General features: G+C 39.7%; 3 protein-coding genes across 3 annotated transcripts; 2 read left to right on the top strand and 1 right to left on the bottom strand.

The window, feature by feature from the left end:
* Nucleotides 1-64,257: 64,257 nt before the first annotated feature.
* LOC132158000 (trophoblast glycoprotein-like) lies at nucleotides 64,258-66,519 on the bottom strand. Its single transcript, XM_059567239.1, has 2 exons — nucleotides 66,345-66,519; nucleotides 64,258-66,276 (listed from the first exon to the last, which is right to left on the bottom strand). The coding sequence occupies exon 2, from the start codon at nucleotides 65,981-65,983 to the stop codon at nucleotides 64,832-64,834; it is 1,152 nt and encodes a 383-aa protein (XP_059423222.1). The 5' UTR covers nucleotides 65,984-66,276; nucleotides 66,345-66,519; the 3' UTR covers nucleotides 64,258-64,831.
* Nucleotides 66,520-67,209: 690 nt separating this feature from the next.
* On the top strand, nucleotides 67,210-97,825 carry ibtk (inhibitor of Bruton agammaglobulinemia tyrosine kinase). The gene is made up of 28 exons (XM_059567236.1): nucleotides 67,210-67,363; nucleotides 68,320-69,149; nucleotides 70,403-70,499; nucleotides 70,936-71,060; nucleotides 76,711-76,821; nucleotides 76,905-77,075; nucleotides 77,418-77,535; nucleotides 77,714-77,894; nucleotides 78,386-78,509; nucleotides 82,434-82,611; nucleotides 82,699-82,849; nucleotides 84,101-84,721; nucleotides 86,785-86,871; nucleotides 86,959-87,041; nucleotides 87,599-87,636; nucleotides 87,712-87,808; nucleotides 87,895-87,996; nucleotides 88,677-88,794; nucleotides 89,428-89,488; nucleotides 89,564-89,688; nucleotides 89,775-89,887; nucleotides 90,774-90,898; nucleotides 91,776-91,867; nucleotides 91,944-92,030; nucleotides 92,118-92,258; nucleotides 94,149-94,325; nucleotides 97,238-97,364; nucleotides 97,689-97,825. Exons 2-28 carry the CDS (start codon nucleotides 68,826-68,828, stop codon nucleotides 97,812-97,814), a joined length of 3,900 nt encoding a protein of 1,299 aa, XP_059423219.1. The 5' UTR covers nucleotides 67,210-67,363; nucleotides 68,320-68,825; the 3' UTR covers nucleotides 97,815-97,825.
* An 8,841-nt stretch (nucleotides 97,826-106,666) lies between these two features.
* LOC132157998 (terminal nucleotidyltransferase 5A-like) lies at nucleotides 106,667-110,663 on the top strand. Its single transcript, XM_059567238.1, has 2 exons — nucleotides 106,667-107,276; nucleotides 108,099-110,663. Exons 1-2 carry the CDS (start codon nucleotides 106,887-106,889, stop codon nucleotides 108,876-108,878), a joined length of 1,170 nt encoding a protein of 389 aa, XP_059423221.1. The 5' UTR covers nucleotides 106,667-106,886; the 3' UTR covers nucleotides 108,879-110,663.
* The last annotated feature ends 33,516 nt before the right edge of the window (nucleotides 110,664-144,179 follow it).

Here is a 144,179-nt window from a genome sequence, read left to right as displayed (position 1 = left end):
GATAATGTAGAGCGAGGCCCGATTTTGGGTTAGATTTTTTTCCCCGTTTTCAGTGGTTATAACAAAGCAACATGAAAGAGAAATTTGGTAATCATTGTTTAGGTACATTAAACCACGTCATGGCCATGTCATATTGTCAACATGGTACTTATATGATGATATGAAGCAGATTAGTGGGTCATATATCATATGTCTAATGCTTTGTACGGCTTTCTTCTTCATAAAACGAGTCGGACATCATCACATTTTTGTATACATTTTTATTTATTTACATTAATAAGATACAGGACGTCTTTCAAAACATGACCTGCGCGAAAGAGAAAAAAAAAATGCATCATTGTACCCACCACTTCTGAAAATGCACTTCTGAATGCGTCTCTGTCCCCACCACATTTTAAACCAAACTGACGCCCATGCAGATGAACTCAGAAAAGGTCAGACTAACATAATTTCAGAGTTAGCTTTGAAATGTGAACATCTCTGAGAGATTCACACACCGATCTGTAATTCATCAAATGAGGTAAACAGTTAAGGGCCTGAATGCTTTCTGCGATCGGCTGTGTGTGATTTAATATCTTCAGAAAAATGAGTTTGTCCCCACAGTTCAGCACTGAATTATTAGTTGTTTTGTTTGTTGAACACAGAGCCTGAGGACTCAGCAGCAATATCTCACTCATTTGATTATTTCATGAGAGCTCTGCATCAAATCAAATAAGATTCAGCTGTGGCTGTGGGCTAGTTTTCTCCCTCTCTTTCTGTATTTCTGCTTGTACGTGGGTTTCATCGACAACAAATATGAAGTTATTAATGAAACAGGAGACTAGAGACTGAAAGTGTTGTTATTGCTTCTCTTGAGCTTCGTTGTGATGGTCATGATTTTCCAAGCCTTCACTGAGAGATTCTGCTCTTCTTAACTCTGGTTTTAATTTTAAAGTTGCCAAAAAGGTGTTTTTTAAAAAAAAAAAATTATTTTTGAGTGTTACTCCCACGAGTCCCCGTCTCTCTCGTTCTCCGCCGGCTTAAATGCCGGTTCCCCGGCATTTAAGTTAAAGTTAACAAGACAATTGCATTGAGTTACTATATATATATATATATATATATATATATTATATATTATATCCCATGGCAGAAACAATACAGATGAAAAACATGAAATATTTCAATTCAATTCAATTCAATTCAAGTTTATTTGTATAGCGCTTTTTACAATACAAATCGTTACAAAGCAACTTTACAGAAAATTATGTTTCTACAATATTTAGTAGTAGCTAGTAGTTTGTGCACGTTTGACAGGATTTTAGAAAAATAAAAATAATAATAATACAAGACGTAGTCAGCTAGATGATGAACTATCAATATTATTAATTAATAGTAATTATATGATGCAGTCACACATGTAGCAATAATTGTTAGTTCTGTTTGTTGATTCAAGGTTAGCATCATCTGGGGTCCTCTGAGGGTCACCATCATCTCTTCTCAGGTGTTCTGGATCCAGACTGGAGCTTGTGTAAATCCTAATTACCACGGGATGTAAATCCCGTGGCAAAACATAGAAACAAAATAGAGACATCATGAGCATAGCTGCTGATCCAACAAAGTAAAATTAGTTTAACCCAAGCTAAAGAATAAAAATGCAGATGCAACTACACTCACAATTTAAGAGATACATTATTCGTATGCTTGGCGAAAGAGATGCGTTTTTAATCTAGATTTAAACAGAGAGAGTGTGTCTGAACCCCGAACATTATCAGGAAGGCTATTCCAGAGTTTGGGAGCCAAATGTGAAAAAGCTCTACCTCCTTTAGTGGACTTTGCTATCCTAGGAACTACCAAAAGTCCAGCGTTTTGTGACCTTAGGGTGCGTGATGGGTTGTAGCGTGGTAGAAGGCTAGTTAGGTACGCAGGAGCTAAACCATTTAGGGCCTTATAGGTAAGTAATGATAATTTGTAACAGATACGGAACTTAATAGGTAGCCAGTGCAGAGACTGTAAAATTGGGGTAATATGATCATATTTTCTTGACCTGGTAAGGACTCTAGCTGCTGCATTTTGGACGACCTGTAGCTTGTTTATTGAAGAAGCAGGACAACCACCTAGAAGTGCATTACAATAGTCCAGTCTAGAGGTCATGAATGCATGAACTAGCTTTTCTGCATCAGAAACAGACAACATGTTTCGTAGCTTGGCAATGTTTCTAAGATGGAAGAATGCAGTTTTTGTAACATTGGAAATATGATTTTCAAAAGACAAATTGCTGTCTAATATAACACCCAGATTTCTGACTGTAGAGGAAGTAACAGTACATCCGTCTAGTTGCAGATTGTAATCTACAAGATTCTGTGTGGTGTTTTTTGGTCCAATAATTAATATCTCCAATAATTAATATCTCTAATTAATATTTCTTCATAAATTATTATTAAGAATTATTAGTGTTATTAATTATTAGTGTTACATCACTGCATTAATATTCATTCAGATGGGTTTTAAACACATTTTAATTTAGATGCAGTTTTCACAGTTTTATATACAGTGAGATAGTTTTCAGTTTCTATTAATATTTTGAATTCGTTTTCATTTTTTACATTTTTCTGTTTTCAGTATAAATATTGTTAAAGTTTTAGTAATTTCGTTTTTGTCAGTTTGTTTTAAATTTAATTTATTTTAGTATGTGAGAAATTAGAAATTTTGCCTTGGCATTTAATTGAAATAAAATCTGTTCATTTTTATTTATTTTTATATTTGTTCATATTTTTTATTTCCATTAACGTTTATAGTATAGAGATAATAAAATTTTTTTTTTTTTTAGTTTAGTTTCTAGGTTTTGGTTTATTTAACTATACTATACTATACTATACTATACTATCCTATAATCTCCTGACATCACGGTTTTATTTCTATCCACACTGGAGCATTTAACACACACATCAGATGTGTCTCCCTCTGCTCTCCATTCTTCTGTAGCTCTCTTTACTTTCTCTCCCTTACTGCTGAATTCACTAATTAGACCGTTCACCTGTCACATTTGCCAAAGAAAGGTTTTCTTTCCTCTTTGTGTGTAAAATGGTCCATATCCACTCGTCACAGTGAATGCTGAAGGTGAGGAGGGGGAAAAACAGCACAATGGAGAATAATGGAAATAAGAGAAAACGGCCCTATTAACACCATCACAGCTTTCCCTTTCTATCTGGAGATACTTGAATCTTAATGATTCTAGTTCCTTAACTGTTCCATGATTCTTTTAGTGCTTTAAAGGAATACATATTGGAAATAAATTAATACAATTAAATTTTCAAATGATGTTATTGTTTAAAAAAATTAACACATTTCAGATATGTAAAAGTGTAAAAGGTGATTTTTAGTGGTGGCAAAAATGTTATTCGGTAATTGGCCTTATCAATTAAACAGCAGTACGAAACAAAAACAAACAAAGAACCGGATCATAAGACTCATTTGTCACTGAATCAGACTATAAGCTTGTATGTTTAACACTGTAGATTCAGTGCTTCGTTCACATGCATGTGTGAGAAGGAACCAAATTATTAATTCTTAAATCATATAGATTAAATCAGTAATCTGGGTGTAAAGCAATTATTTTTTGAAAATTAAAATTCTTTGCTGAATTTTATTTTCTCTTCACTGCAGCTCTCAATTTCATTCTCCATTCATATGCATCATGTTTTTCACAGTTTAGATGTCCGTGAAGTCAAACCTGGTGTCTACATACCATTTTTAATCCAAATGCGATTGCAAAATTTATTTCAGACCTTTCAAAGCAGAGGGAGACTCTCAGTGAATAATGAATTAAAAGTGGGTCTGTTTCACACTCAAAGTCATCATATGACTACAGATATGGTGCAAGCGTCATATTGACAACTTTTATGGCGCTTCTTGCTTTCTTGGCCTTTTGGTACCATGAATTTGTCAGGTCACTCATTACATTTATCAGTAAGCTCTTATCAAAATCACCCCTCCACTCAGAAAGGCAGTGTAACCAGAGAAGTAGTAATTGTCTCCATCAGCGGCGTGATGAAGGGAAGTGTCCCGGTTGACCGCCACACATCTGCTATCTATACTACACACTTCAGCAGTATTCCATTGTGTGTTACAGGACAGCATGTACTGTTTAATTAGAGCAAGCTTCAGATGGGCCGCTCTCTGTAAGCACACATTACACTGCTGCATGTTCATTAATGGAGTCATATCTGATGATTTCCCCCCTGAGGACAACATGAAAAGTTAATAAAGTGTTGTATGCTAGTCCATAATTTAGATTTTTTAAATTTTACACACTTTCTCAAGAGTTAAACAGGTTGTTTTGCATTGAGTGGTTCTTTGTGCATTAACATCATAAAATGCACAACAAATTGTATAAAGATGCGCCCCCTTTTTCAGCCAAATGTATTTTGAATGAAAAAAAAAAAAAAACATTTGATAAGTTCCATAATTATAAAATAACAGGACCCAAAAGTCATTGCCTTTTGGAGCAATTTTGCCATTTTGAAATCAAAATGTAGCTTATGTGGTTCATGCAACAAGGGAGTTTTCGTGTGTGGGTGGCTGTTCAAACTTGACAAAATATTAATTTGTCAGCATGACACAAATAAGGTGGTTTACCATTTAATGAGATATTTATTATATAGGGATTTAAATGTCAGCATGTTTTTGAAAATGGCACATCGGCGCGTTAAGAATTTACTGTTTAGTCCAGCTCCTTCTTTCTTTTTTTTTTAAAGTCTTCCCTTTTTAGTTTGTTTTTATTTTTCTCCTATTGTCCAGGATATTTTTCTCTATTCTTTTGATAGGTTCAATCCTTCAGTCAAGTTTAGTCTTGTAAGTTTTAAAGTAATGTAATATTTTACTACTTGCTATAAAAAGTAATCTGATTGTGTAACTCGCATTGCTTGTAATGTTACCCCCAACACTGTCAATAGCTGGGTTTCCATCCAAAGTTGCGCATTTAACTTCTGATTATCTCTTTTTATGGGGGAAGTTGTTGTGCTCTGTGTGAGCAAAGTCTATATAACTGACATTTTCAGAAGAAAATAATTTCTTCTGGGTCAAAAGAACTGAAACACAACATGGATGTTAATAAGGAATGTTCTCACTTGAATTTACTCACGTGATTTAATTATTACACAGAAAATTTAGGTAATGTTTTATAAGTAACTTTAGTTGAGTTTGTTTTTTTGTGTGTTTTTTCCCCCCATGAAACAGAAATGGTGTACAAGTCGATTCTGTCATTCTCAACACATGAAAACAAGGCTTTTTAATTCAGTTTTGCTTGCTTCATTATATTTGAAGGTGTTCCCTTTACTGCTAAAGCATTTTAATGGACTCATTCGTTCAACTAAAATGACCATCCTGTCATCATTTTCTCAAATTTGGACATTTTTTGGGAAACTTAAAGGGGACCCATTATGCCCCTTTTTACAAGATGTAAAATAAGTCACTGATGTCCCCAGAGTGTGTATTTAAAGCGTTAGCTCAAAATACCCCACAGGTAATTTTCTATAGCTTAAGTTGCCACTTTTTGGGTATGAGCCAAAAGTGGAAAATTTAAGTAATGTTTTATAAGTAATTTTAGTTGAGTTTGTTTTTTTGTGTTTTTTCCCCCCATGAAACAGAAATGGTGTACAAGTCGATTCTGTCATTCTCAACACATAAAAACAAGGCTTTTTAATTCAGTTTTGCTTGCTTCATTATATTTGAAGGTGTTCCCTTTTGCATACTAAACAAAAATTACTCCACCTATCATAGTTCAGTCTTCAGATGAAGTACTAGCACTGTCCTGTAACATGACGCCCTGTAGCTGTGGATTATCACTTATATGTCCAATAAAAGATCATCTATGATCAGGTTACATTTATCATGTAGGCTCAATACCCTTCCAAAATGTACTAATTTGTACTATTTTGGTACTAATATGTACACTTGAGGTACTAAAATATACTTTTAAAGTACTGATATGCATTGTTTAAAGGTAAATAAGGTACAAAGGTGTAAAGTTAGCGATCCAGTGACTGCTTTCGTTTTTTTTTCTCTGAGATATTGATATTTTTGGCCCTTTTAGGGCTTAATAAAGAAAAGTCTGCTGATTTTTCAACCAGCTTTGTACTGTTACAGCATCGGTGGTACAAGCAAATGAACAAAGTGTATGTCTGCTTTCTCTCTGAGTTACCTGCACACAGTTCTACTCACTTATTTGTAAGCTAAAGTCCACCAGATAATACAAAACATCCATTTTGTGTCATCCAGTTGGATGTTTGACAGTCCCAGTGGTTTGAAAAACTACAGATCAAACTGGTTTTGTTTTCCCACATTGGGAAAATTGACAGGGGGCAGTATCAACATCATAAATGCATGATGGGTATTGAAGTTTTTGCCAAAAGTCCTTTTTCTCTGTTTTCTCTACTCATGTTCACCAATTATTCCTGTTTTATTAAAAGTCAATCTTGCCAGCATTGAGTCACCCCTTTAATAAAAGTATCTAGTTTCAGCACAAAGATTAGCTGTTGTTGACATGTAGAAGTCATGTTAACGAATATGGGTTTCTAACATCAGCGTACAGAATGAACCACTTCAGTAAAGACTATTTTGTGCCACACAGGATGTGTTGAACAAGACGTGTTGAAAAGAAGCAATTTACAGTGTGATTGTAACAGATGATGGCTGTTAATATATCAAAACACACTTTAAATGCATTCAGCTGCAGTCTGGGGATTGGCTCACCTGATCAAACACATGCCTGTCAGATGATTGTGAGATTTATAGACCCAGAACGCTTTAAAACATCAATATGTCATGCTGTGCAAACAGGACGGGGAATTAGGTTTTATTATCTAAAGAAAAATGTTTTTATGTTTAAGTTAACTGTTTTTCAAACCCTAGTGAGCAGCTTTGCTGTCTTCATAGAAAACATTCACTGATTTAAAATCGAGTTTTGCTCACAATTTATTTCAATAATTTAACCTTTTTTTTGAATGTCATATTTTTTAACATATTTGCTTTTATGGCTCATATAATATAGTGAGAATATGGAGGAAAACACTACAATTTTATTTTAATATACAATTTGCTACAGATGCTAATACTGTATTTACATAAATAAATTCTGAGGCTTGTAATATAAATCAATGAGATCTTTATAAACCATATAGATGCGGTATAGAGCAGATGCTTACACGAAATTATATATCAGTCGACACTCTATATCTATTTTTGTCTTGATACATTCGAACATGATTTTTCTAAAAACTGATGTCTGGAGAATCAATTAAAGCCAAGCTGCTTCAGTAGCCCATTAAGTGTCCATCTGGAAATATGTCTAACTATATCAAAGTTATACATTTAATTTATAAAAATCTGTAAGTATTTGACAGCAAACAGGCACGGGAAGCACAAGCTGAAGGTGAATGTTTGTACAATAATACTAAAAAAAGTTTTACTTGATAAAAGTGTTCCTGTAGCTCAATTTGTAGAGCATTGTGCTATCGAGCGCAAGGTTGTGGGTTTGATTCCCCGGGAACACATGATAGGTAAAAATTGATAGCCTGAATGCACTGTAAGTCGCTTTGGATAAAAGTGTCAGCTAAATGCATAAATTAAATTAAAAGTCTAAACTATCAATCAGACGACACAAGGCATGCATTAGACACAGTTTTGATCATGTCAATCATTTTGTGGCCTATGCGTAACAAATATGACACAGTTGGCTTTATATGGTTAAAAGCAAAGAGCTTGAATGAAGAGATGCTGATTGCATGGAGTCTCCCCATCAAATCCAATGACAAATAAATGAGGTTTTTAGAGAGTGGTATCCATTTACTCAATACAGCATCTTGAACAAGTGCAAAGTAATGAATGAGTCTAGCTCATGATTTATTTAGACAGAAGTCATTAATCGTAATACCACAGCTCAGGCGTGCACTACACACTCCATTACATTTAGCACAAGTCCAGCTTAAAAGCATCCTAACAAGATTATATTGCAAACCATTTTGGAGCCCCTCGTTTTATCAATCCCTATATCAGCGTGACATGAGAATTTACTGCTAAAGCATTTTAATGGCCTCGTTCAACTAAAATGACCATCCTGTCATCATTTTCTCAAATTTGAACATTTTCTGGGAAACTTAAAGGGGACCCATTATGCCCCTTTTTACAAGATGTAAAATAAGTCACTGATGTCCCCAGAGTGTGTATGTAAAGCGTTAGCTCAAAATACCCCACAGGTAATTTTCTATAGCTTTTCAGAAGAGGGCGGAGACTCCCGCATTCACACTGGCAACCCAAAACAATCGCATGTACTGAAATTGTCATACAGAAACTCTTAATGCTATAAGCTCACATTTCGATTTCGATCATTCTGGTAGCATATAAAGGCAGCATCAGTGAAAACAGGCAGAGACGATGGTAGCTTTATCATCTTTAGCCTTTCAGAGTGCCAAGAAACTCTTTCAGAAAGGCATTTTGAAAACAAAATATGAAGCGCTTACTTTGTCTGGAGCTGACATTCGCACACAAAGCCTCGGTATTGATCCCTCTTTTGAATAAAAAAAAACAGCGTTAAAATGTCCCTTTGTAAGGCAGTCCGGTGTAAAATGATTGCAAAACTTTATAAAAAATTTCCGCTACATTTTCTTCGAAAATGAAACTTAACCACAGTGTCCCCAGTGCCTCAGAAGGAGGGAGACAATGGAGCTCCTACGTTCATTGATGCATTTCTACCATTACAGGCTTTTTTTTTCTTTTACAAACTGCAGCCAACAATTGTGTTCAAACACCTTATAAAAGTGATTTTTCAATTCAATTCAAGTCGATTTGTATAGCACTTTTTATGATATAAATTGTTGCAAAGCAACTTTACAGATCAATTAGCGTCGCACACCTGTAGGTCATAGATAGGTGCATAGGAAAAAAGACTAAAATAGCAACGTTTCGATCATATGATCTTCATCAAGCAATCATCAAAGGATGCCTGATGAAGATCATACGATCGAAACGTTGCTATTAAAGTATTTTTTATTGTTTTGCAAGTTTATAGTTTGCGGGATTTTCTTGTTTTCTCAAAGCAACTTTACAGAAAATTTAATTTCTACAATATTTAGTAATAGCTTATCAGTATGGAAAAATCTATTCAAGACGTAAACAAACAGACGATGAACAGTATTAACAGAAATTATTATATGACGCAATCAAACTTATAGCAAAGTTTGATAGTTCTGTATGTTGTTTCAGAGTTGGCATCATCTGAGGTCCTCTGAAGGGTTGACATCATCTCTTATGAGGTGTTCTGGATCCAGACTGAAGCTTGTGTAAATCCTAGTTGTAAAAACAAAGAAACAAATAGAGACATAATTAGCGTAGCTGCTGTTCCAACAAAGTAAAATTAATTAGTTTAACCCAAGCTAAAGAATAATAATGCGTATTTGATCAGATACAACTTCAGTTTAAGATTATGAGATGCATTATTTGAATGCTTGGCCGAAGATATGTATCTTTAATCTAGATAGACAGAGAGACAGTCTCTGCACCCGGTATGTTATCAGGAAGGCTATTCCAGAGTTTGGGAGCCAAATGCGAAAAACCTCTACCTCCTTTAGTGGACTTTGCTATCCTAGGTACCACCAAAAGTCCAGAGTTCTGTGACCTTAGGGAGCATGCTGGATTGTAGTGTGGTAGAAGACTAGTTAGGTACGCAGGAGCTAAACCATTAAAGGCCTTATAGGTAAGTAATAATGTTTCGTAACTTCTAAATAGGTTAAAATTGGGGTTATATGATCATATTTTCTTGACCTGGTAAAGACTATAGCTGCTGCATTTTGGACGACCTGTAGCTTGTTTATTGAAGATGTTGGACAACTCCCAAGAAGTGCATTACAATAGTCCAGTCTAGAGGTCATGAATGCATGAACTAGCTTTTCTGCATCAGAAACAGGTAACATATTTCGTTGCTTGGCAATGTTCTAAGCTGGAAGATTTCTGTTTTTGTAACACGGGAAACATGATTTTCTTGCTGTCTAAGTTGCTATAACTATAAGTTGCTGTTTAATATAACACCCAGATTTTTGACTGAAGAGGAAGAAACAGTACCCCCTGGGCATGGATGCACTAGCACACAGCAGGCCTTGGGCTCTACACAAGTATGCATTTCCTCCAGTGAGTTTGCTCACACAATCACTGTGCAAGGCCAGGGAGGATGAGGAAAAGGTCTTGCTGGCTGCTCCATATTGGCCCACCCGGACTTAGTTTTTGGAACTCATGCTCCTTGCGACAGCCCCTCGCTGGTGCATCCCCCTGAGGAAGGACCTTCTTTCCCTGGGGATGGGCACCACATGGCACCCTCGTCCAGATCTTTGGAACCTCCATGTGTGACTATTGGATGGGACGTGGCAGACCTAAGTGATCGGTGGTGGTAGACACGATCACTCAGGATAGAGTCTCCTCTAGGAGGCGAGCTTATGCTTTGAAGTGAAGTATGTTCGCAAACTGGTGTTCTTTTCGCAGAGAAGACCCCTAAAACTGTCCACTTAGATTCATGCTTTCTGTCTTGCAAAAAACATTGAAGCATAGGCTGTCACCCTCCACTTTTATAATGTTTGTTGCTGCTATCGCAGCACATCACATTTCAGTGGACTGCTGAAAACATGACCTGATAATTAGGTTCCAAAGGGGTGCCAGAAGGTTAAATCCTCCTAGGCCCTCCTGGGATCTCTCTGTCATCCTGGCTGGACTTCAGAGGGGTCCCTTTGAGCTGATGGAATTGGTTGAGGTGAAATACAGTATCTGTCTATTAAGACCGCCATCCTGATTGTGCTCACCTACATCAAGAGAAGAGTGCCTTGTGTTCAGGCTAGCCTACTCTCACGTTGTTCTGGGCAACACCTAATACCTTTGCAAGGTTTTACAACATTTGTGTATAACGAGTCTCTTCCAGTGTGTTAGGTAACAGGTAAGTGGCAGGAAGAACTGGCTCAGTGTCATGCTTGTGGCACCGTTTCCCCTCACACGGGGATGCAAGTGCCTTTCTTCTCTCAGTGGAGTTACTGGGATGTTGAACCCTGGGGTCAAGTATCCTCCAGCACCCTTGGCAGTCAGACTCGGTGGAGCTGTCTGACACAAGGCCAAGTAAATAGTGTTAACCTGCCAGGAGTCCTGGTCAGCCCCTGTTCAGGTCTAGGTGTCCATATGTTTGATTCCCTGTGGACAATCACATATGTGTATTCTTCCATGGTAAGATTTCCCATTCATGAACCCATGTCTTCCCTCAGCAGACCTGCTCTGTCAGTCTCTGCTGGCAGTAGTTCCTTCCTTACTCCCAGGTAGGACCTGCCTTAGAGACTTGTTTTTGTATGTAGTTAGGTCAGTCCATATCAGAGTCTCCAAATGTCACCTCCCTGCAGGTAGGATATGGCATCCATAGCGACCTTGCCCTTGGAAGGCTCACTTCCCCTTTGCTACCGCCAAACTATATAAAGATGTAGAGAACAATCTTTCACTGAAGGTTGAAATCCCTTCTGTTAAAAATTTTGTTTGTGGATCGAACAGCAGAATGGCTATTTCCAGCAGCGATGTACTCACCTGTGGTCCCCTTGGGACCAAGGTCAGTGAATTTGTGCAACCCTGAACCAGTCGCTGATACCGGGACATGTTCTCGACTCCTCAGCCTAAAACCTGAATGAGTAGATGCACATTGTCACCTTATATACTATGTAACGGTGGCGCGCCCTAGTGACCTTTTGGAAACAGTATCTAATTCATAGTTTGGGCACCAGACAGGATCTTGGCCTGTCACCGAATTAATTTCAAAAGAACGTGATAACCCAGGGAGAATTTTAAATCCACAGTTACACAAAAACTATATGGATTGCTTGTACGTTAGATGATAGAAGTCAAACAACAACTTGCAGTTTGAAATAATTCATTTTTTTCCCCCCTCTTTATACACAATTCTGGAAACAAATCAAAACCCCATATAAACACAGGGGGAAAGAAAAAACAAACGAACAATAATAATAATAATAATAATAAATAAATAGAAAAACAACAATTGTAAACAAGGTTTTCATACAAGCATAACTAAATGAACTGAGTAGACGTCAAAGAAAACAAGATCAGCAGATCCGAGGCATTCTCTTCTAAATAAAACACTCATCAGCAGTCCAGACAGAAAAAAAAGCAGGATTAGTATATTTTTCCCTCTGTACCAACCAAAGTCATAGTTATACTGAAAGGGAAATTAAATGAAGATCGGTAATATAAATCCGTCACTTAGAGTGACTCGCAAATTAGTAATGGGAAGTTTGGTTCTTTTCAGCGAACTGGTTCTTTCAGACGGTTTGATTCAATAAACCGGTTGAAAAAACCGGTTCACTGGTTCTTTTTAATGCTCGACTTAATGACGTCATTGGCGATGACGTAATGGCGTCAAGTCTATCAAACATTCAAATATATAAAGTCAGTAATCACAACTTTAGTCAGTTAAAAACCTCATAATCATGAAAGGTTTACAATCAAGCTTTGCAACAACACACCCAAATACAGTAACAGCAATAATGTGCATAAGAGGATTTAAGTCTTGTGCGCTGTGTGTGTGTCTGCTTCACGCTGAATCACGCATGCACAGTATCATCAGCTCATCGGTTCTCAAATCAGACACGTCCGACAGAAACGGTTCTCGGTTCAGTGTACTGATAATCCGAAAACCGATGCTTGACTCGAGAACGAGAATCGATCTAACCGGCACGCTGCAGTTCAGTATCATCATCTGCTCTACTGGTGTTCATGTTCTGTTTACTAAAAACTTAATTTGTGAATGTGTCATCGTTAACTATAAATACAGTACAGATATTTCATAAATCATCCCTTACTCCTATTAAACAGAGTCTGAAAGAAACTGTTTTCGGTTCAGTGTACTGGTGATCCGAAACCCGATGCAACCGGTTCTTGACTCGAGAACGAGAATCAGCTAATCGGTTCTCAAATCGGGCGCGGCCGACAGAAACTGTTCTCGGTTCAGTGAACTGGTGATCCGAAAACCGATGCAACCGGTTCTTTACACGTGAATGAGAACCGCTCCAGCAGTGGGCGTGTTCGTTCGTCATCTGGCTCGGTGTTCATCTTCAGTTGTCTCGTTACAGCAGTTCAGACAGTGTACTGTTTGAGTAAATTAATTACTCCGGGATATTGGTTTATTCTGACTCAGAGGGAGTGTCAGTTACATTAAAAAAGTTAACAGCTTAAGTCATTTGTGGATTAATGGTTATTGGAGAATCGTTTCAAAAGATTCAGTTCGATTTGGTGAACTGGTTCAACCGGTTCACTAGGAAGAACCGGTTAAATCGAACGATTTGTTCGCGAATCGGACATCACTATCGCGAATGTGTGGTTGAAGTGCGTGTGATTAGGTGCGTTAGTGTGTAAGTGCGTGTAAAATTTTGCTGACCATGTCTGGCAGGGAAAAGTTCCCTGGGAGGCAGTGTTTTCTCCAGATTAGCAAAACCCAATGGAATGACGATCTTATTAGTTCCTTCAGCAGTTCGTAACACTTTCTGCAGCCTGGTGAATCTATATTTCCGCACTCACCCTGGCCAAATACAGCATGCGTCTCACTCCCGCCGATCAACTCCTCAGGTAAGAATCGCATCCACTGTGTGGTTTGCTCACCTGCCACTTGGAGTTCGAGTTTACCATTTCCCCCTTTTTTTCCAGTCATTCTTCCTTTTTATAATTTCCACTTAATTGTTTCACATCCCGATATGGTCACGGAAGGGGCGGATTTTCTTTACACTGCCACACTACCTGTATGTATTTGGAGTGGATCAGCATGTAAAGTCCATGGTGTTTTCTCTTAAACTCAGAGATAATTGGGGCTCCCAAGTAGACTCCTATTGTGGCCACGACCTAACATCTCTAATTCCTCCATCAGGGCAAAAAAATGGGTTAAGTACCGTCTCAGTTACGTACGTAACCCTTGTTCCCTGATGGAGGGAATGGAGATGTTATGTCGAACGACATATGGGGTCTCACTTGGGAGGCCAATCATCTCTGAGTTTAAGAGAAAACACCAATGAAAATTGGTTAGTGGATTTAACATACCTGAGCCACTCCCCGTGCCTACGGGTATAAATAGGCGACAGGTGCATCCACTCATTAGGTTTTAGGAGGAGCTGAGAACGTGTCCCGGCAACAGCGAATGGTTCAAGGTTGTGCCATGGGGACATAACGTCTCCGTTCCCTCCATCAGGGAATGAGGGTTACGTATGCAACCAAGACGTTCCCTATTTACATTTACATTTAATCATTTAGCAGACGCTTTTATTCAAAGCGACTTACAAATGAGAACAATAGAAGCAGTCAGGTCAACAAGAGAACAACAACAGTATACAAGTGCCATGACAAGTCATGACAAAGGGTGAGTACATCGCTGCTGGGGAAGGCCACGCTGCTGTTCCGTCCACACAAAGTTAGTGGAAGGGATTTCATCCTTCGAAGAAAGATTGCTTCAAATTTTCCCTATTTGTTCTTTCAGCTTGGCAAGATGATGGGAAAGCAAGCCTTAGGAAAAGGTCGCTACAGAGACCACATCCTACCCGTAGGGAGGTGACATGTGGAGATACTGATATGGACTGACCCAGGGGGCAGTAACACTAACACCCAGTAACACCCCTCAGGAGCCTAACAATCAGGTCATGCCTCCCCAGGGACCGGCCGTCCACTGCATTGTGATGGGCTGCAATGGCAGCCACATATACTTTCAAGGTGGAGGGTGACAGCCTACGCTCCAACCTTTCTTGCAGGAAAGAAAGTACGACTCTGAGCATCTCCGGGGGTCTTCTCGGTGAGGAGAACACCAATTCATGAACAGACTCCACTTCAGAGCATTGGCCTGCCTCGTAGAGGGGGCTCTAGCCTGAGTCACAGTGTCTGCCACCATCACTTAGGTCCACAAAGATCTGGAGGCGTGTGCCAAATGGTGCCCAGCCCCTGAGAGACGAGGTCCCTCTTCAGGGGTACGCGCCAGGGAGGGGCTGTCACGAGGAGCATGAGTTCCAAAAACCAGGTCAGGGGGGGGCAAGTATGGCACAACCAACAGGACCTGTTCCTCGTCCTCTCTGATCTTGCAAAGTGTCTGTGCGAGCAGGCTCATTGGGGGAAATGCATACTTGCGTAGAGTCTGAGGCCAGCTGTGTGCCAGTGCATCCTTGCCCAGGGGGGCCTGGGACAGGGAATAGTATAGCTGGTAGTGGGAGGACTCATGGGAAGCAAACAGGTCTACTTGGGCTTCCCCGAATCGACTCCAGATCAGCTGGACCATCTGGGGATGGAGTTGCCATTCCCTGGGGAAAGTGAGCTGTCGTGAGAGCGCGTCGGCTGCACGATTGAGCTCCTCCAGGATGTGAATAGCGCGCAGCGACTTGAGCTGTGTCTGACTCCAGAGGAGGAGATGGTGGGCGAGTTGAGACATGCGACATGATCGTAGACTGCCCTGGTGGTTGATGTACGAAACAGCCGCAGTGTTGTCCATGCGGACCAACACGTGCTTTTCTAGCAACAGTGGCCGAAACAGTGGTAGAAAGGAAGGTCCGACCAGCGGTTGAATAGGTGGCGACACATCGTTGTGATGGTGACACGATGTTTACTGCGGCGCCATGCCCATCTCGGAACTTGGGAGTGCAACCAGTTCTGAAGTGGCCTCATATGAAGCAACCCGAGTGGCGTGACTGTGGCTGTGGGTGCCATATGCCCCAGGAGCCTCTGAAAGTGTTTCAGTGTTACCACTGTCCTGTCTCTGAAGGAACTCAGGCAGTTCAGCACTGACTGGGCATGCTCGTTGGTGAGACGTGCCATCCTACTCCCCGAGTCTAACTCCATACCAAGATAAGAGATTCTCTGCGCAGGGGAGAGCTTGCTCATCTCTCGGTTGACCTGAAGCCCTAACTGACTGAGGTGCCTGAGCACCAAGTTCCTGTGACTGCACAACTCCTCTTGGGACCGGGCCATAATGAGCCAGTCGTCGAGATAGATGAGGATCCTGATGCCCACTTCCCAGAGTGGGGCAAGGGTGCCCCCCACGACCTTCGTGAATAAACGGGGGGACAGGGAGAGCCCGAAGGGGAGGACCTTGTACAGCACTGCCTGACCCTCAAATGCAAACTGCAGAAACAGTCTGTGGCAAGGAAAGATCGAGACATGAAAGTACGCGTCTTTCAGGTCGATCGCTGCAAACCAATCCTGGGGCTGAACGCATTTGATAATGCGTTGCTGCGTCAACATCTTGAACGGGAGCTTGTGCAGGGCCCAATTCAAGACTCACAGAACCAGGATAGGTCGAAGGCTACCACTTTTCTTGGGTACAATGAAGTAAGGGCTGTAAAACCCTGTCCTCATCTCGGCTGGAGGGACTGGCTCGATTGACCGCCAGCAGGACAGCAATCTCCTCGCACAAGACAGAGGCGTCCCAGACTGCCACCAAAGTCTCGAGCACGCCATTGAACTTGGGAGGTCGCCGGGCGAACTAAATCGCATAACTGAGTCGGACTGCCCGAATGAGCCAGCGTGACAGGTTGGGCAGCACAAGCCACGCTCCCAAACCCAAACAGGCTGAACCAGAGACGGCACTACTGGACCACCATATTGGACATCGCCTTCCCGAGGGACTGCGTCATGACTTCTGTCACCCGGAAGGGTGAGGTCAGTCACCGTGCGCAGCTCCTCCATCAACCTCAGGTTGTTTCTACCCTTGTGCATTTGTTAAAGCCTTGGCAGCGAGAGTGGCCAACAGCTTACAGGCCTTGGACGGGAGACGCGGACTATTCCTCCCAGTGTAGGCATTTTGCGGACACAAGTGCACTGCAATCGCACTCTCCCGCTGGGGAATGTCTACGCACCCCCTAGCTGCCCCGCCATCGAGGGTAGTGAGGATGAAGGAAGGAAACGAGCGGCTTCTGGCCGTAAAAAGGGGCCATCTACAACTACGTCACTTCCCCATGCACATCCGGGAAGAAAGGAACCAGAGCAAAACGCGGTTGTGAGCCGCACTCTACACCGAGAACCAATCGAACGACCATGAGCACTCAGGGCTGGGTGGTGTATTCACCTCCATCCTGATGCTCACAGCTGCCCGGGCAAGCACGGCTGTCAACTCTGGGTCCAATTTGGTAGTGGCGACAACACCCGAGGGGGGCAGCCCTGCCGAATCTTCACAGAGGTCATTCAACATCTGATCCCCAGCGGCAAACCGAATGACCCGTTGGGACTGCTGTAAGACAGCCCAGCAGAATCACCCAGCAGCCGCACAGGCCAAACACTGCAGAAGGGGTAAGAGGTCTGTGGGGTGTGGACGGGCGGAGAAGCTCTCACAGTCACCTTCAAATCTCCCAGAACACTAGCCGGCGGTCCTCTGCTCGTGGCAGGGAAACCAGAACGGTTAGTAACAAAGGGGTCTGCTGCTTTCCCTTTAAGAAAGGAGAGACACGATAACAGTGTTGCCATGGTCACACACGCAATGCGGACATGAACCAGCCACGAACGCGTCTTCAGCGTGCTGAATGCCCTGACACGGAAGACAACTCTCGTGGCCGTTGTCAGAGAACAGGAAATGAAAAATCTCAACAAATTAGAATATGGTGACATGCCAATCAGCTAATCAACTCAAAACACCTGCAAAGGTTTCCTGAGCCTTCAAAATGGTCTCTCAGGTTGGTTCACTAGGCTACACAATCATGGGGAAGACTGCTGATCTGACAGTTGTCCAGAAGATAATCATTGACACCCCTCACAAGGAGGGTAAGCCACAAACATTCATTGCCAAAGAAGCTGGCTGTTCACAGAGTGCTGTATCCAAGCGTGTTAACAGAAAGTTGGAAGGAGAAAGTGTGGAAGAAAAAGATGCACAACCAACAGAGAGAACTGCAGCCTTATGAGGATTGTCAAAAAAAAAATCGATTCAAGAATTTGAGTGAACTTCACAAGTAATGGACTGAGGCTGGGGCTCATGCTTCCTTCTGCTGACCAGCTTTTTGAAGATGCTGGTTTCATTTTCCAGCAGGATTTGGCACCTGCCCACACTGCCAAAAGCACCAAAAGTTGGTTAAATGACCATGGTGTTGGTGTGCTTGACTGGCCAAAGAGCATCTATGGGTTATTGTCAAGAGGAAAATGAGAAACAAGAGACCAAAAAACGGACTTCCATACCACCTCAGCAGTGCCACAAACTGATCACCTCCATGCCACGCCGAATTGAGGCAGTAATTAAAGCAAAAGGAGCCCCTACTAAGTATTGAACACATGTACAGTAAATTAACATACTTTCCAGAAGGCAAACAATTCACACACAAAAAAAAAAAATATATATATATATATTTTTTTTTTTTTGGTTTTATGAAGTATTCTAATTTGTTGAGATGGTGAATTGGTGAGTTTTTGTTAAACGTGAGCCAAAACATTCACAATTAAAAGAACCAAAGACTTAAACTACTTCAGTCTGTGTGCACTGAATTTTTTTAATACACAAGTTTCACAATTTGAGTTGAATTACTGAAATAATTAACTTTTCCACGACAGTCTAATTCATTGAGATGCACCTGTAAGCAGGTATTCAGGTGTGTGTATTCTTCTCTGTAAAGTGGCACAGTGGAACTTGTTTGTTCATTCCTCCTGAGAACAGAAGGTAAACAGTACATTGAAGTAATTAAAAGTAGTTCGTTATAAATCTCTCACATACTGTGTGTCCCAAAGAACATGGTTTTATTTCCCTGTCGACAGGGTCAGGCTGAGTAAACCTGTGTGTCTCGAGGGCAGAGAGACGCGGGAGAGCAGCACACAGTTCACATCATGGAGAGCTCATACCTATCTTGAAAAATAAGTCTAATATGTGGTGGTAATGTAAAAGTGTGTGTCTTTGTGCAGGCCGTGTGTGATCATTATTCTCTCTCTCATGCACCATTGATGCACATCTTATTACCAGAAGTTTAATAATGTGTCTCGTGACGCTCCAGAGATGCTCTTTTCTTTATGAGTTCAACCAACACTCATTTGTTCTTGTGCAAAACATTTGTTCTTTACACTTAGTAGTTATTAATTATAGGCAGGGCAAAAATTTTAACTTGCACTTGCCTAGCAAATACAGTAATAACTGGTCTGTTTGCATGTAACATCTCTTGCAATGCAATAACTGCTTCATTTTAAGGGCTCGTTTTCTTAGGTTTAACTTAAAGCAGGGTTGTACAGTTAACTAAATCTTTAAACTAAAACCATAAAAAAATATTGCTTGAAATAATATAAACATGGACTAAAATAAAAACTTTTTATTTCAGGTAGTTGCAAAAGCAACACTGATGTACTAAAAAAACTAAAACTGAAATAAATAAAAACTACATAGACATATATAAAGTAAAACTAATATTTTTTTTTTTACAAAAACAGTTAAATAAGCTGCTAAAACTTTAAAATTAAAACAGAGTACATCAAATAAAAACTAATTCAAAATATTACTAAAACTAAAAATGTAGTACTCTCTCAGTGATACTAAAATAACACTGAATTGAAGTACTAAAATAACTTAAAGTATAAAATTAATAAATAAAAAATCTCTAGACATTAAAAACTATTAAAATAGAATGTATAAAATAAAATGTAAAACTATAAAATACATTTAAAATAATAAGAAAAATTGTAGAACTATATCAATTAAACTAAAATAACACTGAAATAAATGTACATACTTTAAAGGGGACCTATTATGCAAACTTCACTTTCACATGTTGCTTTGACAATAAATGTGTGTTGGTAGTGTGTGTACACAACACCCTATAATGATAACCCCCCCCCCCCCCCCCCCCTTAGTAATTTTCTGCATTGTTACTAATGTAACGTCACATTAGTCACAGGCCCCGCCCACGAAAGTTGACAGACACTGCCGTTCATACATAGAACTGCCCTGAGCGAGTTCATATGGAGGACCAATCCTGCAGAAATTAAAAATAAATAAATAAATAGATAAATATATAAATGTAATAAAAGGAAAATAAATAAATAGATGAAAAAAAATAGGTCATTTCAAATAAAATGTAATCCTGAATTATATTTTAAATTACTTTTTTTTTCTTTTTGTATTTATTTTACATTTATTTTAACATTTATTTACTTATACTTTCATTCATTTTTATATTTAATTAATTTATTTATTTTAAATGTATTTATTCATGCATTTATTTATCATGTATTTATTTATTCCCACATGTATTTATTTCCAGATTTATTTATTCATTTATTTCTTTTAATTTTCCGTGTGCAACATGGAAATGAGGGAGTTGGTCCTTGTGGAGCACCGGTGAATCATTGGTTGAGAGCTCACGCAGAAGCCTCTGATTAAACTAAGATCAGAGTTTGAGAGTTGGATGTACCAGATCGACTGGAGAGATCCAATATATTTTCACAGATTCCCATTTATTAGGTTGAATTATTTAATAGCGACTGAATTCAGTTACTTACATTATTAAGCCCGGAACCATCAACATCGTCAATGGCCAGGAAGTGCGTGCTTCTAATTGACTTCACTTGTCTCCGTTGAATCCAATGGGGTCGCTGTGTCTATTTCTTTTACTGTCTATGGGTTTCAACTGCGTGTTTTCATTTTGTAATCACAGAGAAAATCTTCAGTTCCAAAAACACTGTGAGCATAAGTTTATCGTAAACCAGTTATACCTAAGGTCTACTCAGGCTCACAATGCTTTTTGGAAACGCGCCCCAAATGGCATTAATTTGGCTTGATTTGACGCTCTGTATTTGCAAATTCGGGGACCATCTCTTAAGTTAAATTCATTAGTATACACGTTTATTATTCCAATAGCATTTGTTCCATGGACTGGCGCCTTGTCGTGGCAGAACAGCTTGAGAGTCCAAATGACCCTGAGAGTTAAGCTGGCAGGGGCCTTGTACCCCTGGTAGCTTCAAGCAAGCCAGACAGGTCAAAGACGAGAGACCAGACAAAACCCAGTCCACCCTGCTAGCCCGGCAGCAGGGGCTGGTATGCTGAGTATCAGAGCGTGTTTGCTATCACAGCACCTGAGTCGGTCTGTCTCAGCCGCCTGGTGAGCAGAAGAGCACCTCGCCAAAGGTCACAGGGCAATAGACCTAGTCAATTGGTCACTGCGGGGCAACTCATAACTACACCAACCGTCACACACCTGTGTTCCGTTAGAATCTGTAGCATTGAGTCCAGAGGTGGAAGTTTGACCTGAGCATGCATGCTTTCACTTATTTTGCCTGGGCGCTCTCTACTATGAGCATCTTATCTCTCCATTATGATGTCTAAAATTCAGCCTCCACGACTGGCGACTCGGGAGCACTCTGTCCTTAAGAGTGCTGTCATTGCTCGGCAAGGTTCACGTGTATGGCAGGCACAACCTGGTCGTCATCCTGCAACTGATTGATGCAGAACTACTCCGACTTAACATCTCCATCGCTGCCCTGAATGAAACCTGGCTGACCGGTGTTGGATCTGTCCGGGAAAAAAACTATACTTTATTCTGGAACAGATATCCAGACAGTGACAGACCAATGCATGGTGTTGGCTTTGCAATCCAAAACAAGCTACTGTCCTGAGTGGAAAAAACTGTGCCAATCTCCTCACGTCTCTCCTTATGGCGCCTGCACACAAACTGTGGCCCAGTTACAATCATAGCCACTTATGCCCCTACACTAACTTCTGATCTAGATGTAAAGGAATCATTCCACAATCAACTTTGCGCCATTGTTCAGAAGACCCCCTCAAACAAACGTTTGATGATCCTTGGTGACTTTAATGCCTGAGTGGGTGCTAACTCTAGTGCATGGCCTGACATTCTGGGAAACCATGGATATGGCAACATGAATGACAACGGTCAGCGCTTACTGGAACTTTGTAGCACCCACAAACTTTGTGTCCCCTCCTCATTCTTTCAGGGCTCAAGCTCCTCCAAGGTCACCTGGCGTCATCCATGTTCTAAGCACTGGCACCAACTTGACCATGTTTTGGTGAAGCGTGAGCATTTGAAGGAAGTATCACACTGCTGATCACTGCATTCAGCAGATTGTGACACTGATCACGCCCTTCTACGTTGCAAACTAAGGATGGTCCCAAGCAAGTTTCATTACACCAGGCCCAAGCCTACTCCTCGTCTGGATGTTTCTGCAACCCATGCTCCTGCGTCGCAGCATGCGTTCCAGGAACTACTTGCTTCCAGCTTTGACTCCTCCTCATGCAGACATTACGGCTGCCTGGCAGCACTTCCACTCTGTTACCACAAAGGCTGCATTCTCCATCTTTGTAAAGCTATCCAGATCCCAACCTGACTGGTTCAAAACCCATGCCGGCCTGCTCCTACCTGCAATTGATTCGAAGCGTTCAGCCAGACTGTCCTATCTGCAGCATAACACTCGCTCAAATAAGGCAGCATTGAAGCAGGCATGCCGCAATGTCCAACGGGTCACTCCCATAGCCATGCAGACTTACTGGAGCACACTGTGTGACCGTATTGAGTCAAGTGCATCCATTGGAAACATCCGAGGAGTCTTTGAAGGTCTGAAAGAAGCCTTGGGCCCAGTCCCTAAAAAATCCTCTCCACTCTGTTCCCTATCAGGTGAACTTCTGACTGATTTGGAATCTCAATTGGTGAGATGGGCAGAGCACTACAGCCTTCTCTATGCTCAGCCTGTCACAGCCAACACATTGGCAATAACTGCTGCTGTTCCTGAACTCCCCCCTATGTCTGACCTGGATGCAGATATTACCATTGAGGAAGTCAAATTTGCAATTAAAGCAATGAAAAATAACAAGTCTCACGGAGCTGACTGCCTCCCCCCTGAGGCTTATGAGGCAGGTGGTTGCCTCTACATCATCTGGTTGTGATGTGCTGGAATAGTGGATATCTCCCAGATGTTTGTTTATTTATTTATTACAGGGACAGTGCATATTAATAAACATTTCTGCCAATATGCCAGAGTTAGCCAGAAGGCTATTTTTCATCTGCAGTCCCAGGACAGATGTTAAAAGTCACCCTAAAAGACAGTAAGAATACATATAACAAAAAAATTACAATACATTTAATAAATCCTATTATGTTAAAAAGTACAATCGAAATACAGCAAACCAACAATCAAAACAAACATCTGACAAAACATGACATATACACACACCAGCAAGGCATGAAGCCAGCAGAGGATAGAGCAGCTCTAGAAATGTGTTAATGTTGACAGATCTGAAATTCAAAAAGCCATTTCTTTAAATGGTTCTTAAATGTACAATATGTGTTTTGATTTCTGATGATTAAGGGAATGCGGTTCCATTCAGTAGCAGCTTGAACAGAAAAAGAAGTATGACCAAATACACTTTTTCTAAAGGGAATGACAATATCCCCGCGCTGCACCTCTGGTTCTGCTGTGATCAGCTGTACGGATGTTAATAAACTGGTGGAGTGGAGGGGATGATAAACCATTAATAATTTTGTATAGAAGACATAGATTTGAGTATTTGACCATGTTTTCCCAACTGAGTAATCTGTGTTTTTGTAATATTGGACAATGATGAGAAATAATTGGTTTCTTATCCAGAATTTTAACAGTTTGTTTGTAAAGTGACTGCAGAGGATTCAGAGATGTAACACCAGCTTGTGACCAGCTGGGTAGACAGTAAGTGATATGTGATAAGATCATAGAGTGCATGTCCATTTTTGCTGCCTGTGTGGACATTTGATGGCAAATGTGTCTAAAATTCATGAGGTTAAATTTGATGCGATTACAGACCCTTTTTACATGTGATTTAAATGACAACTGAATCAATCAAAACCCCTTGTCCTTAGAGATGCCAACATCATCACCATCTATAAGAACAAGGGGGACCGTGCAGACTCTAACAACTTCAGAGGAATATCTCTGCTCAGTCTTGCTGGCAAGATATTTGCTCGCACTATTCTACCACGTCTACAAATCCTTGCTGACTGTATCCTCCCCGAAAGCCAGTGTGGGTTTCGTGCTGGCCACTCCATAGCAGACATGGAGTTCTGTGTTCGACAACTACAGGAAAAGTGTATTGAAGACAAGCATACAGTCTGAAGGCACTCGCTCTGAAGAGTTCCAGATAAGGTGTGGGGTAAATCAGGGATGTGTCCTTGCTCCTACCCTCTTCGGAATTTTCTTCTCTGCCCTACTACGCCATGCCTTCCCTGATGACTCTGGTATCCTTCTACACACCCACAGCTCAGGAAAATTGTTCAATCTGGCCAGACTGCGGACGAAGACTAAAGTACGCCATGTTCTGGTACGTGAGCTGCTTTATGCTGATGATGCTGTCTTTGTTGTCCACTCAGAGGCATATCTACAACTACTCTGCTCATCTTTTGCCGCTGCATGTCTAGAGTTTGGTTTGCAGATTAGTCTTAAAAAGACAGTTATCCTTGCCCAACCTGCAACCCTTAACCCTACAGTATACATTAATAACATGTCTATCTGTTGTAGACAAATTCACCAACCTGGGTTCCACAGTATCAAACAATAACAACCTTGACGCAGAGCTTGAAATGAGCATTGGGAGGGCATCATCAATGTTTGGAAAATTGAGCAAGCTTGTTTGGCACAACAAGTACCTCTCATTGCTCCTCAAAGTCCGTGTATACCATGCATGTGCACTTAGCACCTTACTATATGCAAGTGAGACATGGATAACATACAGCAAGTGAGACATACAGGGACAACATACAGGAGGCATGAACATCGCCTCAACGCCTCCCATTTTCGCTGCCTTCACTCCATACTGGGTGTCAGTGTTGGGAAGGTTACTTTGGAAATGTAATAGGTTACAGATTACAAGTTACCCTGTTTAAAATGTAATAGTAGTGTAACTTTTTCAATTACTTTATTAAAGTAATGTAACTAATTACTTTTGAGTACTTTTTGATTACTTTTCTAAATTTGTGAAAATTAAAGAATAATAAATAAAAGCATATACATCAACTTAAATACATTTATCTAATAAGCATGTGACGTATTCTGTGTAATAAACTCCTGAAACATTGGTGTTTTTTTTAAACTGCTGTCTCTTTGTATATGATGATAGTTTTCTCAAAATAAGTAAAATGCACATGAAGTGACACAGAGCAGTTCTAGAAATGATGTTTATGTGCTCGTGTACTCCTATATTGAGGCGGCAGAGGTTGAAAACACTTTGAGCTTCAGTAGGCCTATGTGTAGTAAATGAAACCATGTCTTTGCCATTAATTTACAGGAGGGGCGGACTGGGAAAAAAATTCAGACTGGAAAATTCAAACTCATACAAACAAATTCATGGACAAAACTATTTTTTATCTATTTTAAATCTTTAATTTGGGGCCATGCAAAATAATCAAAAGTTCTCTCCTGAACTGCACCTTCACTTCCATTTTTCTCTTCAGTCTCTTTATTTTGCCCTGTTATCCATCTCTCTCATGACTTTAATACTCAAGATTGAACAAAACTATACTTTACAATACAATACTCTACAATACTACAATATCTTTATAGAAAAATACACGAGTCATATTTTGCCCTTACAAAAATTAACCATGCTTTTATTAGCCTATATAAAAGTAAAATAACCTTGTTTCATTTTTTATTTATTTTTTTGCAAATGGATTTGTATTTATTTTTAAATAAATACATTTGTAAAATAATTTTACATTTTTGGTTATCACAGTTAAACAATATTAACCATTTTCTCTGGATTTATAGTTAAATATTAAAATGTTAATTTTCGTAAGGGTTGTGGTGTTGTCTGTCGTAGCTCCCCCTAAACCTATAAAAAAAAATCTGAATTTTTTTCAGATAAATTCCTACTGTAACATTACAACAGATAATAATGATGTCCTTTATATAGTATTTTGAGTGATGACTGATGAGCAACGTGCTGCTGCTTGATTAATTAAATAAAAAAACAAAGACAAAAAAGCATCTTTACAGATGAAACTGACCTAAAACCCTGAACAGTAGTTCTGCTTCTCTGCTCCAGCAGTCCACTGTATTCTCTCTCTCTCTCTCGAATTGATTACTCGGAGTCTGATCCAAACCGTTTGGCGGAGAGCGCGCGAGTCATGACTAACAATTCATGATTTATTAGAGATTTAATTATCAAATGGCGGATTCGCAAATGATCGCTTTAGTACATTCGGCAGGCAATAATACAATAATGATATTAAATAGCGGGCCAAATCGGCTGCCAGGCCATCGGGAATTGTGCCGGTTCTCCCGGTGTCCAGTCCGCGCCTGATTTCCACAGACACGCAGAATGTGCAAGTCATATATTGCATTTTTGGGGATTAATATTCACAGACACTAGTCGATGTCATGTTTTGATTCAAGTGTACTGACTTACTTTTGATTTAGTCATCCAAAATGTGGCATATTCCGTCCGCGTTAGGCATTTCGTTTTTATGACTGGATTCTACGAACCAGACTGTGTTTCCGCATCCCGGAAATTATTAGGGCGGTATGTCTTAGAATTGTCAGTGCAATTTGGGAAAGAAATCAGTTAAATCTGTATGTGGATGTGTGTAAATATTCAAATGTAACCCCCTTGTAATCGTTAAAAATTTCATAAGTAACTGTAATTTAATTACTAATTTTTTCGTAGTAACTGTAACTAATTACAGTTACATTAATTTTGTAATTAAATTACGTAACGCCGTTACATGTAACTAGTTACTCCCCAACACTGCTGGGTGTATGCTGGAAGGACCATGTGCCAAACTCTGTGATACTTGAGAGAACTGGTTCCAGTGACCTGTACAACATTCTTTGTGAATGCCACCTCCGCTGAACTGGGCATATTTGTCGAATGAAAGACACCCGCCTCCCAAAAATCTTCCAATATGGCGAGCTGGCAAATGCACCCCGCAAACATGATCGCCCCCATCTTTGTTTTAAAGACATCATTAAAAGGGATCTTCAGGCTTTTTCCATCAACTTGGACAACTGGGAGGCACTTGCAAATGACAGCCCAACTGGCGCACAGCGATTGATAACGGCCGCAGGGACTCTCAGGAGGCCTACAAGTCATTTCTGGAAGGGAGACGCTCAAAACGAGAAGCAGTTCGTCGTACTCGACATGGACGGCCATAGTAGTAGTAGTAGTAGTAGCAGCATTTTAAGAGAATAGCTTACAGTCACATAACCAACTGTAAAGTGTTCTTTTACGAGTCAGGTATATTCAGTAATATTTACATATGATTTGAGTTTATTTTATAAATATAAAAAAATCGAACACATATACCAATGTCGTATGTAACCTTAGAGATGGTCTCTAAACTTGCGAATATCGAGCGTCTAAAACTTAAAGTAAGTAGAGTAAACTACAGAGACATTTAGTGCAACTGGTTTTATGATAACCTTATGCTCACAATGTTTTAGGGAGTCTTTTCTCTGTGATTACAAACTGAAGACGAGCCTTAGAAACCTCCATCGAGTGTCTAGAGACGTCATCAACCAACAAACTAATCGACGATCATTAAGCCTTAAAGGGTACATAACATACACAGTTTCGTCTAATCTCATGTTAATCTTGAGTAAATATAGAGTAGTACTGCATCCTTCATATATCTAAAAAGTCTTTAGTTTTATCATATTTGTAAAAGAAAAATACAGCTTTCCGAATCTTTCCGGAAAAAAGCCGAGCTCCTGGAGGCGTGCCGTGAGCGGAGCTATAATACTGATGTTTCGTGTTGTTTCCATGAACATATATTCACTTATGTGCTGATTTCCAAAAAAATACAGAAATCTGATGCATATGAATTGGGTCTTTTATCACAGGGACGGCTCCATGTTTTAATAGCAAATGATGTGCAAATCCAGCGTCGACTTGGGCCTTGTTTATAAAACATTCGTCACTCAAAGGACCAGAACACACAAAGGCACTTGATACACTCCGTTACTGACCCGGAAAAGCAAACTGCATCCACTGTTCATTTAACGCTGGATTCTTGGGGAAGCTGAACACAGTAAACTTCACATACAAAAACGCACTTATTTGGAGGCATTCTCAAACAAATCCTACGCAGTGCTGCTGACGATTTTGAAGCGTGTTGATGTGCGCAGTCTCGCTCTCCTCTGGCTCATATAAAGAGTTCCGCTCTAGTCTACGTCATTAGATTAGATCGAAAAAAAAAACAACTGAAACTTGTGCAGAACCTGATTTTACCAAGTGAGACATGTTCCTGGGACCAGGGGCGTAGATTACGCGGGGGACGTGTCCCCCCACTTTTATCATCACGGAAATTCGTCCTCCACACTTTTTCGGGCAGGTGTGTTCGTATAGAGGTTTTCAAGAGCTGGTGTGAATATAGATTTAAACTCAAAGAGACAGGATAGTCTGCGAATGACCTGATGTTTTTTTCGGACCCAGAAGGCGAAATGAACATCACGGAGCACTAAACTCTCCTGCAGTGTGTGTGTGTGTGTGTGTTTCATTCATACTCGAAGCCGGAGGGCGCTCTCGCGCAGAAAGTCATACCAGGAAACTCCTAATATGGACAACAGCGTCCAGCTATCGCTGTATGAAAACAGTTGTTTTCAGGTTTGTTTTTTCCAAGTCCAAAAAAATCTCCAGCAGGTGATAAATAAAGTATATGAACAATGCAGTGCTAATTGACATAGCATTTATTACAGTATATAAACTATTCTGCCTTATTATGTGATAAAAAGTGTTTGTAGTATATAAACAAATCATTATTATTTGTCCAGCAGTTATATATTTGTAAGCCAATTAAAAGTCTATAGTTTTTATGGAGTTTACGCTTAAAATCACAGTTTGGTGCTTGTACATCAGTGTCATTCATCTATCATTTCCTCTGATTTTAGGGATTACTCATGGTTAAGGTTAGGTTTAGGTGTAGGGATATGGTCAAGAATATATTTTTGCAGTAAAATGTTGTTCCAGGGTCAACAAAATATGTTGACCTAGGAACACATCTAACTCAGCAAAATCAGGACGTGCGAAACTTGTACCAACCCGGAAGTAAGATTTTAGGCACAGAAATTCTCAGTCATTCTTCTAAATTATTTTTTACAACTTTGGCCATGTTTAGCCTGAGAAGCCATTTCTTTAACACTGTGAACAACTCTGAATAAACGAAACACCATTGTACCCCCCCCCCCCCTTTAATGATGTAATGAGAATAAGTAACTGAATTCAGTCGCTATAAAATAATTAGAAATAATAATGTGAATCTGTGAAAATATATTGGATCTCTCCAGTTGAAAACATGAGCACAACACACTCACAAATCTGATGCTTCTGCGTGAGCTCTCAACCAATGATTCACCAGCGATCCACAAGGACCTCCTACCTCATTTCCATGTTGCACACGGAAAAGTAAAAATAAATAAATGAATACATAAATCTGGAAATAAATACATGTGGGAATAAATAAATACATATAATAAATAAATACATTTAAAAATAAATAAATGAATAAATTACATATAAAAATGAATGAAAGTATAAATAAAAGTTAAAAAAGAATAAAAATTATTGTAAAATAAATACATAAAGGAAAAAAGTAATTTAAAATATAAATTCAGGATAACTTTTACTATAAATGAACTATTTTTGTTTTTAATCACATCATTTATTTATTTTCCTTTTATTACATGTATTTATTTATCTATATATTAATTTATTTATTTTTAATTGCTGCAGATTTAGTCCTCTACAAGTTCACGGCGAGCTGTACACAGTCTGTCATTGCTGCACTGAGGAGAAATATCTCCCAAGTGCTTTAGTTGTTCTGTAGCTGGATGTTTGAATCCACATAGCTCTCTCCGTTTACTCCCGAAATCTGAGCCGCTGAAGACAAGGTGGATTTATTTAGTTTTTGAAGAAGATGCTCCCTCGACTACTGAAATTCATTTATGTCTGCGCAAATCATTTACACCAGACTGCTTTGTTTGTGAATGAGGGTCAGTGTAAAGCAGTTTTTGCACAAAAGTTTGTTTGTGATCCAGCTACACCTCCAGAAGAGCTTCTTGGCACTCTGTAAGGCTAATGTTGCTAAAGCTACCATTGTCTGTCTGTTTTAACCGATGCTGCCTTCACACGCTACCAGAATGATAGTGAATAGGAAAGTGTGAGTTAAAATTGCATATGAAAGCAATGTGAAGTCGACCGCTGGAATTAGTCGAGCTCATAATCACAAGTGGGACTTATAAAGTTTGTAACAGCATGCGATCGCACCAAGAGTTATTTTTCTTAATCGCACCATACTACCATCTGTGTTATTCATAAAGTGATTTTTTTATGCACAGTATGATCAGATGACTGACTTTTAAACCGAGCGCGTTTTAAAAGTAAAGTTAACAGGCTTTTACTAATAGTGGAGTGTTTATTCTCAAAGGCTAGCACTTGTATGGCTGGAGCTTGAGCTCTTGAAGCTCCGCCCTCTTCCCCAGAGCACCAGCTCATTTGCATTTAAAAGGGAAGACACAAAAATGATGCGCTTTGGCTCATACAATATAAAAGTGGAAATTTTAACAAGCTGTAAAAAAAATTATCTGTAAAGTATTTTGAGTTAAAAGTTCACATACACACTCTGGGGAAGTCAGATACTTATTTTACATCTTGTGGAAAGGGGCATAATAGGTCCCTTTAAAAATAACAACTTTCAGAGCTCAGAACAGTCCAAAAAAATTTATTGTAACTTTATGGCTCATTCTTTGTTTTCTGACATAAGAAATCTAAAACTTTAACCTATAGAGCACCCAGATTTACACATGTTTAGTAATGTGGCCCATGTGTCATAGTGAGGAGGACGTGGATACAAAAGATACTGCTAGTGTTATTCCAAAACACATGCACAAATATAAAGACTCACAGTCTCCTGTAAATCTTTGTGTCTGTGCAAATGCAAATATATGTAGCATATATTGTTGCTTTTTTAACTGACAGAGAGACACGTTGTAAAACATTTTTGTTTATTGGTAAATGCCAAACAGCAACAAGAACATGCGTTTTCCAATAATTTTTTTTTTTAAAGAAATCAAAGAGTTCTAACATGTATTACACATGTATTTGTGCGACTTTGGACAACAGCGGAAGTCTAGACTGATTATCGCGCCACCACTGCCGTGGAAGTAACAGGCATACCTGCTGAAGTCACGGACAACCTCCGCGTCAGTGCCCATACCCTATGGCGGGTACTCCGTGCCAAAATCAAACATCCGAACGACCGACCGACCGATCGAACGTCTATCAGAACGTCTATCCGAACGTCTTGAACTTTCAAACGGCTGACCCACGTGACGACCTGACGTGACGCCAGCGTCTTGAAATTTGCAGCTTTTTAACCATACAAGTATACAAGCTGATGTGTAAAGGCTATAAATGGACATGATAGGCAATACATATGCCTACAGATGTTATACCTAAAATAATACTCAACCATTTCCTGCACTTCCCTGAATAAGCCTATTGTAGGCTAAGTGATGAACTGACCAAATTACCACCTATAGGCTATATCATGACTTTCTGTGTATTTCATGACTCTAATGTTTCAAACACCCGACTCACCTATTGTAACTGTATAGGCTACAGTGATGAGAAGCAGATGAGTCAAAAGCAGATGAGTAATGTTCCACAGTAGTAAGTATGACCGCCGAGACCGGAGGGATGACAGCTGGAAGTTTCTAGGAGCTCTGGACTTGTAAGAACAAGGGGCAGAGAAATCAGCTAAACACACTGGAGCCTGAGGACAAGACACGACAAGGTGAGTGCAAAGAACAGCTAGAAGTTTGGATCTATTGGTACGAGTAACAACAGTCTGACAATAGACAGAGAAACACAGGGAATAATAAAGGGGAAAAAATTTGAAGAACATAGAGAACAGGTGGCGAGCAATTAAGGTTAACAACGGGGAAACAAGGGAGGTGGGGAAAACTCAAACAGGCAGACCGGTGAGCTGTCAAACCATCCAAACACCCACAAATACATACACACACCAAAAAGGCAGGTGATTAGTCCCGAGAAATGACAGTTAATACTATCCAATATAATCTATTGCCTAGGCTACTTTGTTAATTTTTACCATGATTTCATCTTCATTCTGAAATTTACTTTGCTGACTCCGCTGACTCTTGGACTACAAGACAGTGAGTTCCTCTAACATAAGATGTTGATGTTTTTTTTTTTTACTCTGATGAACTCTGATATATAAATTCTGTCATAGAGAGAGGTCATGTAAACATTTAAACACTGTTTCTAACATGCATTTTCACTGTCTCTTGTGTTCTCATTTTGTAAACATATTATTAAATAAAGTGCTAAAGGGGCATAAAGGGGCGTTTTCTTATGTAGTAAATGCATCTTGATTTAAGAATGTTTAGATATTTTGAATGGATAAAAGGCTAAGTAAGAAAATCATTTTTTTTTTAAAGTAGGCCTACATTCATTTATTGCACATTTTTTTTTATGTAACATCGGAGATGCAGAGCACATTAGTAAGGCAACTGTATCAGAGCAGGAAGGAAAGTGTGCAATTGCTCTCAAGCTCTTTTGGAGTGTTTTTGTGTTGTTTCCTGAACACAAACCAGTGAGATCCATCAAAGAGGAGATTCACAGAGTGCAGGTCAGTGGTTGAGAAATCGGTTTAAATTAGGATAATCTGATAAATGATGTTCACTTGATAACATCTTGTTGTGACCTCTGAAAGTAATAATTATAATTTGCTTTATGATTTCCAGTGTGGTTGGATGCATCGATGACACACATAATCCCATCATCGCACCTTCCGAAAATGAACCAGATACTGGATGCCTGGATTAATGGGAGGATGCCAGATGGAAGGGTAGAGATATATAAGGACCGTAGCTGTTAAATGAACACAAATTATTCACAATGTATTTGGTCATTTTTATTTACTACAAATACAAAAGCAAAATTACAAAAGCCATTTTAATATTCTTCCAATATTGAGTGGTGGGACAGGTCCAACCTCTGTTAGAAGTCAAATGTGAAAACCTTCTGGATTGTTTCTATATATACACAAAGTGAAACTGTTGTGACCTGTAAATGCAGTTTAAAATATGTATAAAATGTTCACCCTTAAGACCGATTTATGCATCTCTGATTTGTTCTTGTATTGTTTTGTGAGGTGAATAAAATTTGTCATTTGTTAATAAGTGTTATGTTATGCTGAGAATAAGGGTTTCTGTTTTGGGGGTCACCTGTGAATGAATTGTAGAGCACCTCCTAGTGGTCCAGTTACAGGATATTTCAGGGGGAAAAATCTACTACAATATTAATTATTGTTACTGAAAATGTTATAACATAAACAATAAAAAATACTTTTCTAACAAATGTGACAAGTTGAAAAAACGGTCATATTAAGTACTTTTTTGTTGATACTTCAGGATTTAGCATTAAGCTTTGTATTATTAGAAAACCTGTAGACCTCCCTCATGTCCCCCTGAGACGAGAGACTTCCTGAAATTAAGTCTGGGTTACATTACACTCTTAAGGGTATCATAAAGTAGACATGTAGGCCGGCTTTGTATTTGAAATGCCAATATGTCTGATAAATGGTAAGCATATTTTATGTAGCCTATGTAATTCATTTTCTATTATTTTTATATTTAGGTAAAGCAGATGGGATACTGATTGTAGTTTTTGCTGCATTTGAATACGCTACAGCGTATTTCTATTCAATAAGATCTATTCCCGATTTAATGGGAGATGGAGAAAAATTATGTGGAATATCGTGCTTTTCCAAAATAACCGTTTAAGCATGTCAGGTTTGTCAATAATATTTAGCCTCTGCTATATTTAACTTTAATAATACACCATACATAACTTTCTAAATCACTTTCTAAATCAGTCATTGATTGCAGTAATCAAATGTGGACTAGTTAGAGGATACAACCGAAGAATAAGAAGTTAATCTAAGGTTTATAAAAAAAACCTGTTACAACGTGTCTTCACACGTAAACAACACGTTAGGAAGACGATCAGTTACTCGCGCTTCCGACCGGTCGCCATGGGAACGCGTTAACAACACGTAAGCACATGTAGGAACGTGTTACATAGGATTTTCTTTAAATATTAATGTTTTCATAACTCAGCAACCGTTTGCACTATGAAAAAAAATCTAATTGCATCTGATAGAAGACATCTTGGGCTTTAAGACAATATACAGCTTAATACGGTAACTGCATGCTTTCCAGCAGCAAATCACAGCAGCTTTCGGGGAGAGGGGGAAGGGCGGAGTTGAAGCGGGAGATACGGAGCGCAGCAGGTTTAAAAGTTTGAGAGTGTGAAATATAGACAAAAACATGGCGAAAAAAGGTTTTACACGAGAGGAGGCAATTGATTTGATCTCTGATTACACCTGGGAAGAGGCTGAACATGATTCATCGGACCCGGAGTCTGTATTCAGACGTTGAGGAGGTGTACTGGTTTTGATCCAGTCGTGGATTGGTAAGTGAAGCTTATTTATTTGTTTCTTTCTGATGAATCGATGAGAAATGAATAAAATAGTCAGACTCCGTGTTTCTGTTCGAAAAAACACTGTTTCACACACTTATATGTGCGTTGCACACACGTGTAAGTGCGTATGTGCATGCATGCGTTCATTTGCTCATGTAATGTTAGCGTTATGTGTATGGGTGCGTGTGCATGCATACATAATTTTCTGTGTGTATGTAAGTGCATGGACATATCTCTCTCTCTCTCTCTCTCTCTCTGTGTGTGTGTGTGTGTGTGTATATGTGTAAAGGTGCGTGTGTGTGTATGTATGTGTATGTGTATGGGTGCGTGTGCATGCATACATCATTTTCTGTTTGTATGTAAGTGCATGGACATCTATCTCTCTCTCTCTGTGTGTGTGTGTGTGTATGTGTAAAGGTGCGTGTATGTATGTTTGTGTAAGTGCATGCATTTGTGCATGTGTTTGTGTGTGCTACTGCTAATGTGTGCATGTGTAACGTTATATCTGTGTGTATGTGTATCTGTTTGTGTATGTGTGCATTTGTGTATCTTATACAGTCTATGATGTGTATGCAAATGTGGGTGTGTACGCGCTTGTGTGACTTTGTGCATGCATGCATTTATGTCTATATCTGTATATTTGTGTGTGTGTAGGTGCATGTATGTGTGTGTGATTGTGTGTATGCAAATGTAAGTAACTGCAGGCTTTATTTTTATTATTTTATTGTATTATTATTATAGTTATTTATTTATTACATTATTATATATTTCAAGATTATTTTTTACAAATTTTCTCTTACTAATAAATTGCTTCATAATGAAAAGTATATTTATGTACATATATAGTGAGTTTGTAACACATGTTGCTTTTTTTTTCAGTGTTGCTTACTCCAGTTATCTATGAAGAAGCAAATGGGCCATGTACATCGAACACAACACCATCTCAGAGGGGCCGGGGCAGTGGTCGCTGCTGTAGCTGTACAATAAGTACATGGGGGGACAACAAGATGCTCAGAACAAAGTCAGTGCCCCATAAAACAAGTCATATGTGACCATTTTCCAGCACTTCCTGGACATTGCAGTGACCAACAGCTTCATTTTACACAAAGAGCTGTGTGCCATCCACCATGATAAGCTCATGACACGGCAAAACTTTCAGGAGCTGCTAGCTGCTCCGCTCACAGATGTTCCCCTGGATGGCCGGCTGAGAGAGAGATGCGATCATCTGCCTGTTCCTGTGAGTGATACTCAAGACCTTTCACAGAGTTGCATACGATGCAAAAGGAGCACCCCATGGAAGTGCCAGGAATGTGATGTGGGACTATGCTTGCAGTTAGACAGGAACTGCTTCAGAGAGCACCACATTTAAATGACTGGATTGAAGGATCCAAAAACATCTGGAGGACTGGAGTACAACAAAATGGCTCCTGAGTGAAAACCGTGCAATCCAGTGTCTCAAAAAGACTTGTATATATGTATTATAGTTCCTTTTTCAAGATTGAGGCGTTAGATTCTTTCGATCATGAGTTTTCAGATTTTTTCTAAATAAAAAACAGTAAAACTTCTTCCCATTACAATAACTCATTACACAAAATAATGTACTATAATAACTGTAATTTCCTGAAAGCCTATAATTTTCTGAAAAAAATGACACCTTACACTTGAAGATACCACATTATGTTCTAATTTTATACTCAAAAAAACGAAATGAGTGAAAACGGCCAATTTTAGCTTTAGGTTCAAAAGGGTTAATGAGAGAAAAACTATTTTGCCCAAACTTTTATTGGATGAGTTTTATTAAAAAACTTTTATTTTGATTGGAGTTAGTATTCTTGATAAAAAATGTAATAGTAAACTTATAAAGTTATTGTAACATTACACTGTTTACACATCCCCTCGATGTAATTTTTTCTGGAATAATTTTTTGACTGTATTCACTGGAAGAAAGCGTGGTTACTCCCTGAGAAATATTGTATGTCCAATAAAATAAGAGAGGTACACTTTAAGACTCTTCATAATGATTACCCAACTAACTCACGAATTTCCTCTTTTGTTGATATCTCTGACCTTTGTGTATTCTGTAAAGTTGAGAAAGAAACTTTGTTTCATTTATTCTACCACTGTAATCAGGTTAAGCCTCTTTGGCAGAGCTTGGGTCTTTATCTTTCTCATTTTGTCAAATGTGATTTAAACTTTTCATTGAAGGATATATTCCTATATTTTTCTGGGAGTGACTGTGCTATTGATAGTGTTGTTAATTTCTTTGTGTTGCATTGTAAATTTTTAATTCACAAAAACAAATTTCTCAAGACTTTGCCTAGACTTGAGGCCTTTATTGCTTAGATTTCCCTTGTTGTTAAATCTCTTAAACTCATTGATAATAGTAAGAACAAGAAGTTTCTTAAGTACTATGTACAGTCTTTTCCTATTTGAGGAGGCTGTTGTCTTCTTTTCTTTTTTTTATTATTATTATTAATGTTTTCATTGCAGTGCTGTATGTTGTATTTCTTTGTTAAAAGGAATATCAATTAAAAAAAAAAAAAAAAAGATTTTATTTAAATGATCATTACTTTTTTTTGGCTCATTGTTTATAAGTTGCAGACATAAAAATCAATGAACCTTAATTACAAAATAAGATATATTCAGCTGGTCTTGTCTAAATATACATATATGTTTTTAATAAACCTTTCCACTTTAACATTTATGATGATTATTTGTAAAAGATTATGATAATTTAGTAATTTTATTAGGATTGAGTAAGTGTTGAGATCTCTAAGTTCTTGAAACAAAAAATCATGCTTGATTAGATTTACTTTTTATTAGGCTTACTTTATTTGTTTGATATTCTGTATAAAAAATAATGCATGTTTTTAATCTATAGGACAGTTTTCCTGAATTGCTAAAATACATTTCTTGAAACCATCACCCACTTTCTCAAAAATTTAAATACAAAACCAAATCTTCAAACTAAATTCAGAGACCATCTGACGCTTTTCAAAATAAAGAAATTTACTCAAAACCATTTTATCTTTAATCAAACAATGCTTTCAGATCATACACAGCTCAATATCATAAACACTGCAGAGCATTCATTAGATCATTCACTCCAAATATATAAATCTAATATGAAAACCTTCTGGATCAAAAAGTAAAAAATTAAATAATAGACTACATTTATTTTAAGTTAAAATGATTATACTGGTCAAGACTATTGAATGTCTGTAGCCTATAGACTATGGGTAGTATTTCTGCTCTTTGAAAGTAAAACACATAGCCCCACAAGCACGGGATTCAGGAAAGTTGTTTTTGGGGTACAATATTTAGGCTATATGTATTGCCTATCATGTCCATTTATAGCCTTTACACATCAGCTTGTATACTTGTATGGTTAAAAAGCTGCAAATTTCAAGACGCTGGCGTCACGTCAGGTCGTCACGTGGGTCAGCCGTTTGAAAGTTCAAGACGTTCGGATAGACGTTCGATCGGTCGGTCGGTCGTTCGGATGTTTGATTTTGGCACGGAGTACCCGCCATAATACCCAAGAGAGCGTGAGCAGATAACGAGCTCACACACGCTGTCTGCATGAGGAGTGCATCGACTCCAACGCGAATCCACTGTCCTGATGGGCCGCGATAATCCGCTGCTGTCCAAAGTCATGTGTAATACCTGTTAGAACTCTTGGATTTCTTAAAAAATTTTTTATTGGAAAACGCATGTTCTTGTTGCTGTTTGGTATTTAACAATAAACAAATGTTTTAAAACGTGTCTCTCTGTCAGTTAAAAAAGCAACAATATATGCTAAATAACTCAACGATAAAGCTTTGTATGCAGCAAAATCAGGATAAATTAGGTATGTTAAAAAAAAAAAAACCGGCGGTAATACCGCATATCGCGCTATTGAGCCACCCATAATAACCGCAGGGGAAATTTCTTAACCGCGACAGCCCTAGTTCAGACACACTCTCTCTGTATAAATCTACTTTAAAGACATCTCTTCGGCCGAGCATTCAAATAATGCATCTCATAATCTTATACTGCAGTTGTATCTGATCAAATGCACATTATTATTCTTTATCTTGGGTTAAACAAATTAATTTTACTTGGTTGGAGCAGCTACGCTAATTATGAATCTATTTGTTTCTCTGTTTTGCTAGGATTTATACAAGCTCCAGTCTGGATTCAGAACACCTGAAAAGAGATGATGCCAACCCCTCAGAAGACCTCAGATGATGCCAACCCTGAAACAACACACTGATCTACCAAACTTTGCTATAAGCTTGATTGCAACATAATAATAACAGTGTTTGTCGTCTGTTTGATTATGTCTTTGATTTTTACGTACATTTCTGCCATATGGGAATAAACTGATTCACCACTGGTAAGCTACTATTAAAATTGCTTTGCAATCATATGTATCATAAAAAGTGCTATACCATTAAAATTTAATTGAATATGTATTATATAATTGGTCTGAACACAAACAGTAGAGCGGCTGAAAAAATACTAATTCACTCTTTTGGAAAAGCAGAAATACAGCAGTTACACAAAGCACTGCACTTATAAACAATACTATAATAGGCATTATATACTTTTGAAAAGAAAATGCAATCTGAACTTTTCTGAATGGGGTCAGTTCTCTTCACATTTACATTCAGATAACCCCTTTTTTAATCTCAGAATGGTGAATTTTTTTAAAAGGCAAAGAGGGAAATTATTACATAACGAAAGCTGGAATTTTGCTCTTTTTGTTGCTGTATACAATCAAGAATTGTCAGAGCATCATTTACCTGTAGGTCCGGAGCCGTACATGACATTTACATCTCTAGTAATGAGCTCAAAATGAGAGCGGTGTGCCCATGTGCAAAGTTTACTGCATGACCTTGTTTGCTGCAGAAGCAAATACATAGAGTACTTTCATGTCCAGTAGATTCACTCAGCATTCAGGGGCTAAAACTTAATTTTGGAACTTGTATAGAAAAACTAAATCATTGTTTTCTGGTGAATACTTTTTCATATACATACATTTTACATATTTTTTTGTTTTGTTTACTGTGACCAGGTTTAATGACCCTAATTGTTTCTTTTGGCTTTCTGTGACATACAGATTGTAAAATGAGCTGCTCTTCTTTGGACATGAAAGGAAAGTATTTGCAGGGAGCACTTATCTTTCTCTCTGAGCCTGTCAGCACTGTGAATGTGTGCGTGTGTGTGTGTGTCTTTAAGTTGGACGATGGTGAATGTGGGTTCAGGATTGCCACACAGGGCTTCTCCTAAATGTGATTATTTGTATAGTTTATCACTTTTATGGAAAAAGCAATATTCAGTGTTTATCATCCTTTCATGCTTCAGCATAATGAGGCATGAAATTGACTTTCTTTTCCCACTGACTTGTCCCCTGCCAACATTTATTTTGCCCAAAGCTTAAAAAAAAAGGAAAAAAAGATGGAAGTCTTTAGTGTAAAAAATTTCAAACCACTCTAAAACTGTAAAGTTTCTAGTTCAGTTTTTCAATATTTTGTTGTTTCAATGAGTTTCTTACTGATGAAGAAAGAAGTTAAATCTCTAGAAGAGCAAATTCCTTTTTTTTTTAAAGGGTGTGTGTATGGAAACCTGTTTCTGCCGCAAAAAGAATGAATGAATAAAAAAGGACATTGCAAATTTTATCTGAAAAGAATTTACAATTTAGAATTGTGATTTAAACAGTAAGACAAGTGTAAAGAAATTTTTTTTTTTTTCACAGCGGAAACCAAAACATCAGAATTGTGAGACGTAAACCTTAAACTGCATGAAAGAAAATCAGAATTCTGAGTTTATATTTTGCTATTTTGAGAAAAAAAAAATAGAATTGTGTGATAAAAATTCTAAACTTTATTATTATTATTTTAATTCCATGGTGGAAACAAGTTTCCACAGGTGTTTGAAAAGGATATTGTGCAGCAGCATATATATGGTTTACAAAGGCGATTGCAGAATGCAACCACATAAAACCAATTTTTTCCCCAATATTTGTGTGTGCTGTGTATTTTTATGCGTATTATAGTATTGCATCATTACGCAACAAGCTCTTGAAATCAATCGAATCGAGTTTCTTGACATGAGGAGTGCTATTAGCATGACGCTGTTGCAGTGATCAAATCAGTCACTTGTGAGGTTTCATTTCAGATGCTGACTCTAAAGGTGTAGCTCACAACATCTTGGAACAGAGCCTTAGTTTGGAAATACATCCCCTAAAACTCCCACTGAATCCGCTTTCTATCACAGACCCTCCATCAGCCAGTAAGTGGACAGATTGATGGCAATGTTCTCTTTCCTCAAGCTCACAGTCACTATCGGTTGTTACACTTCAAAGCACATCAGTCTTCCTCCGACACAACAGAACACAGCTGCCACAGACTGACTCAGCACAACTCAACTCCTGACTTACAATCATTTCCTTATAGTTAACATATAAAACCTGTCATCGCATGCACTGATTGGGATGGGATTAGGATCTCTGCAGTTTTTACTAAGATGGCAGTTGTTTGGATGCAAGTGTTATGGAAAGTCATGGATACACATGCACACACTCACTGTCATCTGCTTTTTTGTTTGAAAGCCACGCTCACATTAAGCCCCGTTCTACTTTTTTTTCTCAATAATCAGTCATAGATCTGTCACTACTTTAGTCTAAATTAAAATAAAATGTTACCTTATTTTTAGTTTTTTGAATCAATATGTTAGCCTTAAATGGATAGTTCATCCAAAAATGAAAATTAGATGTTTATCTGCTTACCCCCAGGGCATCCAAGATGTAGGTAACTTTGTTTCTTCAGTAGAACACAAATTATGATTTTTAGCTTCAGTCGTTACAGTCTCGCAGTCATACCATGCATAGCAAATGGTAACAGAATGAGAGTAAAAAAAAAACATGCACAAACAAATCCAAATTAAACCCTGCGGTTCGTTACGAAACATTGATGTGTAAAGACACAAAACGATCGGTCTGTGCAAGAAAATGAACAGTATGTAATTTTTTTTCTTACCTCTGATTCAACACAGTGTCCAAACTATTAGAACTCTTGTGAACGCACTTCACAGCAGCAAGTGCATGAGGTATACTTCTTGCATTATGGCGGATCGCAGACTTTGCGCGGAAGTGCATTACCTCCACCTATCTCTCAAGTGGACCACTGACGCTCCTAATTGAGATTGTAGATAGAGTGTCAATGGATGAAGAATGCCTCACACGCTTGCTGCTGCTGCTGTGAAGTGCGTAACAGTTCAGACATTGCATGAATCAGTGGTAAAAAAAAAAAAAAAAAGACAATTACTGTTCAGTTTCTTGCACAGACCGATCGTTTTGGGTCTTTAAACATCAATGTATCGTCACGAGCTGCAGGGTTTAATTTGGATTTGTCTGTGCATGTTTTTTTCTCTCTCATTGATTCTGTTACCATTTGCTATGCATGGTACGACAGAGACTGCAACGACTGAAGCTTAAAATCATAATTTGTGTTCTACTGAAGAAACAAAGTAACCTACATCTTGGATGCCCTGGGGGAAAGCAGATAAACATACATTTTTTATTTTTGGGTGAATTATCCCTTTAAGTTTAGGTACAAGCTAATGTGATCCTAATCAAAGCAAAAACTTGCATTTACAAGATATATGCATTTGAAAGTCTCTCTCCACCACCATATGGATAGATGATTTTTATTAAATCATTCTGCACTTCAGTTCCCCTGCTTTTTTGCCACTTTTTAATAGCAACAATTTCATATTAAATCTAAAGGTGGAATCTTTCAGACTGATAGAATCCAACTGAATCCAACTATAGCTGTCTATAGCTTTGGGGGGAAGTCGTGGCCTAATGGTTAGAGAGTCGGACTTGCAATCGAAGGGTTGTGAGTTTGAGTCCCGGGCCGGCAGGAATTGTGGGTGGGGGGAGTGCATGTACAGTTCTCTCTCCACCTTCAATACCATGACTTAGGTGCCCTTGAGCAAGGCATCGAACCCCCAACTGCTCCCCAGGTGCCGCAGCATAAATGGCTGCCCACTGCTCCGGGTGTGTGTTCACAGTGTGTGTGTGTGTGTTCACTGCTCTGTGTGTGTGCACTTCGGATGGGTTAAATGCAGAGCACAAATTCTGAGTATGGGTCACCATACTTGGCTGAATGTCACTTCACTTTTAAAAGCTGTCAAATATGGCTTTGCTGGGCTGTCATGTAAACAAGTGCTATTGCTAAGTGCAAAATGCTATTGGCCTTTATTAAAGTCATCACCTTTATTTCTATAGCACTTTATAAAACAGATGATCTCAAATGAGCTTTACAGGGTTGTACAGGAAAACGATTCAATGATGCAAACAGAATAGAAAACAGACAAATAAGATGAGCCACTCAATTACATCAATACATTGAATAAAACAAAGCACTTCAGTGGGACTTTGAGGGTAGAGGTAAACATTCAAACTTTTCAGTTATTATTAGTTATGGATTACATTATCATGTATTATCGTGTAAGTATCATGGAATAACAATTTTTTATTTACTGTTTTTATTAACCTGTGCAGTAAGCTATTTCTGAGAAAAGCTGTTGAAAGTGGATCAGATCGAGCACCAAAACACATTTGTAGCCAACCAGCAGTAAGGGGCGTGTCCACACATGAAAGGGGAGGTCCCTATGTTGTATAGCATGTTGGGCAGTTTTCTAAATAATCCCCTATACCCTCTAATACTGTAGGGCACTTTTCGAGGGGACAGCCATTTTTAGTGGTGTCCAAAAACATAGAGGCCATTCTCAAGTGCACTCATTCAATCCCACAATGCAACGCAAAAACAACCGATGTACTCTCAATAGGCTAGAGATAACCCATAATGCACTGTGAGAGTCGCAGAAATTTCTGTGTCTTGCCGGAAGATGTCACCAGCAGCTGATTCAATCATTAATTTTAAAAGTGCTCATTCATGGTATAATACAGCGTATTTCAACACAGGTACACATTCATTGTAAATTGATTATTAAATTCATTAACTATGATTCATGCATAACTTCTGTGACAGAGTTCAAGATAAATCCTTTAATCTTAATACTGGAGGTGCCCATTTCAAATGATTAAAAGTGAGTAATATGCGCAAAAATTGCATTCCTTCTGGTGCACTCGGTGTCCAAATTCACTCACTCATTTTTTTTCACTCCTTCAAGTGAACTGCAAGAGTGGACTTATGGAATAGTGAATGAGGGACTTAGGGAATAGTGAATGAGGGGATGTGTGGCGATTTCGGATACAGCTCTTGAGAATTTGGGGGTGGAGTTATCAAGAAATATCATAGGGGTGTGTTTGGTGATTTTAAATATCAACAGCATTTCTCAGAAATCACTCACTGAACATTTATTGTATCCATTAGAATTTGTATTATTATTCACACTTACATATAATAAACAGAGTAAAGGTTAGGAGTATTTGGTGTGCTGTCCGGGGAGAGGGCTCCGAGCTTAGTATTTGCCCAAACACAGAGTCTATCAAGGAACTGAAGCAAGTCTGCTGTGTATATATACACACACACACACACACCTCTTATCTTGTTAATTGGGTTGATAACTGATTGAGCTCTTCTCATGTTAATAGGCTACGTGCACGTAACTAAGGAGTTCTACTTCCACCGCCTTGAGTGTGCGGTCGACCATTTCCGGTTCGCGGCATTGCTATAGCAGCGAGACGGCAGGTTTTGATTGCGAAACATGGCATATTTCACTCGTTGTTTACAAGGCCTCCCGAAAATTGATGTGAACGATGTCCACAGGATTGTTGACCACTCTTCACCTGCACCCGGTTGCAAGCGTGTAAAAGGATTTCGATTGTACATATCAAGTTACATCCACAACTTTGAAGGTGAGTAGCGATAACAGTTACCTCAGCTGTAAGCGACTAGATCAGCTGCTAGCGTTAGACATTGACTAGCTAGCAGCCAAGTATTTTAACTCGCATTAAATCATGTCAATATTACAACATACTTTATTACTGTTATTAAATACCTTGTAATGTTAATATGATTATCAACTGGTTGTGTGTATTTTTCATTTGGGTTTTGTATTTCCTCTCAGTGTCCAAGAAAGATCCAGTGACAGGAGTTGTGTGTGTGTGAGGGCGTTATGTCATCCGTCAATGGACAGATCTAAACCACCTCACAGTTTAAGTGTAGTGTTAAGATGGTGGTTACCCATGTTCTTGGGTTAATCGTGTTCTTTTGTTTATTTTCTCTAGGTTAACCATGTTCATTTGGTTGACCATGTCCCCCATTCACGTCAAAAACGACCAGTGTACGCTTAGTTACTACTATGTTTTCACTAACAGCAATCAGTGTTGTAGTAGCAATGTAGTGGTGCAGGTGTAGTATAGTTTGTTTTTCCAGGTATGCTGAACATCCCATGTGAAAGGTGAAACACATAAGATAGGTATAGAAGTGTATGTAAATCTGCTAAGTCTAAGGATTCTGAGTGTACCTGCAAATTAAACTTCTCCACTGACCACATTAAAAGAAAAAGATTAATCGCTTTACTAACAGTGTTTACAAGAAAAAAAGTTAGCTAACAGTGTACAAAAATAAATAGTAGTTTACTTGAGTATTCCATATAAATATATGACAAATCAGTTATGCTACTCCTGTTTAAATATATTTTTTAAACATCTTGTTACAGGTGGGGCTGAAGGACTCAATCCCTGTTGAGCTGGCCCATCACAGCTGTACATGTGTAGCTGGATCAGTGCTCTGTAACCATGATGTGGCTCTACTTTTCCAGTCTGCACATTATTCTCAGCTAGACATTCCAGTTGTTCCACCAGTGCTGAGCTGTACGGAGAGTGAACAACAGTGGCACAAGCCAAGAACCCTGGCAAGTCTTGGAATAATGTAACAATTTCAATACTTCATCTACACACACATATATCACATACGCTCATCATTGCTTATGGCCTATATTCACAGGGTGTTAAACCAGGTCCCGTCGAGAAGATGGCTGTGCTGTCTGCCAAACCAAAGCAGAGGACCATGGCCGAGGGAGTAAGGTTAGAATTTGGCTAGTAGTTAGTAATCTATTAATTAATTTGTTAGGCCTACTTTTCTCAATCAAATCAAGAAAACTGTAGTTTTGTTACTTGTAGTCATTAAAGGAGAAGTTCACTTTTAAAATGAAAATTCTGTCATCATATACTCACCCTCATGTTGTTTCAAACTTGTATGAATGTCAGTTACCAGACAGTTTTTGGGTCCCATTGACTTCCATAGTATATATTTTTCCTACTATGGAAGTCAATGGGACCCAAAAACTGTCTGGTTACTGACATTCTTCTAAATATATCCCTTTGTGTTCAGCAGAAGAAAGAAATTCATACAAGTTCGAAACAACATGAGGGTGAGTATATGATGACAGAATTTTCATTTTAAAAGTGAACTTCTCCTTTAAGTGATTAGTGGTGGAACGGTACACAGAAGTCATGGTTCTATTCATACCTCGGTTCAGACATCACAGTTTGGTACGAGTTCGGTACAATGGAGGAAAAAGCAAAAAAAAAGAAGTTTTATTAATAAAGTAAAGGCATAGAACCAGTTTATCTGTAGTCCACTGACAATAGTTTTATATAATGAGTTTATTAATTAAATTAATAAAAAGACAAAAAGACCTTGAGATATGCGTGTTAATTGTACCTGAATGAATTGAAAATTAATTTGCTACATTTGACTAATATATTTGTTTTCCTAAAAATTTAAAATTACATTTTAATTAAGTAACTTAAAAACTTTGCATTTTGAATGATGTCAAAAAGACGGAGTACATTTTTATGTTTACACTGTTTGATCACGCCTCGATAAAGAACCCGCGTATCTAACAGTAGTTTCGCATTACATCAATTAATTTGCACGTGAGTTTTATTTATTTTTATACCGTGTATTCTCCGTGTAAATTTAAGCACCGAACCGTGACGCCCGTACCGTTTCAGTTCAATTCGAATACATGTACCGTTCCACCCCTAGAAGTGATATACCTTACTGGTGTTTCTCAATTTGTTTCAAATAGGTCCACACTGTACAAAGCCATCAGTGGAGAGTTGCTGGACCTGTCCATTCTCAGAGTGTCAGAGATCTACAAAGAGTTCACCCCAGTTTCTGCACCAACCATTTGTACAATGGGTATCACCTGTGAGGTGCCACTAGTGGACTCTGCACTCGGTTTGGTACAAGCAGGCAGTCCCCTGTCATACCAACAACCCAAGGCAAGAAGTCGCCCTTTTCCTCACCATGACGCTCCACCACGCCCAGATTTGCCATTAGCTGGCTGCCGACTGGAGACATCATGCAGTACGTTCGTTTTCACTGAGCATCAACAGCTGCACTTCAAGTCACTTCAGGTTACCTGGGAGATGGCTAACAAAATAGAAGATGCAACTAGGAGTCAAAGTACATCAGCAGACTGGCATAGACTGAGAAAACGTACTCGGTTACTAGCGTAACCTCGGTTCCCTGAGATGAGGGAACGAGTACTGCGTAAGCTAGCTTACGCTATGGGAAAAGGTCCCCTTTTCTCGAGAATATGAAGCCAAAAATTATCCTTAATTTTTAAATAATGTAAAACGCAGTGCTGCAGCACAGCAGACCCAAGCGAAGCGGCTCGCGCGCTTATTGGCTGTGCTGCGGCAACTGCAGCAACCTATGGTGAGGCGGCGGAGAGGAACGAACCAATGGGGGCGCTTCGCGCCCATTGGACGTCAGAGCGCGCCAAAATAGGCGTGGCTGGAACTATATAAGCCACCGCTTCACCATAGGGATCAGGTTTTAAATCGACTGAAGCGATCACCCGGTCCGAGCACATAGCACGGCAGGTTACGCAGTACTCGTTCCCTCATCTCAGGGAACCGAGGTTACGCTAGTAACCGAGTACGTTCCCTTTCGAGAGTACTCTCGTACTGCGTAAGCTAGCTTACGCTATGGGAACACAATGTAAAACGCCGTGCGTGCTCGGGAACTTCGACCTGTCACAGCCCAAGGCGAGAGCCCGGGGCTTTATAGCAGGAGAAATCCCAGTCCCAACAGCCAACCTTAGTGAGCTTTATGTAGGGAACGAAAAAAAAGGGGGACGTGATAAGGCTTAGCACGTCTATATAGAAAGTACCCTGGCCTGCAGGGCAGGGACTTGCAGATTATAGAATCTAATAAATGTGGACGGAGAGGCCCAGCCTGCCGCCGCACAGATATCATCCAGTGGTATCCCGCAGGACCACGCCCATGACGAGGCCATACCTCGGGTGGAATGGGCTCTGATGCCGAACGGGCAGTGAAGGCCTTTAGATTTGTAAGCCAGCGAGATAGTGTCTACTATCCATCGCGATAGGCTTTGCTTCGTGGTGGCGAGACCTCGGGTGCGCCCACCAAAGCATATGAAGAGCTGGTCCGACCTCCTGAATAAGGCGGAGCGCGCAATATAGGTTTTGAGAGCCCTGACGGGGCAGATGAAGCTCGCGTTGCTTTCGTCGCTTTGCGAGGAAAGGGCTGACAGCGAGATGACCTGCGCTCTGAACGGTGTTGAGAGCACCTTGGGGACATAGCCGTGTCTTGGTCTGAGAATGACTCTGGAGTCATTAGGCCCAAACTCGAGACAGTCAGCGCTTACAGATAGCGCATGTAAATCCCCCACTCGCTTGACTGAGGCCAGAGCCAGTAGAAAAGCGGTTTTGAACGAAAGAAGCTTCATATCGACAGACTGAAGCGGTTCAAAAGGGGGGCCCTTTAAGGCCTCTAGGACCGTAGACAGGTCCCAGGAAGGGATTGAAGGGGGTCGGGGAGGGTTCATCCGACGAGCTCCCTTAAGGAAATGAATGACCAGTTCGTTTTTTCCCAGTGATAGGCCGGCCACTGGAGCATGAGAAGCTGCAATGGCTGCCACATACACTTTGAGCGTAGACGGGGATCTGCCCGCATCTAAACGCTCCTGTAGGAAGGAGAGTATCTCCGTCACGTCACATAAGTGAGGGTCTAGGTTCCGTGTCCCGCACCAGGTGGAGAACACTGACCATTTCTGCGCGTACAGGCGCCTGGTTGAGGGCGCTCTGGCTTCCGTAATGGTCTTTAACACTCCCTCAGGGAGGTTCCCGGGTACCCGTTGAGGGGCCATACATGAAGGGCCCAAAGTTCGGGGTGGGGATGCCAGAGCGCGCCCTTCAGCTGCGTGAGGAGATCTTTCCGCAGCGGTATTGGCCATGGGGCTGTACTGGACAGCTGCATCAGCTCGGAGAACCAAGGTTGGGTCGTCCAGAGTGGGGCTACTAGCAGCATAGCACATCTGCTCTTCCTGACCCGATCGATGACCTGCGGTAGCATCGCGACCGGTGGGAAGGCATAAAGCGGGCGTCTGGGCCAATCGAGGGCCAGCGCGTCCCTGCTCTTTGAAAAATATATATTGGGCAATAAGCGTTGTCTTCTGAGGCGAAGAGGTCGACCTCTGCCCTGCCAAAGATGCTCCACATCAACTGAACCGTTTGTGGGTGAAGAGACCACTCCCCAGGGGGAACATTCGCCCTGGAAAGCATGTCCGGGCCCCGGTTCAGGATGCCAGGTACATGCGCTGCCTTTAGCGAGCGCAGATTGTAATGTGCCCATGTCAGAAGACGTTCGGTCAGGGTGTGCAAGGTTTCTGACCTGACACCACCCTGGCGATTTATGTAGGCCACCACTGACATGCTGTCTGATCTGACCAGAACGTGGTGGCCCTTTAAAAATGGGAGGAAAGCTTTCAGGGATAGTTCGACCGCTATCATCTCCAGACAGTTTATGTGTAACAGTTGCTCCGGGCTCGACCAGAGGCCGGAGGCAGACCTGCCCTCGTACAGGGCGCCCCAACCGAGGTTGGATGCATCTGTCGAGACTACTTTCCATTTCGAGACATCGCCCGTGCTTACGCCTAACTGATACCAGTTGGCTATTTTCCAAGGGGCCAGAGCTGTGATGCAGCCGTGGGTCACCCTGATGCGCGCGCGGCCGGAAATCCAGGCGCGCACTGGAACACGGTCTCTCAGCCAGCGCTGTAGTGGGCGCATGCGCAGCAGGCCCAGTTTGAGAACCGCAGAGGCTGATGCCATCAGACCTAGCATTTCCTGAAATCGTTTGAGCGGGTAAAGAGACCCGGCTTTGAACGACACGGCTAGATGCTGAATAGTGAGAGCGCGCTGTGACGTCAGACGCGCTGTACATGTCACAGAGTCTATGTCTATCCCCAAAAAGGAAATCCTCTGGCTGGGAGACAGAGCGCTCTTGACAGTGTTGATCGTGAGACCCAGGCATTCTAAATGGCTGAGGATCCAGGATCTGTGTGTCGTCAGTAGTTCCTCGGAATGGGCTAAAACTAGCCAGTCGTCGAGGTAGTTCAATACTCGCACTCCCCACATTCTCAGGGGTGCGAGAGCGGCATCCATGCACCGTGTTAACGTACGGGGCGCTACGGAGAGGCCGAATGGAAGAACCATGTACTGATAAGTCTGCCCCTCGAAGGCGAATCTCAAGAATGGCCTGTGATGGGGTGCTATTTGAATGTGAAAGTAAGCATCTTTCAGATCCACTGAGAAAAACCAATCCCTCGGGCGAATTTGCGCGAGTATTTGTTTGGTAGTTAACATTTTGAACGATCGCGTCATAAGCGCTTTGTTCAAACGTTTGAGATCTAGGATGGGTCTGAGACCGCCATCCTTTTTTGGTACGAGGAAGTAGCGGCTGTAAAAGCCTGACTCGCGCTGCGCAGGGGGGACAGTTTCTATCGCCCCTTTTGCAAGAAGGTTTATCAGTTCGGCGTGAAGGACGTGTGTCATTTCGCTTTTCACTTTCGTTTCGACCACGGCGCGAAAGCGCGGCAGTCTGCGAGCGAACTGGAGCGAGTAACCTCGTTTTATTATATTCAAAACCCAATTTGATATGCCGGGGATGGCCTGCCATGCAGCGGCTCGTGCGGCTATGGGTTGAATGTGCTTCGGGCACTGGCCGCCTGTTATGAGGGGACCAGTAGCTCGAGCATGCTGTGCTTGTGACACTGTGGTGACAGCGCTTATTTGTAGGGTTGCGCACTGAGAAGTGGGCACGCGCGCTACATTTAGAGCACCTCCGGCGCGAGCGGGAAGGTGGGCATGAAAGGAGACCCGAGTGTGTCTTTGTGACACTTGGGGGAGTGTGTATACATGTAGGGGTGCGTACTGTGTAGTGGGCACACTGCCTACATAGAAAAAGCTCTTTTTGTGCTTTATTGAGGTCGCCGTGAAAACGCCGTTTGTGTGCAGGCGTGCGTGCATTGTAACAGGCTCATTTACTGCAGTATAGACATCTCAAACCACCTTTAGTGAGGGGATTGGAGGAAGCATGTGAGGTTTCTTGTGTGGTGGTCCGGCCGCAGCGGGACTTAACCACGGTCTTTTCAGCCCGAAGGTCAGGAGGGCTTCGGAGGCTCGGGGTTCAGCACAATCCTGGGCCGAGGTCCCCGTCTCTCTGGCGGTTTAGCGGCTCGTAGAGCGAGAGCGGTGCTGGGTTTTGGTCGCTGGGCGAGACTGTAAGTCTGGCTGCGATGGCTTCGAGGTCTGAGGGGGCGGCGCATTTCTACGGCGTCCCGCAGCAGAGCTAGAGCGTTTCGGCAGGAAGTGTCTCATTGCCTGTGACGTTTTCTGAGCCTCAGTGAAGCGTTCAGCGAAACCCTTAACCGACTGGCCAAAGAGGCCGGAAGGCGAGATAGGAGAGACAAGAAAGGCGGATTTGTCGGCGTCTTTCATCTCCGTGAGCGTGAGCCAGAGGTGTCGCTCTAAAACAGCGAGGCTTGCCATGCTTCGGCCGATCGCTTGTGCTGTGGTCTTTGTCGCACGCAGGGCTAGATCAGTAGGGCTGCGGAGATCTTTAAAGTCATAGGTATCTGGGGCAGACTCGTCCAGGTTACGGAGAAGTCTAGCCTGAAAAACCTGCAGCACAGCCATGGTGTGTAGAGCCGAAGCAGCTTGACCAGCGGAGGTGTAAGCTCGGCAACGAGAGCTGAGGTGGTGCGGCACGGCTTGGATGGATGCACAGGCTTCGACCGCCATCCTGCGGCTGAGGGCGGGCAGAGGTGTGCAGCAATAGCCTCCTCGAGAGGGGGGAGGCTCTCGTAACCGTGGTCTCGGGCGCCGTCGACAGAGGAGAGCGCTGACGAGACAGAAGTCTTCAAGCGTGCGGAGAATGGGGCTTTCCACGACTTCGTGAGTTCATCGTGAACTTCCGGGAAGAAGGGGGCGTTTCTTTGCGGAGGGGCCGAAGGGCGCCCCTGCAAGAACCATTCGTCCAGCCTGCTTTTAGCGGGCTCGTCTGGAGGAGACCAGTCGAGCTGAAGGTCGCTGACAGCCCTTGTAAGCACGCGAGTAAGCTCCGCGCCGATATCAGCGCGTTGTCCGGTGCAGCTGGGTGCTGTAGAGGGGGGGGGGTCCGCAATGGAGCCCGACCATTCCTCACTACTGGACGCGGCGAGAGAAAGGCTGTCGTGTCTGTCCTCTTCCGCCTCAGGCGCTCCGAAGGAGAAGGGGGCGCTGGTGAGCAGGGACTGGCGCTGCTCGTCCACGAAGAGGACAGGCGAAGGAGAGAGAGCGGGCGAGGCACGCGGGGAGTGTTCCGGCGTGAGCTCGCGTGTAGCAGTGTGCTCAGGCATTCTCTGATCGCGGCGTTTCTTACGCGGCACTTGAGAGAGAAGAGGCGGAGCGGGTGGAGCATAGTGGCTGGTTTGAGCTAATCGAGCCCGCAGGGTCGATATAGCCATGTTGTCGCACTCAGGGCAGCCGCCCTTGGAGAGTGCGCTCTCAGCATGCTCGCGGCCCAGGCAGGAGACACAGATGATGTGGCGGTCCTCGCTGGGCAGAGGGCCTCGGCAGGAAGCGCAGGCCCGAGGCATTTGAAACAACGCCTCGAATACTGGAGAAAAAAGTGTGATGCAGCGGCAAACACACTAGCTTTGTAAAGGATATAGTCACGCCGGATGGCGCAGCAGGAAGCGAGTGCTGAAGGCGGCGTCGAGATGAAGCACGAGCCGGCGTCCTCAGATCTGCGTTGCAGTGCTATCCCGCTGAGAGGCTTTTCGACGGCGTGTAGAGGCTTCTCCGGAGAAGACAGCGAAGTGCAGGTGAGAACGCTGAAGGAGATGAAATCTGATCCCTATGGTGAAGCGGTGGCTTATATAGTTCCAGCCACACCTATTTTGGCGCGCTCTGACGTCCAATGGGCGCGAAGCGCCCCCATTGGTTCGTTCCTCTCCGCCGCCTCACCATAGGTTGCTGCAGTTGCCGCAGCACAGCCAATAAGCGCGCGAGCCGCTTCGCTTGGGTCTGCTGTGCTGCAGCACTGCGTTTTACATTATTTAAAAATTGAGGATAATTTTTGGCTTCATATTCTCGAGAAAAGGGGACCTTTTCCCATAGCGTAAGCTAGCTTATGCAGTACGAGAGTACTCTCGAAAGGGAACCTAGACTCACTTCCTCACATTTTGGGGAAATATGCCATGCTAAACCATGCACCTTAGATAAGATGGCAGACCGGCTGCTCAAAGGGGTCCGTCAGACAGCAGCAATGAAGAGGGGTCTCGAAATGGAAGCTGATGCCATCAAAGAGTACTGCAAGCTCAAGAGGGTGAACTACTACCCTTGTGGCTTCATAATACACCCTGATACTCCATGGCTAGGTACATCCCCAGATGGGGTTGTCTTTGACCCAACAGAAAGTACTGAATTTGGCCTTGTGGAAATAAAATGTCCAAACATTAAGAGCTATGTTGATTATCCACATCTGAAAATGCAAGATGGCAACTTGGAATTGAAGCAGGGTCATGGCTACTACTGGCAGGTGCAGGGTCAGCTGCTCTTAACAGGGATGGAGTGGTGCGATTTTGTGGTGTTTGCGGAGGAAGACACCCTGATTCAAAGAATATACCGGGACAGTGGTGTGATGCAAAAAATAAGAGAGAGAGCGGACTTCTTTTTTTTCTACACATACCTACATGCATATCTGCAGTAATAAAATGAATTATCAGTAAACAATAACTGTCTTTGTTCTTGTTGATATCTCATTATAGTGCGAGGCCTTCAAGTGGGTTGTTTTAAGTTAATTTAAATTTGTCAAGTTACTAATCAGAAAATATGTGCTAAACAGTGTTGTAAAACAGGATTGACCACTTGCCTTAAAGTGTACACAGCAAAGGTGAACCCACACCAATGTATTGCTAGAATTTAAACTAATATTCAATGAGTCAGGCCGACTTTGGGGGAAATTAAACAACACAAAGGGAGACCAAGTTAATATAGATTTCAAATAAATAATTTATTAATTAAAAAAAGTCAGTAAATGTAAGCCAAAACTAAATTGTGGTGTGAATCAGTATATTGTTTCTAAAAAAAATAAAATAAAAAAAAGGAAAATGAGGAAAAGCAGCAGCCAGCCATGAAGCAAGCAGTCAGATTTCTACCTGGCTCTTATGTTCTCTCCAGTTTTTGACCAGAGGTCCATTTTGGTAGTTGCACAAGATACAGTGAAAAGTTGGTTAATGCTCCCTGAAATAGACAAAGGGATTACAGTGTCAAAAAGTTTGTTCTCCTTAACCCGCCTGATTAGCCTTTCAACATGAACCTGCAGCCGCGCGATTGACTGTGTCTCCAGGACGTCCTGTGCTGCCATTTGTTCCTTGTTGGAGCGGAAGGCAGGCCTGTGAAGTCTTCCTGGCACAAGGTTGTCCACTCTAAAGCCCTTGTCCACCATCACAGCCATGTCAGGGGACAGGAGAGGTATGATGCCAGACAATCTGAAGAGCTCACGGTCACTGATAGAGCCGCCATAGAGAGCAGAAACAAATGTCAGAGGACCATGTGGTGCCATGCCAATCATGGCCTTGAAGGTACAGTGTGATTTGTAGTGCGAGTACACCTCACTCTGTAGCACAAGTGAGGATGGAGTTTGGCACCGCAGTTCTGTGCAGTCAACAATGACCTGGGTGTCTGCATATTCCTTGAACTCAGGAGGTAGGCTGGCTGTGATTTCTTCAGGTGTCATCCAGATACACACAGCTCCCAGTACACAGTAAAGAAAGTTGGCCCAGGTTGTGATGATCCTGCTGGCTGTTGTCCGATGGATATTAAATCGGTGGCCAAGCTCTCTCTGTGTGCATCTGGTTGATAGATAACTTAGAAAAAGAAAAAACTCATCTATGGGCGGCAACTTAGTTGATCTGTTCGATGTTGTCTTCTCTGCCACAGAGGCCGATGCTTCTCTTGCCACACTTGTCACACGGATCATCTTTGATGTTGCTGGTTCGATGAGCCTCCAGAATGCCATCAGATGGTCATAAGAATGGAATCTTTTAAACAAAAATAACATTGCTGTTAGTCATGGTAGTCTAATTTAGTTACACATGATCAATTATCTTAATTTTTATTCACTACATTTATTTTATATGAAGAAAAGACAATGAAAGGTTGTGTTGAGTGCTGTAGGTAGCACAAGTTTTGGCCTGATCTCATTATGTTAGTCATAAATTACATTACTTTTACTTTTGATATTTGATGTACACTTGTAGGAAAATACTCTTCCTCTTGTAAGGTGGACTTTTAGTGGAGCAACATTTTACATGTGTAGTAGCCATCTTTACTTTCACTAAAGTGCATGACTTGTGTGATTTTTTTTCCCATCGCTGTTAATATGGTACAAGATATCAGCTTCCTGCAATTCAAAACACTTAATTATGACTCACCTGGTATAAAATCGGATGTCCTCGTCCGATCCTGCAAAGCGCTTCAGTCCTAAACAACTCCGCAGCTGGAGATCCTGAATTTGTAGTTCGAGCTCCTTTACTTTCTGGCGAAGTGTATCGTTTTCCTCAGCTAACTGATCTGCGACCATTGCTGTTGTAGGAGTAATACAGTAATCATGATCTGGTGCCAGGGTAGCCAGCTCCATCTCTTCTTCTGAGTCGATGTCATGGACAGGAGGAGGGCTATCCGCTCTGGGTCTCCGCTCCCACACGCTCGCCCTCGGTGCCTGTGTTTGAAAATTATTCCAGGAAAAAAGAGCAGGAATGGCCCCTTTCTTCAACCGTCTCAATTTCCCCGGGTTGTTTACAAAATCGCCCTTTTGGAAATGCCTGCTGCAAACACGACTCGTCTTGCTTGGGGTGAAGTCGGCCCGCCGTACTCTTACCATCCATTCGGCTCTCACCAACACATCCACTGGAAAGCTATGAAAGCTTATAGTACTGTTGTACCTGGACGAATTCGCACACAGGGGTACACAACAATGGAGTGCGGTCTTTTTCACGCGTTGATACGCCAACCGCTTCTCTTTTACCCGAAATCCGCTCATGTTGAAACTTTTTCTAACTTATGTCTACTCAAAACTAGCTACTCCGGAAAATCTCCACTACAACAACAACACGACCTACCGGAAGTAGTCGACCGCACACTCAAAACACGGAAGTTAACCGGAAGTTCTATTGTGCACGTAGCCTATTAGGTTAATTATCTAAACGTGCTGAGGGAGAAGTTAATGTTGCGGCAGAGGGGAAAAACGGACAAAGGCTCTTGTGGAAGCAGTTATTATTGTGGCAGTGGGGAAATACAGACAAAGGCTCCTGCGGGAGCAGACACTGTTTCAGCAGTGGAGAATTATGGAGAAAGTCTCCTGCGGGAGCAGACACCGCTGCAGCATTGGGGAAATACAGACAAAGTCTCCTGTGGGAGCAGACACCGCTGCAGCATTGGGGAAATACAGACAAAGTCTCCTGTGGGAGCAGACACCGTTGCGGCAGTGGGGAAATACGGACAAAGTCTCCTGCGGGAGCAGACACCGTTGTGGCAGTGGGGAAATACAGACAAAGTCTCCTGTGGGAGCAGACACCTCTGCAGCATTGGGGAAATACGGACAAAGTCTCCTGCGGGAGCAGACACCGTTGCGGCAGTGGGGAAATACGGACAAAGTCTCCTGCGGGAGCAGACACCGCTGCAGCATTGGGGAAATACGGACAAAGTCTCCTGTGGGAGCAGACACCGCTGCAGCATTGGGGAAATACGGACAAAGTCTTCTGCGGGAGCAGACACCGTTACGGCAGTGGGGAAATACGGACAAAGTCTCCTGTGGGAGCAGACACCGTTGTGGCAGTGGGGAAATACGGACAAAGTCTTCTGCGGGAGCAGACACCGTTGCGGCAGTGGGGAAATACGGACAAAGTCTCCTGCGGGAGCAGACACCGTTGTGGCAGTGGGGAAATACGGACAAAGTCTCCTGTGGGAGCAGACACCTCTGCAGCATTGGGGAAATACAGACAAAGTCTCCTGTGGGAGCAGACACCGTTGTGGCAGTGGGGAAATACAGACAAAGTCTCCTGCGGGAGCAGACACCGTTGTGGCAGTGGGGAAATACAGACAAAGTCTCCTGTGGGAGCAGACACCGTTGTGGCAGTGGGGAAATACAGACAAAGTCTCCTGCGGGAGCAGACACCGTTGTGGCAGTGGGGAAATACAGACAAAGGCTCCTGCGGGAGCAGTCACTGCTGTGGCAGTGGGGAAATACGGACAAAGTCTCCTGCAGGAGCAGTCACTGCTGCAGCATTGGGGAAATACGGACAAAGTCTCCTGTGGGAGCAGACACCGTTGCGGCATTGGGGAAATACAGACAAAGTCTCTTGCGGGAGCGGTCACTGCTGTGGCAGTGGGGAAATACGGACAAAGTCTCCTGTGGGAGCAGACACCGTTGTGGCATTGGGGAAATACAGACAAAGTCTCCTGTGGGAGCAGACATCGTTGTGGCAGTGGGGAAATACAGACAAAGTCTCCTGCGGGAGCAGACACCGTTGCGGCAGTGGGGAAATACGGACAAAGTCTCCTGCGGGAGCAGACACCGTTGTGGCAGTGGGGAAATACAGACAAAGTCTCCTGCGGGAGCAGACACCGTTGTGGCAGTGGGGAAATACGGACAAAGGCTCCTGCGGGAGCAGTCACTGCTGTGGCAGTGGGGAAAGACGGACAAAGGCTCCTGCGGGAGCAGTCACTGCTGTGGCAGTGGGGAAATATGGACAAAGGCTCCTGCGGGAGCAGTCACTGCTGTGGCAGTGGGGAAATACTGATAAAGGCTCCTGCGGGAGCAGTCACTGCTGTGGCAGTGGGGAAATATGGACAAAGGCTCTTGCAGGAGCAGTCACTGCTGTGGCAGTGGGGAAATACTGATAAAGTCTCCTGTGGGAGCAGACACCGTTGTGGCATTGGGGAAATACAGACAAAGTCTCCTGTGGGAGCAGACATCGTTGTGGCAGTGGGGAAATACAGACAAAGTCTCCTGCGGGAGCAGACACCGTTGCGGCAGTGGGGAAATACGGACAAAGTCTCCTGCGGGAGCAGACACCGTTGCGGCAGTGGGGAAATACGGACAAAGTCTCCTGCGGGAGCAGACATCGTTGTGGCAGTGGGGAAATACAGACAAAGTCTCCTGCGGGAGCAGACACCGTTGCGGCAGTGGGGAAATACGGACAAAGTCTCCTGCGGGAGCAGACACCGTTGTGGCAGTGGGGAAATACAGACAAAGTCTCCTGCGGGAGCAGACACCGTTGTGGCAGTGGGGAAATACGGACAAAGGCTCCTGCGGGAGCAGTCACTGCTGTGGCAGTGGGGAAAGACGGACAAAGGCTCCTGCGGGAGCAGTCACTGCTGTGGCAGTGGGGAAATATGGACAAAGGCTCTTGCAGGAGCAGTCACTGCTGTGGCAGTGGGGAAATACTGATAAAGTCTCCTGCGGGAGCAGTCACTGCTGTGGCAGTGGGGAAATACTGATAAAGTCTCCTGCGGGAGCAGTCACTGCTGTGGCAGTGGGGAAATACGGACAAAGTCTCCTGCGGTAGCAGTCACTGCTGTGGCAGTGGGGAAATACTGATAAAGTCTCCTGCGGGAGCAGTCACTGCTGTGGCAGTGGGGAAATACGGACAAAGTCTCCTGCGGTAGCAGTCACTGCTGTGGCAGTGGGGAAATACTGATAAAGTCTCCTGCGGGAGCAGTGTCTGTGGCAGTGGCAGTGGGGAAATACGGACAAAGGCTCCTGCAGGAGAAGTTACTGTTGCGTGTAAATATATGCAGTACACTCACATCTATTTGATTTTCTAGTATACTTAATAAAAGAACAGTTTCCCCAAAATAAACCATTATTCTTTCTCATGTTGTTCTGATAGCATATTATGTAATTTTCATGACAGAGTTAGAGCTGCTCTTTTTCATTTAAAGAAAGTGGATCCTGATTTATTCTGTCAAACTCCAAATCAGACTTTAAATTAGACTTCTGCACTATATTTCATGTTTTCTGAGGCATACAATAGCTTTGTGTGAAGACAAATTTAATTGGTAAACATTTACCCCTTTATACTGAAATGATATCAGTCACTGTCAAACTAACATGTAGTGCTGTCAAAAGATTAATCGTATCCAAAATAAAAGTTTTGTTTACATTATACAGGTACTGGTCATATAATTTTAGAATATCATCAAAAAGTTTATTTTTACTTCACCAATTCCATTCAAAAAGTGAAACATGTATATTATATTAATTCATTACACACAGACTGATATATTTCAAATGTGTATTTCTTTAAATTTTGATGATTATAACTGACAACTAAGGAAAATCCCAAATTCAGTATCTCAGAAAATTTGTATATTGTTAAAAGGTTCAAAATTGAAGACACCTGGTGCCACACACTAACCAGCTAATTAACTCAAAACACCTGCAAAGCCTTTCAATGGTCTCTCAGTCTAGTTGAATCTAGTCTATACTGAATTTGGGATTTTCCTTAGTTGTCAGTTAGAAACATCAAATTTAAAAGAAATAAACATTTTAAATATATCATTATGTGTGTAATGAATGAATAGAATATACCAGTTACACTTTTTGTATGGAATAAGTGAAATAAATCAACATCTTGATGATATTCTAATTATATGACCAGCAGCTGTATTTGTGTGTGTACTGTGTATTTATTATGTCTATATAGATACACACACACACACATGTATATATTTAAGAAAAATTGTTTATATATTAAATATATTTATCTATAATATAAATATATATATGAAAATACATGTAAATATTTTCTAAATATATACTGTATATGTGTGTCTTTATATATATACGTAATTAATATACACGGTACACATTATTTAAACAAAAACATGATTGATCGTGAATAATTGTTTGACAGCACTTCACATAATGTGATTGTAGGCTCATATACACGGTAATCAGACTACAACTGGCCTTGGTGCTGTGCATTAACAATAAAAGACAGAGATGACGCACAATTCTTCAAAACCTGATAACGCGTCATATCATGTATACTTAAAGACTGTAGCTCGACTGTGTAAATTAAAGAAATCAGGCAGTGTTTGTGTATAAATGCACCTCAACAGGATCTGTTTCTCGCTGAAACGCCATGTACTGTACTACCACACTTTAAAGGTTAATGTGTTGGTATCATGCAGTCAAGTTCAATTTAAAATAGAAATCTTAAATACATGACATGACGCACAGGACCCTAGAAATGTGGCCAGAGCATGTTGCTATCAGTGCAGTACTTGACAGTGGATTGAGGGCTCTTGTGCCATTTGTGCCAACCGTACAGCTCTGCTTACATTAAATGGGTCAGGAGGACTAGTTTGTTCAACACAAAAATATTCACTAATCAGACCAGTTTACTTTAAAATACATTCTAGCAAATGTAGAATGCTGCAGCCGTGATGTCAAACCCCAAAAGGCTGATTTGCTATGGGTGCCGTAAGATCTACCCATAGGTTTTAAAATAATTGATTTGATAGGGTATACAAATAATAAAGTTATTCTATTTTCTAACAGGTTTCATACAGTACATGCTTTTACTTCACATGACAAAACTTTTAATATATGGACCTACTACTGCTCCAGATTCATACACATTATTTAATTTTTACATTATTATTTAAGTCTTACTATTTAAATGTTGTTGCTGTTTTTGTCTGTTCTCATGGCATGTGTATGCATGTATGTTCCAGGAGCACCTTAAAAAAAATTCCTTGTGTGTTTGTGCACACCTGGCTAACACAGTATTATGAATATTGGTATGGATATTCAAAGGCATAAGAAGAAAAGAGATGTGAATGTTGCATGAGTGATATTTATTTTTATAGTGATTCCTCAGATCTAATGGAATCTAACTACAACATTAAGAAAAAAAAAAAAAAAATAATAATCTAGAGTCTGGAAAGTAAGTGTGAGTCCCAGACATTTCCAAATTGTTCCAGAGAAGATTTTGTAACTTTGAGTGTACCAGATTATGGCATGATAGAAGATCAAACAGTGAAAAACTAGACTTACTAAGTGCTTCATAAGCAGCAGTATTATGTCATATTTATCATTATCCTTCATCAGAACACAACAGGTAGATTATAGCAATGATAAAATGTGGATAATATGATCAAATGATCTGTTAAGATGCTTTTTGAACCAACATATTATTTATGGAGACTGCAGGAAATCTAGCCAGTAATGCATTATCGTAATCTGAATCCTCGTAACTTTGCAACACTTTAAAGATGAAGAATGTTGTTCTGTAAACACTGGAATATGGTTCTACATGCATTACCCTACTGAGGAAAAACTGTCCCTAAAAAAAAGATTTATGATAATAAATAGCACAGTAAATCAGTATTTTTATAAATCTTTTAATTGTTTATAGTCTACATAGTTTAGGGTACATTACTTCAGGTATATGGGTAACTGTATTAAGTTTAAATTAAAATTGTAGCCTGTTAAATTCAATCATTATAGTACCCGGTAATAGCAAGTAACAACAAAACTATTAGTTTGTCCAACGGGGAGTGTTTGGGAGAACGGAAGTTTGTTATTTATAATTTCTATCATTTTCTATTTAAATCTATTTAATGACGCCAGTGGCACAGAAATTATACTCTTTACTTTTACCAAATTAATTGGGGTTTTGCTGACTAATTGAATAGTTCTTTCACTACTCTATGTGTTTGGCCACTGTGGACGAGGAGACTTTACATCATAAGCTTTGGTATAACAACCTGTGAGGGCCTAAATTATGTTTGTGAAATTATCAGTACCTGTTGGTTTTCAATGGACAAAAATCCACAGATATTCCATGTGATCTGTGCAACAATTTGTGGGGAATGCCATACCATTAATTATAGTACAGTAGTCAACATTTGAAGTGGATAAGTTAAAGATTGGGAATTGTTTTGATTTTAGGACAACTTTGATGAAAGGTTTTGAACCACTTCACATGTTGACTAATATATTTTCATGCCCACTTATGATTGCAATATATTTACCACAAAAAAGACTATGGTCGGTCACCGTATCAGGATAAGCTGCAGAGTGGATCAGACTCTGTGCCATTTCAATGCTATGCGAGCCTAGGCAAGCCCTGCAATTAAATAATAATAAAAGTGAATGTCAGTCTCACGCTGCAGGCATTTACCATTATTAAAAATGAATGGATGGACAGTTAAAACATCAATTGGAAAACAGGTGTCAACAAAGTCTGGAGCAAAAGCAGCTGGGAGTGATGCGAAGAGAAACAGTTTCAAGAAAACTGAGATTTCTATAATGAGAAATGAATAGCAGAGTCAAAGGTTGTAGAGTTTGGAGGAAAAGTCTCAGTTGGCTGAAATATATCTAATCCTGCTTTCATCTATATGGAGTCTATGTACGCATGAGGGGTTATTAAGAGGCTGCAATGGCACCAGCACCAGCCCTCCTTTAAAGGTTCTCCCGCCTTTATTGTTCCATCAAATTACACCTGTCCTGCCAAGCATGTCTGAGTTACATAGTTAATAAAAGTCTGCAGAGAGTCACCCGCTGCACAGCGAGCGCATGAGGTCGAGATTGTTGCCATGGAAACGTGAGATAGCAAGCACCTGTTCCTTCCCTGGAGAGGGGCGACCGAGCCCTGTCCTCTAGGGAAGGTGTGGCGATTCCTTGGAGTGTCATCGGCTGCAAGATTCAACCCAACGCAAAGAGCTGCATCTGATACAACCATTGAGCTCCTGCTCAGATCTGGAGCCAAACCATGTCAACAAACCATCGAACAGAGCTGACGGCGCTGGTACTCATGCTTACCATGCAAGACTTGAAATTGGGAGAACTTGGTAGTAGTAGCTTAAAACACCAATCAGCCAAATCTGAATAAACCAGAAACAAACATGTGAGATTATAATGGAAACACACCAGGCCACAAATATACTATGCAATTACACAAATTTGAATGCTTGGTCAACGCATTGCATGATGCTGATTTAAAAAAAAAAAACTTTCAGGTGGAGTTACTTTCAGATGTGAAACATATTTTACTTACCTTATTCTGGAAGGCGTTTGCCTGCTTAGCAATAGCAATGCCATCAAGGGTGCAATTCCCAGGTAACACACATACTGATACATTACATTCCTTGAATGCTAAATGAATAATGTATGACCTCGTCAAAGATCAAGTCATGACAAACCTGGAACACAGTTCAAAAGCAAATCACTATAAATCTACAGCAGATAAAAAAAATTAAATATTTTATGTGTTCAGCTACAGTACATCACATTAACACTCAAAGCTAAAAGAGAGCAAATGACATAGTCACACAAGGTTGAATGGAGATTAAATGTATATTTGCCCTCTTGTTTGGATGGGCCACAAGTATCTCATACAGCACTCAGCTCAGGTTCTGCTACCAGTTTTATCATTAGTCTTAAATATGAAATCTCACATTCAGGACCATTATGTAGTTCTGTTTACATAATTTCAGTTGCCTTTTGCATTCAAAATATTATTTTGCCTCATTGTTTAATAACCAACAATTGCCTGAGAGCTATGAAAAGAAAAACAATGATTTCAACTTATGAGAGGACAGCTTATGGCTCAAGTCAGTGTGAAATGCTGTTTTTAATTTTAATTCTCAACAACAACAAAATTTCAGTCGGAAATTGATTGGATCACAACTGCTTTGTAAAAACGTGAGGTGATTTAGAGCGGAGGCATTTGTGGTGTCAACTGAAAGAGATGGCAAAATGATTACACTTTGATGAAAATGAAGACAAATTGCTTTTCTTTGGAATAACATGCCCCGACGAGACCAGGAAATGTTCATTAAGAAGCCCATTTGGATTTCAGTGCTTCTCAAGCATAAACATCACAAATAACAAGCTACTAAACGCTGACTATTAAATCGGTTTCTGGAAATGATCAGTCATGATTGATGTTGCATGAATGTCTCTCAGGATTGTCGTTTTAATATGCTGGGATCTACAGGCCCATCCCAAACAGATGTTTTTGAATGTTATGCAAATCTTTGCAGCTTTGCACCTTGAGTAGGTGTAAGGTCCTGTTTTACCGTGGTCTATCCTCACGGCCTGAAGGATGACAAACAGCTTTGAAAAATGTATAGTCTTCCAGAATGTGATGCTGGGGGTATGTGAGATAGATGCATGTTCAGTTTAATAAATAATGTTATTTAGTTTAATATTATTTAAATGATCAAATATGCATAATGCATGCTGTGATGTTACTGTAGTAGTCTAATGATTACGTCAAAAGGAAGCGATTCAAGTTCTGATTTTTAATGCAAAAATAATCTCAGTAGCAATCATTAAAAAAAAAATACTAAAAGTATTATATACATATATAAAAAATATGTCTCTTGTTATGGTATTACAATCTGAAACTAAAATCACTGGACTGGAGAGAAAAGATCAGTGCAAGACCTTTAATTCAACAGGGCATCCCCGAGAAAAGAGTTCATCTATGTCCAGCCAACAAATGTAAATGTAAATATAAAAACCAATAACTCATCATAAAAAAGTGGATATTGCCATAATTTTACATTGATTAAAAAAATACATAAATACATGCATGGCAGTTTGAATTTTTTTTTTTGCAGAAGAAATTAACTAAGCTATAAAAATAATAACATTACAGTTTGTTCTGACATCAGGTTACTCTGTAATTTCAGATTTCATCAGAAAAAACAGACTCCCTCCACAGTCCCGTCCATTGTGCTTTTATAAAAAATTAAATATGAATTCAAAACGTATGCACTTGATGTTCTTGATTCATGCGTCACTGGACAACATTATAGCAACACACCAGAATATATAAATGACATAACAGGGTTGATGCTTGCAAAATCCAGTTAACTTCCTATCCGATGGAAAAGAATGCATGTCACTGCAAACCTCTACAGTTATATATGTATTGTATTCATGCAAAGCTAGCGTCCGATCATTGCATGCCAGTTGTACAAGCCAGTTCTCCAAATGTGTCTCTTCACACATCGGAGTTGAGGCTGAGGTTGGCTAGCCGTGGGTCTGAGTTGATCTCGTATCTGTAATGGTATCCCTCCATATGATCTCTGCACGCGTCACGGATATTGTACATCCACCTCTTGATCCCTTTCCTGTTAAGGTAAAGGACCAGAAGGAAGATGACCCCAATGAGAGCAAGAACCATCCCCAAGAACACATAGGAGGGCTCCAGCGCACGGTTCATCGCATCTCCTGCGTTACTCCAGCACGAGAGCTGGGATTGTTCCAGGTCTGAAAGTGGGACATTTTTTAGTTCTACCGGGTCAGAACAGGTTAGGTTTAATATGTCTACCACAAACTCATGTTTGGCCAACAAAAACAACATGTCCTCAATATTGCAATCACAGCGCCAGGGGTTTCCTGCGAGTCTGACTCGCAAATCAGGGATCGAACTGAGCTTCTCTAGGGTCGCGTTGGGCAGGACTTTCAACGCATTGTCTCGTAAGTCCAACTCTTTAAGTTTTAATACATTCCAAAATGTATCATTCCTGATTGTAACAAGGGAGTTGTTCCTCAAATCCAAAACAGTGAGGTTCAACAAACCTGTGAATATGCCTTCTGAAAAGAGCACCAGGTCATTACTGGACAAATCGAGATGAGAAACATTGGGCAGGCTGTGTTTGAAAAGATCTGCAAACACACTGATGTAGGAGTGATTATATAAGGATTTGCTGAGGTTTAGAACCTCAATCTTGTTGTCTTGAGGTAAAGCCTCAACGCTGAACTGTGAAATTCTGTTGTTGCTGAGGTCAAGTAAACGCAGACTTGGCAAGTTTTTAAACACCATGGAGTCTAATTCCTCCACTTGGCTTCCAGACACATAAAGGAGTGTTAAATGTTCCAGCGGCCTGGGGAAAGATTCATTGTTCAGGTTCCTTATATCGTTCCCACTGATGTTAAGCGCGGTGATGTTTTCTGGAAGGGGCTGTGGGACTGATCTCAAGTTTTGGCTAACACAGTTCACCACCGTGGCTTCGCACAAACACTGGGCAGGACATGAAGATAAGGACGAGCAGGGACACGTCAGGAAGAGTAAAACACAGAGAGTCAGGTTACACATGCCCCTTTGTTTACTCTGAAGTTGAAGCAAATGCAGTAATCCAAAATCTGACATTCTGAAGCGATGTAAATAAAAAAAAAAAGTATTTCTCTCCACAGAGATGAAAGCAACGTGCTCGCGCTTCTCAAACAACCGTTTAACGTAAAATCTCACATCTTTTTCTTTGTTCTTTCATTCAAGATACCTCCTTGGACTCATCAACTTTAACTCTTTTAAACTTTTAACGTTCCGAGATGCGTTTATTCTGATTCCGTCACTTTGTGCGTCTGTATCGTCACTTTTTTTTTCAAATCCAGAAAAAAACGAGTTTCTTCAAAGGTAGTTTCTCCCAATCCTTCGACCGAATCCTGTCCGAAAAGTCCGAGTTGTTATTAAAGTCCCTTATATTTAAGAAAGACACCGTAGATCCACAAACCTGTAGTCTTGTGATTCGCCGTGTCTTGTCGTGTGTAACGCTCGGGGCTCAGCAGCTCACTCTCCGTCCCGCTGCGCCGGCTGTAATGACTCTCCCCCGCCGCTCGCCGGATCCACACTGAGCGTCGTTCACTGGACTGAACCATCACGAGCAAACAGGGGGCGTCAGGGACCACACACGAGCCAGCAGAATCCAGCAGAGCTGTGACGTTTTCCAAATATTACATTCTTTTACGGGAATCTGCAGGTAAATAAACTAGTATTTACACATTCTAGATATAAAACATTATGAACACGACACAACCAATTAATACGAGTGTCAAGCTTTTATTATGCATTTAAAAAAATCTATCTATCTATCTATCTATCTATCTATCTATCTATCTATCTATCTATCTATCTATCTATCTATCTATCTATCTATCTATCTATCTATTCAATTCAATTCAAAATTGCATTATTGGCATGAATGTAAATGATACAATATTGCCAAAGCTAGAATATAACAATAATAATAATTAAATGAACATCACAGTAATGGAACTGAATATTATATTATGATAATGACTCATGTGACCGTAAGCCCCGCCCCCACTAAGCTGACGCAATAGAAGGGACTCCCTTCTTGCCAACTCACCATGACACTAGCAACCAGTTTACAATATAGTCAACAAGATATGCGCAAAATCATAAACAACTGGAATGTTTACAATGAAATGAGACATGTTTGTGTCACAAGCGCAAACTGTGAAGTCCTTTTTACACCCGAGCCGTCCAATGACAAATAACGATACAAGTCTGCAAGTTGAACTGTCCAATGAAATGTAACGAGGATAGATGTTGATGGGCCAATCAGAATTCGTGTTACTCATGCGTCTACACCTCTAGCTCTTACTTAACCGACTAACTCTACTGCAACATATTTGCTGCAACTAGTCAGTGTTTCCTTTAAAGATGTTTCTGTGGATCTGTCGTATTGGGGACAACACAAACATGGACTTCTCTTTCATCTAGCGTCAGGTGAGCGAGAGAGATCAGCGCTCTGGCAGTGTTTCAACACAGAGTTCAGTAGATATGGGTCAGAAATATGATGACGATGATGTGTCAGTCACTCAGAACACACTTCAGGACAGATCTCACCCATTATCGTGTCAAATGTGTTTTAATCATTAATTATTTCCACTAGATATTACAGCGTGATCTCAGAGAGTCGCTTGGTTGTCAGTGTAATGTCTCTGACTGACGTTACAGTTAGAGCTTTGTGGCCTCCAGATGTTAACAAACGGGTTGAACTGAATCATTTCCTCAGTTATTTGAGATTTAAACACATTTATGATCACAAAATGATCAGTAATGTCCAAAAACGGATGCAGTAAGATGGTTGAAGCCATCTGATGGTGGGGCTGTTTGGAAGTGCACTAGGTAATGTTTCTTCAAGTTATGTGCACTCTTCGTTATTTTTGTTATTAACTAACAGGTTTTAAGGTTACGCTAACCCTAACTCTGCATTATTCTATAAACGTTTGTTTGTTTATTTATTTGACTACTTACTACTGAAGAGTTTTTATTACTACTTTTCTAATGCCATTGTTGTATATATTTAATGTTTTGGCTTAGACCCAATCTTAAAACTTGAGCATTGATTTGTGAAGCCCACTGTTGAATACTGTTAGCAGATAAACTATTGAGTTTAAAAAGCAAGATTTATTTATTTTATTTATTTAAAAAAATAAATAAAAACACATCCATAACTAAAGAAAAAAAAACTGTTATGTATAATTTTACATAAAACCTAACTAATTTGAGTGCTTTATGTTTGTTTTCAGGCTAGTAAAATTTGATAATTTTTCAGCCGAGTCATAAATAAAGGCACAGCTTTGTATGATCTGGTGAATTTTGCTGTTTAATTGCCATTTTGGTGGCATTGTTGTATTATGAATATTGATATTAATCTGAAAGCCGTTCTTTCTTTTCAGGGACCTTTTGCAATTATGGAGGCTTAAACGGTGGAGCGTTTTGGGGGGAAGGAGACTTTCCCCTCAAAGTTGATGGACTCTTGAATGGACAGGATTTGCCTTTTGTAAAATACGATATATAGATATATTACTAAATTAACTTATTTATTTTTGTTGAGAAAACTGGTATATATTTGTATGTTTCTGTACAGAGAACAGAGTATTTTCTTTGACGCTAATGAATGTGCCAAAGGTTTTGTGGGATGTGTTGTAGACGTGATGTTGAGATGAGCTAGATCTTCAGTCGTGGGGCCGCTAGGGTGCTGTGGAACATCAACACATGCACAATTCTAGCGCCCTGAATTCACAGAACCTGAAACCTAAATCTTTTTTTTTTTATTGTGTTTTCTTTAATTTATTGCAGTTATTTGAGAAATTAATTTCTGTGTTAATCTGAGAAGTTAAAGCACAAGCTTGTGGGTGTTCTGGGTTTTTGGGGGTTGTAACTTAGCGGGTGGGAAGCTAAAATGAGTTTGGGAAGCCCAGACTGCACACCGAAGTGCCGCTCTGTGAGGCACGCGGAGGAAGTGATCGCTGCTTTGACCAGCGGCTCGGAGGGCCGTCTGCGGGGCTTCCTGTCTGTCCACTGTCACAATGCATCCTCCTTGCGGGACGAGTTTGGACGCACGGCTCTGCACCTCGTGGCCTCTCTGGGGAAGCGTGACCTGCTTCAGTGGCTCCTGGACAGCAAACACGCTGACATGCTGGCGAAGGACAAGGAGTCTGGGTGGACCGCACTGCACCGCAGCGCCTTCTACGGGCAAATACACTGCCTCATGGGGCTCATCAAGGTGAGCACTGCTTCAATAATACAGGTGTTTCACTGACTGCTGCCAATACAGTATTTAGAAAGAAGGCTGAGGTGACCCATTGTCAGGATAATGCCAATAAACACTACTGGCCAAATTTGGCATTTTTAAGATTTTTTTTTAATATAAAAGAAAGTCTATTACAAAAAAAAAAAAAAAAAAAAACACGTAATATTGGGAAATATCATTATAATTTAAAAGTGTTTTCTGTGTGAATTTACACTAAAGTGTAGTTTTATTCCTGTGATCAAAGTTGTATTTTTAGCATCATTCCTCCAGTCTTCAGTGTCACATGATCTTCAGAAATCATAATAAAATTACTGATTTGCTACTCAAGAAATATTTCTGATTATTATCCGTGTTAAACTGCTTAATATTTTTGGGGAATCTGTACTTAAGTACCTTTTAGTATTAAGAAATTAATTTAATTCAGAAAGGAAACATTCAACTGATCAAAAGTGACAAAAAATGTTTTTAAAGTTTCAAAAGGTTTAGATTTCAATTAAATGCTGTTCTTTTGAACCTTGTATTCATCATTAAAAAAACACAAACTAAACACCAAATACATGCAGTCTTGAAGTGAAATGATGTGCAAAAAATGTAACATATAATTGCAGTTTATTTTGGTGTTTCTAATACCCAGAAAAGTTATATATATATATAATTTTTTATTATAATGGAGGCACTGACTGCACACTCAGGGCTGCCCAATGGCTGCTCAAATTTAACCCAGTCGTGTTTCGAGCTGGTTCCCCCGGTACAAAAAAAAATCACATTCTGGGGGTAAAATAACATTATGGCAAGGTTCCCCTGAAAGAAATTCACATTGCAGGGGCTTAATATCACTTTATAGTGATCACTTCAACCTGTGAACATGTAAAACAACCCACGGATACAGTGTTAAAGAAGCCCAATTCCTCAGGAAAACCGCAGATTGGCAGCACTGTGCACACTTCACCTTTTAAAATGAACTGAAAACTAACCGTTTGCTGTTTTCCCGTCCAAACTGGCAGATTTTGGAACGGTCTTATTAGTGGTAGTCCACGTCTGTTAATCTGGGCCAACTGGGTATTACATTCATGGGCCAGTAATCTCAAAATGATCAAATAATGCCTGATTAATTGGCCTGGGTGATCCACGATTTCTCTGGAACAGCTTAATCTTTCCCTCCCCACTCCAGTGGTTTATTGGTTTGTATGACTTTCTTTAATTGTGTTTATATGTTCATGTTCCAGCGTGGTGGAGCACTGTCCATCCAGGACAAGGAGGGTCTTTCTGCCCTAGACCTCACCATGAAGGACCGCCCAGCTCACGTGGTCTTCAGAAACACTGGTAATCAACATGGATTCATTTCCTTATTCATATTTGTGAATGTGCCAGTGCTAAAGAAGGGTTTATGATCATTATTAAATGAGTTGTTCACCATTACGTTAAAATTATTTAATCCATACTCATTATATATTTGCATGCCTGTTTTCAAGAAGTTGTACATATGACTGAATAACTGTCTGAGTCAAAGGAGGGTTTTTAATGACATTATGGCGATTTTAACGCGAGAATGTTTGTTTATTTAAACCTTTAAATCATTAAAACCAAAATTTGCAAACACACAGTAAATGGTGCTTATATACACTCATGCTGTGCTGTTTAACTTGGTGACAAATGAAAGCTCGCTTGGAGACTAGAGACTGGGACCGGTAAACAGTATTACCTCACCACTTAAACACAGGCACATACAGCTCACGTGGTTAATCTGATCTAATCACAGACCCTACTGAAGTGTACACTTGGGGAAGCAACACAAACTTTAGTCTGGGACACGGAAACCAGGAGAGCAGACACCATCCTGAGATCGTGGACCTGTTTTCAAGGTCTCGCACTTATGTGAAGCAGGTAAATGATGTTCAGTGTTACTAAAGATTTGGAAAAAAAAAACAGTTTTAGTACTTTTGGTTTCTTTTTAAAGTTTATTTTAATCAACCATTTTTGTTCATATTTTTTTTTGATCAATTCAATCAACATTATTATTAATATTATTTATAAACAGTGGTGCACATATGTTTTTCAGCCTGCCTCTCATTAGAGCACCTGGATATTTGGTTTGGTCATCACTTGGCACATAGTGACCCATAAAATATAACTATAAGAAATGACAATATTATTATACTTTAAAAAAGAAAATTATATATATATATATATATATATATATATATATATATATATATATATATATTGTGCATTAAAGGTACAATTTGTAAGATATTTGCAGTAAAATATCCAAAAACAACTAGGCTAGTGTTATATATTTTGTCCAGCTGATTACTTACCCTATCTCTACTGTTTTCAAGTACTTGTAAATCATGAGAAAATCCCCATTCTAAACAGTGACACGGGGCAGTGCAGTCGTCTGTCAATGACGTTAGTTACTCTTTGTTACCGCCTTTACTGACGTAGAAAACACATGACAACAGTTTCATGGTCAAATGCGGAAGTAGCTTCGCGACAAACTTCAACTAGAAAGAGATGCCGATCTCGCTTGTGTTTTACTCGACCATTGTGTTTTTTTGATTCGTATCTTTACAGAAAATGTATGCTATTATAACGACCAGCAAGATTAGTGTTATGGGGCATACACGCCAAACACGGGGTATCGCGTCTCTAGACTCATGCGAGGACCGTCTGATCCATCGTCTGATCGCGTCTTTGCATTGACTTTGTATGTAATCTACTCGCGCAAATCGTTGAACTCTCATTTGCTATGTATGCCCAATTATTGTGATTGAATGTACACGAGTGTATATATTTGTTGAACAAGTGGTAATCGTTTTCATATCGTCTGATTGATGGCCGTCAGGGGTTGGGTAAAAGACAACAAATCCCATCATTCCACGCTCCTCCTTAGCATCATCAAACCACGCGATTGGTTATTGTTTTGGTAGTGCACCCTCTAGTGGCAGGTCCTACAACCTTTTTCTTTAAGTAAGGGATAATGCATGGGTAGCTGTGCATTAAATTAAATTATTTTAATGCATGACATGAAGGCCAAGGTTGCCTCCGTGAAGTACATTAAAATCGTTTAACCCCTTGAGGTCTAAGGGTATTTTTGGGGCCTGGAGAAGTTTTGTCATGCCCTGACATTTGTGCTTTTTTCAGTTGCTTATAAACATCTGCATGGCTAAAGTCTAATCTCACTGTAATCAGCACAAACTGGGCTATAATAATACGTGCGCAACATGTATGTACATGATTGTTTTTTTGAGGGAAAATCTTTTTTCGTGGTTGGTGAAAAACTAAAAATGTTAAATTACTTGAATAAGGCCATAAAACACATACAGAACATTGGTTCCCGGGATTTTTGAGAACTGGAGCTTGTAGCCTAGAATTTTTTTTGTCTTTACAGATTCAATTGATGTATTGCTCTTATCTGTACGATCAAAACTGAAAGTTTAATTTAAGTTCTTTTCGGGGTTATCAGGAGAAAATGCCTCATAACGTGTATACGCGTGAATCGACTCAAGAGGGTTAATATAGAATGGTGATTAAACTGACTTGTAACTATACCTGTGCATTAAATGGTTTTAATGCACACCTGTCAGCCAATCAGAATCCAGTATTCTGTCAGACCATGGTATAACAGCTGTTATGAGTGCAAATGAGCGCTCTGAACTTAAGGTGCTATCACGTCATGACGTAATTGTCTTATTTGAGATACCAACTTGAAAAAAGTGTTCACGTTCTCGTGGAACTCGTTACATGTTTTCTGTTATATACCACGTGACCACTGCACATCAGGGTAGCTGGCGGCGCTTCAGTAATTTCGTGTAATTGAATTTTGCCAATATAGATGTCTTCATAGAAAAGTAATGTGAATATAAATGAAAGACATGCATCCCGAAGTTAGATATGTAGGCTATCCATGTAATAATGACTCATTTGCAATTTTGCATAGCAACTGTTACTTGTATTGCGTTTAGAAACTGATTTAGTCGGTTTAGAAACAGATTATCCACAGTCCGAGGATGTAAACAGCACAGAGTTGAATGTGTTTTTATCTTGAAATTTCGGTAATTACAACACTGTGTGAACACAGCATTATTTACACAGTTCATTTTTTATTTTGGTTTTACCTGCGTACCACTTATGGTGCACCCCTGTTTATAAAGCACTTATGTTACCCAGATTTTGTAAACACTTAAGCCATTCCACAACTGAGGGACAGCAACCAAGAATAGAGAGCTTTTTTATCTTCTAAAGATTATTTAATATTTTTGATGCAGTCACTCCCAAATTTTCTCATCAGCAGAAAATGGATTATTTTCTGCTGATGAGGCACATAGTGTTATGAAATCCTCATCTGCAATGCAATTCCCCAAGGTTTGTGCGAGCTAGCAGATCCTATAACTCTCCAGAGTTAAGTGTGACAACAAGAGAGGAGGGTAAAAACAGAGGACCTGAGAGGGTTGCCTTGATCTCAGGCTTCTCACAGGGAACCTCCTTCAAAACAAACATCTCCAAGGGTCCCTGCAAACCATCCCAGGAAACTGAGACCTCTTTGTTACTCTGTAAATTGTTCTTGAGAATGCCCTCGACTCGAGGATGAAAACGATGTTCTTGTTGATGAAGAGAAGCTCTTTGTGTTGGAACTCAAAGCTAAGGTGAGCGTCGCTGCTTTGGCATACCTGACCCTGAAAGATGCCAACATCATGTTTTAATGCTGTATAAGTTTCCATTTTTCCGTGGTCATAGCGGGGACTCATTTGCATTTTGGATGGATAACCAGCATGTGCTCATATGTGGATGGGAAATGTGATCCAGTAGTGCTGCATGATCCCATTGTCAGCCTTTCACTCGGGATTTGGGCATTTTTGAAAGGAGAAGCCCTAGGTGGTTAAGGGGTGATAAAAATGAGTGCATTAAGCCAAAAATGTCAGCCGTTTAGGGTGATGGAAAACTTCTAGAGATGCATCTTACCCTTGAGAAGACACTTCAGCAATGCATTTCATTTTTCATTGTTCAGTCGGTGTGTGTACTTACATTCGGCTAATTAACTTCTGAAGTGCAGGACAGGCCTTTAATTTTGCACTGCTCATTGTGATGGCGGATCTCGTTTCCTGACCCTTTCTTCAGCTTTCCAATGCCCCCTTACATGGAAACAGAGTGCATTGTGTAACGCCACGCTGTTCTGCCGATGCTTTCGGTTAAATATTAAAATATTCATTCAGGGATAACAGCAGAAGAATAAATAAGCGCTGCGAATGTATGGGTATGGCAGCCCGTCAGCGCAGAGTTTGGACGCTGTGCAGAACATCTCTTGCTTCTGTTTCAGCCTTGAAGAGTGTTTTAAATTAGTGATGATGTTGACTTTGGCACCCCTGCGCTGCTGTCGTTGACTCCGAGCCAATCCAGAGCTGGCCAGCTTTGCAGAGAAAGGGCAAAGCTGTCATGGTTAAAAGTCAAGCCTCGTAATGAGCAGAACGCAGCTTGTTCGATCTGGCCTGCTGTCTCCTGTCCAGGTCTCATTTTTGAATCAACCGATAATCTCCAATGATATCATATTTACAGTGGCCTTTTAAAGTATTTGCTACACTTTTTATAAAGTTGAAATGTAATTGCGTTAGATGTTTTTGCAAAAATGACCCAGAAAATTTTAATTGATCCTTTGGAAAAGATCTTTCACTGATCTTTCTTTCATTTTGCTGATGCAAATTGCTTTTGTTAAAGGGGTCATGTGATGTTGCTAAAAAAGAACATTATTTTGTGTATTGGGTGTAAAGAAATATTTTTTTTGTTTTTTTTTAGGTAAAAAATTAAAAAATCACATTATTTTCCACAATGTACATTATTGTTGTTCCTCTATGCCCCACCTTTCTGAAACACATAGATTTTTTTAAAAAGGCTCTTCTTTCTGAAAATGGGGTGTGCTCTGATTGGCCAGCTTTCCAGTGCACTGTGATTGGCTGAATACCTCAAGCTTGGGATGGAAATGTTATGCCCACGAAACAAAACCAATAAAACCCATTACAAACGAGGCATTTGTTGCATCCAGTGTGGACATAATTACTGATAATGACTTGTACTTTGTGTTGCATGTCTCACTGCATAAACATAAAACCATTTGCATTTGTGATCAGAGAAACGACAAACAACAAGCTCTACTCTACACTGCTTAAAACTCGTGCTTGAATCATCAGTGACAAACCCTTTACATATGAAAACATACTTACAGACTGTGAGTCAGAACAGCTGGCACTGAAAGCTACTCTCTCAGGAAACAGTCCTAGCCCTTCGTAAAATGTGCTGAACAAATGAACAAATCTGAATATTTGGGTTGAAATGTTCTGGAACAGTGTTGTAAGTAAAACTTAACCACTGATTTCTTGCTGTGTCTTCTTTTGGCAGGCCAAATAAAGTAGTTTCGTGGCGGCAGGAACAATACTACAACAAGAATCAAATTGATGCCACCTTTCTTTGCATGAACATTTGGGCGGTGTTATGCAAATCATCTCACATCATGACATAGGAGGGTGTGGTTGACCCTTAACTTTTATTAAGAATATCTCTTTGGATTTTAGACTTTAGTCTTTGCAACTTTACAGATCTTCTTTTTGCAGCAAGAGCTTGTGACACTCCAAAAGAGAAAGGAAAAATTGAGTTCGCATTATATGACCCCTTTAAGCAGTTATGCAATTAATTAAAAATGGCAGTGAGTGAAGACATTTTATGTTACAAAACTCTACGGTTTCAAATGAACTGTTTATTTGAATTTTCTATTCCTCAAAGAATATTTCCTGTAAAAGTATAATATCTTGCACAAGAAAATTTGCAGCACAACTGTTTTCAACATTGATAATAATCAGAAATGTTTCTTGAGCAGTAAATCAGTATATTATTATGGTTTCTGAAGATCATGTGACACAGAAGACTGGGGGAATGATGCTGAAAACACAGCTGCACATCACAAGAATAAATTATATTTGATAATATATTCATATAGATTGAAAAGAAATTATGAAAATTCAGATTTGATCATGGGAATAAATGCCATTTTACAGTGTATTCACATAATACGGTTATTGTTAACTGTATTTCACAATATTGTTTTTACTGTATTTTTAATTTCAAAATGACTAGATAAATGCATATTAGTATACAGGCTGTTATGCTAATGTAGACCATCATTGATGACTTTTTACATTAGTAACCTGCTACAAAAAATTGACAATGTAAGAAAATTATTGAATTTTAAAGCTGACAAAAAAAAAAAAATTCTGGACCTACTGAGCTAAAAACAAAAACAAACAATATTAAATAAACAAAAAATAATTAATAACAATAATTTTCAGTCCATTCTTTTATTCCAAATTTTTAAAAGTGCATTTATTGTCTTATTTCAAATCAAACATAAAACTATGTCTGCATTTGTGATCCAAGGTTCTATTTTGTTTGGCTTTAGTGTTTAATTATCGGCACGGTGACGGTCTGTCTTCATTAACATGGTCTTGAATGAGGATGGTAACCTTGTTGTGTTTTTGTGTCTGTTCAGGTGGTGTTGTGTAAGTTCCACTCTGTCTTCCTGTCCCAGAAGGGTCAGGTGTACACATGTGGACATGGACAGGGCGGACGACTTGGACATGGTGATGAACAGACATATCTGGTGAGATGCTTTGGTGTCCGTTGATGCATATATTTCTACACCTGCTGTCTTTCTAAGACTTGGTGTCCACATTCATATCAAAGGTTCCCCGGATGGTGGAGGGGCTTTTGTCCCATCACTGCTCTCAGATCGCAGCGGCCCGAGATCACACTGTTGTTCTGACAGAGGAGGGGTACGTCTACACCTTTGGGCTCAACACCCACCATCAGCTGGGGCTGACACCTCCTCCTGCTTCCAGCCAAGTTCCCAAACAGGTCGGACAGCCTGGATTTATCCATGACACACTGTATCAAGAAACTAGTGATGCAACAAAATAAAAATCCTGGGTCAAGTCAAGCCACCTTTATTTATATAGCGCTTTTAACAATATAGATTGTGTCAAAGCAGCTTTATAGTATTTAATAGGAAAAATAGTTATGCAAAACAGTAAACACTCAATTTACAGTTAAAGTCAGTTCATCATTGATTCAGTGACTTCATCGTCCAGCTCAGTTCAGATAGTATCTGTGCAATCAAGTTGACGATATTGCTGGAAATTGAGCGTCTAGGATATTCCACATATTGCATCTTTTAATGTTATTCTCTGTTGACCACAGGTCACCTCTAAGTCCCTGAAAGGGAGGTCTGTGATTGGTGTTGCAGCTGGCAGGTTCCACACTGTTCTTTGGACTCGAGATGCGGTGTATACCGTAGGATTAAATGGTGGCCAGCTTGGTAAGCTGCTCAAGCATCCAGATCTGTTTATCACATACAAACAAACAGATTGTTTAACTGATCTAAAGTCTCTCAGGTGTTTCGCAAATCCTATTCATGCAATTTCATCAGAGCATCTGCTTCATTTTTACCTCTTCTCATATGAAAACTTGTGGTCCAACCATTGTGATACATTCAGGTTACCTGCTGGAGCCCAACGGAGAGAAGTGCGTGGCTGTTCCTCGACAGGTGTCCGCTCTGCACCACAAGGATGTGACCATCGCTATGGTGGCAGCCAGCAATGGGGCCACGGTGTGCGTGACCGAAAAGGGAGATGTGTACCTGCTGGCAGATTATCAGTGCAAGAAACTGGCATCCAAGTGAGTGGAGTTAGGAGACTAGGGTTTGGCATTATGTTGTCTCGGCGATCCAGATTTTGTTCAGTCAAACCAGAAGACTTTTCTCAACCATCTAAAATATTGCTTTAGTCTTTCTGAAATGCCTGAGTCTGTTCAGTCTGTCACCAAAATGATTTTGTATAATTACCTCCCAGAAGTGTCTCACATGATCGAGTTCCCAAACATCAGACGTCCAAATGCAAGATAACATGACAGCATTTCTTACTGCAAATTTCGTTTGCATGCTCTGAGGCACAGTCAATTTAATATGCAGGAAACAAGAGTCGCCGGTTTCCCCGGCTGAAGCAACTCTTTATTATTGTATTACTGATACTTTTGTGCTAATTTCCCAAGAAATGCTGATTTTGTTTTCGCAAATATTTAATGCAATGTTCCAGTTTTTCACAAGTTTAATTCACAGCTTTAAATGTAAACTTAGCTATTGTTAACACTGTCCTTGTGTTGTCCTCCAGACAGCTGAACCTGAAGAAAGTTCTAGTGAGCGGTGGTAGTTTGGATCATCGTATCAATCCTCAGCTTCTGCATGATGGTGGAGGAGAGAAGCTGGTGATTTTGGCTCTAGATGAGGCTGGAAGGGTGAGTGATATGACACTGAACTTCAATCTCTTGAGTACACATGCTAAAATATTGGCCAAAAATACCTTGTGTAGCAAAGTTTACGATATACTTGGATTAAAGCCAGGGCTCTGAACTGGTTCAAGGAACGAACATTTTGACAGGAACAGAACCAGAAACGAAATCAAATTTTATGGTTCCGAATAGAATCGAAAAATTTAAATGGTCATTAACCGGTTAATAACGTTATTTTATCGTTCCATTTAATATTTAAAATTAAGACCAAATTAGGCCTGATGACGCAGCGCAAAAAAGACCTATTTTTTCTCGCCGTTGGTGCATGTGCATTCGACACTCAAGCACCAGAATGCTTAGCCTTCCCTGCCCAACTGAGGACCGCGGCTCTCTTCTGATTATTCCCAACTTTGAGAAGCTCTGCTCGCCAATGGCATTGGACATCATCATGCAAAGATAGATGCGCAGCCCAATTTCGACATTTCGAAACGTCTGAGAAAGATTTAACGATGACACAAGCTCGTACAAGCTCTGCTGATTCGTTCACAGTCACCGGTTTCTGAGTGCATGAATGCAGCAAACTGTATCAGCTAATTTTGACAGATTAATAATCAGTTAAACGTTTTAAGTCATTTATTTCTTTTCAGTAAATATTTATTTCATTGTCATTTTCATCAAAATATTTAAAAAGGTTTGCTGCATATGCTACATATATATATATAATATGTATGTGTGAACATACTTTTTTTAGAGAGAGAAAAAAAAGATTATTTCATTCAGAAATAGACAATGCAGACACAAAATGTTTACAAACATTACAAACTATAATAAACACTGTTAACATAGGCTATTTTTTATAATTTAGCATTTAAATACATTACGAATACTGAAATATTTGATTTTGTTTTGAATGAGACCCAACGTTGGTTTGAGTTTCGTTTTGGCATAAATTAAATTAGTTTTGGTTTGTCGTTAATATGCTATAGCTTCTTATATTTTTAATTCCTGTTCTTTTCTAAATACTTGAATAATTGATAATTGAAATGATTTGTTGTGGAGTGAGGGGAAAATAGCCTGGCGGAGCTTCTCATATTTACTGTAATCTGAACAATTTTCATTTGCTGTATTAACCTCAAAGTAATTCTTAGAATGAAATTTGGAGTCCGTTTGTCGGACGCAAATACAGCGTTACTTATTATACAGTAGGCTAACTGTTATTCTATATTCTTTGCAATGTGACGTTACTGACTAGGGGTGTTAATTTCGTTATTTTTCCTAACCAACAACCGTTAACCAACTAGATTATTTTAAATAATAATAACTGAAAGTACAAACGCTATATAATAAATAACATTTTAGCATCCAGATATGTTGGGAACATGGAAACATTTGGATTCCTGCCGAATGAGAGAGGTAGGCATCAGCTTCACCTTTAATTTGTTTTTGGATTGACGTTTTTATAGCCTATAACTTTATAGGATTTGCTTTGGAGATAAACTAATAACTGTTTTTATAATGTTTTAAACATTTTACTTTAGACTAGTTACAGGCATTTTAGCCTTCATGATGTCGGAAGTAATAGGGCTAATAAAATGCGATGTGAGCCATGACTTTCGTATATTTTTTTTTTTTCTTTTTTTTACTCTCAAAACGCAATCTTATACAAGTCTTTTTTTTATTTTTTTTTAAGTATCTTACATTTGGCCAAAATCTAGAGAAGATGATGCTGTATTGGCTGTGACTAGGCGTTAGATCTCAAATTATAGGCAAATAATATAAAAAAAAAAAAAAAATAACGTTATTAACCGTTTTATCTTCCACCTGAACCGGTTTCGGAACAGTGATAATATCAGAGGAACGCAGAACAGAAACGTTAAAATATCGATTCTGCTCTGAGTGAACCGATGGCTTTTTTTTGTTTGTTTTTAAGCCCTGATTAAAGCCCAATGCAGTCAGTTCCCATAGTCACTGAGCTGTCCTAATCATACAGATACACCTGATTCTCCCTAAAAATGCTCATGAAGAAGTTGTTACAATCCCTGTTTAAAATCTGTTCATTTACTGAAAGAGCGAATCTATCACTCAACAGTCAAATGAAGCTGAAGATGCTCAATTGAACACACCATCAGTCTCAAATTAATACCAATATAGCTTCCAAAAAGCAAAATATCTAGCTTTCCTCTGTAGCTGTAAAAGCCTTTCTAAAATAATTGTATCTAAAGTGCTTATGTTAATCACAGTTTAACAAATTGAGATTACTTGACATACATTCAGTATAATTCATCATCCACCTTCATCTGAACTTGAATAAGTATAGAGAACTTTGTGGTCTATATAACCGTGAAAACTAATGCTGTGTTTCCTAATATTATCATGTAAAGTAAAAGAACAACAAAGGGCCTGAGACAGAGCCTTGTGGCATACCATATTTTTTCAATGGGTCAGGCAGATTTTTATTTACATAAATTCAGTGGTAGGGATCTGACAGGTAGGATCTAAACCAAGTTAGGGACTAGTGACTGTCCACAGTTGCCAACATGATTCCTTAGCCTGTGTAAAAGAATGTTTGATCTACAGTATCCAACTTTGGTACTAGCATCAGATAACAGAAATAAGTTGTTTGTTGTGCTAAGTTGTAATTGGCCACTAAATTATTAAGTTTCCAAACAACGTTTCATTTTTATTGCTGACTTTTTTTACTCCCTAGTAATACACTGTGATGTACAGCTGGTTATAATGTCTGCTTAACCAAGATGTTCAGTCTTGTGGGTTAGTACGTGCCTGATAAAAGCCTATCAGTTGGACCAGCCCAGTTAGTGGAATGGGGTCCAAGTTGAATTTAGTCATGCTTAATGATTTTGCATTTTCACGTTAATACCCAGTGTGTTTTCATATCTATATATTTTAAAACATGTAGTTTTTCTAAAATGAATCCGCTTATGGTAGTATTGATGCTGGCATTTAATTTGCAAACCGCATATACCTAAATGTCTGGTAATATGCCAGAGTTATTTGCTGTTATATCTTAACATCTTGTCAGTCCATCTGTTTGTTAAATGCCTGCTTTAGCAAACACCATCATTTTTGCTTTTGCTCACTAGGGATTTAAACAAACCCTGGTACCTCTGATCACGTGACTGATCACGAGGTGCATTATTGCTTTTCTGAGAAGTATGACTTAAGATTTTCTGGGATGTGGAAAAGGTAGATGGAATTGTTGAATCCAGTCATAAAAATGGAATTTACTATATAATGTATGGTCTCACACAATTTGAGATATTATGGATTATTCAATTAAAAAGTAAGGAAGTACTATTAATCAAATAGTGATATGCATTAGTGTCTGAATATTACAGTCCAAAAAGACAATTTAGGAAAAGGAATTCTGTTTTGATTACGTTTCAGGATTAATTGTTAATGTTTTATGTCTGGATTTGATTACCACAATTTTTAATAGTACATAAACATTCAACTGAGCCCTGTTATTGTAAAAAAAAAAAAAAAAAAAAATATATATATATATATTATTAAATTCGTACAGTATGAATAAAGTTGTGACATTAATTGTGATTATTAAAATGTAATTAAACTTAAAGAGGTTTAATTACAAACCTAGAAATATTAAAACATACCCAAATACATCAGAATATTGCGAAAAAATTAAACTAATTTTATAGAGCCTTAAAAATGTATTTAAAAAAACACTTTTATTTAATTTTATTTTATTTAACCATTATAATAAAATCCAGAAAAATGAACAAAAAAAATTGAAAATAAATAAAACTGGTTTCATAGAGCCTTTTGTCTGTGTTTTTGACTTGAGTTAGCAAGGAACCTTGCAACCACTCAGAACACATTAGAAACTTTAGCTGGTGTTGCATTCATTATATTCATATTCCTGCTTTCCTCTGTCTTCCTCTGATACTTCAGGTGTTTTGCTGGCGCTCAATGGGTACTTCAGTGAGGCAGTGTCGCTGGGCGTATGGCCGACAGGTCTTCATGTCAGACATCGGCCTGAGTAAGAACGGCATGATGTTTGTTACTCAGGATGGAGAGGGCTTCAGTGGACAGTGGCTGGGCCAGCACAAGAAAGCTGTAGACAAAAAAGGTACTGAGAACATCAGTTTAACATGTTACAAATAAAACAGGATTAACAGAACTAGACCCGTTACACATGAATGCTCTGTTGTGTCAGATGGCATAGAGGTGTCCGGTCACCCAGACGGAGGGGGTGTTTACGAGCGAATCCGTCTGGAGAAGCTCCCATACATCCACAGAGCTGTCAGCATCACCATGGATTCTAAGGGCCGAAATTTTGGAGTGCTTCAAGCAGATCCAAAAACCAGGTGCAGATAATTATGACGACTAAGTGCACAGATGTGTGTGATCTAAATGAGTTTTCATTTGTTTGGAATGCTGGAATCTAACAATTCCAGTTTTCGACTTCACTGAATTGTTCCAGTTCATTCTGATCAAAGTTGTTTATTATACAAAGATAAACAAAAATGTTCTTAGATTCAAAGAGATTTATTTTTGTAAATTACCATCAGCAAAACCGGGAAATTAGAGAATTGATGTTTGTTTTTTTTAAAGACATGAACAAAGTGGAAGCCATCAAAACAACAAAAAGAGCAATGATATATAAGTGCTATAATAAGTCTCAGTTAGCTTAACACAGTACACGTAGCAAGGGCTTTTAAATAATATAATAAATAAAAACAAAACCGATAGAATAAAAAAAGAATAGAGCAAGCTAGTGTTTTTTTACACACACACACACACATACATGTATACATATATATATGTGTGTGTGTGTGTGTGTATATATATATATATATATATCCAGCCTGGACAGAACAAGAGCTTGAACAAGGAGTTGTGCAGCATGTTCCGAAAGAAAGGGCTTGATCTTCTTGATGTTGAATAAAGTAAATCTGCAGGATCGGACAGTTTTAGCAATGTGGTCTGAGAAAGTCAGCTGATCATCAATCATAACTCCAAGGCTTCTAGCTGTTTTTGAAGGAGTTATGGTTGATGTGCCTAACTTGATGGTGAAATTGTGATGAAACGATGGGTTTGCTGGAGTCACAAGCAGTTCTGTCTTGGCAAGGTTGAGTTGAAGGTGATGGTCCATCATCCAGGAAGAAATGTCTGTTAGACAAGCTGAGATGCGAATAGCTACCGTCGGATCATCAGGATGGAATGAGAGGTAGAGTTGAGTGTCATCAGCATAGCAGTGGTATGAAAAGCCATGTTTCTGAATGAGAGAACCTAATGATGCCATGTAGACAGAGAAGAGAAGTGGACCAAGAACTGAGCCCTGAGGCACCCCAGTAGTTATATATATATATATATATATTATGAACTACAGTAGCTGCCAAAGCAACATTTCTCATTTAATTTAGTTGATGTGATGCACTAAAACAACTATATAATATTAAACATATATAATGGTATCATAACACTGCATTTAAGAACCATTAATGGAATCAAATTCCATGCATATTATTATGTTCTGAACTGGTTCCCAATCTTAAGTGTGTTGTATTATACTTTTAGCCTACTTGTGTTAACTTATTCTTCTCTCTGTTCTTCAGCTTGTATGAAGTTCCCACCGCTTCTGCGTCCACGTTCTCCCAGCACTTCCTGCGCCTCCTGACCGAAGCCGATGAGACGGACAGCATCCATGACGTGACCCTTCAGGCTGGTGATCGCACCTTCGCAGCACACAAATACATCCTGTCCACGCGGTCGGACTTCTTCCGTAAAGTGCTCCTCCTGGAGGAATGCAAAGAGGGTGTAGAAGATGGAGAGGTGAAGAAAGGAGAAGACGCGGTGGGCTGTGATCTGCTGGTCCTGGAGAATGTTCCTCCTGAGATGCTGGAGCAAGCGCTTCACTTCATCTACACAGACTCCTGTGAGATGCTGGTTCACGGGACACGGCCCATTATCCCTCGCTCTACCCAGAGCTCTGATCCTGAACCACAGCAGCAGCTGATCCACAGTCTGCAGACTCTAGGGCTGGAGAAGCGCTCCGCTCTGGATGTGTACCGCTCTCTTCCTGCTAAAACTGCTGAGGATGCAGACAAGCCCAAAGCCAAAAACACTAAGTCTGGGAAAAAAGGCAAGAATGGTAATGTCGGTGAACCTGGACAAAATCCTGTAAAGATGCTGCAGGGCGTTGCCAAAAAACTGGGCTTGGGGAGCCTCTCAGCACGGTGAGATGCATTTAGTGGAGTTCACTTGTACTGTTAAAGGAAAAGTTGAAAATTGAAAATTTGCTGAAAATGTCCTCGTCCTCAGGCCATCCAAGATGTAGAGGAGATTGTTCTTCTTCAGATTTGTAGCATTCCATCACTTGCTAAGCAATGGATGCTTTACAGTGAATGGGTGCCGTCAGAATGAGAGTCCATACAGCTGATAAAAACATCATAATAATCCACAGCACTCCAGTCCATCAGTTAATGTCTGGAGAAGCAACAAAAAAAAGTTACTTAATAACACTTCCTCCAGTGAAAGAGTGATTTTGTCTGAATCCCGAGAGAAATCTGCACAGATCAAGCACCGGTCTTTGCACTGGAGGAAGTGTTCTGGAATATGGACTCGTATTTGAGTGAGAAACAACAGTCCTAATGATGGATTTGTTTCTTACGAACACACAGCTTTTGTCTTCTTCAGATGTTAACTGATGGACTGGAATGCTGTGGATTATTGTGATGTTTTTATCAGATGTTTGGACTCTCATTCTGACGGCACCCATTCACTGCAGAGCACCCATTGGTGAGACACTGATGTAGGGGTGGGCGATATCTCGATATTTAAAATATATTGATATATTTTTTTAAACACTATGGATTTTGACATATCGTATATATCGTTATATTGTTTTTAATTCTGATTCCGCCACTTTGCTTGTTTGTCTTCTCTGTGCTGTGCTCGCCCCCCGCCTCCTTGATTTTGTTCCCCCTCCCCTCGCGTGTTGTCTCAGTGAACATGGCGGCGTCCTCAACCAGCCCGGAGGCTGCAGAACCAGTATCAAAACAGACAACTGGCTCCATTATATGGAGATACTTCGGTTTTAAGGCGTAGGGTAAACTGCAGCCAGATGTCTACTGTAGGGCCTTATGATTTCCGCGATGCAGAAAACGCGGAGGGAATCGTGGAATCCAGTCATAAAAACAGAATTTACAGTTTAACGTGGAATGTCACGGAATTTGTCAAATTTTTAATGAAGTAATCAAAAGTAGGTCATTGCACTCACATCAAATCACGATATGGACTAATATCTGTAAATACTAAGCCGGAAAAGTCTATTTAAATATGAATCCTGCATGTTCTGTGTATCTGTTTTAATGAACGGCACAGAAGCGCATCTTCATTCATTAAACACACGGAAGCGCGCGTGACGCTCGCGATGATTTCAGCGCCTGCCGTCTCACTAAATAAAGACGTGAACACATGAGGAACATCTCCAGAACTGCTCCGAGAGACACTTCATGAGCATCTGACCGTTTGATTGGAAGTAAAACTAGTGTCATTTATCGCATCATAGACTGTAGTATCACATACACAGAACTGTAAAGGTACGTAACCTGTCAAAATAAAAGTCCGGTTTAGTTTAAAGACAAGTATTTGCCAGAAATATATTACTATTGTTCAGCAGAATCTACATAGCCTACTACTACTATTAAAATGAAACGAACATATTTTTTTAATGAATAATCACACATTTCTTCCGTGTTTTATTTTTAATAGTAAATCCCCTTTGTTTACTAAAAACAAAGTTTGCTTAATTTTCAATAATTAAAAGATAAATTAAATGAATGTTTTATGCCTTCATTTGACTACCAGAAAAATGTAAATACACAGAATTTCAGAGGGGAAAAAACATTTAACATAAGGCTATTTTAAGAATAGTTTTTTTCTTTTTTTTTTTTCTTTTTTTTTTACAAATTAAGTTGTTTTTATGCATTTAAATAATTACAAATGCTAAAACACAGTATTAGGTAACAATAAAACATATGGTGAAGAAAAAATAAAACATTTCATAGGGCCCTAAACGTAATAGTAATTTTTTGTAATAGTTTTTGGGGGGTTATTTTTCCTACATTTCTACATACCTGATGAAGACACAAACTCATCCTTATCTTGGATGGCCTGAGGTGTTTTTCTGCTGTGCTTTCAGTGTTTTTGTGTGTAAATGAGGGGTTATTATTGGCTGTTGCTATAATTCATTAAGGTATCCCAGTTGCTAAATAATAAGTATTTTACGAATGACTAGGCTTGATGGGGTGAAGTTTGAGAATGGGAAGATCAGTGTGGTGCAGAAGAAGACTGGCAACAAGCTGCGATTCAACCAGAAGAAATGGTGTGTGTTCTGTTGTGATGAAGCATCAGTGTTGGGCACGCACTCGTTCAGTGGCGGTGAATACAGATCTTCTCTTTGTGTCCTCAGCTCGTACCTCTGTGACGTCACGCTGCGCTCGGAGGACGGCAAAGAGTTTCCCTGTCACAAATGTGTCTTGTGTGCTCGGCTGGGTGAGATCAATGATTTATTTCACACTTGTGTCCTCTGCAGTAGACTTTATTCACAATGATTCTGTTGAACATTGAAGCATTGAAAATGTCTTTGCACCATTTATACTTTTTTTGGGGGGTCTAAAGACGAGCATTTTCATGAAATTAATTAAACATGAAAACAAAAAAACTAAGTTACTTTAGCTTCTTGCCAGTGCAACATTTCTTATTTTCATTTAGATTATTGAAATGGAAATAACCAAAGCTTAAAAACTATAGACATAAACATAATTCAAAAAGACTAAAACGTTGTCCAATATTTCAAATTGAAACAGAAAATAGAAAAAAAATGGTTAATGTTTTTTTATGATGCCTTCACTGCAATTTTTTTCTAGACAGTGATATTTCAAGCGGAGTAGAATTTACTAGAAAATGTAAAACCAACCCATAGCTTGCTTATTTCTTACTGAAAATATTCAATTTATGATCATTTTGGACATTCTTCATATGTGTTTCACAAAGTTTAGATGATTCTATTAGAATAAGAGGGGTTTAATGTTGATTCTTTTGTCTCACAGAGTACTTCAACAGTATGCTGGGCAGCCCCTGGATTGAGGTATGATGAAATGACTGGAACTGTCTCTCTGAACTGGAGCTGTGTGTTGATGTGAGTGTCTTCTGCCCTCTTCAGGCCTCCAGCTGCACTGCGCTGGAGATGGCCACCACCTCCGAGGTCCTGCAGGCCATTCTGGAGTACATCTACACCGACGAGTGTCCCACTGTCAGAGGTAACACCCCAGGCCCAGCGCTCTGCTCTTATTACCTGGCTCTCCCCCTTTCGCGGGAGTAATCCATGTGTCTGTTCATATCTCAGAGTCTGTGAATGTGGATTTGATGTGTAACGTGCTGGTGGTGGCCGATCAGCTGCTGATCACCAGGCTGAAGGAGATCTGTGAGGTCGCCATCACTGAGAACCGTACGTCATGTGACCCTAAACTTTTGAACTATTATACAGGCCATATTGTTTTTAATTCTCATCTGCTCTTGTTAATGTCAACATGAAACGGCTTGGGATTCGTTTTAAAAATGACTCGTTTCAATGATTCAGAGTCGACTCTTTCTTTTGAGAGACTGTAATTTGTAGATTTGAAACTTTGCAGGATGTTTTCATTCACTTACCAGAGTTGTGTTACACACTGCATGGAAGGAAATTAAAAATTCAATAGTAGGGGTGCTTTAAATTATATAAACTAGAACCAAACACACATTAGACAAAGTACATTCACAGCCAAATATGTTTAAACAACCAGCTGTCATTTTCACAGTTATAACTGGCAAGTCGATAAAAAAACAGCATGAGGAACATAATAGTTTATGAGCCATCAGATAACGACACTGGCAATAAATCATAAATCTTTGAAATGCAAAGTAAAAAGAACCGAAATGAATTGTTTAGCTCTGTTCATGACAGAAGAACAGCTTCCAAGAACGACTGCCAATTGAATAGTATGTAAAAGTAAATATAACATTTCAAGTAAAAAAAAAAAAGTTAAACTGAGTGTTATTGTAGCATTGCATATACTATGCAGAGTCTATAATGTTGCAGTGAGAAACCGACAGCAGAAGGAGGTGATTTTGTGTGTGTCTTGTGTGCAGTGACACTGAAGAACGCTGCAGAGTTGCTGGAGTTTTCCACCGTGTACAACGCTGATCAGCTCAAAGTGTCCTGTCTGCAGTTCATCGTCCTCAACATGGCAGCGCTGCTGGAGTCCCGGTGAGACCCAGACTAAACCCTAAACCCTGCTGCAGACATCTGCTAGAGCTTCCTCCGGTTACTCTCAACCTTGAACTTGCTTGCGTTCAGCTCGGTTATATTTCAGAAATAAGGTGTAGGATGATCAACTTTCACTTCTTTGGGGTGATACAAGAAAACACTCTTGTATGAATCCGAGAGAAATGACATGCCCAGGATAAAGAATGCTTAAGTATTTGACAGAAGTCTCTTCTGTTCATCAAGGCTTCATTTATTTGATTATTTGACACTAATATTGTGAAATATTATTACAATTTAAAATAACTTTTCTGTGTGAATCTATATTAAAATGTCATTTTTTCCTGAATTTCCAGCAACTCCAGTCTTCAGTGTCACGTAATCCTTTAGAAATCATTCTAATATAACGATTTTGATAACCTTTATGCTGCACGATATTTTTCTGAAAACTGTGAAACTGTGATTTTATTTTTCAGGATTCTTTGAATAGAAAGTTCAAAAGAACTGCATTTATTTGAAATCGAAACCCTGATAAATGTCCTTCTTGTCAACAGCTGAATGCTTCCTTGATAAATAAGTGTTAATTTCTTCCTACTTAAGACTAACGGATGTTGCTCGTGTGTCTGTGTCTGTCAGAGCGCTGGAGATCTTGAGCGATGATGTGCTCCTGGATCTGACCGCTGCGTACAGGAGGATGGTAAGTCTAAATCATGCTCTCGTCTGCTTCATTGAAGCTCTGCTCAGAGATCCTGACATCAGACTCCTCTGACAGATCCCAGCCATGCAGAGACGTCTCATCACGCCCTACGCAGACGCTCCGGATCTCAGCGTCTATGAGGACCGAGAGTGGGACCCGGCTGTGGACTGTAAGAGCTGCTCTGAGGCTGATCACTCCAGGTGTGAGATCTACCTGCTGAAACACTGTGATATAAATATAAAGTACTGTCCAGCTGTATTCAGAGTCCTCTCTGTGTTCAATCTAGCGAGAGCCTGCTGAAGAAGGCCAAGATGAGGGCGAAGAGGAAGCCCCGGCGGCGCTCTGACAGCTCTGGTGGATACAATCTGTCTGATGTGATCCAGAGCCCGCCCCCTGCAGGTCAGCTCCTCCCCCTGCGTATGAAACACTCCTGTTCACTGTCGCCTTTACTCGGGAGTTTAGGATTATCAGTTCGTTTGAGATGGACTAGTGAGCAACCATCCCTAAATACCTTAGCAACCACTCAAAACACCCTAGCAACCGATAAAGATCTAAATTAGTGGATCTTAACCAGTGGGCATCACAAAACTTCTAAGGCAGCCACAGAAATAATTAAAATGATCAAATTCAACTTAATTGATAAGGTTTGGGTAAATAAAATGGCTATTTTCACCTGAGAATAAGAGCCAAATTACAAGAGGCTAAAAATGACTTCAGAAAGATGGGAGCGTCACAACGTTTTTTTTGCACCGAGATTAGTAGGTGTTTTAGTAAAATCTGTTGACTTTAGCAATCTTTGTTGAGTCATGTGTCAATGGTGACCATTCAAAAATGGGGAACAAACTTCCCTGTGGGCATCTTCATTTTTAAGGCCCTAAATGATTCGGTTCTAGAGATAATGTGGGTCATTTTATGCAAAAAAGGGATACATTTTTGGTTTTAGAGGAATGTCTGAAGAATAATAATGTTGAGACTAGAAATGTATCTTGTTTCCAAACAACTGCTTTGAACCAAAGTGCCAAAAGTATTCTTTTTCCAAATTTTAAATGCCTATAACTCAAGAAGTATCAAAGATATTGCAATACGATTTTAGTTTCAAGTTCTTATGCCAGAGGAATATTACAGAATTCATGAGGAGCTTTCGAATATTGTGTATAAAATGAGGCGGCCTTTAGTCAAAAGAGGTTTAGAACCACTGATCAAAATGAGCTCTATACCACAGCACGCTGAAAATCATGTGATGATCATGAATTGTTAGGTCACTTGTGTAAGCGGTGTTCCTCAGGTGTGGCCAGTTCAGTGGAGTCTCTGCCGGAGATCATCACGTCTGACTCTGAGGGCAGTTATATGGGAGCGGGCAGCCCTCGAGACCTGCAGTCCCCCATCTTCCAGGACCGGCCCGACACACAGGTGAAGACACAACACCTTCTGAACACCAACTCACTAACTACACACACACACACACACACACACTATTATAGTGAGATAATAACACCATTCAAAAGACTCTTTTCAGTGTCACTTGCTATTGAAAACAACAGAGATTGTTAGTTATTACCAAAAATGAAAATTATTTTTAGTGTAACTTACATTTTTAGGCTATTTATTGATATTATTTTAATCTAATAAATAATATACTGCATTTCTATATATTCATGTATTGACCATTAGTAAAATGTAAAGATACTAGTTGTTGTAGGCTGCATTTTTCATATAAAAAATACAGTGAAGATATAAACACTTTTATATATATATATATATATTATATGAGTATATTTTCAGATATAATTTATTCCTGTGATGCTCCGCTGTATTTTCAGCATCATTCCTCCAGTCTTCAGTGTCACATGATCTTCAGAAATCAGAATAATATGATGATTTACTGCTCAAGAAACATTTCTGATTATTATCAATGTTGAAAACAGCTGCTGAATATTTGTTAGTGTTTGTTTCTGTATGGTAGAAAGCCAAAAACTAAGCCTAACTAAATTAATGCATCCCTGCTTAACAAAGCAGAAATCTTTACAAAATAAATAAACATACTTCTAATATTTTGTATTGAGATTGAACACGATTACAGTCCAAATGGCTGTGCTTTGTGGATTCAGATTCAGTCATTTCTGCTTGAGTTTTCTCAATAAAATAAAATGGTGAAAGATGCTGTTGAGTTTTAAAGTAGTTTTTCATCCTGCCCTAGAGATCTCGCATCCCTTTAAGTGTCAGTAAGCGATGACAGAATTTGCACTGTTGCATGAGCTCTTCATCTGAGGATATTTGGTGGTTGTAGGATGAGAGACGTGGCCTGACAGAACTGAAGACTCCTCCTGACACCCCTCTTTTGAAGAATGGCCCCGTCCCGATCCCTACAGTCAAAGCCAGGTGACTGAACTGCTCTCACAGAGGATGTTGTTGATTGGTATGGCTGTGATTCTGAATGTGTGTTGGGTGTCTGTAGCCCGGCTCCTGTCCTGGACCTCAGGGCCATCATGGAGATGGAGGCCAGCTCTCTGAACAGAGGTGCCACACACCGGAGTCCCAGCGTGTAAGTCTTCTGTCATGGAGGTTCAGCGGGTTTAGACAGACCGTGCACTGTACTCTGGTTTTAACTGCGGTCTCTGCTCAACCCCAGCAGCAGCAGCACTAAGGTCTCGCTCATCCCCAGTAAGATGTCTCAGAAGCAGAGGAAGATGATGATGATGGCTCTGGCCTCCAGAGAGGGCAGCACAGAGAGCATGTCTGCTAAATCACCGCTCAAACCTGTCAAGACCTGGTGAGAGCCTTATTCCATGAAGTGGGTATAATAATATAATGTAGGGTGACCATACGCCCTCTTTTCCCTGGACATGTCCTCATTTTTATTTATTTTTTGGACTATAAATCATCCAAAATGGCCAACGTTCTGGAGATTTGGCTTCATTATTTTCCTATTGACATGCTCTCTACACTCACCATAGCAGCGTTATTTTATGGTCACTGAAATGTTAAAATATACACACATTAATAAAACCAATTATGTTAATTTTCATTTTAGTTGTTTATGTATTTTTAATATGCCTTTTGTTTTGTTTTTTCAAGTTTAAGTTCATATTTTAGCTACATAAAGTTAAATTAAATGAAAATGAGATGTTGCCTTGGCAGCTTGCTGAGATCAAGTTTTTAAGTTATTTGTATTCAGTTAAAGTTTATTTTATTTCAAATAATGATTAATAAATAAGATAGTTCTAGTTAACTAATCATGTTAGACAAAGAAATGTTCACAAGATTAATGAACTAAATAAAATGCGTTATGGCTCATTAACGTTTCGTTAATGCATTTGGTATCAACAATGAACATTACTTATTTGATAGATTTTTAAATGTTGGTCAATGTTAATTCGGGATCAGTAAGACTTGTAATGTTTTTAAAGAAGTCTCTTCTGCTCAAGGCTACATGTATTGGATCAAAAATACAGAAAATAATCAAAGTAATTACGATATAAAATTCTATTTTAAAGTATATTCAAATAGAAACGATTATTACTGTCTGTGATGTGCAGCTGTATTTTCAGCATCATTCCTCCAGTCTTCAGTGTCACATGATCTTCAGAAATCATAATATGAAGATTTATTATCGTATTTTCCGGACTATAAGTAGCACTTTTTTTCATAGTTTGGCTGGTCCTGCGACTTATAGTCAGGTGCGACTTATTTATCAAAATTAATTTGACATGAACTGAGAGAAATGAACCAATAGAAAACATTACCATCTCCATCCATGAGAGGGCGCTCTATGATGCTCAGTGCTCCTGTAGTCTACACTGAAGACATAGAGCGCCCTCTCGCGGCTGGAGACGGTAATGTTTTCTCTTGGTTCTTGATTTTAAATAAATGCGACTTATAGTCCAGTGCGACTTATATGTTTTTTTCCTCGTCATGACGTATTTTTGGACTGATGCGACTTATAGTCCGAAAAATACGGTATTAAAGTTATCAATGTTGGAAACAATTGTGCTGAAAAATATTTTTTGGGAAACTGTGATACTTTTTTCAAAATTGTTTGATGAATAAAAAGTTAAAAATAACAGCATTTATTCAAAATATAAATATTTTCTAATAATATAAATCATTGCTATCACTTCTTAACAATTTAACACATCCTTGCTGAATAAAAGTATTAATTTCTTTGAAAAAAGTTTTTTCTTTATTTTCTCTTCATTTTCATTTTAGTTAAAGTTTGTAAATTTGTGATTTGTTAGTAATGTTAAATTTTTTAACATGTCTAGTTCTTATTCATTTTTATTTCAGTTTTAGTTATTGTAGTACATCAGGTTTAACTTAATTATTTTTTTTTTTATTTAACATTTTTTGTTTCAGTTAACATTTATTTCAAGTAATGAAAACATTTGACTTTAACAACATTGAACATTTCTCAAAATGTATAAACAACATATTTAAACCTACAGTAATGATTCCTAATGCATTAAATAGCGCATTTACTGTTACAAACTATTTTCAGTTTTTAACCATTAAAAGACTATAAAAGATGGAAACATAAATGCATAAATAAACAATGGTCACTTTATGTAAGGGGAATTAGTCCTAGCTTAAGTCTGTGGGTGATTTTGTCTCATTTGGACACTGATGATGTTTTGGTCTAAACCTTATGTCGTTGTGTCATCAGGTCGACAGCCGTTCAGTCCCCGCCCTCCTCCTGTTCCTTCCGGGATCTTCTGGTAGAGGAGGAGCGGCGTGGGAAACCCTCTCCAGTGTCCCCAGTGACGGCCAGGAGTCCAGCGACGTGTGCCAAAAGAGTGAGTTTTAAATGTGCCGAGAGCAGCGACCCGGAGAAACCAGCAGGGTGAGGATCCTCTCGTTCAGTCCACAATATCTGCTGTTGAGGTGGGATACGGGTAAGGTGTCACTCACTCTGACTGGCTGGCCGATCACAGCAGCCCGGGCAATCAGCTGACCAATCAGAAGAGAGCAACACTAAAACAGAGGCAAAGAGAAAGGTATTCTAGCAGACCCCAGAAATTATATTATGATTTTTATATTGCATTTCTGGGGTTGCTTTCTCTGTAAAGGTAAAATAAGGTGCTGACTCTCTTTGAAACGGTCACCCATGATGCCTTAGGGTGTACTCACACTAGGCACGGTTGCCATGAACCGGGCCCGAGTACGATTGTCCCCCCTCCCCACTCCCCCTCTGGCCTGCACTCACATAGGGTTTCAGCATTCGTACCGGAGCACGCTTACGTCATTATGGTGCGACGGTTTCGGGATAAACAGGAAGAGCGGCGCTCTCTGAACACAATGTCAATTGTGTTCCAATTTCCAATATCCAATTTGTGGATAATTTAGTGTCGTTTGGTCCACGGTGGTCCACAGCCCTCTCACAGCCTGTTGTTAAACAGATGTGTCGCCTTAGTGGCGCGAAAATTTTCACGTAATCGTGCTGCTCGTATGAGGAGGTTTGCAAGGTACCAGCTGAGCTTTTGGAGCGTCGCAAAACCGTGACGCCACGCGTCCTGTTCCGTGCTCGAGCACGGTTAGCGCTTACACTGCATGCAACACTGCTTTGGTGGTCAAACGCACTCGGGCACGGTTCAAACTGGCTAGTGTGAGTACACCCTTACACTTCTTCTGTTAGATGCGCACTATCTAAATCTGAATGCTCCATCAGGTGGCGCTGTCATGCTTCTGGTTAACATGTATGGCGTGTGAGTGAGTCAGCGTCATGTTACAGTACATCTGCAGACACGCTGAGTTTAGGCTGATGCTTGAAAGAATGATACTTGTTCCTTTGTTTTCTTTACTTTTTCTCAAAGAAATGGAATGTGCTCAGAACTCGGCTGATGGAAAGCTACATTTTATTTGCTTTATTTTATAGTAAAATATGGCGTTCCATACTTGCCCCAGTGATCTACTTTAAAACAATGTGGAATTAATAATAATAGCTATGAAAAATGTCTGTGTATAATGGTTTAGAATATAAAAATTCCTTAAAATAAATAAAAGTGGTATTTTTCAAAAACAAATGAAAAGCTGTCTACAGTTTGGAAGCAACAAAGTTGTAGTTTTTATTTATAATATATAAATATAATAAATATAATTGTGTGTGTGTGTGTGTGTGTGTGTGTGTGTGTGTGTGTATGTATGTATGTATGTATATATATATATATATAACCTTTCAAACATTTGAGTTTAGTAAGATTTTTTTTCTTTTAGTTTTTTTTTGTTTGTTTTTGAAAGATCCTGATTTATTTGCTTAAAAATATAGAGAAAGATCTTCAATATTGTGAAATAATAAACATAGAAAAGTTTATATATATATCCGCATCAGTAGATCGTCTCATCTGTTGGAGTCTTGCAGCATGACGTTTGTTGTTTCGTCGCAGTCGTAGCTGGTTTGTACACGGTGTTATTAACACAAACCAGTGTTGTCTGAGGTTCAGGTGATTCAGACGGTTGTGCACCGTGATGCTCTGCTCTCCAGGATGTTTCTCTCTCCAGCATGTGTCGCACTGATCTGACCCGAGCCTGTGTGACTGGCTAGGCGTCTGTCACGTCAGCTGCCCGCTGGGCTCGTGTTTATGACTCCAGCGCTCAAGCACAGGGCTGAATATTTATCAGCAGCGCTCCACTGCCCGGCCGTGATCGTAATCTCTATTGATAAGGGCAAACTCTGTCACAAACACTCATCCCTGTGGCTCGACGTCACCTGAGTTTACGAGCACACGCTGAGAAGCCAGTAGCAGGTCGGACAGGCTTTAGAAACTCACCGTGTATCATTGTTCTCAGGGGAAAATAGTTTCTCTGTGTGTGCTCATTAATGGAATCATTTCATGCATTCTTCCAACAGTGTAAACCGAAAGATGTTGTAAAATATGCAATATACAAGTACACTGTTCATTCTTTCAACCTAAAAATTAGGATCATTAGCAGTATCTTTAAAGGTATAGCAAAAAATGAACATTTGCTGAAAATGTATTCACCCTCAGGCCATCCAAGGTGTAGAGGAGTTTGCTTGTTTGTGTGAAAAGATTTGTAGCAATGTAGCATTGCATCAGTGTCTCATCAATGGATGCTCTACAGTGAATGGGTGCCGTCAGAATGAGAGTCCAAACAGCTGATAAAAACATCACAGTAATCCACAGCACTCCAGTCCATCAGTTAATGTCTTCAGAAATCAAAAGCAGCAGGTTTGTGAAAAACAAATCTATCATCTATTTGTTTTTAACTTCAAAGTGTTTCTTCAGTCTTAAATACAAGTCCATAATCAAAAATAACACTTCATCCAGTGAAAAAGTCCATCTCTCACATCAGAATCCACGCTCATATTTGATCAGAACGGTTTTAAAGTAAAAACAATTTAATAATGGATTTGTTTCTTTTGTCTTATTAACTGATGGACTGGAGTGCTGTGGATTATTGTGATGTTTTTATCAGCTGTTTGGACTCTCTTTCTGACGGCACCCATTCACTGCAGAGGATCTGTTGATGAGACACTGATGCAATGCTACATTTCTCCGAATCTGATGAAGAAACAAGCTCAGCTACATCTCAGATGGCCTGAGACTGAGCACACGTTCAGCTCATTTTTATTTTTGTCTGAATAATTCCTTTACGTAGAAGTAGAACCGAAAGCATCTTAAATTCACATCCCTACTGCTTAAATTAGTTGGAATCAAAAGATTTAAAGCAACTTCTTTATTTCTTTTCAGAAGTTGCGTTAGTAAGCATTGAACTGTTTGTGTGTTTTCCCATCAGCCCTTGGGTGCTGAGGGCGGTTGGCAGCCCTCCGTCCACCTCTACCTTTGCCTCCATTGTGGAGGAAGAGAGACAACAGGAAGCTGCGCTGATCCGCAGCCGCGAGAAACCGCTAGCGCTCATACAGGTAACATTCTTCAGTCTTAGGTGCATGTGACATAGTGATTTAGACATACTTTAATTCACCAAATGAAAGTCTAGTGTCAGTAGTTTAACCTGGCAGTAACACTGGACATGTCAGGGTGTCAAATGGTATGACATGTATTATTCAAACCATGCTATTTTAGTCAAATACACTCTGCTTTTAAATATTTATTGGGAAAATGCATTACATGGGAAATGCATTACCATTTAAAACTTTACAAGAGACCCCCCCCCCCCCCCTTCTCCCATCTTTTCCTGATGTTTATCATTTGACCCTTATATATCGTTCATCTCATCTTTATCATAGATTGAAGAACGAGCCATTCAGGACCTGTTGCTCCATTACAAGGCCATTAATAACCCAGAGGAGCTGATATTGGTGGAGAGGTCCACCCAAGGCCCAATCGCCATCCCAACCTGGAACAAACACTGATGCTGATGTGAGGATACTGGATCACACTCACGTTTCAGCCAGTATCAAGGTGCATCGCAATCACCTTACTGTGCAGCAAGCACACTTGCTTTCTTTGACCGCTTACTTTAACATACTATATGCTTTTTTCATTAATTTCGCTGTTTTCTTGTAAGAAAAGACTGGAATATAAAGTGTAATCTCTTGTTCTCAGCCCAAAGTGTTGCCAAGTGTGCCAAAATGTTTTTTTTTGTTTTTTATTATAATTTTATGATGCAGTGCTACAGTGATCTGCATCTCACAGCTAGTGTGTGTGTGCATTATGAAGAGCAAACTCGCATTGTAACCAGATGAAGAAAACCCAATCAGGCGTGAGAAGCAATAAAGACTTTATTAGGTTGCTCACAAGACGAGGGCTGTTTGAAAGGGCTGGTGTAAAAGAAAATCTAGTGCACAGTGAAAGGAGCTGAGATTAACGAATAAGTGTTTTATATCTTGCTTCCTCGTGCAGTTAACATCAATAACATTATCATTTGGTGTTCAAGATAATAATAGTTTTTGTTTGTCACTAGCAGAATATGATTGATACTACAGATATATATATATATATATATATATATATATATATATATATATATATATATATATAAAGTAATCTTTGCTTAATGTTAAGAGAAGATATTTGCAGTGGCATGCAATAAAGAGATGATTATGAGAACAAGCAGTTGTTGTTTTGTGTCATTATAGGCATCTCTTAAAGTTTCCCGTTACCCAGACAGACCCCCACTAACTTTAAGTTCCTACATATTCATCTGCCAGGAGAGAAAGTATTCTAACATAAAAAAACATTACAAATTCGCCTTTAATCACTTCCCATTCCAGCTTAACTTCAACACTATGACTCTGTCAAGGCCAAGATCATATAATGTTATTTAATACCTTGTTTTTACATTTTATGCATTGGTTCAAACATTCAAACAGTCAAGTTTGCCAAACCCCAAACCTCAAGATTTCTATGAACAGTTTTTGTCTGATTCATTCTCTTTATTTCTTCATCCTGTTCTATTTCTACTATTTTACCAACTATTATTTTTCTGCCCTAAATATTCATAAAGATCTCAAGTTTGGTGGAACGGATCCAGATCCCGATCACTACTTGGGCACGCTGCCACATACATCTGTTGGACGCTAGGTGGTGCTATACTAAGTACATTTTTGTTATTCATAATTCTGGAACCAAAGGCACCCTCTGAACTCTTAAGTAAAATCTACAGTTTTACAAGTCCATACATCAATTTTTATACCTGGAATATCTGTCCGTCTGTCCATCCGGCAGATAGTTTCAGCCTTTCAGTTGGTCCCCATTGACGTTGATGTTTTTTTCTCCATACTATAGAAGTCAATGGGGACCAGCAACTAAATGTGAACTATCCTTCTTAAGAATTGCAGCATACAAAATGTTAATAAAAGAACATAAAATGTAACATAAAACAAGTAATTAAGATTAAAAAATTAATTAAAAAGTAAAGGTTAATTACAACACTATAGAGGAAATTAAGGTACTGACAAATATCTAGTATACATCTACATGCATGTATATGTACTGTTTGTATGCAAAAAAATAGATATAGTCACATAAATAGGAGTGTGTAAATCTACTCTACAGTTATCATGTCAAGGGTATACGCTCAAATCTTCACCAGTCCCAAGCGGCTTTAATTATTTGTTATATTTTCTTAAAAAGCTTGATTTTGCCCATGAGAGAGAATGTCTCCTGGAAAAGGAGATTTTTCTTTTTTATTTAATTTTTTTATTTTTCTAAAGCGCCTTTATCACCCCTGGGACATTTTATTCCACTAGGAATTTTTTGCTCTTTGGCCATTGGTTCAGTTCACCTAAAAATTGGCATGCATCATCCTGTCATTATCATCCAAATCATGTTGAGAATTTTGATTTATTAAAGTGATGTGAAGACATAAGATAATTAAATTATCTGGCATCACCCATTTGGACTGTTTGACTCTGTATCTGCTCAATACACTGTATAAACTTTATGAAACTTGATGCACATAGAGGACAGCTCAATTTGAAGTTGTGCACCAATTTGAGCCCAAATCTGCCAATAGGGGGCGCTGCAACAAAGCATCATTTTTGATAATCAGGATATTTTTTCTCAGTGGCAAGAATGTGTTCCAGCTTACTTGAGTTCACCCTTCATTTTTCAGTCTGTCTTATCAGCTTACCTACTAATGGACTGTAATTAATGTGAATGTTTAGATAGTTCTGTTTTATATGAAGATATGGGATTTTGTCCAGACAGGAGTGAGTTAAGGCATATCAGTCTCGTCATACGTGTTTTAGCAGAGCCGTGACTCAGTGTTTTTTTTACAGTCGTCGGGGTCTGAGCAGAACTTAACTTCAGTGACGTGCCATGAATGATGTCAGCTCCCTTTCATTTGTCAAATTTGCGCTCATGCAGTCATCTCAAGCCCGTCCTAATGAATTGGATGTTTGGTGTGATTTGATTAAGCAGACAGTGCTTTCCTTTCGAACAAACCTCTCTTTGCATACGTTACAGTCATCAAGATATGAAAAAGCAGAGTGTATCAGATGACCCCTCCAGAAATAAGTGCATGATGGTTAAGGGTTCTAATGTTCAGTAATTACTGTGACCGTCCAGTTCAAGCATCTGCCAGACGCGCATTGAGGTGAATGATAATCACTTACTTGACTGAATTAATCAGAGATGAGAGATGATGCCCTGTCAGGTTACCGGATATAGAAGACACTTTTCAACCCTGTTGTTGAGTTGCTGATTTAATTCAATTCTTTGTCATTACATCAGTTCAATAGATTGTCAAATCTATGCTATTCTGTTTCTGAAACATTAAAATCAGCATTTTAAGGGGAATCCAAACATGACATGTTTAAGACAAGCTGCGTTTAATGCTGTTTTCTGTCACACAATGGCTTATCTATCATGTCTAATATTTTCACAACTATTCACTATATTGCATCTATCCATTCATTTTCCAAACTGCTTGTTCTGTGTAAGGAAACACCCCGGGTGATGCAGCTCATTAGTCCGCTGGATGAAGTAAATCACTTAACTCGGTGTAATTAATGTTTTTTTTTTATGTATTTCCCTTTAAAACAATTATACAGTCATGGAAAAGTTGATTTTATTTCAGTAATTCAACTCAAATTGTGAAACTCATATATTAACTAAATTCAGTGCACACAGACTGAAGAAGTTTGAGTCCTTGGTTTTTAATTGTGATGATTTTGGCTCACATTTAACAAAAACCACCAATCTCAACAAATTAGAATACTTCATAAGACCAATAAAATAAAAACATTTAGTGAATTGCTGGCCTTCTGGAAAGTATGTTGATTTACTGTACATGTGTTCAATACTTTGTAGGGGCTCCTTTTGCTTTAATTACTGTCTCAATTCAGCATGGCATGGAGGTGATCAGTTTGTGGCACTGCTGAGGTGGTCTGGAAGCCCAGGTCTTTGGTCTCTTGTTTCTCATCTTCCTCTTGACAATAGCCCATAGATTCTCTCTGGGTTCAGGTCTGGTGAGTTTGCTGGACAGTCAAGCACACCATTGGGCAGGTGCCAAATCCTGCTGGAAAATGAAATCAGCATCTTCCAAAAGCTGTTCAGCAGAAGGAAGCATGAAGTGCTCCAAGATTTCTTGGTAAACGGGTGCAGTGACTTTGGTTATTGGGCATTCCTAAATTCCTCATGGAAAGTTGTAGTTAGTTTTTTGTGTGGAGAAACCATCCAGCTATCCTGAAAATGTGCACAGGATTCATTTGTACAGACTCAAACCCGACCTAATCCTCATGATTATGCCATTATGCAACTGAAAACAACAGTTTTCATCGTGAATGGGTGCCGTCAGAATAGCAGTCCAAACAGCTGATAAAAACACTTCAGTCCAATGTGGAGAAGACCAAAGCTTGATAAAGCAAAATCGTAGTCTGTATCCCTATTGTTTATGCATTTGCCATTATATTTATTCTATATGCATTATAAGCATACTTTTTTCCCCCTCATTAGGTCAACAGTCGCACATCACTTTTCATCTCTGACAAAAAGAAGATTTTGGGGAAGTCTTGGTGTAAGAGTGATGAAGAGATTTTGCCCAGATGTCCCGACTGCTCTGATCTCATTTGGCAGCAGTGTGGATGATCAGATTCTTGTTAGTCAACTGCTCTGAATAATTTAAGGCTATGAGTGGAGAGTATTTTGAGCATGCCCAGAACGTGCTTTACCCTTTCAGTGACTTCACTGATCTCCCACGCGTTTGACCTCATGGGGGTTCCTCCACGCACGTGCCGCTAGACGCCAGATCGGATTCATTACGATGGGAAACACTCTGCTCTTTACCAAACGTAGAAGAGGATTAGATGAGCTCCACTCCGTTCTGACCTGAAAGGCCTTCCAGGCACAAAGTTTTTTTTAGGACATATTGCTGTTCCCTGGAAAGTGACCAAACTTTATTTTATTTTATTATTTTTTTCATTAAAATATTTTCAAATATTGAAAATTGTATTCCATCAATAATAACAATTGTGTGAAAAAAAGAGGTCAAATCTCATTGTTTAATTTTGATATCTCAATGACTGCTATATTTTAATTTATAAATTGGAAACTGGTCTTTTATTTAAGATATCTACCTTTATTCTTCCTGTAAAAATGGGCGTGGCCATTTGTACATTTAATGGGTCTTGCTTCTTGTCTCAGTCACATCCAGCTATTTTTAGCAGTACAAAATCACTTGTTTTGCTGCTTAATATTGCAAATTGGGGTGTCTTATATATTATTATTATTATTAATGTCTTATCTTAATTACATGTAATGTAATTCTCCTCATTATTTGGCTAATATATTAGCCTATAGTGGCTAATGAACCGGAAGTCTCACCCATAGGCTTACTTCTGCCTTGAAGAATAAAGTGGATAATTTAATGGTTTGTTCTCTTTGGCTTCATCTAATAATTATTTAACATGTTTTCATGGGAATATTTCAATTGTCCTCAGTTTATATCTTTTTTCTTTCCTTTTTGTGTAGAATAGGATTAGATGCTTCCTGTTATAACTCCTTAACCAAAAACTATAATGACATCATTCACCATGAATCATCATTTTGGAGGGAAAACAACAGCACAATCATCCGTATGCTTTAGCAGTAGATTTGACCGTTTCTGTGATGTTTTGTGCCAATAGTTACTTGGCTTCACTCTAAAAAGTTCTTCATAATTTACGAATATAGTTGACCCCGCATGTATGTTCACTGGCTAACTTTAACATTTTTATTTCTGTACTGTTATTTTTGGCACCCAATGAATGATTCACGTATAATTGACTCTGAATATTAAGGTGGAATAGGAGAAATTATTTCTCACAGAACTAATTACATCACTTTTAATGACCTGACACGACTAGAATGAATGAACTCCGAAGGGACTGGAAATTCTATTCTGTAATGACTTAAATTCAGGTGTTCTCCCAAAACTAACTGAGCAGCAGTTACCATAGTTACTGAGGCTACAGGTCCAAGAAAACCAGAGTACAAATGACACATTCAAGCTCTTCTGTTTATTTCTCTGTCTCCATGAACTACAGTCATTAACAAAATCGCATTAAGTCAATCTGACACATCCAAACATTCAGTCAAATGTTTGGACACACATTTTATACTGTATGTATCCATCTGTACACTCTACAGCGATTGAACACAAAGCATTATTAAAATAAGCATTTTAAAGGAGTTAAAACTTGAGAAGAACCTTCCTCTCAAAACCTTGAGCTGAGTGCAAATGATTTAGAAATCAGGAAACTGTTTGATTTCTTCACTAGCTTGGTTATAACATACCAAGTGTCACCGGTGTCATAAATCACCAGTGTTTAAAACACAAAATGATAGAAAAACGTTATAGGTAAGATAAGATGCATGGTTGTATTTATACATGGTCACTTCATGCATCTTGACTGATTCATTTGATGTCTGATTGTGTCTCTGCAAAGAGGTATACATTTTCACTTCTAGACTATATGCAAATATACTTGACTAATGAAAATGGCAATGCAATGCCACAAAACTTTCAGTTTAATGCTCTCTGTGTCCATATATTGCAAATACATCATGTGGCCTGAATGATGCATTTACACTGGGCCGAGTCTCAAACATCATGCAAAAGTGTGAAGAAAAGAGAAGTTGAATTTAACTTGACTGTAAACATGATGTAACTGATGATGACTGGTAAAGATTTTAATGAGGCACATACAGACTGTTCGAACATCTCACCCTTTGAAAATCTTGTGGGACGTAAAAGTGCATGCATGAACACCTCCACACATTGTTGCATGTTATTTCTTCAAACAAACATAATCAATGGCCAGCTGTGTCAATAACAGCAGATAGCTGACAGCACATGGTGTTTATTTCATAGATAGAGTGGACATGCAATTCACAAGAGTTTAGCAGCAAACACATTTGCACACTTCTATTGATTTGTGAACATGTCCGCTGTAATCTCAACATCTTTTTTTGTTTATTAGGATGCGAGTGTTTCTCAGAGACGTGGTCTGTCACAGTAAATGAGCTGTTTACTGCCGGAGAGCTGCAGCACTCGTCTGGACGCTTTAGACTTCTGACCCGGTCACTTATTGAAAATTGCAACTCACTTTCAGACGTGTTTATGCCTCTACTTCTGAGTGGGCTAGTGATTGGGACCATGTGAGGGATTTTTGGAAATATAACAAATTAAGGCCTAAAGTGATCTTAAATCATAGCAGAAAGTTGGAAGATGCATTTATTTGAGATGCACATTTAACATGAAATCTTCATAAAAGCCATTCAAATTTTAGTGTGTTTCCCACAATGGTCAGTTTAGCTGTTCCATATCTTCTAAACTCTTAAGTCAAAACTTGGCACACATAAATGTCCTGAGGACTCCTGGCAAATTGTGATGGGGGGCGCTGTAATATAAGAAAAATCACTGCAACTGGAATGTATCATTGTGGTCAGTTTCTCCACTTTTCCTGAAGATTTTTCCTCGGTGGATATCATGTCAAACAAATAAACTGAAGCACAGAATCAAACTCTTCCATTTCCAGTAATCTGACAGTGTAGGCTATTGTGTTTGGCTATGATCACGATAACACGAAAACCATATTTGTGTAAGTAAGAAACAGCTTAAGACAATTCAGCTTTAGCGTTTGAAGGTATGGATGAATACTGATATGAATATGGGTCAGTGGTCGGGTTATGTATTGTTGCATTCATCTCTTCTGCTGTAGGTCTGCTGGTCTTGCTCATAGGGTTTAGCCTGTGTTAACCTAAATGGGATCAAACAGATTTAAAGGGCTGGGTGAGTGCAGTGACGCAGGGCTTTGTGTCCGCTGATGAATCCTGACTGACAGCTGCCCCACTCTGTCATGAGCTGAAGACTCACCTCTGCCTGGCCTCAGTCATCTAAGGTTATAAAGTTTGGACGTGGCACTTGGTGGCGTTTTTAAAAATGAATGCTCAGTAGACATTACAGTGATATCCTGAAACACACTTTACAAAATAATGGTTCTTTATTAGCAGTGATGCTTCTATGAAGAAGCTTTAACATTCATGGAACCCTTTCCATTCCACAAAAGGTTCTTTATATGATTAAAATGTTCAGACAAATGGTTCTTTTAAGAAATGTTCACAGAAAGGTTTTTTTGGGAAACCAAATACGGTTCTTCGATGGCATCACTGCAAAAATGTCCGGAGTGTAGATCAAAGTGAAAATGACTTTTGAAAGTCTAAGTGTGCTAACTGATGTAAGTGCAGGTGTTTACAGATGTGTAACAAACCAGATGGAGTCATTTGTTGTTCAAGACGCTTTTCTATCACGTCCCTAGAGGGCAATAAAAGACACCAGACTTCCTGACACTCACCCTTCATTTACTTTGTGTCACATTGACTTACATTATATTTCTTCTCACAAGCAGATGTGCTAGAATGGCATTGTTATTTTCATTTTCAGATGCAATATTGCTTTTATTAAACTTTCAAACAATGCACTTATCTACGGTGTGATTTAATTAATATGACTATTACACATTTACTGTTTGTGATTTATTTTCAAAACTGTTTTTATCTATCTATCTATCTATCTATCTATCTATCTATCTATCTATCTAAAATCTTGTGTTGAATGTGCATTTGTAATTTATTTCTAATCTTAAAAGTTTGTTTAAAAACAACTGTACTTGCAGATAATGTAATATTAATGAGAAGGCCACTTAAGAGCACTTAAAGAGACAAATTCATGTTTCTTAACAAACCTAAGTGCACTTTTAAAAGGTACACTATGTAATCATTTCAAATTAAAAGTTCTACTCTAAAGTCCATTTTAAATTATGGTTTTAATATGATTTTTAATGGTTTTGTCGCGCTTTAAAGAAGTGCACTGACTTTGATGTGTTGACTAACTTACTAAAGCACATGTAAAGTACTTGATATTAATTCAACTGAGTTTTTCTGTATTACGTTTAATATAAATATATTTTAGCTGTATTGCATATTTATTATAATTGTGTGTAACGCTTTATTTTAAGGTGTCCTTGTTGTACGTTTCATATAGCCTACTTACTATTTTAATCACAATAAATAAAGCATAAATGCATGCAAGTAACACATAGCCAAACCCTAATCCTAACCCATATAGTAGTTAATTAATATTACTCAGTCCTTAAATGTATTATTACACTGTAAGAAGGTCACCGTAAAGTGTAAGGTATCTTCATGTGTTTGTGTGCTAATTGACTGTATGTGAGTTTGAGCGCATGCACATCTGTGGAGAGATGAGTCGTGTGTGTGTGTGTGTGTGTGTATGGTGAAGTGATAGGCGTGACCTGAGGCGCACAGAAAGCTCCAGCACTGCTGTCATACTCCACTCTCCAGCACTGTGTGCGCGGATGACCCTCTCCACAGCAGCACACAGAAGAAGCGCCTCGCATCAAGCGCATTATGCGTCTCCTCAGCTCTCCTCCTAACATCTCCAGGCAGTAGATCGCTCCTCGACTCCAACAGACGCGACCATGGCTGAAGGGGACAGCGCGAACTTCAGCGTGCTGAGCTGGGAGCAGGTCCAGCGGCTGGACCTCATCCTGACCGAGAGCATCCCGATCCACGGCCGAGGAAACTTCCCGACGCTGCAGATGAAGCCCCGGCGGATCGTGACGGCGGTGCGGAGCCGCATGCGGGAGCAGCGCATCCATGTGCGGGACGTGCGTCTCAACGGGTCCGCCGCCAGTCACGTCCTGCACGGGGACAGCGGGCTCGGCTATAAGGACCTGGACCTCATATTCTGCGTGGACCTGAAGGGAGAGACGGAGTTCCAGATCGTCAAGAACATCGTGCTGGACTGTCTGCTGGACTTCTTACCTGACGGGGTCAATAAAGAGAAAATAACTCCGCTGACCCTGAAGGTGAGTGCTAAGATTCATGAGGGCAGTGGACTTTACAGGTTCAAATAAAATTTTCACTTAATTTCCACAGTTCAATTTAAAAGTACAAATATCCAAAATCTCATAATCACTCAATGCAAAATGTTATTTTTGTGTACAGATGTCTATGTTCTTCTTGTACAGTTATGAATAAAGAATCGTTGCAACACAAGCATGCATTATAAATAATAATAATTATATTCATTTTATATTCATGCAAAGTTGTTTTGCCATCATAACAGTCAAAATAATAAGCATCTTTTGGGCTGTTTCTAATTGTACAGTTACAAATTTCACGCTCATTTCACAACTAATGGTTTTTGTATTCCTGCAAACAGTACAGTAAACATTGACTTTATTTTTGCTTTGAGGGACCGCCGTTTATTATTTATCAGTAGACCTTTGAATAACCTCAAACCGAATCTTTAACTATAATTTATAAGAAAGTGGTGTTTAAGATACTCAGCAAATATGAAGCATGTCACACTGAAGCTTGACTTCACATGGCATGTGTTTATTTGTGATTTTTATTCAGTATGTTATTTAAGATCATCTGCATGGATCCCTGTAGTCTCCAGTGACATTTAGTAGAAATGCAATTAGAGTAGTTTACTGATAGGCTGGAGAAATGTTGGTTTTCTGTCAGTAAGAGGATTGCACTAAAGCAGATTAAAGCAGATCGAGCGTTCTCAGCCTCTTAGATCTCCTGCGACAGGTATTGATGGAGAACTGATATGGTGAACGGATGTGTGCTTGAATCTCAATGCATGAAACACTGAAACAATCCCTTGTGTTTTTTTGCAGGAAGCATATGTGCAGAAGATGGTGAAAGTGTGCAATGATTCGGACCGCTGGAGTCTCATCTCTCTCTCTAACAACAGGGGCAAAAACGTGGAGCTCAAGTTCGTGGACTCCTTGCGCCGGCAGTTCGAGTTTAGCGTCGATTCTTTCCAGATTAAGCTTGACTCTCTGCTGCTTTTCTACGAGTGCTCAGAGAACCCCATGGCCAAAACGTTTCACCCCACCATCATCGGCGAGAGCGTGTATGGAGACTTCGCCACGGCGCTGGACCACTTGCGCAACAAGGTGATCTGCACGAGGAACCCAGAGGAGATCCGAGGAGGTGGCCTCCTGAAATACTGCCATCTTCTGGTCAGGGGTTTCCGAGCCACCTCCGAGTCGGAGATGAAGTCTCTCCAGCGCTACATGTGCTCCCGCTTCTTCATCGACTTCTCGGATATCAGCGAACAGCAGCGCAAGCTGGAGTCTTATCTCCAGAACCACTTTGTGGGCTTGGAGGACCGCAAGTACGATTATCTGGCGACGCTGCACGGGGTGGTGAACGAGAGCACGGTGTGTCTGATGGGACACGAGCGGAGGCAGGCCCTTGGGCTGATCGCCATGCTAGCGGTGCGCGTGTTGGCCGAGCAGAACGTCATACCCAACGTGGCCAATGTTACTTGCTATTACCAGCCTGCTCCTTATGTAGCAGATGGTAACTTTAGCAATTACTACATTGCCCAAGTCCAGCCAGTCTTTACCTGCCATCAGCAAACCTTCTCCACATGGCTACCGTGCAACTGAACGCCAAAAAAATGAGCTGAATCATTGCATTGTTGAATCTGTTTCGCAACTGACCCTGAGTGTGATCGTCCACTTCCCCAATGTGCATCGATGCTTGAGTGAAATGAATGGGGTTTGACCGTTATCTCAAATGAGCTAGGAAGGCAACTTCTGCTCTGCCTTGCCTAATTCTCGGCCAATCTTGAGGTTTTACACTTGCTAACAGTTCTCTTGTGTGTTTCTGACTGTTTGACACATTGAATCCAGTCGTTAGATGCATGAGAAGGGAAGTGCAAGGTTTTGGAAAGCTGCGGTTGCACCCTTTAGTCCAAATGGAAACTGATGTATTGATAAGAACCTTTTACAAAGATTCTCTGAATGAGGCGAAGAAGTTAAAAACCAACAATTACAGTTTTGTACAAACCAAAGATTTTATTAAGACTGTATTTTTATACTACACAGACTATCAGCTGATGTGATAGTGCTGTCTATATTTGTACATGTGAATGCATTCGAAGTGCCTAACATCAATGCAGTACGCTGAGGTGAGCAAAGCAACCTCAAAATCGCGACACACGACAAAGAGACTTAAAGCTTGTGAATGTACATGATGTGTCCTGATTTACAAAATAAGGATAAGTGTCCTATTTGTTTGCAGGTCAGTCTCTGTCTATTAATTGAACTCTTAATAATTTCTGGGCCGCATCCACAGCTTTGAGAACCATCTTTTAGTTCAGTCGACATTTGAGCCGGCTTTACAGCAAACCTTGTGATCCAGGTGAGAGTTGAATGCAGTCTGAAAACAAAGAAAACACTTGTTTTGGGGAAGAGAGCAAAGTTTGTTTCCGGACTTTTTAGATGAAGGGTGTTTGCAGAAGCACTTCTGATAGCGGGACGCTGTTTGCTGTAACATCCGAGCAGGGAATTCAACAGCTCCTGCTGAAGTAAACCCCGCTGTGTTCCTGCTCTCCCAGCACAGCTGAACCTGACCCCGCGTTCACCCACTGTTAACAGAGTGTTAACCTGTTCTTGATTAATAGTTCTGCGGAAGGAAGCAGGCGGGGCTGTAGCATATATGTTTAGACTTGACAAAGAGACTTGAGAGGAGAGGGAAGAGGAAAGCGAGAGTGTGAGGGAAAGCGAGACGCAGACGAGAGCGAGGGAGGGAGGGCTGGAGAGATGGGTGCAGCTGGTGAAGGGGTTTATCTCCTTCCACAAATGTCTTTTAATCAACACAGCTTCTTTCATTACTATGGGCAATTTGGCTGAACAGACTCAAAGATTTAATAGGACTGAGAAGCACAAATCAGTTTTGCTTCATTGGAATGCAAACTTTGCAGTCAAGTTTGCAATATTCCTCATATCACAGCATGCAACTGAAGTGTGCTCAACTGTAGACAATTTGCCTTTATAAAGATGAAATAGGCAAAAATAAGCTTGCATTTGCAATGCATAACATGGAATTCTGAATGAGATTTTCAAGGGTCATATATTTTCTTTTTTATTGAGATCAACTCATAGTATTTTAGCTTCTCATTTGAACTGTTTTTCAACCACTTCCTGATCTTTAGAGGCGAGAGACTTCTAAAAAAAAAAAACTCTTAATGTCAAACCCTGTGCTCTGTGCAGCTCATGCACATGATTTGGGTTTGGTGTCAGGTTCAGTGTTCATTTAACTGCATACTCTTTGTGTTTCCGATCACACAGTGGACATCACTGATGTGTGAATAATGTATTCATCTGTTCGTCTGTTATGAGAAATTTGTGGATGTTTAGTCTGAATAAATATTCTTTTTGAACTGGGAAGCAAGTTTTGATTTCTAAAATCTAAAAGTATGTCTATTTCCAAATGTATTTGTCGGCCGAATCTGAAATAAAATATTTATGTTGAGGTACATTCCTGAGTTTTTAAAATAATATTTTAATAATTACAACAATATTAGCAACCCAGTTGTATGTACATGGTTTTCTGATGTTGGTTAATTGTCACATGACATGCAGCTAAACAAATACAAACAAAACAAACTATCTTTTTTAAGTGATTTGTTTGCATTTTTTTTATTTTAACAAAAATAGATGACTTCTATAGCAGCAATACACCATTTCGGTCATGCAACCTTTTTCAAAAGTGATTCAGGACTCCTCTATTTTTGTTAGACTGTTTACTTTAGTTTATTCCTGCACTCCTGCTTATATGACATACTAGGAGCTGCGGTATTTTTAATGTAATTTTATTTTTAAATAATTTATTTTGATTTAGAAATGATGTTTTAATTAATTATTAGCTTCTTGCGAATTCCAGATAAGAAAACCCTAATATAGTACAATCTAAAAGATGAAGCAAAATGTGACATCATAATATCTCCCTTTTAAAAACATCAGTGGATGCATTTCTAGGGAAAGTAAGACACAATGCCGTTGCCGTGATTGACATCCAGCAGAATGTGCATTAGCATTTGTTTTTACTCCGTGTGATCTGCAGTTTTTTAAAGACTCATCTCACCTCTTTTAGTATTTTACATGTTTGTGGTTCTCACTCGCCCTCCAGTTTGTCTTAACATTTTGACATTATCCTGTGGATTTTGCTGGCAGCGGGATGTTTGAGTCGCTCTGTGAAGTTTGAGTTAATTTCTTGGCATTTTTGGATGATGCCAAATGCTTAGTGTTCAGATGTCTTGTTAAAAACAACAGCAACACACATTATGCTTGTTTTTTCTTATTGTATCGGTGAATTTAATTGTCATTCTGCATTGAATTCTTTGTTTAAGCTGCTAAATGTCATTTTTTTAACTGCTTATTTTGTGCAGAATTTTTTTGTTCAATTGATTGACTATTGGACATGTTTTCCTCAATAAAAAATACAAAAAGAAATGTGCTGAATGCAGAATGTCCTTTATGTTACATTTAACTGTATACTGTAAATTCTCTCAAGACTTTTTCATTGTTCATGTATTCAGGTTTTACTCTCTTTTGTTTAATATGCAAATCTAACTGTTTGATTACTTATGTCAGAAAATGTGAACACCTCTCTACTTTTGAACCAAGCTTCATCTGCTGGATAAATGTTTAGGATTTGCATGATCCAAAATGAGGCAGTTTTGTTCCACAGATCAACCAAAACGCCTTTTAAAAAGGTACTTTTCATGTGGTTTCTGCACCACTTTCATCATCTAATAAAATAAAATAAGAGATATGATTTCTGAAGTAATGTAACATTTAAAAAATTTAAATAAATCACATTATTATCAATCATACTATTTGGTGTAACTGCTGTATACAGAACTATATGAAATAGAACCACAAAAAAAAAGTAAGTGAGAAATGTTCACAATATAATTGTAGAACTGGAGCGGAACGAAATAGGAACTTAAAAATAAGATAAAATAAATATACCAAAAAATACAGAGCGAAACTTTTTCATGATATCAGTTAAAAAGAAAAATAATTTTAGAAGCCGATCTAATTAGTACATGCACCAATAGGGACAATCTTAATTTTATATTAAACTCCACCACCAGATTTCTTCCAGGGATCTTAAGACGATGTATAATGTATTACTACTGGATACTTGTCGGCATTTACACCCCATGGGCAGAATGAAACATGGGGACTTACAACCCATAATGAAGAAAGCCAGCAGGAAGAACTGCACTTCTCAGAGTGTTCTTATGGCTCAATTATACATTTTGAACACAAACCGCAAACAGGTCAATCGAAAAGGTCATTTGGGGTGAACTGCGTCAGAATGGACTTCCTCTGGTTTTACAGGAGCTCAGGCTTCGACAGCAGCTGCACTCAGTGAGCAATAAACATATATATATGTGTGTGTGTGAGATGACATTTGTGTAAAGCCACAGTCTGCTGGACATGGATATGACATCAGCAGTAACCCGGGCAACCAGACCTTTAGCCGGGTCAACTGTTAATGCCCGCTAAGATTAGAGCGGCTATCGCTGTGTGTTTCTGCTTGATTGATGCGCGGTGAGCAATGATTTTGTCAAATGTGACGTCACAGCTCTTGTGTTATGAACGGGCCAGTAGACTTTGAACCTGGTGTTGATGTGTGCCAATGGAAACACTAGCTCTGTTCCTCTCCTGCATAGGCCTTCTAAGACAACATCCTAACCATCATGGAATCCCATAAAGATCGACAGATGGTCACATCATATATACAGAAACTCTGGTCACCCATGCATCACTGACTCAGAAACAAACATTTGACTCACTAGTTGAGAACCAAATGATGCACTGTACATTATGTACTCATGTACTCAACTGTGTAGTGTAGTAAGAAAGGTTATTTTGTCATTCACAATCAGATTCTGACAGCCCCTCTGGAACATTATTAAATCTACAACAGTTGAGTGCATGAAGTGTCTGATATTTGTTTTTTTTTTGTACGTCATCCAGGTGGCCTATTTACACTGCTCTTTTTCTTTCTGGAACACTGTATTACAAAACATTAGTACGCAATTTGGGATGCACTTACTGATTCTGATTGTATTTATTTATTTTATTTCAGTTTTAGATTGTAATTTTAGTGCATCAATTTAAACCAGATCAAAAAGAAATATTCCCAATTACCAGATATTAAATGTATTTCAGTTAACATTTATTTGAACTCAAACAACAATTTTTAAATGGTTTTTAGTTTCAAATGATTCTGAAGACTCCCTCTTCTATACAATATCATTTTTTCCCAGTTAGTTTTTTGGAAGGGCATTCAGGAATGTACTTGTGTGTGGAGAACACATGTAATTCTGCCTTTAAATTTAGCCCAAATGCTTTATCTTCATCGCTTTGATCAGTCTTCACATCGAGGGGTCACTGACGCAGTTTGGATGCTCTCTAGGTAGAGCTGAGGTTTGGATCAGAGCTGCAGACTTCTGATCTTCTTTATGATCCTGAGCAGCCACTGGAGAGAACACATGAAATCACAAACCATTTGTTGAGTTTATTTTTTAAATCAGAGCCCAGCAGAAACTCTGGCAGTCTTGGAGTGATGTGAGCTATTTCTCAGTTTTTGACTGGTAGGTATAGTATAGTAAGTACTGTCAGAGCCATCAAAGACGTTCCCTCTGTCGCCTAATGCGTTTTCCAACTGTGCACCGCCGGCTATTCCATGGGACCTTTTTCCTTTCGTTTCCGTGAGGCATTTTTTCCAGATGAAGAGATTTATGGAATTGGTGAAACGATGAAGGAAAGTGACACTGTTTCCCAGAGCAAAGCCCTCGTCCCAGTGTTCCTGCCGAGGAATTACCTCCACATCAAACAACTCACCGCCGACTGCTGACGCCACACCAATTCACCATCAGCCTCGTCAAAACAAACTCACCCTCACAGTAAAAGACACATCTGTGTATTTGTACAGTATGTATATATATGTCAAAGTTTATAGGGTCTGTGAGATTATTAAAGTTTGAAAAAAGTCTGTTCTGAAAAAATTCGGTAAAGACTGTAATATTGTGAAATTTTATTACAATTTAAAATAACTCTTTTCTATGTGAATATATTGTAGAATGTAATTTATTTCTGTGATGCACAGCTATTTACTTAACCTTTGCCTTAATAAACTCCTAATTACTGCCTGTTAATAGTGAGTAAGCTTTAGGTCTTGGGTTGGATTAAGAATGAATGTAGAATATGGTTGTGCAGAATAAGGCATTAATATGTACTTTATAAGTACTAATAAACAGCCAATATGCTAGTAATGTGCATGCTAATAAGCAACTAGTTAATAGTGAGAAATTGTTCCTTAATTAAAGTGTTGCCAAAAACAGTTCTGCTGCTTCAAAGTTTTGTGGAAACCATGATGCATTTCATTTTTTTCAGGATTCTTTGATGAATACAATGAATACATTTAATTGTTTATTAGAAACAAAGTTTTTTGAAGACTTGCACATGCAATTGAAGAATGCATCCTTGCTGAATAAAAGGATTCATTACTTTCAAAACAAAACATTTTACTGACCCGAAACTTTCGAGCAGTACTGTATATACAATTGATCATGTCTGGACCATTCAAACACAACAAGACAATGGCATATGACATAAACACAATGTGTATTTATGTCAACTTTTAGCAATGTCAGTTTCAATCAATCTGTTTAGCAGACTATCAAATGTGTACCATTTGAGGTTTACCAGATTGCAACCAATAGTATTTAGAGATAAACTATAACTTCCATAATATACATCTTTGTATGGAAATTATAATTTCTAGGCAAGGCAGGTTTATTTATATGGCACATTTGATACACAACGGTAATTCAAAGCTCTCTACATAGGCATGATATATTGAAGAGAAAGCTAAATAAAAATCAGTTTTAAAGCCAACCATTGTTCAAACTATTTGTCCTCTAAGGTTTTGAAATAATTTAAGAATATAACTATTAATGAGAACAAAATGGATCCAGTTTTAAACATGGATTGTGACAAATAGCCAAACAATCAGTAGAATTAAATGGACATATATCTTAAATGAAATGACTGCAGTGTCATATCCAGTTGTTTATGTAATCAGTGTTACTAGTGGATGGCACTTCATACCAGGAGAAACAGGGCCTGGAAATACCTGCTGACACAACTAGGTAATTAGATTTGGGTGCCATTTGCATAGTTATTTGGTGTTTTCATCATTTGTCTTAGTAGGAATGAACATGAAAGGTCCAAATATTGAACCCTGGGGGACTCCAATTTCAGCAGTTTTGTTTCCAACAAAAACTGTTCCCATCATACACACGACATTAAAATGAAGGTAAAATTCGTTTTTGAGAGAGGTGTGAGGCTGTGAGAAGAGACAAGGAATGTGTGTCTCAGGCTTGCTTTGATTGTTTTCTCACTGTTGTGCATGCAACTCTGTTGTTCAGCATTTCAAACTGACTGGATGGAGTCTAGGAAGGCGATCCCTTTGTCTGTTGGATTACAGTCATTAGAGTTAGCAGGTTTGCATTTAGTCATTAGCTGCTGCAGAGATTATCACTCATACATGCAGGGCAATAGGAAAGTAGGGTAAACCCACAGACAGATGAGACATGGAGCTAATGGAAATCCACAGAGCTGATGGAATCTGTCATTAGGGCTCCTAGTGAAATATTTGCTGCTCAGACACAGCTCTATAATATAAAGAGGTAATAGAATTGAAGTTTCCTTAATCTTTTGAGATGAGAGTTATTTCTACTATGATAAAATACTGTAACTTTCAAGTCTTCTGTCCAGAAAGACTTTATTTAGATTTATTAAAACGGCCAATCAGAAACCCAGTTAGAGGTGAAGGAATTATTGTAGTTGCCATTATTGCAAAAAAGCAGATGAAGAACCAATGATAAGAGCAACGTGTATTGTTAAAGCTTGTGCTGTTCGTGTGGAGCAAGAAAAAGAAAGAAAGAAAGAAAGAAAGAAAGAAATGATCATCCTGAGTCTTGGGTTACTTATGAGTAAGTATCAGATACAGGTGTAAAAGGTGTAAATTATTTTTCAAAATTTTAGCCGATCACTCATTCACATTCAGGGGCATCAGAAAAGCATCTGACCAAAACCATTTCATGTGTCTTAACAACAATGGACCCTTTTTGCCAGTTGAACTGCCAGTTCTGAGACTTATCTACTTGCAATAATACACTGATGAAATAACGGCAATGTCTTATTCTCAAACTGAAAACAAGTGATTACAGGAAATATCTTCAGTTTGAATGTATTTCAGTCTTTTTTTATGGTCCACCAGGAATGAATGAATGAATGAGTTAATACATAAGTTGGGTTACTTAGAATATACTGCAAAAATAAACTTAATCAAGGAAACGGGAAAATATTTTTTGCATTAAACCTCGGATTACAAAGTTTGCATTTTCAGGCCCTCAAAATTCAGTTGTTGTGTAAATTAATCGCCAAAATACATAAACAATTTTTTACCTTTAATTGAAAAGGTGCTGGGTAAATGCCCCCTATTGGTTGAAGAATGTTCAGAATTTTTTTTATTTTTTTTTTTTTACTGACGATCAAGAGACAAATACTGAGTTTTTTTCTTTTCTTTTTTCTTTTGCAGTACACTTTTTTTTTTTTACAATTTATTTTACATTTAAGTAAAAAAAAAAGTTGACTAACTTTCATCATATTTATTTATTTAATGTTGCTAAAATAAATAGTTTGCAAATAGTTTGCAACCAGCAACCTTAAAAAAAAAAAAAAAAAAGTATTCATTCATTCACTGTGAAGCAAGTGCTTGGCGGTCCACTAAATGTCTAATCTTTGAAGCTAAAGTTCTGTTAAAACCACCAACCCTGAGTATGAGCAACAGTAGGTGATGCTTGCTGCAATGAGAATGAAATGAAACACTATTGTTGGTTTTCCTCTTTTTCAACGGTCATCGATCAGACATGCTTTAATAAGGTCATTTCTGCATGCTGGAGGAGGATCATGGGCCGTCTTGTGCTCTCAGAGGTTTCCACATAGACAACAGACACAGAGTGAGTCACTTCACAGCGCCACACCAAATGTCACCTGGGTTTATGTGTAGAAAAGCACAGAGTGGAGGACTGGACCAGAGCAGCAGGGTGTAACCAAATGTTTACAATAGGCGTACGTGATATTGCTATATAGCTAAAATCATAAACAAACATGACACACTCCTTCACACCTCACAATCCACTAGAATGTCATTATAAAGTAAATACCATTGCAATTACTGTTCATAGTGAATTAAAATGGAATGCACTCATTTTTATACTGCAAGAAAATGTTTCTTTATGAAGTGAGTAAATGAAAGTAAAATATTGCAGTGGACATGAATCGAAATGTACCAAAGACATTAAGGATATCTTAAAAATATAATTTGTGTAATAAATATAATGCTAATAACGTGAAAAAAACCCCATAATGAACAGATGGATATTTAGGCATTTATTTTGGTACGTCCAAATCAAATGATCACTTAAGGGATTTTCTTTTTCTGATGACAGAAGCTAATACTAGGTTATAGTTTTATTGTAGTAACAGTAGTTGTAGTAACCAGGGTCAAAACCGCTTTAGACCCTATATTTAAATTACTGGTTCACCAAAATGGGTTTTTAAATGCTTTATTCATAAGTGATTACACGTGGTCCCTTCTAGACCTGAACATTATGCTATTTTGGAGGAAATTAGTTACACTGAAAAAAAAAATGCTGCAGGATTTACTTTGAAACAAATTCCACTCAGAGATGTCACTAATAATTACAATGACCTCTAATGGTATTTTCTTGTAAAAGAATATATATATATATATATATATATATATATATATATATATATATATATATATATATATACATTTTTTTTACAGTGCAACTTTTCTGTTTTTTTTTTTATGATTTATTTCTTACATATTTGATATTATCACCATAATATGAATACAGCAAGAAAACCTAATTTGAAGTACATATGCTTAAAGAAAATCATTATTAAATTGGAAAAATGAATGATTTGTGTTGACCATTTCTACACACTCTTACCATTCTGAGACAGACTCAAATAAACAAAATTGCACAATTTTTATTGAATACTTTTTTTGAGCAAAACTAAACTAAAGGGAAACACCTGTAACTTTATCCACATTATTTTAACTGTGGAATCCCAGAGAATGACATATTTAATAGCTCTGCTAAAGTCATCTGTGCCTGGAAAGAGATCAAATGTGTATCTTTATTTGAGGCAGTCAAAGGATGGCTAAGTGTCTTTTTTTTGTAAGTGAATATATATGGCCAGAATCAAGAAAGAAAGGTTTAAAGAAGAAAGCAGATGGATTTCTTTGCTTAAGTTCAAATATTGTTTTGCTAATGTTCTTACTATCTTCTTCCAAGTATTTCTACTTTTCCTGCAAATGCTTGGAAGTACATTCATATCTTTAAACATATGCATAATAAAAGCATTCTTTCCTCTAACTTTTATAAACATATTCTTGGATCCAAAACCCATGCCTATACTGAATAGGATATATTTTAGGCATCATAGCAACACTTCGAACATGAAGGCTGTTCTAAAACAGTGTTTGATTAAGGCGACTTGTAAGATGCTTCACAGGTCCAGCCAAGATGGCAAGCAAAAGCTTTATATATTAAATATTTATTTGTATATATATAATATATATTTTTATATATTAAAAATATATATTGTTCCTTCATTATCCAAACATATTCATTAAAACTGTTTAAAAATTAGGTATTTCATTGAATATTTTTGTGCTATTAGAGTTTAGCAACATGATTATGTCAAATAATGTGAATCGAGTTACATGCACTTAAAGTAATTTGTTTCTTATATAGATTTTTTTTTTTTTTTAGATATAGTTCATCCAACAATTTCCTGAATATGCATTCACATTCAAGATGTAGACGAGTTTGCTTGTTCAAGGGGAAAGATTTGGATAAATTTCGCATTCAATCAATTTGCTCACCGTGATGCAAGCTCCTCTGCAGTGAATGGGTGCCATCAGAATGAGAGTCCAAACAGCTGATAAAAACATCACAAAAATGCACAAGTAATCCACAGCACTCCAGTCCATCAAAACTCCAAAGTTTTTTGAAGCCAAAAGCTGCATGAGACAAATCTATTAAGACATTTTTAACTTTTAACCATTGCTTCGGTCCATAATCCATAATAACGCTTCCTCCCACATATTTGTTCAGAGCTGATTTGGACTGTTGTAAATGGCACTTGATCTGTACATATTTCTCCCCTTATACATGAGACAACTTTTTCACTGGGGGAAGCAGGACTCGTATTTTAGCTGGAAGCAATGGTTCAAAGTTAAAAACTCCTTGATGATGGATTTGTTTCTTACAAACATGCAGCTTTTTGCTTCACAAGACATTAACTGCTGGACTGGAGTGCTGTGGATTACTTGTGGATTACTGTGATTTTTTTTATCAGCTGTTTGGACTCTTAATTCTGATGGCACCCATTCACTGCAGAGCATCCATGCTGAGCAATCGGATGAAGAAACAAACTCAATTTTCGTTTTCAGGTGAACTATTACTTCAAGGTACCAACATACCTAAACTCACTGGTTAAATCTTATGTGCCCTCCAGAAGTTTGAGCTCTGCAAGTGAACGACGCCTTGTGGTACCATCCCAAAGAAGTTCAAAATCACTCTCACGGACCTTTTCCTGGACTGTGCCCAGCTGGTGGAATGACCTCCCAATCTCAATTCGTACAGCGGAGTCTTTACTCATTTTCAAGAAACATCTAAAGACTCATCCTTTTCGCCAGCACTTAACCAACTAATACTAGCACTTTTCCTTTTCTTGTCTTTCATATTTAAAAAAAACAACACCCTGGCTATGCGTTCTGTACTAGACTGAGACTTGTCATGGCACTTGTATACTGTTGTTGTTCTCTAGTTGACCTGACTGCTTCTATTGTTCTCATTTGTAAGTCGCTTTGGATAAAAGTGTCTGCTAAATGATTAAATGTAAATGTAAATGCGATTGATCACATTATTTACAGCTTGATGAATGAAATCAATAATTGACAAGACCAGCAGATCATTTGCAATAGAACATCTTTTTATTCAGCCAAACAAGTTCATGAGATCCTAAACTCATGTTCTACTATCTAGTGTTTATGATCCATACAGATAAAAAGAAAATGCACAAACATTTGATATCATTCTTATATTTTGGCAGCAAAATGGCAAAAGTTTTAAACTTGCACACAGTCTGTAGAGATTACATTTGGGCAAAAACAAAAACATCTCTATGTTTGTTAACAGTTTGGGAGGCTTGATTTGAGCTGGCCTCTATCATGTTTTATTATAGGAAACAGATGTTATATTAAAACTTTCCCTGGCAAATTCTGCACTCCCACACCTCCAAGATCATATTTCTTTACTTTCCTGAAAGACTGTGCAAGCTAATGCAGCCTCTCAGCTCTATTTGTACTACTGACTTGGAGGTTGTTTGTGTTGTATTCATAGCATTTTAATGAATATACAGTATGCAGTGGCTGGAAGGCACTATTTGTGGACTGAGTGTTTGAGAAGCACAGTTTGTTCAGCAGCCTGCAGTTCCCTCTCAGTCAGTCACGTTACGTTACGTAAGCAGTGACTGATGAATTGGGATCTCACCAGAGAGCCCAATCACCTTCGAATGTTAATAAAATAAGCCAATGAATGTTGGCTTGCGAGCTTTGCATCACGCAGCCCACCCCACAGAGTGGGTATATATTTCGCTTCGGAGCCAAACCTTTCTGCTTGAGCAGTCACCAAAGGTCCAGTGCTGCTGCTAATTTTTTTATTTGGACGGCGTGCTGTAGCACATCAAACCGCGGTCACACTGCGAACTCCCTTGGATGCTTCAGCAGTTAAATCTAAAAGAGAAAGTTCTAAGAGAGTTCCATGAGTGACGCGGCATCTTCTTCAAGAATCAGTTTTAAAGTAGCAGTTTCCTACTTCTCCGGGTCCCAAGAGGGTGAGGATGGCAGTGTATGTGACACAGCCTCAACACTTCCGTCCCCCTCTCCTTTCGCCAGCGGGCAGCAGGGCCCGGCTTGTGGACTCGATGCCTCCTCACACGCCCCCTGCCCAACCATGGAGTCGATTGGTTTGCAGCGATCGACCTGAAAGACGTGTACTTTCATGACTCTATTCTCCCTAAACATAGGCCGTTTCTCTGCTTCGCATTTGAGGGCCGAGCATAATATTACAAGGTCCTCCCTTTGGGGCTGTCCCTGTGGCCTTGTGTCTTCACCAAAGTCGTGGAGGCAGCCCTCGTTCGTTGAGGGAAAGAGGCATTCGCATTCTCAGCTACCTTGGCGACTGGCTCAATCTGGCCCAGTCTCGAGTGCAGTTGTGCGCACACAGGGATATTGTACTCAGCCACCTCTGCCAGTAGGGGCATCGGGTCAGCTGGGAAAAGAGCAAACTCTCCCCTGTGCAGGATCTCTTTTCTTGATATGGAGTTTGATTCAGTCAATCTAACAGCACGCCTCTCAGTAGAGCATGCCCAGTCTTGCCCAGTCGGAATTCATTTCAGCGCAGAAAGGCAGTCCCAATTAAACAGTTTCAGAGGCTCCTGGTGCATATGGCATCTGCTGTCACTGTCATGCTACTCGGATTGCTTCATATGAGACTGCTTCAGCATTGGCTTCACCTCACGCTGCTGCCAGACATTCAGCATGTGGTCGGACCTTGCCTTTCTTACAGCGAAGTTCCCCTAGTGCAACTGTCCAGGCATGTTGTTGTCTCAACAGATGCCTGTCCATAGGCCGGGGGTCCATGTGCAATGGGCATGCAGCATTGGGCACCTGGACAAGGCCTTGACTGCATTGGCATATCAACTACATCAAGTTGCTAGTAGTATGGCTTGCTCTGGGCTGCTTCAAATCGCTGCTACACAACAAGCATGTACTGGTACAGATGGACAATATTGCGACCATTGCGTACATAAACTACCACGGTCTACACTCCCGTTGCATGTTGCAACTGGCCTGCAATCTCCTCCTTTGGAGTCAGAAGTATCCAAGGTCACTTTGCTCCATTCACATCCCAGGTGAGCTCAATCGAGCTCTCACGTTGGCCCGCCCTTTCGAGAAAATGGCGAATCCACCTCAAGACAATCCAGTCAATTTGGAGATGCTTTTAAGAATGCTCAGGTAAACCTGTTTGCCTCTCTGGACACGTCCTACTGCCAGCTGTTTCACTCCCTTTCCGAGGGGACCCTCTGCATGGATGCGCTGGCACTCAGCTGTCCTCTGGCCTACGCAAGTATGCATTTTCCCCAGTGAGCCTTCTCGCACAGACACTGTGCAAGGTCAAGGAGGACGAGGCACAAGTCCTCTTAGTAGTGCCATACTGGCCCAATCAGTCTTGGTTCCCAGAACTGATGCTCCTAGCGACAGCCCCGTATTCCTACAAGATAGCCCTCTACAAGACATGCTTACGTGCTGAAGTGGAACCATGTTCGTCGATTGGTGTTCTTCCCGGCGGAAAGACCCCCGTAGATGCCCGATGGTGGTCGTGCTCTCTTTTCTACAAGAAGGGTTAGAGTCGAGGCTATTTCTCCCCACCCTAAAAGCGTATGTATCTCTTGGCTTTACTCACTGTGTCTATACCGGATGCTACAGTTGTTGCGTTGTGCTGCAACAGCTCTACACTGGACGCAACAAAGCGGACAGCATGAAACCCACAAAATAAATAAATAAATAAAAATTACAGAGAGAACAATAATAATAATAATAATAATAACAGATATTCTCTTTATGCTATTTTTCAGTGTTTCAAGTGATGCAGGTTTTTTTTTTCTCCAGTAGGTTTATTTATTTATGTTTCCTTGAACCTCAGACCATTTCTGAAACATGCAGTAGTGAATCCACTTCGAAAAAAGGTCTGTGAGAACCAAGTACAACAACAAATACATATTGGCAAAAAAGTTTCAAAAGAGTATTTGTTCCCGTGTGTATTTGGACTAGCCATTCTTGAAATAAAACAATGATTGGACATAATGATTTTTAACACTTACCTTTGAATTAGCTCAAGTGTGGCACTGGCTGACTCTTGGTACTCAATATTAAAAACATAAAAGCAACCAAAAAGCACAGAGAGTGCTGCAGCAAAATCCAGCTTCTCTTCAATGCAATGTGTCACTTTCCCCTCAATGCTGACCATCCACTTAGAAGTTTATCTCCTGAAAAATGAAAAGCCACCATAAAAACAGCAAAGGAACATATAGGTTGTTTACTATATATTTTATGCTTACCAAGCATGATGAGCCTTGGTGGAAGGGTTTGCTCAGTCTCTATTGACATCTTGTCTTGTCGGTGGAAGTTTCCTTGAAAACAACATAAAAAAAGATTACTCAGCAAAAACTTAGCAATGTTCCCTTTAAAAAGGTTTATTTTAATAGTTTTATTTAATTATGTATATACATTTTGAATTGTTGTACTGTTCCCACACTGATGTTTGCCTAAACAGAGATGCAAGGGTTTCTTTAACTGGCACATACTGACAAAAGCGTCCTTTACCAGCTGTGTCAGTGCCCATGTATATCTGATTTGGCTAGACAAAGTTAAACTTTTGTTTGAAGAAGTGTTTTCTGGTTTTGTCAGACTTTAACGAACCCTCATTGTACAAAGTTAAAAGATCTTGTGTAACCAGTTCATCAATAAGTTGTCTATGTCACATGGTGGTATATCTGATGATGATAACAGCTTTTCGTTTAGTCTAACAAGCATGACCTGCATTCCAACAACATGAACTGCTTGAAATTCCTCGATAATTGATTGAATTGTACTGGCAGGTAACAAAATTTTGCCTTGCATCTTTAGGTAAAAAGCCAAGTTATGTAAAAAAAAGCTTCTTCATCAGTATTTATATGCCTTTGAAAAGATGATGTAGATGGTACCTCACTATTAATGCACAGACCTATAGGAGGTAGTTGACCATCAAGAGACTGATCTGTTGGTGTTGCTGTCACACCCAGTTTGTGGAGACTAGACTGCTGCACCGGACCTTCCCAGACAGTAAACAGTTTCGGCCCAGAACCAGCCCACATTTGGCTCGCATGGATTTCACGCAGGCCAGATGTGGGCCGGTTCTAGGCCGAAATTGCTTGCTGTCTGGGTTGCTGCTTATGCTTCCTTGATATATAAGTAGTGAATGATGTTCTCACTCTAAAATATTTCAATCAGCCTTTAACTGGACAGCAAACTTTTCTACCATCTCTAATATGAATTTCGCAAGTGGAAGCACAGCTCTGAAAAATTCCAAGCAACAAATGCACACCCTAGGACCTGACATTGGAGGTTCGCCTGTGGATGCCTATGTATAGCGTTATCTTGTTTTGTGACTGCCTGTGATTTACCTAAACGAGGTGAATTTATTAAATGTACAAGGGCCCTTCTGCATTCCACAGGCATATTTAAAATTTGTTCTATGTTGGTGTCTTTTTATATGTGGATAAATAACCCTAAGTTTGTGGAAAAGCACATTGCATCTGTACATTGTGGCAAATGTTGACTAACCAATTAAATGAATAAATAACACATTACTAAATAAATAAACAATTTGAGTTGGTAAATTTTTGATCAATTAAATATTTTGCTACACCAAGGGATATAACTGAAAGTTGTGAGGAGAGGCTCAAAACTCAGCTAACCATATAGCATTCTGGAAACAAAGGAAGTCCAAGAACAAATAATAACGATTTAACTCCACATAAAGTATTCTAGGAACATCACTTATATTTGAACAGTTTACTTACTCGTTGTGGAAGGTTCCATTTTAAGGCTTAAAACATGAAAATGTTGCAACTGGTTGACTAACGATGCACGCTGAAAAGTAAACAAATGACTTGACCACCAGGCTGCCTTAAAGGGGCAACACCTTCGCGTTTAGATAAGGCAGTCAGTGCATGCGTATGTGTGTGTTAATGCATAAATCCTTGGTTTCTGCCTGAATATGTGTACACTTCACAATATAATGTGACGCAATGCACTCGAGTAGTTTCGGAGGACATTTACTGATTAATGTTACAGTTGGTACTTGTAATGGCTACATAGAGTAATTTACTGTAATTTATTATTTGAGCTGCATAAATTCTTAAAGATGCACCTCATATTACAGTAAGATACTGTTCCCAGAAGATGCAGCAAAACACTGGCTATTTTACAGTTATTTACCCTAGAAAATACAGCAAGGGTTAACAGTGTGTATTTTTAAGTGATAATAATTTGTTAGACAAGTTTCAGTCAGGTTTTAGACAACATCATAGTTCAGAGTCAGCTTTTCTGAAGGTGCTGAATGATCTTTTGTTAGCTGTGGATTTAGGAAATCAAACAAATCAAATCAATTAAACAGTTTGTTGTTGACTGTCCCATGGTATGTTTGAAATTAAAAGGCTCCACGACTTCAGTCAAGAGGGTGGGGGACCTGCAGGCATTTTCGTTCAGCGATACGTGCCAAAAATTCAGACCAGACAACTCTCACATTGTCCTTTTTCCCTGGTCCGGACATGTGCCCAAAGTTCCCACAATGCCTTTCAGGGATCAGGTGGTGAACGTGCAAGCACTGCCCCAGGAGTGTTCAGGACTTCAGACCAGTTCTTTGTCTGCTATGGAGGACAGCAGAAGGGAAAGGCTGTCTCCAAACAAAGACTTGCCCACTGGATAATGGAGGCTATAGTCTTAGCATACCAGGCCAGACGTTTACCGTGCCCCTTTGGAGTGAGAGCACACTCTACGAAAGGTGTGGTATCTTCATGGGCATTGGCGTGGGGCGCCTCGATAGCAGACATGAGATTCTGCCCAGATGGAGAAAACAAATTACTCTGATTCTGACTGTAATCTAACTGGACTTCAATTCCCAACCTTATGAGTTTAACTGTTATGACCAGAATTCATAAATATAGCAACAAACGGTTAAAACACAAGGCTGCCACTGGGAGAAATGTCAGAAAGAGAAATGAAAATATATTTAGTAAATAACATGACTGCCAATAGATACCTGGTGCTGGTGCTGCAGGACAGTGAAACTACAGATGCTTGTCAGGAAAAGCAGAGTTTGAGTTTGATTATAGGCTAAATAGTTTGTCTGGTAGCTATTAAAAATAACTAAGTAGCAGCTATTAAAAAATAGTTGTCTGGTAGTGCTTAACAGTAACATACTGTCAGCTATTAAGAATCATAACTATTATTGATAACAACACTTTCTCAAGTAATCATTTCAATAACTTGGCAAAGTGTTTTTGAATAAAAGGTGCATGTTATTTACAATTAAATGAAAATGTATTATAGCTTAAATTAATATTAAATTCAGTTAACTGAACGTGAATGCTTTTGATGCAGAATTTAAGTACATCTTTATATGTAATTTCATAATTACTTCTATTATCTTGAAATATAGTTAATACTATACGTGATCCTGCTGAATGTACTGACAAGCATTTCTGATGATTTGTGTTGAAACAGCCTATTGAAATGTCATGTATATATTTTAAATTACACATTTGCAATAATAAAATTGCAATTTAGTACATTTAAAATATTTTATCTTTAAATGTTATAACGAATAGCAAACTACATTAAAATAAAAATCAAGTGTTTTGTATGTGCTTTAGTATGTTCAGTACATCACTACATCAAAATAAGTGTACTTCTTTAAAGCACAACAAAAGATTATTAAAACAATGATTTAAATTCAACTCTAAAGTAAATCTTTTGGTTTGACGTCATTACAAAGTGCACTTTTTAAAAGTGTGTTAAGAAACAGTCAGGAAAGTGTTTCTCTTGAAGTGGACTAGCACTAGCCGTATGAGTTTTAATGCTAAATGTTATGTCAAATTGAATTACATCGAGAATCAAAATTGTCTAATATGGTTTATGTGTTATTCTAAAAGACATTTTATGTAATAATGAAAATGTATTTGAGACATTACATTAGGATCACTGAGGTCGTTTGTCAGTTCTGATTATAGCATTACCTAATTATAACAAGGACAGGTAGGTTTAGGAACACTGAACAATGAAAAGCACATTTCTCATTTCAATATATTCATCTGGCAGATGCTTTTATTCAAAGTCACTAACAAATGAGCTAATAGCAATTTATCTGCTTTTATACACAATATGCAAAAACTTTTTGTATAACCTTCATAACCTTCAGTACTTTTCCACCCGAGAGAGAGAGAGAGAGAGAGAGAGAGAGAGAGAGAGAGACCATTACTCATGCAATCATTTGGAAATGATATATATATTTAACAACAGAATCTTTTTATCATTAAATAAATAAAACAATCAGTTCAATCATTGCATGGATTATGAGTCAAGTGTTGATGCTTTTTGTAAATCCTCTCATTGTTTTCATGTGCATATCATAGAAGCACTGCACAAGAGTATATGTGCTTAAACTGCAGGTCGATCCCACAGTCTGGTGACATCGCTTTGTTTTCATGTGGAGAATTATACATTTCAAATCTAGACTGGATGAAGAAAACTATTTATTAGCAAACTCTTCATTATACACTCTCCGCTGTCACTGTGGCTGTATTTTCTAAATTTACACTTTTGTGCCTTTTAGGTACTAATATGTAGTCTTAAAAATGTTTTAAGTTATGTCCATGCCAATAGCTTTGTGGCCTATATTTAACGCCATTGTGCTTTGGGCGTCCTGAGCAGTGTTGGGTGTTATTAGTTACTAAGTAATTATTTACTGTAATTTAATTACTTTTCCCTTGGAAAAAGTAAAGTAAGGGACTACTCTTATTTTTTCTGTAATTTAATTACAGTTATTTCTTATGTAACTGAACTTAATACTGTTTTTAAACTGTAGAACACTCATATACAATCCAATAGTGGATTTAACATTCAAATGTAAAGTCTAACCTTAAAATGCACGCTTTTTATGTACCCTCCTCACTTTAAATACTTTATTGAGTTAATAAGAATATCAGTAACACTTAAGTGTCCAATTCTCACTATTAAAGGTATATTCCACCCCAAAATGAAAATGTGCTGTTTTTATGAGTATTTATATTTTGATTTGAAAGAAAACAGTGCATCCTTGTGGTGCGGGTGACACAGAAGAGTGTAGTCAGTTTGAGTGATGTGGAGAGACACAGAGGAGACCGTTGACAAAATGAAAAAGGAAATGTTGAATAACGTCATTATTTTTGTTTCACTCCATACATAAAGTATTCTCGTCGCTTCATAACGTTACGATTGAACCACTGATGGCAGATGGAGTATTCTGACAACATCTTTCATACTTTTCTGGACCTTGACAGAGTAATTTACTTGGCAGTCTATGGGACAGTCACAAACCTCCTGGTTTTCATCCAAAATATCTTAAATTGTGTTACGAAGACAAACAAAGCTTTTACAGGTTTAGAACAACATGGGGGTAAGTGATTAATGACAAAAATTTCATTTTGGGGTAAAGTACCCCTTTAACTAGTTAGTTATTACACTCAAAAAAAAAAAAAAAAAAAATGTGTTGTTTCAACCCAACTTTGGGTCAAATATGAATTTTTACATTACATTTTTTAACCCCAAAGTTGGGTTAGTCCAAATTTGACCCAAAGTTGGACTGAAATAACCCAGCATTTTTTAGAGTGCATTGAATATTACTCAACCCTTCCCAATTCTCAAACTACTTTACGTAAAAGCAGTAATTATGAGTATATCGAGGCAAAAAGTCATAGTTAATAGTTAGTTAATACTGAGAACTGGACTCTAATCTAAAGTGTGACCAGAATTATTTGTGTGGTTATCTATTTTTATTTGTATTTTTATAAAATAATTAAAAGAACCGTTTCATGACTATCCTTACATCATTAACTTGTCGAGGCTGAAAAGTAATTAGTAATTAGTAATTAAATACCTTTTGGAGAGAGTAAATTTTATGGTAATCTAATTCCACTGTTGTTAGAAAATAGTAATTAATTAGGTTTTTAGTGTAATTTACCCAACACTGGTCCCGAGTTCACTTCCCGGCTTATTAGCATGCATATTACTAGAATACTGGCTATTTATTAGTACTTACATAGCACATACTGTATTAATATTAATTCTGCATGACCATATTCTAGATCAATTAATCCTTCAATTCCACACCTAAACTTAAACAGCAAATTAGGAGTTTACTAAGGCAACAGTTGTAATTAATTTCATTTAAAGTTAATAGTGAGAATTGGTCCCCAAACTAAAGTTTGACCCAGGAGTTTAATAATTATTTTGTATTTGAAATATGTTTAAAGTGTTACTGCTGAATGAACTGACAAGCATGTATGGAAAAATTAAAATATACTTAAATGTAATTTCTACGTTACAATACATGGAGTACTTTCAGCAGCGCACTTTAACTAGATTTCATATTCAAAGTACAGTGAGAAGCATTATGATGGATTATGGACTCAGTTTAAAGTTAAAAGAAAAAAATGTTTCTCTTCTCCAGATGTTCACTGATGGACTGGAGTGCTGTGGATTATTGTGATGTTTTTATCAGCTGTTTGGACTCTCATTCTGACGGCACCCATTCACTGCAGAGCATCCACTTTCCACAGCGTGTCCTGAGCGCTTTCTCGACAGCCGCATCTTCTTCTTTCTTTACTGCGGATCGCAGACATATACACGCATTACTGCCACCTATCGCTCAAGTGGACCATTGACACTATATCTACAATCTCAGTTAGAAATGTATACTTTTCTAAAAAGTACTGTAATTATTAGAGAAATATTATAATATAAAATAGTATACTTAAGTGTGAACTGAATGTAATGGTTTCAGACACTTAACTGCATTGTAATTGGAATTAAATGATTAAAATTAAGTTAAATATAGTTTAAATTTATATTAAATCCAATTAGCTAAACCTTTTGTTTTTGTTGTTGTTTTTCACCCACTTAATTACATCTTTATGTGTAATCTTATAATTACTTTTATTGCCTTTTAAATATTGTTAAAGTGTAACTGCAGAATCTACTGGCAAACGTTCAATAAAATCTAAACTATACTTTTAATGTAATTTCTATTGATTTTGTTTGTCGTACATTAATATATAAATAATATAACGGTTAATTTTAAGTACTTCACAGTGGAAGTTATTATGGAAGTTAACACATCAAATATGTGAAAAGATTATTGTTTATTATTAAACATAATGGTTTAAAATTTACTTTAAGTAAAAAAAAATAATAATTGAACAATATGCACTTTTTAAAAGTGTACTAAAAAGAGTAAAAAAAATGAAAGTGTCCCTTTTTAAGTACTAAAGTGGTCTTTTATTTAATCTATATTATTTGCAAGGTACAGTTTTTTATGCTTTTAACATGCTTTTTACTACAAGTGCACATTCAATAAAATCTTTTTTTGCAAGAGACACTTCACTTAAAATAAGAACTCTGTGATGATTTACGCACCCTAATGTTGTTTCCTGTATCCTGCATTAATTTCTTCACCTATGTGTTACTAATAAATATAACGCTGAACAAATTCTGAGTGCAGAATAATAATGTCATCATTTTTGCAGTGATCCTTCTTTCAATGGAAGTCTGTGGGGTTTTATTTGTCTATTTTATAATCTGCAAGATCAAAATCATCATTTTGATTGCTTAGAAAACAAGTTTAACGTTAAAGTTAAATGGTTACTTTAAATTTTTAACTCTACATTTAAGCAATATTAGTCATGCTTGCTGTACCATGAATAATAAAACGTTTAAAGTTAAAATCGACTTTCCAGCAGTTTAAGTGCAATACATTTCCTGTCAACTCAAAACACACTAATAAAACAAGTTAATCTTGCATAGATCCTTTTAAATTGACATTTGCTGCATGAGCTCACGGCCTATAAAAGCAATCATTTGGCAAATGAATAGCATAGGTTGAATGCATTTCCAGCTACAAACATCCAGAACGTGAAGGAAAACATCACTCAAAATCAGACCAGCACAACCTCGGGTGAAGGAGGTCGCAGGAGTTTCCCAGCGGAAAAGTGGAGACATGTGACTTACAGTACGGTCATGTTTTGTGCGCTTTAATATTCTATTCATCACATCTGAAATCACGTCTCTGGCATCTTCAGTTTTCTTATAAATTGTGCCTGGATCAACATGAGAGACGCTTACAGTGCATGGGAGTGGTTATACAGAAACATAGCACTTAGTCTGAACTTGACATTAGCACTTCAAGCACAGGGAGAGAGTTTCTTGGCTTCATCAAAAAATTCTGAAAAAAAGTTTGCATAATAATACGAAGCAGCCCAACTGTTTTCAACTTTGATAATACTCAGAAATTTTTCTTGAGTGGCACATTATTATGATTTCTGAAGATCATGTGACACTAAAGACTGGAGTAAAGATACTGAAAATACAGCTGCGCATCACAGAAATAAAGTTATTTGAAATTGTAATAATATTTCACAATTTTACTGTATTCTTAATGAAATAATAACTGGAATAACCCTGGAACTACATCATGCAAACTACAAACCATTTTGTGGCTTAATTTGAGAAATATGCATTGTAAGGGTGTACTCACACTAGGCACGGTTGCCATGAACCGGGCCCGAGTACGATTGTCCCCACTCCCCCTCTGGCCTGCACTCACATAGGGTTTCAGCATTCGAGTCCATCGCTCTGTTTTCTTTGTGGATAATTTAGTGTCGTTTGGTCCACGGTGGTCCACAGCCCTCTCACAGCCTGTTGTTAAACAGATGTGTCGCCTTAGTGGCGCGAAAATTTTCACGTAATCGTGCTGCTCGTATGAGGAGGTTTGCAAGGTACCAGCTGAGCTTTTGGAGCGTCGCAAAACCGTGACGCCACGCGTCCTGTTCCGTGCTCGAGCACGGTTAGCGCTTACACTGCATGCGAACCGCAGCCGAGTCCAACTGAACCGTGCTCTGGCCCACCTCTTCCAAGCGGGCCAGGGCCGGCCAATCGAGCCGCGGTACGGAGCACTCACACTAGTCAAACGAACCGCGCTTTGGTGGTCAAACGCACTCGGGCACGGTTCAAACTGGCTAGTGTGAGTACACCCTAAGTGTCACCACTTTGTCACCACAGTGTTTCTTTAGTAGACGGTTTCTACATCAGTTTCATCAATTAGAAACATCCTTAAAAATTGGATTTAAACATCAAATACCAGTCTCTGGCACTTGCCGTATGTTAAGTGATCATGTGTGATCTGTCTAAATCTTTTAAACTGGTAATAACAAACCTTGGGGATTTAAAACTTTACACAGCTCTGAGTGACGCTAAGAGTCTTCTGTGTCTGTACGTAGAAGGAAAACAGTGAGAAAAGTTTGACCCTTTTGTATGTATTCATGAGTGAGATCAGTTGTGTGTGAACAGCACACAGCTACATGTATCTGCCTGTCCTAAAAACAGCCAATCGCTCAGGCCAAGGATCCACATGAGTGCTGTGAATCAACGCTTGGATCAATCCTCTCATGCTGGATACAGGAGGGGTGCAGTCAGGGAAAATACATGCATAGTCAAGCTCAGAGCCTGAGGTGTTCCAGCCAGCTGCTTCAACACCATATCAGCGCTGGAAGGATGAGAAATGGGTTTTTTCCCTAGAGGACTGCAGAGAGCTATGCTATGTGACATGTAGAGACAGGGACGGTTCTGTTTGCTGTGCTGTTGAGTGTGCTGATGACATTGAGTCAAAACACTTCTTACAGAGCGCAGTCCAATATATATATATATAACTTGGTTGGGACAGCTTCAGTTTGCACATTTTCCCTTTGTGTTGGTTGCCATGGTTGTTGATTTGATCATTCAGTTCAAGTATGTGTCATTAATAATCCTCATTTGCTTGTATTCTTAAATTGCTCTGTTTCTGCTCATTGTTATCAGGTCTTGTTTGGATGTTTTGTTTATGTGGATTATTATAACCTTTCTTTGATTTAGACACACACACACACACACACACACACACAAACACACGCACACACAGTGGTGACCTAAATTATTAGAAAACTAGTATTTTCACCATCTAAAAAATGGTTTTAATTTACATGCCGTTCTTGTTCATGTCCAAAACCCTGTGGTAATCCCATGGTATTTTTGTCACTTTGTTGTATGGGACATGTATAATGTGAAGTGTTAAGAATATACAGTAGGTGTGTCTGTTTTTTTAAATGCATTAGTAACAATTTTGGACCCTTTTTCCCACTCACCTTGTAGGTTGCTCACCAAATCATGACCTCAGTTTTTTATAACTGTATTTTGACAGACAGACTCACCTACATTCTTTACGCTCCACACTTCATTCCAGTGACTCCTGCTTTCAGCTTCACGAGGTCTCCTGAGGGTCCCGGACTCTAAACCCACATGACTCTGATGTAAAGGATTCAGTCCCTCTGTAACCGCAGGGTGTGCATGTGAAACCAGGTACTCATGTGACCAGCACTCCATATGTACAGTCAGTCTCACACTGTTACACGTCAGCTACAGTCTCATACAGCGGTGGAAAACTCTCTCGAGTGATGAGTTTCTCTTTACTTCCATCAAGGTAAAGGTTCACACTCGACACCCACACTCTGTTGACCTGGATCATGATTAATTGGAAATGCATATGCATTTCTCAGGAAGAAGTTCCATGTCAAAAATCCATTCAGATATGATAATCTAGGCACATTTTGGTGAGCTTCTTGAGATTTGTGATTCACATATTCAGACCTCTTGGAGAACGGGTTTGAAAGAATCAAAGGAAACAAATCACTCAGAAGATTAACAAACCTGGTTTGCACACTGGATTATCGCTATTACTATCACTATTACTGATTATAATTTTTGTGCTTTGCAGTCAGGAGTGATGTATATTTGTAGCCAAAACCTGGAAATTAGTTGCACTTTTTTTTTTAAAACAAATATGTTTTATTTGACAAAAAAGACATCAGTAATTCAACCTTGTGAATCTTTTTTTTTATTTTTATTTATTTGTCTTGAGACATGCAGTTGCTAACAAATGTCTAAAAGGGGTCTACCATTCACTTTTATTGGTCACAGAGCTTATTTTCTGCAGTAATACAAAAGCCAATGGAAAAACCCCGTTGTTTTTTTTGTCAAGTGAATCAGGATGGCGAACTTACAAAAGAACATCACCACTGCAGGACTTCTGCTTTTGAGTTCATTTTATAGAAATCCTCAAAACACCCATTTAAGCAACTGTTTGTGTTTAAAGAGAATTAATTAGCAGCCAAGTTGCTGATATTATAGCACATGTGAGACATGAGAGCAGTAGTTTCCAAGGTTTTTATAGCAGTAAGATTCCTGATGCTGGACCAACATTTCTCAAAAGAGTGTGAGGCGTTCAGACTTTAAATAACAGTGAATGAAGACTGACAGGAGACAAATGTATTCGTGTGCAGATGTGGGATCACTGATATGTCATCTCTCTTCCCTGTCGTATAGAGCTTTTTCCCCTTTGGCCAACTTTTCCCAACACAGCTGCTTTAAATTCCATCATCTTATTAACTTTTGAGAGTCACAGAATCGAGCGTTTTTAATTAGCTCTGAAAACATGGCCAGATGCTGTAATCTAGTCACATTCCTGCTCTGTTGATCTTTGGTTTTGTTTTTGAGGGCCAGGAAGATGTTAGGGAGAAATGACAGTGAGTGACTGTAAAGATAGTCATGTCAGCACACGGAAATTATTTTATTTATGAGCTGCTGTGTCAAATTATTAATGGCCCTGCGATACTGGAATGTGCAGTGCCCTATCTAGTGTCATGTGTAGTGGAGATGTTTCTGGAGTCACTTTTTATTGTTTTTAAGAAACACTTTAGAATCTCTTAAAGACAGTCATATTCAAAGCTTATGTAAGAGATAATCTACATTCATTAGCATAACTAAACCAGAAATAAATTGAGCGGGATCCTGATCTATCTGTATTATGTTGTGATATTGACCAGCTGACTGTGCTTTATCCAGTACTTTATCCATTACACTCACTAAATCAATAAATGGACATCAAATATTGATTTGGATTATAATTATTTCATTATGTGAGAAAAAAAAAGTGTGTCCAGGCACGCTGAAAAAATCTCAACCTATAACTGACCATCTGACTGTTAATTATTTTGCTTATGATATGTTTCTTTTATTTGGGGTTACACTTTATTTTAAGGTGTCCTGGTGTAATTTGACAATTAAGCACTGAGTAATATTATTGAACTACAAATACTTACTCTATAGTTAGGTTTAGGAATTTGGTTTGGTTTAGGGCCACTTGCATGTAATTATACATATTTAAGTGTTAGTATAAAAGTAATTTTTTAATGCTAAATGCTGCCACTAGCCCATCATGTAATAATTTTTATACAAGCGCTTTATTTTAAAGAATTAAACTTAAAAAAATTTATTAGTAGAGTTAGTAGAATGTCTAAAGTTGACTATCAAAATAAAGTATTAGCTAGATTATTTTTGTCTACAACAGTGCAGTCTAAAAATGAAATAAAATGATAAATCTATAAAAAAAAATTACAAATCAAGAACTGATATGTCAGCCGTTAATAATGATGTATCCTGCCTTTTACAGTCTTTTTACAGTCACACCATGAAGCAGGGTACAGTAGATGTAGCACAGGACAGTGTTTCTGAGCTCTTTTCACAGATGTTCGATGAGGCCGAACGAGGTCAGAACTCCGACTGAGTGTCTCTCTAGGGCTTCAATTTTCTTCATTTCAAACCACCCCTAGTGTTTTTTTGGGTCACTGTCCTGGTGAAACACAAACTTCCTGTTTAGGCTATTGGCAAAGGAAAGCAGGTTTTCGTCCAGTATCTTAATGTATTGTGCTGCATTCATCTTCCCATCACTCTTGACCAGATCTCCAGTCTCACTGTGGAGATGCTGTTATAGTGCATGTGTCAGTATGATTGCACATTAAAAGCATGTTCAATGCCTTGGAATCAGTCTTGTATATATATGCATACTTTGAGATGCCAGAATGATGTTTTCTTATGAGAATGTGTTCACTGAGAAGAGAGCTGATGTTTGTGAAGTCAAACATAGCTCAATTTAAGCATCAACTCTATTGTCCCTGAACAACAGTGCAACAGAGGTGAATGTGGGCAGCTAATAACCAGAATAATAATATCTTATAATATCAAAAGAAGTTTTGATCATACAAGGCAGATTTCATAGTTTCATCAATGTCGTCAAGCCCTTCTGATCTAAAAAGCAAAACCAAACCATTAGACATGTCACCATTGTGATTTGCATTCAGTAATGAGAACCTCATGCTGACTTTAGTGTTTGGTTAATATTTTTTCATTTCATCCATCCACAGAATTTTCTGGAATGACATGGTTGAGTAAAATAACAAGAAATGTTTTTCTTGGGTGACCTATCCTTTTCTTTCATTTTACATTACAAGAGCGAGTCCTAATAATGTTAATCTGACTTACTGAGATGAAAGTTTTCTACATTTTTTAAATGAGGTTATTTTAACATTAGAAGTCATGGGAAAAATGTCAATATTTGAGGGATCTCATGGATTGCTGGGAGAGAGTGGTTTGTGTTAAAACAGGAGGTTTTACAGAAGCCATATACTGTATGGATTAATTAGGCATTGGTTAGAAAATTGTAGATTCTGGATCTTCTGGCTGTTCTGGATAAATAAATTTAGGGATGCCGCTGTGTGTGTGTTTATGTGTCTGATTGTGCAGCTGTACTAACATTTATTTGTATACAATTGACTAATGGACACGTACTCCTAATCCAGAATAGTCTCTATTCTTCCTAATACATTTCTACATAGTCCATATGTTGCATACTCTTTTTCAGTCTTAATGAAAGGTGATTTGTGAAAGGAGTAATAATTAAAGCCTCTTCATCTGGAAACTAATTTGTCAGTTTCCATCAGTGTTGATGGTAAAGCATCAGAGGAAACAAAATTACAAAATCAGATTACTTTTTTTCAAGTAACCAATAATGCTTTCTTGTTTGTGTGCGTGTGTGTATATATATATATGTGGCAGTTTGAGACTTTAGGTGAATTCCGACTACGCCACCCAGATGTAATCCGGGAACCCAGAAATAGTTTGAGTACATAAAGCACACAGGTACGCAATGGCTGAGTCAGATACCAGACAATGGTGAAAGTACAAACAGTTTATTGAAAAAGCATAATTTACTTAACACACTTTTTAATAAAGAATCTTAAAACCAGACACGTCACACATTACACACACACACACACACCACTTCAGAACCTGGGGAATTTGTCCTGGCTATCAGATCAACACTGCAACCACTCGTGCTCTCTCACAACACTACACTCACTGTGAACACTGCAGACTGTCAATCAAACCACCACCACACCCAGAAGACTTCAGGAACCACGGATGGCCCCAGATTCTGAAGGGAAAAGACAAAGAATATTCAATACAAAAAAACCAATACACGAAACATGCACTCTCACATCAAGGTTGTCAAAGAAGCATATAAAAATCGCACGCACGGCCAAACAGGCCAGTTTCTCTATAATGACCGTGCTCAGCACGTTAGCGGGAGATTCTAGACCACCCCACAAACTTCCTGACAGAGAAATGAACGACAATGTCACAAACAGTAAATCAGTTCATCACACAATAATGAATGCAGAATTCGGATTAAACACCCATATATAAACTAAATAAATACAAGGGTGACGTAGAGAATTTGTCAGTGTGCAATTATTTCCCCCCAACCTCAGTTCAACAGTCGAGGAATACTGTCACATTAAGGATCGATTTTAGAAATATCCGACGCGTGCTTCGATCGGCTTGAATACAGTCCGCAACCGGATGGAAGCAGTCACACTGTTGAAATAGAATACAGCGTCTCAGATAGTAGTAGACAGTTGGAGCAAGAGACGGAAATGAGGGCGAACACGGTAATTTATACGTGAAACGCCACCCCATCCACTTCAGGGTCGTTTAGTATCACACATAGATAAACAGTCAGTAAGTAGCGAGCCGACAGCGTCTGCCAGTCTTCAAGGTCTGCCAAGCCTGCTGCAACACCTCCACGCTTGTATCGCTGTTAAAATATAACATTAAGTTAAGGAGATGATCCTCCCACTTTAATCGTTAGCTTAGGCATAAGAGAATATCACATACCTGTGGTAAATGACTCACGGTGCTCGATGCACTCAATAACGTGCTAATAAAGAAAAACTCGTAGTGATATCTGTTTGCCTCTCGTGTCTGCTAGTCTCCCCTGCCGCACTGCAAGGTAAACGAGTCCCAAAATCACCCTTCCTGATCCGAACATTCAAGATGCGTTAGACGCAAAAAGCCCTTACCTCCTGAACCGAAACCGGCGCCCCGAAAGTGAGGTCACTTCCCAGAAACGGAATAAACGCTCACCCAGATGTCCGTCGCATCTCCTTTTATCCTCGCGGAAACGCCATATTTGGGAATTAACCCCGTGATGGCTGATAACATCACCACAATCTACCCCCCCATTAGTCATCGTAGTCCCGACGATGAGAAAAAAAAACTACTGGTCCCACGGTCTGAACCAGGCCAGGTCCAAACCAGAACTGGCAGAAATCTGATGGACTTCACTTCCTGCCGCTCGCGGCAAGTGGTGCCGATTGGAGTGCTGACCTGCCCCAACATGGCCCGTTCTTCTTGGGGCATCCCCTAATGAAGCGGACGGCCCCGAAGCTATAAGCTCCAACTCTAACCGAGGGTCAGCGCCATGTCCTCCCACTAAAGGCTGGCCAGTGGATTCTTCCACTTCCGGAGCTAGACTGACCCTGGCCTCCAAGCGGGCTCTACCCCCCTCTACACCTCCTTGAGTACACGACGGGGCCTCTACCACCACACGGGCCAAGTCCCTGTCATCCAGCTCGTCTTCTATCTCCAGGGGGGATGATGGTTCGACCTGCCCTACTAAGGGCTCAATACAGGCTGGATTGTTCTGATTACGAGGTTTCAAGGACGCCCGGTGAACATGACGAACCTTCTCAAGGTCCTGTACCGGTGCAATTGTATACACTGACCCGCCATCTCGTGGAGTCTTGACTACCTGGTATACCGTCGAGCTCCAAAGGTCCTGGATCTTATGACGTCCCACGAACCCATGCTCGCGCAGATAGACCAGTTGACCCTTGGATAATGGCTGTTCCCTTACTTGGCGATCGTGCTTAGCCTTACGATGTTGGGCTGCCGCTTGCAACCGCTCACGGGCGCCATCAAAAGCTACTTGAAGCCGGGATTGATGCTCTTACACCCAATGATGGACCCTACCAGCCACCGGCTCCTGCACCCGACCCAGCAGGAAATCCACCGGCAATCTAGGTTCCTGCCCAAACATCAAATAGTAAGGGGCTTCTCCAGTGGCTTGGTGGGGAGTGGTGTTATAGCAAAACAATACCTGGGGCAAACAAGATGCCCAGTCAAGCTTTCTTCCATTGGGCAAAGTCCGCAACAAATTATGCAAGGTACGGTTAAACCGTTCGCACTGGCCATTGCCGGCTGGATGGTATGGTGTTGTGCGGGACTTGTCCACCTGGTAGAGGTTACACAGCTGCTGAATAAGACGAGACTAAAAATTTTGGCCCTGATCCGAATGAATTCGGCCAGGGACCCCAAACTTATAAAACCACTCACCCACCAAGACACGGGCCACGGTCTCCGCCTGTTGATCCCGAGTAGGGACTGCCATCGTCTAAACGTCTGTCATCACAAGTACGTTTTCTTGCCCAGAATGAGAGGGTTCCAAGACTGTGAAGTCAAGGGCCACGATCTCATTTGGACGAGAGGCCAACAAGTGTGCCATATAACTCCGAGCAACTGGTGCAGCCCCCTTGGCCTGTTGACACCACTCGCACTGCTGTACCCATTGGGTTACGTCAGCAGACATCCCTGGCCAGTAGCATCGTTGTCGCACTAACTCCAGGGTGCGTTCGATGCCCTGGTGCCCATGGCCCTGATATAATTGGGTCAGTACCTCCGCTTGTAACACAGCGGGCAGCACCAGTTGGAGCACCTCCTCACCACCATCGGGACGACGGACCCTTCGATATACCAGACCTTCCTGTTCTTGTAGACGGTCCCACTGCCGAAGTAATATTAGCACCAGATTAGGTAAAAATCGTCTCTCCTGAGGCCCTGGGCCTTGCCCTTGACGCCAATACCTAAGGGCTACACTAATAACCGGGTCCTCCTCCTGTAGGGCCACCAATTCTGGCCCGGATCGAGCTGGCATAGCCTGCACAGCTCTCACCGCAGTGGATCCAATTGGGCCTACACCCGCTGCGCGCCGCAGCAGCTCAGGAACCAGCATACCTGACTGGCTATTATCCCCGGTGGACTGTTCCACCGAAGGTAACCGTGATAATGCGTCCGCATTTTGATTAGACCTACCCGATCGATACTGCACTACAAAATCAAAAGCCGCTAATTCGGCTGCCCATCGCTGTTCGGTGGCGCCCAATTTTGCAGTGGCTAGGTGGCTCAGTGGATTGTTGTCGGTCCGGACAATACATCGATGACCCAGCAAGTATTCGCGAAATTTTTCCCCCATAGCCCATTTTAAGGCCAAAAACTCAAGCCGCATCAAACTGTATGTGGCAGTATTATGCTCTGCTGGTCGAAGACTTCGGCTAGCATAAGCCAGTGGCCTCACCTTACCATCGACCTCTTGTGAAAGCACTGCCCCCAGCCCTACATGGCTGGCGTCAATCTCTAAGATAAACGGAAGTTTAAAATCCGCATAAGCAAGAACCGGCGCGGTAGTGAGTTTCTGCTTCAAAGTGTGGAACGCTTGATCGCATTGTTCTGACCACCATGGCGCTAATTCCTGCCTCCGACTACTCCCCTTCCCTTTATTTGCCTCAGTTACCAGCCGATGTAACGGAGCTGCTACCTGAGCAAACCCTTCTACAAACCGCCTATAGTAGCTAACAAACCCCAGAAAGGGGTTGTCTTAGGACAAGGCCACTGTGCTACGGCCTCCACCTTTCCTGGGTCCGTAGCTACTTCCTGGGACGATATGACATGTCCCAAGTACTGCACCTTTTCCTTAAAGAACGCGCATTTTTTCAGCTTCACTTTGAGGCCAGCGGCTCGCAGGCGAGCCAGCACCATCCTCAACCTCTGCAGATGGGATTGGACCGATGAGGAGTACACGATAATGTCGTCCAGATACAATAAGACAGACTGATGACGCTGGTCGCCAAAGAGCCGCTCCATCAAACGCTGGAAGGTACCGGGTGCATTGCACAGGCCAAAGGGCATACGATTCCATTCGTATAACCCAAAGGGTGTGCAAAAGGCGGTCTTATAGCGATCGGATTCAGTAACAGGGACCTGATTGTACCCGCTGGCCAGATCTAATGTAGTGAACCAGCGGGCCCCTGTTAAAGAATCCAATGTTTCCTCGATTCGGGGCAATGGAAACGAGTCTCTTCGAGTCTTAGAATTGAGTTGACGGTAGTCTACGCATAAGCGCAGGCTACCGTCCTTCTTCTTTACCAATACTACCGGGGAGGCATATGGACTGCAACTCTCCTTGATCACTGGTGCATCCAAAAGCTGACCTATATGGGTCTTAACCAACTCATATTCAGATGGGGGGATTCGTCTATAGCGTTGTCGGACTGGAGTTTCATCCAATAGAGGGATGTCGTGAGACAACAGGTTAGTGCAACCAAGGTCTCCCTCGCCAGTGGAGAACACACTCTGGAACTCCCAAAGGAGAGCCCTCACCTGTTCCTGCTCTTCGTCCGACAACCCTTGCAGTTCTACCTTGTCAACGCATCCCGCCTCTGACACAGCAATCCCATCACAGGTTACGAGCCTAGCAGTATCAGTCGAAACCTCCTTCAACCCTACCGGAGGATCCACAAAATACACCTCCTGCAGCTTACCTAGGATTGTTGTAGGATATAAAACCGCGTCAATTAGACCGACATTAACCACGGGTACCAAAACTGTACCACCGCTCACGCGCACTAAAGACGGAGAGGCTAATAAGCCCACGGGTAACCCGGTCTCAAGGGGCTCAAATAACACGGTCTTACTACTAAACACGGACGAGCACGTAGCAGCTACAAATTTCAGAGTGCCACCGGGAACCCGACACACTCAACGGCCACGGATTTTGGTATTACCTCCGCATGGAAGAACGCCATCCACCTTTTGACAGGCTTGGAAGGCCTGGGATAATCCCGCATCCCGCGCTACTAATGGTAGATCGAATAAGGCTGCTCCGTGTTGTCCGAAGAGCTCACTATAGCAACGACTAAGAACATTCATCCCCAGAATACCCGGAGTACTCGGATTAGCGCCTGGGGGGTCGCGAACTACCAGTATTCCACAACCGGATACGGTGCGACCACACAGTCCAATGTCTAATTCCATATACCCAATGTATGGAATTTCCAGTCCATTGGCGGCTCTGAGGCGCAACCAGGGGCATGACTGCAACCGATCCTGGCCCCATGGTTCAAAACACGACCTAAAACAACTCTCTGTAATGATTGATACCATGGAGCCAGTATCTATCAGGCAGGGCACTGAGACACCCTCAATCGTAACAACAAGGTGTGGGCAAGAGGAGACTAGACGTGACGTGGAGAGACCATCAGAAAAGATACGAGAGCCATTCGTAAACCCAACCGGACTGTGGCTCTGCAGCCCGGTGGGGACTAGTTTTCCGACAGGTTGGAGAAGCCAGACCTCATGCCGCTGGATAACGAGTCAACGGGGGGATGAGTTGGAGGGCCAGGAGGGTGAAATTGCCGAGTACAATCTCGAGCAAAATGACCAGGCTGCTGACACCGTCGGCAAACCAGGGATGCAAAACGTGGTGAACGACCGCGAAACTGGGGGCTTTGGCTACGGGCTAGAACCTGAGTAAGTTGATCAATTTGCTTTTGCTGCTGCTGCAACATTTCCCGTAATTCACCTAATTCTGATGAACGCCTCCCATGTTCGGAATTTATCCCCATATCGCCTTGAACCCCAAATTGATTCCCGTGCACCAAAGGTGCCGATTGACTCCGGCCCCTAGCACCGCCTGGCATCCCCTCTCGTTCCCAGCGAATGGCTTCCTTTCGAACCTCCAAAAGTGTTGCAGCAGGCTGACGCCGCACTAGCTGTTTTAATTCTCGGCGTAACGCATTATCCAACACACATTCAATGAATTGATCCCTCACTATGACATCTGCATTCAAAATAGCATGCAGTGACTGTTGTTTAAGTTTATCGAACAGACCCAAAAGTACCAGGGAAAATTCTTGTAACGTTTCTCCCTCCAATTGTCGCCGCGAGTAAAAAGCCTCTTGAAGTGCAACATACAATACTGCACAACCATACAGCTCGCGCAGTGCTGAAATTATTTTTATTGGGTCATCTCTATCCCTACTTGGTCGATATTTAATTTCGTCTCTAGCCTCTCCTTCGAGATGATCGAACAAAAAGAAAGCTTTTTCAACAACAGTCATGGTCCGTATGCGCATACACGCCTCTGCTTCTTCGATCCATTCTTCAATGCCTATACCAGATCTACCGTTGAATTTTGGACAACGGCGTTCTCGCGGCACGAACACGAAGCGTTCGACGGTACCAAAATTTGAGTCGACGGAACTAGGTGTTACCGGTCGCGAAGCACTACCAGAGGCTGCGCCAGGATCAAGCAACTCAACCGGTGCCCGCTCCTGTCGCAGTCTCTCATTGTCAGCCTTTAACTTAATCACAAGCTCTCTCATTTCCTGTAATTCAGCCTCCATAATTAAATACTATAGGGGGGGCACTTACCAGACAAATCCACTGTATTGTCACCACTCGTACAAAACACACACAAAAAAAAAAAAAAAACAATCACCGTGTCTGAATCTGTCCGACAGCCACAACAC

The sequence above is a fragment of the Carassius carassius genome, chromosome 15 (genome assembly GCF_963082965.1).
Source record: "Carassius carassius chromosome 15, fCarCar2.1, whole genome shotgun sequence".
NCBI classification, from domain to species: Eukaryota; Metazoa; Chordata; class Actinopteri; order Cypriniformes; family Cyprinidae; genus Carassius; species Carassius carassius.
The sequence above is the reverse complement of the archived record's forward strand: the minus strand, read 5'-3'. Positions and strand labels throughout refer to the sequence as shown.

What these genes read in the sequence shown, in the direction of transcription:
- LOC132158000 (XM_059567239.1), bottom strand. Translation starts at nt 65,983, where the DNA reads ATGTCAGATTTTGGATTACTGCATTTGCTTCAACTTCAGAGTAAACAA.
- ibtk (XM_059567236.1), top strand. Translation starts at nt 68,826, where the DNA reads ATGAGTTTGGGAAGCCCAGACTGCACACCGAAGTGCCGCTCTGTGAGG. An exon ending in CTCGCACTTATGTGAAGCAG is followed by an intron (nt 71,061 to 76,710) that starts GTAAATGATGTT and finishes GTGTCTGTTCAG; the next exon opens with GTGGTGTTGTGTAAGTTCCA. An exon ending in CCAGCCAAGTTCCCAAACAG is followed by an intron (nt 77,076 to 77,417) that starts GTCGGACAGCCT and finishes TGTTGACCACAG; the next exon opens with GTCACCTCTAAGTCCCTGAA.
- LOC132157998 (XM_059567238.1), top strand. Translation starts at nt 106,887, where the DNA reads ATGGCTGAAGGGGACAGCGCGAACTTCAGCGTGCTGAGCTGGGAGCAG. An exon ending in TAACTCCGCTGACCCTGAAG is followed by an intron (nt 107,277 to 108,098) that starts GTGAGTGCTAAG and finishes GTTTTTTTGCAG; the next exon opens with GAAGCATATGTGCAGAAGAT.